Source organism: Phodopus roborovskii, unplaced genomic scaffold (genome assembly GCF_943737965.1).
Source record: "Phodopus roborovskii unplaced genomic scaffold, PHOROB, whole genome shotgun sequence".
Taxonomy (NCBI): Eukaryota; Metazoa; Chordata; class Mammalia; order Rodentia; family Cricetidae; genus Phodopus; species Phodopus roborovskii.
In genome coordinates, this window is record NW_026125997.1 from 151,098 (window position 1) to 295,276 (window position 144,179).

Here is a 144,179-nt window from a genome sequence, read left to right on the forward strand (position 1 = left end):
TTTCTTGAAGAACCAAGTATTGGCTTCATTGATTCATTGTATTGTTTTATTTGCTTGTAATTTATTGACTTCAAGCCCTGATTTAATTATGTGCTGAAAGCTACTCTTAGGAGAGTTTACTTTGTTTTGTTCTAGAACTTGCAGGTGTGCTGTTATATTGCTAGGCAATCAAGATTCAGTAGACTCTGCATAGGTTAAGTGAAGTTTATTTGGGAAGAATGCAGTTAAGCAAGAAGTAGGTAACCCCGCAGATTTCCAGCTACAAGGATTCACCCAGGATTCCTTCTGTGATCTGACCAGAAGTGAGTGAGTGAGAGAGAGAGACATAGAGAGAGAGAGAGAGAGAGAGAGAGAGAGAGAGAGAGAGAGAGAGAAATTGAAAGTGCTGGGGTCTGGGACCCCAGACCTAGTCCTCTATTAGGTCATTACCTGTGACCATGACTAAATGTTCTACAGGTGTAGGGGGGGTGGATAGCTCACTACAGTTACTGTGCATGTATGTATGTATATACATATATATATATATATATATATATATATATATATATATATATATCAGATAGTAATGATTATAGTTTTCCTTAGTTAGGATTAAAGATAAATTACATATAGGACTTTAACTCACAAAGATAAAATAGATGATGGAATACTTTCTTCAAATCTTGCTAAATGTTAATGGACTAAATATTGTTAACTGTGATTCTTATTGGATAACTGTTGTATAATATATTTTGCTATGTTAAGGTTAAAACCCTTCTTTTTTTTTAGACAGAAAAGAGGAGATGATGGGAGATGTCATTCTGTATATGTTCCTCATACTGGTTAATAATAAAGCACTGTTGGCCAATAGGAAAGGAAGATAGGAGGGACTAGGAGACAAGGAGGAAATAGGAAGTAGGAAGGAGAGTCAAGATGGAGAGTCTGAAGAAATCAGTATGCCGCCGGCTCCCGGGTAAGAGAAATACATAGATCAGCAGAAATGGGTTAATAATTAAGGCAGAGCTAGCCGATAAGAAACAAGTAACAGGGCCAACAGCATTGTATCAATACAGAGTCTCTGTGCATTATTTGGGGCTGGCGCGGCAGCAGGACAAGACCAGCGGCGGCAGGCGGAAAAACCGTACTCGTTACAGATGGCGCCCACGTGGTTAATAAGAACTTCCACTTAAAATTTAACAAAAGCTTAAAACAGAGTTTTAGAAACAAAAGAACAGAGATAAGCAAGGTTTCTTGGTAATAGCCTTTTTCTCGGTTGGACTCTGTTTTGCGAGAGACAAACAGATATTCTTGCGGCTCCTTTAAGGGAAGATTCCTGACTCAGCATAAACGACAAAAAACCGCACAGCTTTTAAATAACTCTGCTAACAATTTATTGATGTGTATGAGAGATGGCAATGGCAGTGACCACATCTCCAAGCAGGCAGCATGCTTTCTGGGTGGCAGCGCAGACCAAGGCGATGAGCACAGCTTTCTGTGCTGGCGGGTAAAAGTACCTGCCACCATCTTTGGTAAACCGTGGCTGACACAGCTATGACTTTCATTTTAGCAATGTTGTTGTTTACCAGATAAAAGACTTGTGGCCAGACGAAGATAAAGATTTACAGTAAAGACAGATTCATATTAAGAAAAACCTCTAAAGGTTTACAATGTGTTTTAAAATATACGTAGACATGAAAAAAAATGGTTTTAAAGAGACAAAGAGGAACTGGGTGTTGTAGCACACACCTTTAATCCCAGCAATTGGGAGACAGATGCAAGCAGATCTCTTGTGATTTGCAAAGTAAACCTGGTATGCAGAGTGAATTCCAGGGCAGATAAGAGTTACAAGGAGAAGCTCTGTCTCAAAAAATAAAAAGTAAAAGAAACAGAGTAATAATAAAGCCACATAAAGATAAAAAGCTCAGAGAGAATCTGGTTACTGTATGGCATTATATTGTCTTTATATCATTTGACTGCTAAGGAAACAACAACTGTTGAAGGAAATGCTGCTGGAATAATTCAATTTATATATTTTAAACATGCTTTGACTCCAACATTTAAGTTCAAGGACAAGTTACTGGGGAAAAGGATTTCTATTTTTGTTTCCACAGAAAATAAAAAGCTATGGATTCCTTCCCGACTAATGTGGTTTCAGCAAGCCAGGCCCGCTGAAACTGTCACTGATGATCCCACATTCAAAACAGCTTGGACAAAGCAGCCTCGCAGACTACAGCCAAGATTTCTACAACTTCTTAGGATCCCCATGATAGCGCCCCTATCAGCAGAAAGTAGTCTGGAAAGAACGACGCCCAAATTCCCAAATATTGTTTATAAATGTTTGGTTTCATTTAAATAGACTTGGTTATAAATGGTTAATGATCACAGCCAGTTCTTTGTAAAGGTAAAACGGGAATTATGGTATAGATATGAATACTTTGTTTTGGAATGGATTTTCATTTATTGATACAATTTAAGGTCAATTTTGTCATATGTATATTTCTCCTCTTGTTTGTATAGCTCATTTAGAAATGTAATGTATAATGTAGTACAGATTATAGATAATTACCTATGATAGTCAAAGCTTAGAGTTTAGTTAGGGTTTTCAAGATACACATAGATGTATGTAAGATAGATAGGAATTCTTCAAACCTTTCAAAGACCTACAGAATATGGCATTTAAAATGCTTTAGGGTTTTACTTGACAATGAGACATAAATGCTCCTGGCAACACCACCTACGTCAGAAAGGAAGATGGACATTAAAGAAACACGTTATGGAGTTTACTTCCAATATGGCAAGACTAGCCATTTGGACAAGATACTGCTCTTGTCTGGACTGTTTGACTTTATGCTGTATAAACTGGACATGCAGAACCCACAGAAAAGTGACTGCTGATTCAAGATGGACATTGCTACAGAGATCCTGCTTCATGGAAGAGTCTGCGAGACAGTCTACAGGACACAGAGAAAAGTGACTGACAAACTGCCAATACAAGAAGACAGTTTAAAGTTTCCTGTGTTGCTGAAGAATCTGCTAGACACACTATGGCCTATGGGCTGAAGATGGAAGATTACAAAAGAACCTTGGGTGACCAGGCAGTGAGTTGTCTCTGTCATTTCTAGAGCTTATATACTATCCTTCTGTGGTCTTTAAAAGAGTTGAAGACAGATAGTAATGATTATAGTTTTCCTTAGTTAGGATTAAAGATAAATTACATATAGGACTTTAACTCACAAAGATAAAATAGATGATGGAATACTTTCTTCAAATCTTGCTAAATGTTAATGGACTAAATATTGTTAACTGTGATTCTTATTGGATAAATGTTGTATAATATATTTTGCTATGTTAAGGTTAAAACCCTTCTTTTTATTTAGACAGAAAAGAGGAGATGATGGGAGATGTCATTCTGTATATGTTCCTCATACTGGTTAATAATAAAGCACTGTTGGCCAATAGGAAAGGAAGATAGGAACGACTAGGAGACAAGGAGGAAATAGGAAGTAGGAAGGAGAGTCAAGATGGAGAGTCTGAAGAAAACAGTATGCCGCCGGCTCCCCGGTAAGAAAAATACATAGATCAGCAGAAATGGGTTAATAATTAATGCAGAGCTAGCCGATAAGAAACAAGTAACAGGGCCAACAGCATTGTATCAATACAGAGTCTCTGTGTGTTATTTGGGGCTGGCGGCGTGGCGGCGGGACCAGACCAGCGGCGGCGGGCGAAAAAACCATACAGGTTAATATATATATATATATATATATATATATATATATATATATATATATATTTAACTCAAAACAATGTACAAAGATAGCAAAAATAAAGTATTCTATAAGAGAATGAAAATGAAAGAACAAACACACAAGATCTGTCTCCAGTGAAGAACAAGATAAAATTGCAACAACTACATATCCAGTCCTAGGGTAAAGGCACAACCGAGATTACTCTAGAGTTCTTCTAAGCTGGAAAGTTGAAGTCTGGTACTCAATATATCTATCTAGAAAGAGAGAACAAATTGTGTCAGTGCAATCTTCAGCCTCAGCAAAGGACTGAGAAGGAAGTTAACAATAATATTGTAGGCAGGATGTACAAGCAAGCAACTTCCAAAAGGTGCAGCAAAGACAGAAACAGCAGACTACCTGAACAATCACCAGAGAGAGTCTCACAGTACCATAGTGGCAACCAGTTTTGCTAAGGCCTAGAGTGTCTGATTGACCAACACAGAAGCAGACTTTCTCAGCATCTACTGAAATGTGCATATGATTTTTGTTTTCAGTTTTTTTATATGGTGGATCACATTGACAGATTTTCATATGATAAACCATCCCTGCATCCATGGGATTTGTCCATTGATTCATTTTGCCAGTATTTTATTGAGCATTTCTGCATCAAGGTTAATGAGGGTTATTGGTCTGCAGTTCTCTTTCTTAGTTGTGTCTTATGTGGTTTGGGTACCAAGGTAATTGTAGCATCGTAAAAAGTGTTTGGCAATGAACCTTCTGATTCTATTGTGTGCAGCAATTTGAGGAGTATTGTTATTACCTCTTCTTTGAATTTTTGGTAGGATTCTGCACTGAAGTCATCAGACCCTGGGCTTTTTTAATTGGGAAGGTTTTAATGACTGCTTAATTTTTATTAGGTGTTATAGGTCTATTTAAATTGTTTAGCTATTCTTGATTTAATTTTGGTATATGATAGCTATCCAGAAAATCCTCCATTTCCTAGGAATTTTTCAAATTTGTGGAGTATAGGTTTTCAAAGTATGACCTGAAAATTCTTTGGATTTCCTCAGTATCTTTTGTGATGTCCATATTTTCATTTCTGATTTTGAGCATTTGCATGTTCTCTCTGTGTTTTTAGGTTAGTGTGGATAATGGTTTGTCTATCTTGTTGATTTTCTCAAAAAACCAACCCTTTGTTGCTTTTATTCTTTTTATTGTTTTCCTAGTGTCTATTTTATTGATTTCAGCCCTCAAATTAATTATTTCTTGATGTGTTCTCCTTGGGGGTGTGTTTTCTTCTTTTGGTTCTTGGGTATTCAGTTGTGCTGTTAATTCCCTAATGTGACTATCCTCAGGTTTTTTCATATGGGTACTTAGCACAATGAACTTTCCTCATAGCACTGCTTTCAAAGTGTCTTGTAATTTCTGGTATATTGTGTCTTCACTCTAGTTGAATTCTAGGAAATCTTTTTGTTCTTCCTTTGTTTCTTCCTTGACTCAGGAATGTTGCAATAGCAGATTGTTCAGTTACCATGAGTGTGTAGGGTTTCTGTAGTTTGTGTTGTTGTTGTACTTAAACTTTAAAGCATGTTGTTTTGATAAGATCCATGGAACTATTTCAATATTTTTGTATCTGTTGAGGTTTGTTATGTAGCCTGGTATGTGGTCAGTTTTAGAGAAGGTTCCATGTCGAGCTAAGAAGAAGGTATATTCTTTTGTGTTTGGATGGAATGTTCCATAGATGTCTGTTAAACCAAATTGGGACCTAACTTCTGTTGGTTCTTTTTGCTTCTTTGTTAAATGTCTGTCTGGTTGTCATGTTTAGTGGTGCGAGTGGGGTGTTAAACATCCCTACTATGAGTTGTGAGTTTTGATGTTGGGATTGAGTTTCAGTAGCATTTCTTTTAAGAATGTGGGTATCTCTGTATTTGAGTCATATATTTTCAGAATTGAGATATTTTGTTGATGTATTTCTCCTGTGATGAACATTAAATGACATTCTTCATCTATTTCAACATATATTTGTTTGAAGTCTAACTTGTTAGATATTAGGATAGCTACACCTGGTTGCTCCTTGGGTCCATTTGATTGGAAGATCTTTTTCAACCCTGAGGTAATATCTGTGTTTGAATCTTAGATGTGTTTCTTGTATGCAGAAGAAGGATGGATTCTGTCTTCATATCTTTTTGTCAGTCTGTGTCTTTTTATAGGCAACGGAAATTAAAGACCATTGATTATTAATTCCTGATTGTTATATATTTTTTTTAGGTGATGGTATAGTGAGTATTTTTGCCCTGTTTTTTCATTTGGGTTCTGGTAAATTGGGATTATCATTTTCCTATGTCTTTGTGAGTGTAGTTAGCTTGCTTGGGTTGGACTTTTCCTTCCAAAATTTTCTGTAGTGTTGGATTTATAGATATATATTTGTGAAAATCTGGATTTGTGTTGAATAACTTGTTTTCTCCATATATAGTGATTGAGAGTTTTGCTGGTTATAGTAGCCTGGGCTGGCATTCTTAGACTTTGCGTATTTGTAGAACATATATCCAGGATCTTCTGGCCTTCAGAGTTTCCTTGGAGAAATCAGGTGTAATTTTGGTAGGTATGCATTTATATGTTGTCTGTCTTTTTCATTTGCTACTTTTAATATTCTTTCTTTATTCTGTACGTCAGGTATTTTGATTATTATATGGTGAGGGGACTTTTTTTTTTTGGTCTAGTCTATTAGTTGTTTGTTATTCTCTTGTACTTTAATAGGCATGTCCTTTTTCAGATTAGGAGAGTTTTCTTCAATTATTTTACTGATTGTGTTTTCTATCTCTTTGAGCTTAGATTCTTTGCCTTGTTCTATGCCTATTATTCTTATGTGTTTATGTTCATATTCACCCTCCATTACAGGCCATTACCATTTATATGCTGGCTGTTAAGGAACCAGACATTAAGTACAGCTAAGTGTCTAAGTGGAGAATTTACCATCCCAGAGGATGCAGAAAGGAGAATAATATCTTCCCTAGATAGCACAGTATTGAAACATAAATGAGAGTGTAGCTCAGGGTTGCAGCAATTGGCTAGAAAACACATGGTTCTCAGTCCTCTACTTAGGACAAAAAAAAAAAAAAAAAAAAAAAAAAAAAAAGGAAAGAAAAAGAAAAAAAATGAGAAAATGAGAACAGATAAGCTACATAGAAGTAAATAAAATAATTCCATTAATTCCCTTCTTGCTTCACTTCACTTCCATTTGAGTATTTCACTGATCAAGTAATAGTAATAAAATCAAATTTCTCATGATATGGTTCTCTAGGCCTTGAGATGGCCTTGTGGGTAAAAATGAATGCTGCCAAAGCTAAAGGCCTAAATCTTCTAGACTCATAAAATTAGAAGAGAACAATTCAAATCCCCATTTGTCACCCGACCTCCGTGTATTTACAATGGGAAGAATGCACCTGCTTACACAGACACTAACAAATAAATAATTAATAATGTATAAAGAGTTCACTCAAGTCTTCAAGAGATTATCTGTCTAACCATTTACTGTTCTTCACAGTTTTGTATATCAATGAAAGAATTACAAAGGTGGAGTTTTCCTAGGACTCAGGAGACCATCTAAAAAGAAGAGGATGTTCTTGTGTTTATGTGAACAATGAGGTCACATTTGAGGAATGTTCGCTATATAAGAGACAGTATTATGAGGCAATTTACAAATATTATCTCCTATTCTACACAATAATCCTGAAGCACACGCCAAGGAAATCGCAGGATTAAAGAATTATTGGAGCTGGTTTTGAAAAGTCATACATGCTCTAATGTGAATCTCTATATGCTTGTGGAAACTGATTCAAATAAGATGTTCAACTGAACACTGAGAAGCGAAAACAATAAAGAAATTAGTAGTGTAATTCTTGGGATGGAATAACAGATTGGAAATGGGAAGTCAAAGCAGAAAATATGAAGGAAAACAAAGTTGTATTTTAGCTTAAATGAGCACTCCCTTGAGGTAATACCAAATAATACCAATAAAAAATCACCTTTTTTGTGCTAAACATGATCATGTCTCCATCTCCAAACTATAGGATTATAAGCAGCTGTTCAAATTCTATTGAGACATGGCCATTGGTGGTGCCTGCTTTTAATCTGAGCACTTTAGGCTGAGGCAGGCAGATCTCTGTGAGTTTGAGACCAGCCTGGTAAACAACAGCTAGTTTCCAGACAATCTCCAAGGCAATACAGAGAAAACCTGTCTCAAAAAAGCAAACAAACAAACAAAAAAATTAATTCTATTAAGGAAACTAAGAAAATGAATCATCAAAATGCAATCAGATTCAACATGCCATGTTTACTTTGCTGTTTACCCAATGTATGCATTTGACCAGTGTCACTATTGACCTACAGCACATGTGTACTGGAGTGTCATGATTCTTCTGCAAAAAGGAATATTAGTTTGAGCCAAAATCCAGCACCAGCCAGCACTGCCCTGAAACCACATGACCCACAGTGATAAACTGAACTTGGGCAAGTAGAGGTGGTGCCCTTTTTGCAACTTGGTTTGGTTCAGTGGGCAAAGAAAACACAGGTAGCTCCACTCTGACTTCCTGCGGGAAAGATCCTTGACCCCAAAATCTGGGCCTCTGCTAAAGAAAGAGGCCTCAGCTGGAGAGTTTCAGTTTCTAGTGAGATCTCACTATCCTGCAAAACCATCCCAAGTCCCAGTTCAGCCCTTGTCCCCTTCTGCCAGCTATTGGACAGAGGTGAGTCTAGGCCCAATCGGGGCTGCCTGTCCCCTACAAACTCTTTCCCCTCCTCCCCCGCCCGAACTCCCTGGGTTGGCCCCTGATTCTGCTGCTCCTATCACCGGTCCCATCGAGAGCACCCTTGGAGCTCTGATACATTCACACCCATTCCCACCGCCAGCCTACCCCCCCTACCCTGTGCCCTACCCTAATCACGGTCCTGCAACTCTGGTTGAGCACTGGGACAGAGGGTGGAGCCCACAGTACACCCTAATACGGAGACTTCTCAGAGCTACTCTGAACAAAGGAGACCTCCCTATCCACGCGGGACAACCCGTGATTTCCACCTGCTTGATCTCTGACCACAACTCCAGTTCTCTGCTGGAGTCCTGGGAACCTCCCAGAGATCCGCCTATCTCTGCTGGACCACTGTGAATACCTGCTGGCATCTTCTACTGGATCATCATTCTTGACCCCATCCCTGGGTGCCTGTCTGCGGAGAAACCTCCTAGAGAGCTTGGACCACACAGAGCTATAGATATTGAATCTCAGACCCACAAAAGCCCATCGGGGAAGTACCAAATACTTTCTATAGGGCTGGATTTGTAGATACGTATTGGGAAAATTTGGTTTAGTCATTAAATATCTTGTTTTCTCTATAGTGATTGAGAGTTTTGCTGGATATAGTAGCCTAGGGTGGCATCCCTGTTCTCTTAATACTTGTAGAACATCTATCCAGGACCTTCTGGCCTTGAGGGTTTCCATGGAGAAGTCAGGTGTAATTTTGATAGGTCTGCCTTTATATGTTACCTTTCCTTTTTCCTTCGCTGCTCTTAATATTATTTTGTTATTCTCTATGCTAGGTGTTTTGATTATTATATGTCGAGGGGTCTTTTTTCTTTGTTCCAGCCTATTTGTGGTTTGGTATGCTTCTTATACTTTCATGAGCATGTTCTTCTTCAGATTTGGGAAGTTTTCCTCGATGATTTTGTTGAATATGTTTTTGGCACCTTTGAGCTGGGCTTCCTCACCTCCCTCTATGCCTTTTCATGGTGTCCCACATTTCCTGGCTGCTTTGTGTTAAGGATTTGTTGGATTAATGAATTTCTTTGGTCGTTGAACCTATTTCTTCTAGTTTATCTTCTGTACCTGAGATTCTCTCTTTGATATCTTGAATTCTGTTGGTTATGCTTGCATCTGTAGTTCCCGATTTTTTGCCCAGTTTTTCTATTTCCAGCATTCCTTCAGTTTTTGTTGCCTTAATTTTGTCTATTTCAGTTTTCAAGTCTTGAACCATTTCATTCACCTGCTTAAATTTTTTTTTTCTTGGCTTTCTGTACTTTCTTTGCTTTCTTTAAGGAATTTGTTCATTTCTTCCACTTTTTTGTTTGTTTTTTCCTCCATTTCCTTAAGGGATTTTCTCACATTTTATTTGAGGGTCTGTATCATTTTTATGACCGAATTTTTTAAGTAATTCCCTTCTGCTTCTTCTGCTTTGTTGTTTTGTTCCATTATAGTTGGTGTAGATTCCCTAGATTCTGCTGGTGTCATGCTTGTCTTTCTGTTGTTAGGTGTTTTCTTGTATTGCTTTCTTCCCATAGCTTCTTCCAGTAGGTGTTGGTGGGGTCTACCCCTCTTTCTTTGGTACTTCCCAGGTGGGTTTATGTGGGTCTGAGATTCAATATCTGTAGCTCTGTGTTGATCAAGCTCTCTAGGAGGTTTTACACAGACAGGGACCCAGGGATTGGGTCAAGGATGAGGATCCAGTAGTAGATGCCAGCAGGTACTCACAGTGGTCCTGTAGAGATAGGCGGATCTCTGGGAGGGGCCCAGGACTCCAGCAGAGGACTGGAGGTGGGGTCAGAGACCAAGCAGGTGGATATTACGGGTGCTCCCGCGTGGATAGTAAGGTGTCCTTTGTTCAGAGTTGCTCTGAGAAGTCTCTGAAGTCTCTGAAGTGTTGGCTCCACCCTCTATTCCAGTGCTCAACCAGAGTGGCAGGACCATGGGTAAGGTAAGGCACAAGGTAGGGGGAGTAGTCTCGTGGTGGGAATGGGTGTGGGTGTATCAGAGCTCCAAGGGTGCTCTCGGTGGGGACACAAGACAGGAGCAGCAGGATCAGGGGCCAAGCCAGGGAATTTGGGCAGGGGGTGTGTGTGTGAAGAGGTTGTAGGGGACAGGCAGTCCCGGTTGGGCCCAGACTCACCTCTGGCCAATAGCTGGCAGAAGAGGACAAGGGCTGAGCTGGAACTTGGGAAGGTTTTGCAGGATAGTTGGATCTCACTGGAAACTGGAACTCTCTATCTGAGGCCTCTTTCTTTAAGAGAGGCCCGGATTTGGGGGTCAAGGATCTTGCTGGCAGGAACTCAGAGTGGGCGCACAGAGATAGGCGGATCTCTGGGAGGGGCCAGGGACTCTAGCAGAGGACTGGAGGTGGGGTCAGAGACCAAGCAGGTGGAAATTACGGGTGCTCCCGCGTGGATAGTAAGGTGTCCTTTGTTCAGAGTTGACATTCCTTTATTCTTATGACGTTTATTCTTGTCTTTTATTATCGTGACAGCCTTTCTCATCTGTACATAGTATTGTTTTTAGTATTTTTTCGTGGTACTGACTTAAGAGATCAGGAATTGCTTAGTTTGTGCTTCTCCTAGAGTCTGTTTAGTCCATCCATTTAAGGGATAAGTAACATTACTAGATATAGAAAACTTGGCTTGCATTTATTTACTCTTGAGGCCAGAATTATATGATCCTGTACTTTCTTGACCTTTACTTTTCTCCTGAGTTCTGATGTGATGCTGATTGTTTTGCTGCTATAAGTAACATGGGTTTTCTCTTGCAGTTTCGAGTATTCTTTCTTTGGTCTCATTCAGTGGAAGAGGTTCTTTTCTGGTCATACTGGGAGTTCTAGATATTTCCCGAACTTAGATGGCTATAACTTCCCCAAATATGGGGATGGGGCTTTCAGCTGTAATTTCATTGAATGTGTTTTGGGGGCTTTCTATGCTGTTTCCTGATAAGCTTACTCCTGCTTGATCTAGTGTGCTATCCCCTGGATCCTTAGGGTATGCCATACACTGGGTCAAATTTGTTGTAGGCAGAAGTCTCTATTCCTCAAGTCTCTCCAAATGCAAACAATATTAATTATGAATATTTGACCAACAGCTCAGATTTGTTACTAACTTTTACATTTTAATTAACTCATATTTTTATTTTATCTAGACTTTCCCATGTGGCTTGGTACCTTTTCTCAGTACTGTATATCCATCTTGGTTCTCTCTGCATCTGCTCAATACTCCTTTGAATTTCCCTTCCTCTTTCTAGCATTCTATGTTTGCCCCCCCATAACCTTTTCCTATCCAGCTACTGGACTATCATATTATTTACCAAACCAATCACATTGACATATTCACACAGTGTAAAGGAGTATTCCACAGGTGGTTGTTTACAAGGTTAGTAGAAAGAGGAGAACTTTACGGCTTGTGAATACAAAAATGCAGTGACTACTGCTCTCCTTGGAGGTGAAATTTGATTACAATGTTTCTCCTATGATGACTCACCACCACAGTACCATGAATAAGCTAGTGCAGCAGTCCTTTACCCACCATCTGGTGTGCAAATACCATATTTCCCATTTTAAGCTATGCAGGCAGGTTTTCTTTTAGATATCTCTTTTATATGTGCGTGTGTTGCTTACATGTCTGTGTACCTTGTGTCTTAAGTGCCTGCAGAAGCCAGAAGAGGGCATTGTATCCCATGGAATTGGATGTAAATGCAATTTTCAATCACCACATAGCTGCTGGGAACCAAAGCCGGTGAGAAGTGTTTCTAAATCGAAAGCTTTATCCTCAAATCCATGTGGATTTGGAGATGGAACCATAGGCAAACCATTAGAATTATATCATAAGTGTGAGACTATGTTAGCCTATTATTAATCTTTTGAAAGCAAGAGAGACAGGAACTGGTGAGCTAGACTGGTCATGCTATGATTCCCAATCCCTTTCCTCCCCATGTTGAAATGCACAAAGAATGTGCCCATCAGATGCTACTTTCCTGTTGTTTAACTGCCCAGCTTCCAGAAGTATGGGCTAGCTAAATTTGTATCTTTTGTAAATTACCTGATCAGGACTATTTAGTTATACCAACAGAAAATGCACTAAGACAGATGATTAACTCTGCAATTGTTATGTTGCTGTCAGTTTTGTATCTTAGTTCAAATTATGAAAATCAGTTTATTTTAGTTTCACTCAAAGAAATTGACTAAGTTCCACATTCATTCTTGTTCCTCAACTTATATAGAAATAAATGGCCTTCATCTCTAAGTGCACTTATTGGATTTACAATTATTTTCATTTTCAGAGAGCATGAAACTCAGAAGCTGAGAAGGTACTTATAAATAAGCAGAAAATACTTGAGACAAAAACAAAACAAGCAAAAAGGTTTATTTAATTTTATCTGTATGTGTGTATGCCTGAGTGTATGTTTGGATAACACATATTTTCTTGAGCCTGTAGGGTTAGATCTCCAGAGCTAAAGACTAAGGCAATTGCAAACTTCTGTATGGGTGCTGAGATCTGAATGCAGGTCATGAGCAAAACCAGTAAACACACATAATGGCTGTGCCATCTCTTTGGCCCTTACTCTTTACTTTTTCTTTTCTTTTCTTTTTAGTTTTTCTAGACAGGGTTTCTCTATATTGCTTTGTAGCCTATCCTGCAACTAGCTCTGACAACCAGGCTGACCTCGAACTAATAGGGACCCACCTGTTCTTGCCTCCTGAGTGCTGGGATTAAAGTCATGGCCCAACATAGCCCCACTTCTTAATCATTTTCTTATGGATTTATTTATTTATTATGTATAGTGTGCTATCTACATATTTTCCTGTACAAGAAGAGGGCACCAGATCTCATCATTGATCATAGACTTTACACCATTTCTCTAACCTCCTCTTACTCACATTTTAAGAGTTTAGCTCAGTTTATAGACTAATTAAGCTGTATAGCCACCAGATTCAGATTTAGAACATTTTTTTTTATCAATCAAATGCTACTGTGTCCTCTATCTTTTTCCCCCTATCATTTACCTTAAAGAAATAATGATCTAACCCTGGTATTTGATTATTCTAGATTTTCATACAGATAGAATACAATGAAAACAATTGTATTGTATGCCATAATACGAAGGATGCAATTTATATCCATATTATACTATGTATTAGCACTTGGTTCTATTTTGGTAAATATAATCTTAATCAAGTTTATTATAGTATAATTTATATAGATAACATTCATAGTTGATATATGCATTTAACACTGACATATCTTCCACCCCTGCCCCACATCGACCTCCTATCCCCATCCATGTTCTGCTCCACAGGGAGGGAGAGACCTTCTATGGGAGAGCTTCAAAGTTGTACATCTTTTGAACAAGGCCTAATACCTCCCCCATGTGTTTAGGCTGAGAGTGTAACTCTCTAGGTGGAATGGGAACGCAACATACATCTTTACACTAGGGATAAATATTGATCCACTACCAGAGGCCTCATAGACTACCCAGTCCACTTAATTGACTCCCAGTTTTCAGGGGGTCTGGGTCAGCCCTATGCTGGTTTTCCAGATATCAGACTGGAGTCCATGAGCTCCCTTTGTTCAGACCAGCTGTTACTCTGGGTTTCTCCAGCCTGGTCCTGACCCATTTGCTCATCAATCTTCCCTCTCTGGAATTGGATTGCAGGAGGTTGGCTCAGTTTTTAGCTGTGGGTATGTGCTTATGCTTCCACCATGAACTGGATGAAGGCTCTAGGATGGCATATAAAATAGTCATCAATCTCATTATAGGGGAAGAGTAGCCTCTCCATTATTGTTTAGATTCTTAGTTGGGGTCATTCGTGTAGAATTCTGGATATTTACCTGGTGTCAGATTTCTCTTTAAATTTGTAATGTTTCCATCTATTATGGTACCTCCTTTCTTGCTCTACTATATTCCCTCCCCTATACTCAGTCTTCCTGGCCCTCATATTCTCCTCTCCCATTCTCTTCCTCTTCATTACCCTCTTCTACTCTCATGCTGCCAATTTGCTCAAGAAATCTTCTTCCTTCCCCCTTCTCTGGGGGGAGCATGTATGTCTCACTTAAGGTCCTCCTTGCTTCCCAGCTTCTCTGGTGGTGTGGATTGTAAGCTGGTAATCCTTTGCTCCAAGTCTAATACCCATATATGAGTGAGAACATAGCATAGCTTACCTCACTCAATATGGGTTTTTCTATTTCCATCCAATTTGCTGTGAATTTCAAGATTCCATTGTCCTTTTCACTGAGTAGTACTGCATTGTGTAAATGTACCACATTTTCTCTATTCATTCTTTAGTTGAGGATCATTTGGGTTACTTTCAAGTTCTGGCCATTCCAAAATCGAATGCTTCTAGGAACATAGTTAAACAGATGTCCTTGTTGTATGAGTGTGCATCATTTGGGCATATGCCTCAGAGTGGAATTGCTGGATCTTGAGGTAGACTGATGCCCATTTTCCTAAGGAACCACCATACTGATTTGAAAACTAGCTGTATGAGTTTGCATTTCCACCAGCTGTGGAAGAATGTCCCCCTTTCTCCACATCCTCTCCAGCATAAACTGTCTTTGGTGCTTTTGATTCTAGTCATTCTGACAGGAGCAAGATGGTAACACAGAGTTTTTGGATTTGCATTTCCATGATGGCTAAAGATATTGAACACTTTCTTAAGTATCTTTCAGCCATTTTAGAATCCTCTATTTAGAATTCTCTATTAGTTCAGTACCTTACTTTTTAATTGGGTAATTTGATACTTAGCTTCTTGAGATAATGGTTTGCTGGCATGTGGAATACTGTAATACTCACTAGTGAAGTTTGGACTGAAGGGAAAACACTGATATTGTATGACTGCTCTAAATATCAGTAGTAATTGAAAATGATGCACTTTTTACTTTATACATTCCCATCATCTACACATTTTCTTTTAGAAATATTTCTGCTTTTTTCTCCTTAGAAATTTACATTTTTTCCTGAATTCCAGATGTGACAAATTAGAATGTAGAGTGGAATGTAGAATGTAGAAAGTGGAAAATGCTTCCAAAGCAAACAGTTACACACTGTGACACTATGCGTCTGATATCTGAAATGACTGTGCTCTCAAAAGAGCACCTTTCTTTATCTTGCTCGGTTTAGTCTTTGCTTTCAGTTGTCTCTGTTTAGGTAGGGAGGTGTTTGTTTTATATTTCAGGAGATTTTATTTTGTTATCTGCCAGGATCTCAGACAGGTATAAAGCCCTGGCTATTATGGAACTCAGTATATAGACCAGGCTGGCCTTGAACTTAGAAAGATCTCCCTATCTCTGCTGTCTGAGTGATGAGAATAAAGGGGTGCACTGCCTGGCAATAGCATAAAGCAGTAACTGCCTAGCAAGAGCAGCTGTATTTTTCCCTTGTTAATATGAAAACAATGTTGACGTCTTGTGTTATGATTTTCTTTGAATATTTTATAAAGTAAACTGTTTCTAGCCAACAATGAGATGCTGTCTAGAGTTACTATAATGATCAATTTCTGAAGGACAAAAAAGTTAGATTATTGCCTTTAGTAGTTTTTCTAAAAATTTTTTCCTTGATGTCATTATACTGATTTTAATCATTTTCATAGATTAAAGAGTTATCCTTAAAGTTACCCCAAGTTTTGTGTTATTAAATCTGTAGTTGGTTACAACTACCTGAATGAAAAAAGAAGGAAACGAAAGGACATAGCTGCTGATAGGGATGGTGAAGGAGAAAGTGTATTGTAGAAAATAATGGAGAAAGTAGGTAGACACGGGGACATCTGGGAGAGTCAGGCTTAGCTGGACCATGTGGGAGGAGGTGAAGGTGAAGGCAGAAGGGTGAGAGGGAAACAGGTGCAACAGCTAGGAGGCGGGATGTATTAAAAGGTCAGGTAACCAAAATGCCTGAATTATAAAAGGGAAGGTATGCCAGCCGGATACTGTAACGGGGAACTGAGAGATACTGGGAGAACCTGGCAGCTAGTTCCAAGTTGACATGCTCATAGACACTTAGCATTCGTCCCAGGTTTGAAAGTGAACACTACCATACAGGAGTTTGTGTCATAACTATTCATTTGTTTTCTTGCATTTTATTTAGGAGTTTTCTTTTAGAGAGGTATTTTGACACTGAAATTATCTAAAACTTTAAAGATTTTTACAAAGTTTTTGTTTGATTTGGTTTGGTTTTTTGGAACAGGGTTTCTCTGTGTCACAACTCTGGCTGTCCTTGGTCTCAATTTATACAACAAGATGGCCTTGAACGGTTCACAGAGATCTATGTACTTCTGGCTCCAGTGCTGGGAGGTATGCACCATTACCTCCTGTCTGACTTGAGAAGTTCTTGTGATTGACAATTGACAAGTCTTATAACTTAAAGTACTCCTGTTCCCTGTGTAACCGAATTAGTTGTACCTGTGGGACCTGTGAGCTCAGCATTTAGCTTTGGTTACAGTGTTGTCCACAGTTATTAAATTTGAATACAATCTTTGTACTTAGTCCATGCCCTTTACCATGTTTGCTGTTTCTCTGTACTTGCCATCACTCTGAATATGCACAAAAGTCTGAATGTGATTTGGCTGTGAATTTGATGGTAGAAGCTACTCTAGAATATCTTTTAGACATATTTTAATATGTGCTTATATTAAACATTTAGAAAATAATTTTGACCATTTTCTCCTATAGGAAACTCCAGAAGTTTAGTCTGTTTGGAGATAGAAGCAAAGAAGTCTATCCAGCACATACCTCAAGAAGGAAGAACTTGACTTCAAGAAGAGTAATCAGTTAAGTCACACAGTAAGCTATACAGGGGCATGTGTTAATAACAAGTCTAGCTTTTGACTGAAAAGTAATAAGACACAATCAAGAACAGTGATCTTTAAAAATTATGCAGGTAATGTACAGGCAAGAAGATCTGAATCCACATTTCCTGATCTCCTGTAAATGCTGTAGAAGCATGATGGACTACCTACAATTATAACTTTGGCAGGCCCAAGGTCAGGTATCCCAGAGCAAGCTTGCCCACACAGGCTAGCCCTGTCAGCAGACTCTGGTTTGATTGAGAGTGCCTGCCTTTCTCTCTCTCTCTCTCTCTCTCTCTCTCTCTCTCTCTGTCTCTCTCTCCCTCTCTCTCTACTCTCCCTCTCTCACACACAAAGTGTTGGGCTAGAATATATGTCCTAGAAATATCTTAACTGCATTTTAGTTGTGATTACGTGACAATTGATGGCATAAATCTTCTGGGATAAATCATATAGCTTGCTGGGTAATTATTGCTATGTGAATTGTTAATATTTTATTTTATGCATTTTAAGTGTTTGCCTGCATGGGTATATATGTACCGCATATATGTCAGAAGAGGGTTTTGGTTCTCTTGTAAATGTAGTGAGTGAGGGTAGTGTGCTGGTGGGTGGGTCCTGGAAAATGAACCTGGATTCTTCTGCAGAGAAAGCTCTCTTACACAAATCCCCTTCCTGCTATTTAAAGGTGTTATTTTTCACTTGATTTTATTATCTTTTCTGCATGTTTAATGTATCTTACTGGTTACATTGTAATGTGAGACTAATTGCATTTGTAGATTGGATAGAAATAAAGTAATGAGAAACAATATATCTCAACATTGAGTGCTGTGTATTGCCCATTTCTAAAAGATTAGTGTCAAGTGCTAATGATAACATAGTGTCCTGTTTCCTTGTAAAATTTAGCAGCTGTTTGAAAAATACTGAGTAGGAGTAGGCAACTAAAATAGCTGTCTTTTGTGTTTCTGCTGGAAATAGTGACCCCCAACATCCCTGTTGTCTCTAACTCAATTGCCAACACTATGGAAAACCTGATTTTACTGGACAATGATATTTCTGGCAACAGCATACTTATTACTGCAGTTGAACTAGAGTGGTGTGTAAATCTAAGTTCACTTGCCCTGGAGTTGTGTTACTTTACAGCTGTAAATTACTTTACAGTGTAAACTATCTATTAATTATACATATGCTTACTTCTTAGCTACTCATCTTAGTATGTGTACTATTCTCTTTAGAATAGAGTTGCTATTCCAATATACTAAGAGAACATTTTACTTCAAAACCATTAATACAAATAATATATGAAAATGTCTTACCTAGGCATGGTGTCACATGGACATTATCTCAGCTCTTGAGAGGCTGAGGTAGGAAGATTGCCAAGAGTTTCAAAGGGCAGTCTGGTCTACATAAGAATTGTAGGCCAGCCTGAGATACAGTGTGAGACCCTGTTCATAAATTAATAATAAGCAGAGTATAGTGGCACACATCTTAAATCCCAGCACTTCAAAGCAAGAGGAATACAGATCTCTATGAGTTCAAGGCCAGCATGGACTACAAAGCTAATTCTAGGACCACCAGCGATGCTACACAGAAAAATCCTAACTCAAACACCAAAAAGAACCAACAAATTGGTAACAAAACAAGTAAAGAATGTTTTAAGCACCTCTATAGTAACTCTTTCATTGTTTCTGAAACTATTTTTCTTAGCCTGAAATTGTGTTTTTTTAGGTTTTACTTTATAATTGGCCATAGAATTACAGGTAATAGACAGAAAAAGATCCATATTAAAATTAGCAAGTGGTTGTTGGGGAAGATGGCTCACGGAATGAAGTGCTTAATGTGCAGGTACAGGACTAGAATTCATATATCAGGAACCCATCTAACAGCCAGGCAGCTTGGTGGCCACCTCAAGTCCTCTACTCAGGAACAGAGAATAGAATCCCTCCCTGGGTCATGCTGTCTAGCTATTCAAGTTCTGGTTCAATGTAAAGATCCTCTCTCAACAGGGAAGGCATCCAGTGTCACCTTTAGACCTCTACAAGTTGGCATACACTTGCATCCATGCACATTGTGAAAAATAAAAACAGGGATCGCCAAACAATCCTTTTTAAAGCTTTTTCTTCGTTCAGGGTGTTAGATAGAAATAAAGCTTCATCATCTTCCCCACTTATCCTTTCCCAGAGGTGACCTCTGTTCTGAGGCTGACACATAGTCTTATGTTTCCTATGACTTCTGATAATCAACCATTGCTCTCAAAGTTCCATATGTCATGACTATAGACTGTGAGAAGCCATAGGAAATATTTTTGCAATGAAGAAAAAATCCTGTTGTGTATATTGGGTTTTTGTTTGTATGTTTTGGTCCTCAAGACAGGGTTTCTGTGTGTACCCTGTCTATTCTGGAACTCACTCTGTAGATCAGGATGAACTCAAACACAGATATCTGCCTGCCTCTGACTCCTAAACACTGGTTCTAAAGGCATGTGCTATCACAGCACAGATATATATATACATATATATATATATATATATACATATATATATATAATACATATATATATATATATATATATATGGGATTAGGTGTGAAATAAAATGTATTCCTTATGATAAATCATTATCCAAATGTCTTTTTTTTTTTTTGCTGAGTGAAATACCACTTGAAAGCTCACAACTCTGTGACATTCTTAAGACAGTAAGAAACACCTAGGTATTCATGAATTTTTTTATTCTCAATTTGTTTTAAAGGGAAAGGACTGACATGGTGAAATACAAATGTGTAGCTTCTTATGAAGCACTTATCGAGGAACAGAGTAAACTTACCAAAGACAGAATAAAACAGAAAAGAAAGACAGATGCCTTCTTCTTATATTTAAGATGATACGATGTGGGCACCCAACCTCATTGCTATTGCTGGTCTTTGTGGCTCTCATCTCAAATGCTTGCAGTCACTGAAGAAAGCATTAATTTTTACCAAGGTGAACTAACCAAGGATGATGTGGATCCCGTGCATAACCTTATTGAGCAGAGCAAGTATCGCTGGGCCTTGGTCAACCTTGGCAAGCAGTCCTGGACATTGAATCACTCAGTGTCTTCACTAAACCAAATTGTCATTTTTACAGAGAGATACTAAACTTCAATGAAGACATTATGTTTTGTAAAATGTATAATTTCTGTGGCCAGATATGCAAGTAGGGTCTTAGTATTTTTTTTCAGTATAGTAAACCAAACATTTTGTGCTGTGTCAAATCAGCTTTATAGGATTATACATGTATATTCTATTTCTTGATCAAAGAAAATAGTTAGGTATTGGTTTCACTAGTAGAATGTTACATTGTACAGGGCTTTCTTGGTTGATTAGATTGTTGCCACACCTTAAGGGCAAGTAGCCAATAATTATCTGAGGTTGCTGCCTAAATTTTTCATTGAGGTACTCTGCTTTTTGGACATTTTTATTCTTTCTTTTTCAAAATGCCGAGCTCAGAATCTAAATACACACACACACACACACACACACACACACACACACACACACACTCATAGCATAGCCAGGTGGATTGAATCCAATGCACTTTATCTATGTATTCCGGTAGCATCTCATTGATTTTGGTTTAAAATAGAAGGGAAGGTAGTGTCCCAAATGAGATATCTTTAACAGAAACCTGAGTTTAACTTTTATTAACTATATAATAATTGATACTGCCAATTGCCATTCTGAATTTCATATAGTATAAGTTAGATATTTTTTCATCCTTTTTAAATGCATTTATATAAACTGAACACTCAAATTGCTGGATATTTTAGGCTATATCCTACTTAAGCTTTTTCACCTCTTACATTCAAGTTAGCTTCTTCAGCCTAGATATCAAAACAGTGGAGGAAGAAAGGAACTGTATTCCAGGGAATACTTAAAGGCTAAGTGAAAGCACAGAACTGTAGTCACATAGGCTTGCAAAACAATATTAGTCATAAAATCCATAACAAGTCACAGGATTCTCTCTGTCAGCATGCATGTCAGCTGGCAGAGAATAGCTCTGCATGAAAAAGTGCCCACATGCTGGCAGGGTCTGGCCACTTTGGCCAGCTGGATGCTGCTAGATTGTAATATTTAATGTCAAATTTTGACTTGTGGTACACAGCTCTGCTGTGTGTCAGCATCCTCGGAGGAGTGATGGAAAAAAAAAGACAAGGAAAACATGCATTTGAGTGAAGAGAGAATGGAAGGGAAAGATAGGAAACACAAAAGCTTGTTCCATGACAGGTGTGAGTTGCTATGGTACATACATTAACGTTAAAGACATCCTCCAATAATACAGTAAGTAGTAGACATGGGTGGCTAGCAGTGCTGAGACATGGCTGCTCCATTGGAAGTTTGGAAACACAATTTATTTATGGAACAACTTTATATATCTTAAAATGGTTTTACCATCTTATATTAAATGAACTTTTTACAGGTGTACGCTGTTTTGTCCAGTGAGCACATACTATGGGGATTTTATATGTGCATCTGTAGTGTGAATCCACTGGCACAGTGTGTGTAAATTCCAGATGTGGTAAGAGTTTCTCTCGTACAGGTCATCAGATAAAGCAACTCCTGACAGAACCTGTAAGGAAACCAGCAAAATGTTTGACCCAATGATGGATGTTGTATAGTTTATGTAAAATATATATTCTTTTAATCACTGAAGAAAGCATTAAAAAGTGACCATTGTAATGTATTTTATTGTATATGAAACACAAACTGTCGATGTTTAAATAAAACTCTTTGGCCACAGAGTTTAGAAAGCTTAAGATTTTTTTCACTTGGAGAAAATCAAAGCTTACAAACAGACTAAGTCAAGCATGCTCACACATTCCTATAATCCTAGTTCTTAGAGACAACAGGAAGATTGTAAATTGAAGGTCATTGTCTCAGTTACTTCTCTGTTGCAGTGAAAAGCACCATGACCAAGGCATCTTATAAAAGAATGTGGTTAATTGGGCTCATAGTTTCAGATGGTGGAAGAAAAGCACGACAGCAGCAGGAAAATCTGAGAACTCTCTTTTTCATCCACAAGTAGGAGGCAGGAAGAACTGAATATAGCACAGGTGTTTTGAAACCTCACATTTCTATATCTTAGTTACTGTGCTAATGCTTTTTGAAATGACACCATGACCAAGGAAGCTCCTGTAAGTGGAAACATTTAACTGGGGGCTTGCTTACAGTCTTGGTGGCTTAGACTGTTATCAACATGTGAAGAGAAAGGCAGCTTGCCGGTAGGGATGGTTCTGAAGAAGTAACAGAGTTTTATATATTTTTTTTCATTTATTTATTTTATATAACCAAGTCCATTTAAATGAAAACAAACATTTATAGACAATATTTGGGAATTTGGGCATTGTTCTTTCCAAACTGCTTCCTGCTGGTAAGGGGCACTGTCACAGGGGATTTGAAGAAGATGCAGAAATCCTGGCAGTAGACTGTAAGGCTGCTTTGTACAGCTGTGTTGAATGTAGGATCACCTGGTACTCTGTTTCAGGTGGTCTGGCTTGATCAAATCACATTAGTCTGGAAGGAATCTACATCTTGTCATTTTCTGTGGAAACAAAAATAGAAATCTTTTTCCCTAGTAACTTGTCCTTGAACTTAAATTTTGGAGTCAAAGCATTTTTTTTTTTAATTTAATTTATTATTTTACATGTCGATTCCAGTTCCCTCTCCCTCTCTCCCTCCCACCTTCCCTTCCTCCCTCCATCCCTCCCTATCTCCCTCCATTCCTCCCTCCCTACTTCCCTCTCTTTTACCCTCTCTGCCCTCCCACATGCACTCTAACCACCCTCCCCTCCCCTCCCCTCACCCCAATTCCATATGTAGGGTCATGCCATCCAGTTGGGGTCATGTAGATCTGACATGTTATTTGAAGTAGGGACAAGGGCTTCTCTCCTGTCTCTAGGTTAAGGCAGTTATCCCTCCATGGGGAATGTGTTCGAAAAGTCCTTTTGTGCCCCAGGGATACATCCTGGCTCCACTGTCTGAGGTCTCTTAGACTGCTCAGTCCTTCTGGCTGAGACCCATATTCAGGGGGGCCTGAGTCAGTCCCATTCTGGTTTCCCAGCTATCAGTCTAGTGTCCGTTAGCTCCTCCTTGTTCAGGTAAGCTGTCTGTATGTGTTTCTGCCACCTGGTCTTGTCCTCTCCATCTGCTCTCTGGGTTCTAGTTCGACTCAGTGTTTATGTATGGGTGTTTGCTCCTATTTTCAACAGGCATTAGTTGAGGGCTCAATGGATAAGTTAGTTGTTGTTCTCATTCTCCAGGAAGGGCATTTATGATAGCCTTTCCACGGAAGCTCAAGTTGTTAGTTGGGAGCAGTCTTGTACTTCTCTAGACCTTTCTTTGTGTTCATTTTATCTTCAAACCAATATTGGCTCCCTCTTTTATGTTCTCTCTGTCTGTCTCTGTCTCTCTATCTATCTCTTTCCTATCTTCTATTCCTAACCAGGCTCAATCTTCCTGGTCGCACATGTTTTCCTTCCCCCCCTCGTTTCCTCCTACTTCTCTCTCCATTCGCTGCCCCCCCCACTTCACCTGAGCTCTGGGGGACTTGTCCTTTCCCAGTTCTGTGAGGGACTTATAGGAATCTCTTAGAATACACCTTGTATCCTAGTTCCTCTGGTGATGTGAATTATAGGCTGGAGATCCTTTGCTCTAGTTCTAAAATCCACATATGAGTGAGAACATTCTGTGTTCCTCTTTTTGTGACTGGGTTACCTCATTCAGGATGGTTTCTTCAAGTGCCATCCACTTGCCTGCGGATTTCAAGATACCATTATTTTTTTTTCTGCAGAGTAGTATTCCATTGTGTAGATGTGCCACATCTTCATTAACCATTCTTCAATTGAGGAGCATCTAGGTTGCTTCCAGTTTCTTGCTATTACAAATAGTGCTGCTATGAACATAGTTGAACAGATATCTTTGTTGCATGGATGTGAATCCTTTTGGTGTATGCCTAAGAGCTGGATTGCTGGGTCCTGTGTAAACTAAATCCCATTTTCCTGAGGAACCGCCATACTGATCTCCAAAATGGCTGTATGAGTTTGCACTCCCACCAGCTGTGGAGGAGTGTTCCAATTTTTCCATACCCTCTCCAACATAAGTCATCATTGGTGTTTCTAATTTTAGCCATTCTGGCAGGGGTAAGATGGTATCTACATTATGCAATTATGTTTATGGAAACCTGACTGTGTTTTTGGTTATTTATTTTGTTTTTTTTTTTGTTGTTGTTGTTGTTATTTTGTATGAGCAATGCCAAACAAGATTATTTAATCAATTGAAATTTATTTGATTAAAAGTACATTACCTCTACATTTGTCTAAAACCATGGTGAACACATTCCAGGTAAAATACAAAGCATTTCTAGTTTAAGATAGATCAACAACAAAATTGCATTTATAAAACTACCATAATTAGGAATAGGTGGTCCACCTGAAAAATACTATACAGAATTATATAAAATGGAAAAAAAATTATCAATAAGATTCAGAGTTAAATCATCCTTATTTACAAAATGCTATTCTGGTACCATTTGGTTTGAGGAACAATATTGTCACATAGGAACATCAGTTACCTGAACTTCATCTAAAAAGAAAATGGATGCCGAGGAATCGGTCAGGTCTCCTCTGTCTCCAGATGTTCCAGTGCAGGATGGAGGTTCTGGTGCATGTTGACTGAGAGTAGGATTCAAGTCCTGAGAACTCTCATTTCTACTTTGAGATGTAAGAGTGGTGGAAGAACTTGAATCTTGGGGGAAGATATGATGGAAAGCCCCTTCATTTGCGCACATTTCTCCCTGTTTCAAGAGACAGGAAAAAGACAGTGGGAGTTGAAACCCTGTACTGCACCTTTATTAAACCACTAGTTCCAGCCCTTATTTTGGTATCCAAACATTTATACCACAATATTTGATCTGACAAATAAATCTTGACTTTACAAAATGGACATTTTAGCTACATAGGAATAATAATAACATCACAAAAAATTTCAAAGGTGTTTGTCAATGGCAGCTATGCAAGATCTCAATACAGTGCAGACTTACTGGAAATAAGATTTTCAATACATTAAAACTTTGAAACTTAACATTCAGGTCAGTGATCTCGACCTGATATCCTATTTGAAGCATTTCCTGTCAACCTTAAACCACTCCACCACCCAAAAAAAAAAAAAAAAAACTCATGGCATGCTCATATAAACTTAAGACTAGAGGTGAGGGCACAGAGCAGACACCTAGGACAACTAAGCTAGTTCTTGTCTAGTATTGAAAATATGATTTTCTGTGTGGAAACACGTGATTCCAAGGGGGAAATTATGCTGTAAAATTAATAAATTACTTTTATTTTAAAATGTAAGGGTAGGAAAGAATTTCAAATAATTCAATAAATGACTAAATATGATCTTAGATTTTAATTAGGATCATGTGGGAACCACCACTTAGGAGACATACTTAATACTTTAAAACAAATTAGCCAGTAATCATAAGACAAACATCTAAGTAATTATTTTAAATATACACTTATATTACATGAAATACACATATACTTAACATTAAAACTGCTTGCAAGTGAACAATGGTGGCACAGGTCTTTAATCCCAGTATTTGGGAAGCACAGACCAGGATAGCCTTCCAGTTAAGGCTCCAGAGCTATAGGGAAACCCAGCCTTGGGGAGAAAAACAAAGCAAAACAAAAACCTGCTTATACATTCAATGATCTTTTGACCTATAATATTACAGTTAAAATTCAAATTCAAATTTGTCTAATATTGCTCAAGGTGAAGCTTCCTCTTCCTTTGATGCTGGACAGTAACCTGTGAGCCATATAAACCCTTTCCCTCTCAAGTTGCTTCTGGTTAGTGTTTCTCCCAGTAAAAAGGAAGCAAACTTGATGGAAAGCACAGATAAGCACTGACACAAACACTTAATTTTAAAAAAGCCTACATGGCATTGGAGCAAACTGCAGGCCTTCAAAGTCCCTTAGTGGGACATACTGTTGAGGATATGCACAGGTGTTTCCTGGTTGAGGAGATGTTGGTGGGATCTGTCCTCTAGGATCACCTGGTAAGGCAGGGCCTCCAGGGCCTCTTACCTTGGGAACAAATAGAGGAATCAAGCCATGGCCAGCTGGTTGGCATTCAGCAGGGACAAAGTTGGGCACACTTGCCTTCTGTAACAGAGTAATAATCAGCAGTAAGGAAAGACATTTGATTAACAGCTCATTTCCTGGGTGTGTGAGGCATAGAAGAAAGCAGTCCATTACATTCTAGTAAGGATGGGGATAGGCTCAGTATCCCATAAAGGTGCAGGAGCTGCTTATTTGTTATTCTAAGTAGTTTTACTGTCTTCACTCTTCCCACACCTCTTCCATATTGTAGTTGAAGTTCTAGCTAGGGCATTAAGACAACAAAAGGAGATCCACGGAATACAAATTGAAAGTAACAAATCAAACTTTCACTATTTGAAGATGATATGACAGGTTATATCAGGGAATACCTACCACTGATAGACACCTTTATCAAAGTGGCAGGATACAAAATTAACTAAAAATATAAAAAAAATAATCACTAACCCTACTATATACATATGATAAAGGGGTTGAGAAAGGAATCATAGAAACGTCTCCTTTTGTTTGCATTATCCAAGACAACATAAAATAGCTTGGGTAATGTTAACCAAACAAGTGAATAACTTATTTAATAAGAATTTTGAGTCTTTAAAGAAAAAAATTAAAGAAGATACCATAAAATGGGAAGATCTCTCATACTCTTGGATAGGTAGGATCAGCATAGTAAAAATAGCAGTCTTTCCAAAAGTAATCTACAGATTCAATGCAATCCCTATGATAAACCCCAGCACAATTCTTCACAACCTTGAAAGAACAATACTCAGATACATATGGAAAAACAGTAGACTCAGGGTAGGCTAGACAACGTTGTATAATAAAGGAACTTCATTCTGGAGGCATCACTATCCCTTTCTTCAAGCTCTAGTGTAGAGCTATAGTCCTGACAACAGCTTGGAACTGTCACAAAAATAGATTGGAAGACCAATGGAATCAAATTTAAAACACTGATATTAACCCATACATCTACCAATACCTGATTTTTGACAAAGCAGCTAAAATTATACAATGGAATATAAAAAGCATTTTCAACAAACTATGCTGGCATAACTGGAGGCTGACCTGTAGAAGACTCCAGATCACCATGCATAATACTTAAGTCTAAATAGATCAAAGAAAGACCTCACCATAAATCCAGCCACACAGAACCTCCCAGAAGAGAAAGTGAGAGGTATCCATGAACAAATTGGTACAGGAGACTGCTTCCTGAACATAACTCCAGTACTACAAACTCTAAGATCAACAATTAATAAATGAAACCTCTTGAAATTAAAAAGCTTCTTTAAGACAAAGGACACAGTCAACAAGACAAAATGGCAGCCCAAACAATGGGAAAAGATCTTTAACAGAGGGCTGATTTCCACAATGACAAAGAACTCAAGAAGCTAGGTACCAAAACACCAAATATTCCAATTAAAAATTACGGTACAGAACTAAATAGACACATCTAAGAAATCCTCAGCCACCAGGGAAATGAAAATCAAAAAACTCTGAGATATCATCTTAATCCTGTCAGTATAGCTAAAATCAAACACACCAATGACAGTTTATGCTGGAGAAGATATGGAGACTGTAGTACATTCCTCCACTGCTGGTGGGAGTGCAAATTCGGACAGACACTTTGGAAATCAGGTTGGTGGTTCCTCAGAAAAAAGGGGTCAGTGTACCTCGAGTTTCAGTAATTCCACTCTTAGGCATATACCCAAAATATGCACACTCATACAACAAGGACATCTGTTCAGCTATGTTCATGGAAGCATTATATTCTCACCTGAAAAATGGATGGAGAAAATGCGTTACATTTACATATTGATATACTATTCAGAGGGAAAAAACAACGTAATCTGAAAATTTGCAGGCAAATGGAAGGAACTAGATGAAACCATCCTGAATGAGGTAACCCGGTCACAAAATGACAAACATGGTATGTACTCTCTCATATATGCCTTTTAGACAGAGCAATGGATGACCAGCTGACAATCCACAATGCCAGAGAAGCTAGGAAACAAGGCGGACCCTCAGAGAGACATATATTGTACCGTGGAGAAGGAGAAATGGGCAAGATCTCCATAGTAAATTGGGAGAATTGTGGGTGGTGGGAGTTAGGGAGAAAATGATGAGAGAGGTAGGCATGATGGAACAGGAAGATTGAGTTAGGGAAAGAATAGGAGAGAACAAGAAAGGCGACATTATAATAGAGGGAGTCATAACAGGTTTTAAAAGAAATCTGGCACTAGGGAATTGCCAAGAGATCTATAAGAATGACCCCAACTCACAATGTGAGCAATAGTGGAAAGGCTACCATAAATGCCTTACCTTGATAATGAGATTGATAACTAACTTATATGCCATCATAGAACCCTCATCTAGTAGCTGATGGAAACAGAAGCAGCACCCACAGCTAAACACTGAGCCAAACTCCCAGAATGCAGTTGCAGAGAGGGAGGGATGTTGAGAAAAGGGTGAAGGTCAGGTTACAGAAACTCACAGAGGCAGCCTACCTGAAAAACAGGAAACTCATGTACCCAAAACTGATAACTGGGTAATCAGCATTGGACCGACTTAGAACACCAGAACGTGGGTCTCAGGTAGAAGGCCTGGTAAGTCTAAGAGGCCTCTGACAGTGGAACCAGGATGTATCCCTAGTGCACGAAAGGACTTTGGGTGCACATTCTCCATGGAAGTATATACACTTAGCCTAGAGCCAGGAGGGAGGGCCTAGTCCCTACATCAAATAATTTGACAGATTTAGATGATCCCAACTGGAAGGCATCACCCTCCCAGTGGAGGGTTACTGGAATAGGATGGGAAGGGTACCAGGGGTCATGGGATAGAGGGAACACGGATCAGTATCTACAACAAGATAAAATAATAAATATAACTAAAAAAAGATTTAAATAAGATTTCAAGGGAGAAAATCTGAAATCATGTACAGCACTTAAACAAGCTTTGAATTTCATGTAAAAGTTTCTTTTAGGGTGACATATTGGGCTTCTTTCTCTGTTTTTTTTTTTTTATCTTAATTTTTTTTTTCATTAACAGGAATGGGTGTTTTCCTGCATGTACATCTTCATGCTATATACATTCAGTTTTCTGGAAGGATACAATAAGCCTTCAGATCCCTTGAAACAGGAGGTAAGAAGGTGCTGGGAATTAAACCCAAGTTCTTTAGGAGAGCAGCCAGGGCTCTTAACCTGTAAGCCATTTAGCAAGCCTATGTGGATTTTTGAGACAAGATCTGCTTATATAGCCCACACTGGCTTTTAATTTACCCTCTTTCTGATGTAGCCTGACAAAATGCATGGATTACATGGACCATCTAAACCTATCTTGTGATCTGTACTATTTCGCAGAAGGTTACAAGCCAACAATGAGAATGTTAACCCTAAGTACAGGTATATTATATTAATATTTTAATATCACAAAGTAGAAGAGCTCTCACCTTGTTCTAATAAAACAGAGAAACTAGTTTTGGATTCTTGGGTAGAAGTCAGTTTCCAGTACTTACCCCAGGAACTGTTTTAGTGACATTCTTCTTGTATTCCAACATGGAGGATGCTGGCCCATCTTGACAGGAAAATTAAAGCAGGAGAACTTCATGAGTTTCCAGATCCAAGTGACCCTGACATGTTCCACTCCCCCTGGCCAGTGCAGAGAAAAACTGGACACAAATACAATAGTATTCCTCATTAGGGTCCCCAAACTACCATGAGAACCTTGGGAATTTCAATAGGAAAAAAAAAAAACTCTTTTGCAGTGTGCTGATGACCTTTCCAACAGGCTCTTAGGTAATCTTACTGAGGTAGCCTAAGCGAACAACTCAGGATGAAGCATCTGCTTCTTCTCTCTATGTGTGCCATCCCTTCCCTCAGTATATACCTTATATTTTTGGTAAAAATGTACCCCTATAGGTAACAGGTACACAATTAAAATTTTAATGCTTGCATTTTATACTTTCTTAATGTGATTTTCTGTCATACCTACAGTAGATACACATCTTTCCCACCTTCAGAGGGTAGTGAGTGATAATTGAAGAGGTCCTGGGAGATTTATTCTACTAAATGAAAAATGATTAAATAAGGTAACTAATAAAGACCATGAAACCAAATAGTTTTACTGGTTGTCTTACACCTATCTACTGACAGTTTCCTGGCTAATATCTTTCACTACTACACTGTATATAAATAAATGGTTTAAAAAGTTGAGAAGTAAAAAAATAAATAAATAAAAAAGTTGAGAAGTTTGCCATTGAAAAGAGTAAAGTTTGTATTACAACCCTTGAAGGAAACCCTTCAAATGGCAACAAAACTAACCTTAACACATACATTAGATGACATACATGAAATATGACACGACAAGAAAGGGATAGAGAAATGGATTTACAGGGTAATGGTATGGGCTGCTCTTCCTTAGGACGTATGCTTAATAGCAAGCCATTACACAGCAGCACACAACCATCTGTAACTCCACTTCCTGGGGCACTGATGCCCTGTAATGGCATCAGAAATCAGATGGTAGAGATGACAGATTAATGGGATACCTACCAAGGAAATGTGCTAACGGGGAATGCAACCAGGCCAAGGGAGAGAAGTGACTTATAGTGAACTGCAATGTGGATGGTGGGAACCAAACCTGAATTCTCTTGTCTGGATTAGCAGCTTGTCTTAACCACTGAGCCACCATCTCTCCAGCCAAAGACCCTTCCCTCTTGAACCACTGAATTGTTCGGAGAAGTAAAATTACTAATGTATCAATCAATGTTTATTGTATACTCACTAGTTTTATTATTATTATTATTGCCAAACAAGACTTTAATTCATTCAAAATTTATTTGAGTAAACCTATCATTACAAATTACATTTGTCTAAAACCAGACGTTTCTACGCATTCCTGGACTAAAGACACAGCCTTTTGAGTTGAAAATATCCACAACTATATGATTGCATTCATAAAACTACAGTGACTATGTATGGGATTAATCAAAGTAAACAAAAAAGCTATCCATAATGAAATACAATGGAAATGAGTTACTCATAAGATACATATTTAAATAATAATTCTTTACAAAATACGTTCCAGGCATTATAATCACATTAAGACTATCTTTGTGCAACAATAGAATCACGATAGCAAAAGCAGTTGCTCATACTGCAAATGAGAAGCAATGACTACCATGGGAAATGCCAGGTCTTCTTCTGTTTCAGGAGGTCCTGGTGCAGGCTGGAGGATTAGGTGCAGGTTTATAGGAAGGGGCATAAATTCTGGACGGAGCTCATTTCTACTTTTATGATGTGGGAGATGGGGACAGCTGGGTTCTTAGGGAAAGGTCATATGGAAAGTCCCGGGGTTCATACACATTTCTTCTTGTACCAAGAGATGAGTAAAGGACATTGGAAGTTAATGTAATGCCAATGTCCATCTTAAAATATCCCCAAATAAACTCATATACTCTCCAAGAAGCTTAAAATTAAGTGTCAGGGAAAAGAATATAAACCTATGACAACTGAGATGGTACTTGTCTATTTTAAAATCATGATTTACTGTGTAGAAACTTGAGTAACCAAAAGAGACATTACAATGTAAAACCAAAAATTATTTTTATTTAAAAATGTAAGTGTATAAAAAATTTGAAGAACTTCAAAAATAATTATGTTGGAGAGGATGTGGAGGAAGGGGAACGCTCATCCACTGCTGGTGGGAGTGCACACTTGTACAGCCATTTTGGAGATCAGTATGTTGGTTCCTCAGGAAAATGGGAATCAGTCTACCACAGGTCCGGCAATGCCACTCTTAGGCATATACCCAAATGATTCACATCCATGCAACAAAGACATGTGCTCAAATATGTTCATAGCAGCATTATTTGTAATAGCAAGAACCTGGAAGCAATCTACATGCCCCTCAACGAAGAATGGTTAGAGAAGATGTGGCACATTTACACAATGGAATACTACTTTACAGAAAAAGAAATGGAATCTTGAAATTCACAGGCAAGTGAATGGAACTTGGAGAAACCATCCTGAATGAGGTAACCCAGTCACAAAAAGGGGAATATGATATGAACTCACTCATATATGGAATTCAGACATACAGTAAAGGATCACCAGCCTATAATACACACCTCCAGAGAAACTAGGATACAAGGAGTATTCTAAGAGATTCACTTAAGGTCCCTCAGAGAAGGGGAAAGGGACAACATCTCTGAGCATTTTGGAAGTGGGAGGCCAACAGTGAGTGTAGAGGGAGCTAGGAGAAAGAGAAGGGGAGGAGAGGAAAGCATGTGGGTTTTGGAAGATTGAGTCAGAGTAGCAATAGACGAGAGGAGAGAGAGAGAAAGAGAGAGAGACAGAGAGAACCATAAAAGAGGGAGCCATTAAAGGTTTGAAGAGAAAACTGACTCTACAGAAATATCCAGTGACCTACAAGACTGACCTCAACTAACAATTTGAGCATCAATGGAAAGGCTACCATACTGCCATTTCTTGATAAGGAGATCAACGACTAACTTATCCTCCATCATGGAGCTCTCATCTAGTAGCTGATAGAAACAGAAGCAGACACCCACAATTAAACTCTAAGCTGAACTGGAATCTAATGCAGAGAGGGAGGACAAGACCAGATTTCAGAAACATACAGAGACAGCTGACCTGAACAAGGAGGAGCTAATGGGCCCACAGACTGATAGCTGGGAATCCATCATGAATCAGACTGTGTGAACATGGGTCTCAGTTGGAAGGCCTGGGCAGTCTAAAGGACATTGGACAGAGGCACCAGGATGTTTCCCTGGTGCACAGAAGACTTTGGGAGCCCATTCCTTTAACCTGGAGGCAGAAGGGGAGGCCTATTCCCTACTCAAAATGACTTGACAGATTTAGGTGACCCCTCCTGGAATGCATCACCCTACATATGGAGTGGGGTGGTGGAAGTGGAGGGTGGTCTGAGGGCATGCGAGAATGGGAGAGAGGGAAAGAGCAAGTGAGCTAGAGGGAACTGGGATTGATATGTAAGATAAATAAACAAATAAACAAACAATAAACAAAATTAAATAAACAAAAAATAAAAATTGTATGGCTCCCTCTTTACAAAAATAAAATATAATCATGTGGGAACTGCTATTCAGGAGGAATACTTGAAACTACTTTTAAAAAACTTTTAGAAAATATATAACTAATTATACAAATAATGGCCCCAATGCATTCCTATGAAATGAAACACACATAATTAAAATCTAAAAACTACTTGCAGCTGGGCATTGTTGATACAGGCATTTAATCTCAACACTTGGGAAGCAGAGAGATGTGGATTTCTGTGAGTTCACGGCTAGTCTGTTCTACTGAGTGAGTTCCAGGGCAGTCTTCCAACATATACAGAAACTTTTCCTTGGGGAGAATAAAACAATAAGCAAAAATACCCCACAAACAGCCTGTACATTTACTGATCTTCTGGCCTATCACAGCACAGTCCAAATTCAATGTTCCCTGACGTGGATCAAGGTGAAACCTTGACTTACTTTGTTGATGGAATGTATCTTTGAACCATGACAACTATTTTCCCCTTAAGTTGGTTCTGGCCAGTATTTATCCCAGTAACAGAAACCAAACTTGAAGAAAAGAACAGACAAACATTGACACATGCAGGGACTTTAAAAATGCCTACCTGGCACTGGAGAGAAAGGTGGGCCTGCAAAGTCCCTGGGTGTGACATACTGTCCGGAATCTCCACAGATGTTTCCAGGAGGAGGTGGAGGCAGGATTGGGCCCCTTGGATTCCCAGGAAAGGCAGAGCCTCTAGGGCTTCTGACCAAAGGATCCAGTGGAGGAATCAAATCATGAGCAACCGCATTGCATTCAGGAATGCTAGAGATGGGGAAAGGTGCCTTCTGTAATAGAGTCACAATCAACAGTCAGTGAAGCTTCTTGATTCATAGCTCCTTTCCTGTGAGTGTAGGAATTCCAGAAAGCCTGGGAACAGGCTGAGGTTTCCACATGAGTGTGAGAGCCACTTATTCACAGTCAGAAGTTACTATCTCAACAGAAAGCTTTATGGATGGAACTAATCCTCTACCTAGCTCCACCTCAAACACAAGTACAGTAAAAGCAGATCAAAATAGACACTTTTAAAAACAGATTTACAGAAGGATATGGTGGCCTAGGCCATAAATCTCAGAACTTGTCTATTAGAGAAAGGTGGATATCTGTCAGAATGAGGGTGACTGGTCAATAGAGTGATTTCCAGGACTAACTCAAGATCTACTGGGAAATCCTATCTCTAGGAAAAAACAACAACAACAACAAAACCCCACAAAACATAGAACTTTTATCAAACATAGGAAAATGTTTAACATGTTGGTGATTTCAAAATGATCCAAATTAATTTTATATTTGAAAAATGAAATACATGTTTAGAGTCAAATAAGTTTCAAGGAAGAAAATCTGAAATAGTATACAGCACATATATAAGCTTTGAAGTTCTTCTAAAAGTTGTACTTTTTTAAGTAGGAGATATCAAGTTTCTTTCTCTTGCTTTTTTTTTTTTGTATATTTTTAATGCCAAAGAAATGGGTGTCTTGCTTGCATATATATCTGCATACTCGACAAATTCATTTTTAAATATTTGGTTGTGAGCCTAGCCTTTAATGGCTGAGCCATCTCTCCAGCCCTATAAACTCATTATGAAAGAATGATAGGATAGGGCTTCAGGTCCCTTAAATTGGATGTAGGAAGAATTGTCTGCCTGAAATCATGTGCTGGAATTCAAACCCAGCTCCTATGGGAGAGCAGCCAGTGCTATTAACCTGTTAGCATTTCTACAGCTCAGTAGTTTTTTGATTCACAATCTATGTATATTGGCTACACTGGCTTTGAATGTACCATACTCCTGCCTCATGATGTGGGAGTTGGTAAAAACTCGGATCTTGCGGTGAGGTAAGATGGAAATGCCCTGGGTTCAATCACATTTCTCATGTTCCAAGAGATGGGTAAAGGACAGTTTAAGTTCAAAGCCCAAATACAAAACCGAAATCTTCAGCACTTGTACTGATATCCCATCACTCAGACATTACTTGATCTAAGAAATAATTCTTGACATTGAAAAAAAAACCCTTCTTAGCTACATAGGACTAATAAGAAAGAATGTCTCCAGCAATTTCAGGTATATTTTCTCTATCTTGGCAGCTATGCAAGATCTCAACACATTGGAGACTTACTGTAAAATAGATTTTCAATGGAGTAAATCTCACAGACTTAACATTCCCAGTATGATACTGACCTGATATCCTACAAGATACATTTCCTGTGTTGCCAATGAAATAAATTCCCTCCAAAATTCTCATATCATTTTCCTAGAAGGTTAAGAGTAGTTGCCAAGGCAAAGTACAGACACTTAGGACAACTGATCTGGTTCTAGACTAGTACTTAAACACTTTATTTACCGTATAGGAACATGTGAAGCAAAAGAGAAAATTATGCTGTATAAACAACAAATGACTATTATTTTCAATTGTAAAGGCTGGAAAGAAATTGAGGAATTCAAAAAAATTCAGTGAGGTCCATGACTGGCACCATATCTAATGGGAACACTATCTCTAGTTAAAAAAAAAATAGAAAAGAAAAGAAAACATAGACACTTTTTAATGGAACACACACACACAGGAAAATGATTGATATGTGGACATTTATAAAATGACAAAGTCATATGAAAAGTAAAATACATATTAATATTCAAATAAGATTCCAAGGAAGAAAATATGAAATAGTGTAAAGCAAGTAAACAAGCTTGGAAGTTCACGTAAAAGTTCAACTTCTTGAATGGGAGATATCTGGTTTCTTTCTCTTGTTGGATTATTTTAGTATTTTTTTTTCATTTCACAGATATGGTATATTTGCCTGTATGTATGTCTGCATACTATAGTCATTCAGTGTTCTGTAAGGATAGAATATGCAAATCCCTTGGAGGTAAGATGGATTTTGAGCCACCACTCCTAGCTTGGGAATTAAACCGAGGTCCTGTAGAAAAGGAGCCAATGCATTTAACTTGAATGCCATTTCTCAAGTCTGTGTGGTTTAATGAAGCACATTCTGCATATATAGCACACACTGGCTTATATATTCCCATCCTACTGCCTCACTCTGGAAACTGCCAGGAACACATATACCATCAAACAAAGGCTAGTGAGCTAAACAATTTCACATAAGGTTACGGACCAACAAAGAAAGTTAATGCTAACTGCAAGTATATTTAACTCATGCCTTGCTCTAAAATAAACAAGAAACTAGGTGTGCATCCACGGGTAGAATTCAATGTTCAGTACTTACGCTAGGATGATGTTTGATGGCATTCTTCCCAGAAAACAATGTGCAGGATAAATACATATATAATAAGTAAAATACATGCATAATAGGATCCCAAAAAGATTTCAAGAAAGAAAATCTGAAAGAGGGTACTGAAAGGAAACAACCTTGGAATTCATCTAAAAGTGTAGTACTTGAAGTGAGAGATATCTGGTTTATTTCTCTGTTTCTTTATTTTAGGATATTTTTTATTTCAGAGACATGGGAATTTGCCTGCATGTATTTCAACATATTGTATCCATTCAATATTCTGGAAATATATTATAGGTCATCATATCCCATGAACAGGAATTAAGAAGGATGGTCATCAACCACACAGGAGCGGGGAGTTAAACCCATGTCCTGTAGGAGAGCCAGCCAGTGGTCTTAAAAGTGTAAGCCATTTCTCTACTCTAGGTGAATTTTTTGAGGCAAATTGTTTTAAATAACCCAGACTGGCTTGAAATTCCCCTCCTCCTGGGTCAGCCAGCAAATTGCAAGGAATGCATGGACCATCAAACTCTGGCTTGTATTCTGTAAAATTTAACAGAAAGTTACAAGCCAACAATGAAAGTGTTACAGATGATTGAAAGTATATTTAATTAATATCACATATGAAACAACTCTAGCCTTGTTCTAATAAAATAAGAAACCAGTTGTTTATCTATAGGTAGAATACAATTTCTAATTCTTACCACAGGGTCATGATTGGTGGCACTCCTACCAGATTGCAATGTGGAAGTTACTGGTATATCTAGACCGAAAAATGAAACCAGTGAAACTCATGAGTTCTCACATTATTCCCAGACCATTTCCAGATCCAAATGACAGTGACTTGTTCCACTCCCCTTTCTGGGAGATAGAACAGGTCGACAAGAAGTGGCCATAGACTTAGACAAAATTCAAAATTACGGACATACTTTTGTAGTATGTGGCTGATGCATAAAAATGACACTTGGCAAACTTGACCTGTCACCCTAAAGGAACAAATTCGGATACAACATGCACTTCCTGTTTTCAAGGTGTGCCAAACTTTCCCTCAGTACATATCATATACTTTCAGTTTATAGGTAGGTACCCTTATAGATAATGCAAAAATTACACAATGAAAATTGAAATTTCTGAATTTTATTATTTCTTAATATTAGTTACTTTAATATCTATAGTAGATAAACATCATTCCCTACATTAGTGAATAGTTAGTGATAGCTGAAGACATCCTGAAGGAATCAATCGACTGTATATAAAAATATTAAATTAGATAATTAATTAAGAACAAGAACACAAATTGTTTTACGGGTAGTCTTTTACATATCCATTGATATTTGTCTGCCTAATGTCCTTGTGTGGTAAACAGGATCTATGTAAATGCCTTAAGAAGAATGATGGAAGCTATGGAAGAATAAGTTTGTATTACGACCAAATACAGGAAGCCCTTCATTCTCGCATCAAAGCCAATCTTCAACACATACATTGGATTACAAGCCAAAAATATTAGACAAAATAAAGGTCTAGATAAATGGCTTAAGTGGTGAAGGGTATAGGAAATCATTACTATGGCATCAAAACTAACCTTACACACATACACACATTAGCTTACATGCCTATATCTGACACAGCATGAATGGTGTGGTCTCTGATGGCTCCTTCTGTCCTTCACATGCCTCACACATGAATGAGATACACAGAAAGAAGATGGAAGCATTGCCACATTCATGAGATATCTGCCAATGAAGAGACAGAAATTTAATCTGAAAACGGTTTGCAGATGGGCATGTGTGGCACAGGAATTACTCTCCGCACCTGGGAATCAAATATATGTTGATATCTATGATGTTAGGGAGGCCTGATGAACAGAAAATTCCAGGACAGGCTCACCATGTGAAGTGGAGAGAAAAAAAGGAAAACAGACAATGAAAACAAAAACAACATGCACATTTACTGTTCTTCTGGCCTGTCAGACACAATTCATTCTCAAAATTCCATAATGTGTATCAAGGTGAAGACTTGACATCAGAGACTTTTGGACTGTGAACTGAGAGCCCTCACAACCCTTTCCCTATCAAGTTGGTTCTGGCTACTGTTTCTAACAGAATCAAGAACCAAACTTTAAGTTAAGCACAGATCAACATTGAAACATACAGACTTTTAAAACAAAACCTACCTAGCATTGGAGGAAACGGTGGGCCCACAAAGTCACCTGGTGGGACATACCATCCAGTACCTCCACAGATGTTTCATGGAGAAGGAGGTGTTGGGATCTGGCCTCTTGGATCCACTGCAAAGGCAGGGCCCTCAGGTCCTCTAAGCTCAGGACCAAGTGGAGGAGTCAAGTCATGGCCAGCTGCATCATGTGCATCATGGCCAGAGGTGGGCAAATGAGTCTCCTGTAACAGAGTGACAATATGCTGTCAGTGAGGTGGCTTGATTCACTACTCCTTTACTGGGAGTGTCAGGCACAGATTTTACTGGTAGGCTTTAACAAATCCATTGACATTTGCCTGCATAATAGCCCTTACAGCAAAACAGGTTATATGTAAATGGATTAAGAATAATGAGATGATAGCTATGAAAGAGAGTAAATTTTTATTATGGCCAGATATAGGAAACCCTTACCAAGGAACAAATCTGACCTTCAATACATACATTAGTTGGCATGCTTAAAATTTTTCACAAGAAAGGGCTAGAGAGATGGGTTCAATGTTAAGGGTCCAGTTGGCTCTTCCATAGGACATGTGCTTAATTTCCAGCAACTACACAGCAGCTCACAGCTATCTGTAACTGCACTTCTAGGGGATCTGATGCCTTGTTCTGACCTTTTCCAGCATCAGTCATGCATGTGGTACACAGAAATGTGATGGTAGAGATGAGAGAGTCATGGAATATCTGCCAAGGAGAGCTGCTAACAGAGAGTGCATCCAGCCCAATAGAAAGAAGTAGCTTGCAGTCAACAAAGCTGAATAGAGTTGGAGATCTAAGAGGATTTTGACATCACATGGATATGGAAAGTTTGGAGTTTGCCCATTCTTTCTTGGTCGTCCTTGGCCCAGTATTTCCTCACTCTTCTCTTTATTTGGAATGTTGATGTATACCCTGTGCCATTATATGTTAGAAGTATATGATCTGCTTTTTGATTTTGATTTTCATGTGTGATTACAATTAAGAGATTGAAGGATTCTCAGAAGCAGCATTGAACTTTCTAAAATTGTTGAGACACTGTTATAGACTTTGGGGGTTCCTAGAGTTGAAAAAAATGAATTTTGCAATGATATTATTATAAACTTGTAGTGCTAGTGAGTGACAGTTTAAATGTAGCTGGCCCACATACTTTCAAAGGGAGTGCCACAGATAGGAGAGTTGTCATTCTTGGATTTGGGGTGGGTATGGTCATTTGGAGGGAGGGTGACACTGTGTGGGCAAGCTTAAAGGTTTCCTATGCTCATAATACCACCCAGAATTTCAGTAGACTTCCTACTGCCTACAGAATGTAGGATTCTCAGCTCATTCTCCAGACCCACAACTACTTGTACGCCAGAATTTTATATGCCATGATGAAAATGGACTGAATCACTGAAACTATAAGTGAGTCACTTCAAATAAATGTTTCATTTATGCTCTCTCTCTCTCTCTCTCTCTCTCTCTCTCTCTCATACTGTCTCACTCTCTTTCTTTCTTTTCTCTTGTTTTACCCTTCCCAGGCTAAATCTTCCTAGTCCCACGTGATTTTCTTTCCTCCCCTACACTTTATTCTGGCCTCCTCTCCACTCACACCCCCCACGCTCCCAATACACTAAGAAGATCTAGTTCTTTTCCCCTTCTATGAGGGAACTTGTATGAATCTCTTAGAATCCTCATTGTATTCTAGTTTCTCTGGCATTATGAAATATAGGCTGGTGGTCCTTTGGTCTATGTCGAATATATATATATATATATATATATATATATATATGTATATGTATATGTATATGTATATGTATATGTATATGTATCAGTGAATACATACCATGTACTTATTTTGTTGACTAGGTTACCTCATTCAGGAGGTTTCCTTCAAGTTCCATCCATTTGCCTGTGATTTTCAAGATTCCATTGTTATTTTTTTCCACAGAGCAGGATTCCTTTGTGTAAATGTCCCACATCTTCTTCATCCATTCTTCACTGGAGGAGCATCTAGGGTGCTTCCAGGTTCTTGCTATTACAAATAATGCTGCTATAAACATAGTTAAACACATTTTTTTGTTGCATGGATGTGCATCATTTGGATATATGAATAAAAATAAGATTGCCAGGTCCTGTGGTAGACCAATTCCCATTTTACTGAGGAACTGCGATGAAGATCTCCAAAATGGCTGTACAAGTTTGCAATCCCAACAGCAATGTAGGAGTGTTCCCCTTTCTCCACATCCTCTACAGCATAAGTTCTCATTAGTGTTCCTGATTTTAGCCATTCTTACAGGAGAAAGATGGTATCTCAGAGTTGTTTTGATTTGCATGTCACTAATAGCTAAGGATGTGGAACACTTGCTTAAGTGTCTTGCAGGCTTTTTTATTTCCTCTATTGAGAATTCTCTCTTCAGTTCTATACTCCATTTTTAATAGAGTTATTTGGTGTTAGGGTGACTAGTTTCCTGAGTTATTTGTATATTTTGGAGATGAGCCCTATGTCAGATGTAAGGTTGGTGAAGATCTTTCCCCACAGTGGGGGCTGCCTTTTGGTCTTATCAACTGTGTCCTTTGCCTTACAGAAGCTTCTCAGCTTGAGCAAGTCCCATTTATTAATTGTTGATCTCAGTGTCTGTGCTACCAGAGTTATGTTCAGGAATGAATCTACTGTACCAGTTTCTTCAAGGGTACCTACCACTTTCTCTTCGAAGATATTCAGTGTGGCTGGATTTATGTTGATGTCCTTGATCCAATTAGATTTGAGTTTTGTGTAAGGCTATAGATATGGGTCTATCTGCAGTCTTCTACACACTAACATCCAGTTGATCCAGCACCATTTGTTGAAGATGCTTTCCTGCTCCCATTGTATTCTTTTAGCTGTTTTGTAAAAAATCATGTGTTCATAGGTGTGTGGGTTAATATCAGGATTTTTTATTTGATTACTTTGATCTACTTGTATATTTTTCTGCCACTACTAGGCTGTTTTCATGAATATAGCTCTAGTCAGGGATTAAAGTCAGGGATGGTGATGCCTCCTAAAGTTCCTTTGTTGTACAGGGTGGTTTGGCTATCCTGGGTGTTTTGTTTTTCTATATAAATTTGATTATTATCCTTTCATGGTCGGTGAAGAATTGTGCGGATATTGATGGGGATTGCATTCAATCTGTAGATTGCTTTTAGTAAGATTTCCATTTTTACTATGCTTATCCTACCTATCCAAGAGCATGGAAGATCTTTCCATTTTGTGGTATCTTCTTAAATTTCTTGGTTTAAATAAACAGTTCTTGATACATAGGTCTTTCACTTGTTAGTTAAGCATTACCCCAAGATACTTTATGCTGTTTATGGCTATGGTAAATGGTGATGTTTCTCTGTTTTCTATGTCAGTCCCATTGTCCTCTGTATATAGTAGGGCAACGGATTTTTTTTTTTTTGAGTTGATCTTGTATAGTGGTAGTTTGCTGAAGGTGTTTATTAGCTGTAGGAGTTCCCTGATAGAAACTTTTGGGTCGCTTATGTATACTGTCATATATTCAAATAGTGAAAGTTTGGCTTATTCCTTTCCAATTTGTTTCCCCTTGATCTCATTTTTTGTCTTATTACTTTAGCTAGAACTTCAAGTACAATATTGAAGCAATATGGAGAGAGAGGGTAGCCTTGTTCCTGGTTTTAGAGGAATTGAATTAAGGTTCTATCCATTCAGTTTGATGTTGGCTGTTGATTTAATATATATGCTTTTATCATGTTTAGGTATGTTCCTGTTATCCTTGATCTCTCCAAGCCCTTTATCATGTAAGTGTATTGGAATGTGAAAAAGGCTTTTTCAGTAAACGATGTTTTTTTTTTTTTTTTTTTTCAGTTTGTTTATATGGTGAATTACATCAATCGACTTTTGTATGTTCACCTATCCCTGCAACTCAGGGATAAAGCCTACTTGGTAATGTTGGATAATTTCTCTGATGTGTTCTTGGATTTGATTTGCCAGTATTTTATTGAGTATTTTTGCATCTATGTTCATGAGGGATATTGGTCTATCCTTCTCTGTCTTAGTTGTGTCTTTGTGTGTCTATGGTACCAAGGTAATTGTGGCCTTGAAAAAAATGTTTGGTAATGAACATTTTGTCTCTATTGTGTGAAACAATTTGAGGAGCATTGGTATTAGTTCCTTTTTGATTTGCTGGTAGAATTCTGCACAAATGCCAACAGGCCCTCGGTCTTATTTTGTTGGGAGGCTTTCGTTGACTGCCTAAATTTCACTGACCGGTATAGGTCAGTTTAGGTTGCTTATCTGTTCTTGATTTCCTTTTGGTAAGTGATAGTTATCCAGAAATTTCTCCATTTCCAATGAATTTTCAAATTTTGTGGAGTACAGGTTTTTAAAGTACAACCTTAAAATTGTCTTGACTTCCTCCGTGTCTGTTATTATGTCCACCTTTTTGTTTCTGATTTTGTTAATTTGTGTGTTCTCTCTCTGCTTTTCGGGTTAGTTTGAGTAAAGGTTTGTCCATCTGGTTGAGTTTCTTAAAAAAACAATTCTTTCTTGCATCGATGTTTTGTATCATTTTCCGTGTCTCTATTGATTTGTGCTCTCTAATGGATTATTCCCTGGCATCTACTCTGGGGTGAGTTTGCTTCTTTTTGTTCTAAGTCTGTTAGCTGTGCTATTAATTCTTTAATGTGACTATCCTTAGTTTTCTTCATATGGCCTCTTATGAAATAAACTTCCATCCTTCGTAGAAATCTTTTCAATGTTTAACATAAGTTCATGTATGTTGTGCCCTCATTGTCATTGAATTCTAAGAAGTCATCCATGTCTTTCTTTATATCTTCTTGACCATGAATGGTCCAATTGGACATTGTTCAGTTTCCATGAGTTTGTAGGGTTTCTTCGAGATTTGTGTTGTGGTTGAATTCTAGCTTTAAAGCATGGTGGACTGATAAGATACATAGGAATATTACAATTCCTTTTATTTAATCTGGTGAGGTTTTTTTTTTTTTTTTAATGTGGCCTAGCTTGTGGTTGATTTTAGAGATGGTTCAATATGGACTTGAGAAGAAGGTATATTAGTTGTGTTTGGTTGTAATGTTCTGTAGATGTCTCTTATACCCAATGTAGACATAGCTTCTGTTAGTTCTTGTTTCTTTGTCAAGTTTTGTATGATCCTGTCTAGTGGTATGAGTGGTGTGTTAAAGTGTCCCACTAGGAGTGGATGAGGTTTTACATGAGCTTCAAGATTTAGTAGAGTTTCTTTTACGAATGTGGGTGCTTTGTATTTAGGGCATAGAAGTTCAGAATTGAGAATTTGTCTTGATGGATTTCTCCTATGATGAATATGAAATGATTTTTTCATCTCATTTGATTGATTCTGGAGGGATGTCTAACATGTTAGATATTAGGATAGCTATACCTGCTGGCTTCTTGGGTCCTCTTCATTGGAAGATCTTCTCCCAACCCTTTACCCTGAGGGAATGTCTGTCTTTGAAAATTAGATGTGTTTTTTGGTATGCAGCAAAACCATCAATTCTGTCTTTGTATCCATTCTTTTATCCTGTGAATTTTCATAGGGGAGTTAAGACCATTAATGTTGAGGGATAGTAAGGACCACTGATTGTTAATGCTTGTTTGTTTTAGATTTTTTTGTAAGTGGTGGTATTGTGAATATATTATCCATGATTTAACCTTGGTTTTGGTGAATTGGGATTATCTATTACTTATGTCTTTGTGAGCATAGTTAACTTCCTTGGGTTGGAGTTTTCCTTCCAGAAATTTCTATAGGGCTGGATTTTTAGATATTCATTGTGAAAATCCAGCTCTGTCATTAAATATTTTGTTACCTCTGTCTATAATGATTGAGAGTTTTGCTGGGTATAGTAGCCTTGTCAGGCATCTGTGGACTCTCATACTTGTAGAACATCTACCCAGGACGTTCTGATCTTGAGAATTTCCATGGAGAATTTAAGTGTAATTTTGATCAGTCTACCTATATATGTTATCTGAAAATTTTCTCCTGCTGCTCTTCATTTTCTTTCTTTTTTTCTGTATGTTAGGTGCATTGATTGCTATGTGTTTTGATGTCTTTATTCTTTGGTCCAGTCTATTTGGTTTTGGGTTTGCTTCTTATGCTTTTATGGGCAAGTCCTTACTCAGATTGGGAAATTTTTCTTCAACGATTTTGTTTAACATGATTTCCACACCTTTGAGCTGGGCTTCTACACCTTCTTCTACACCTATTATTCTTAGCTTTTGCTTTACCCAGTGTCCCACATTTCCTGGATGTTTTGTGTTAAGGATTTATTGGACTTATGATTTTCTTTGATCGATGTATATATTTTCTCTAGTTTATATTCAGCCCCTGAGACTCTCTCTTCACTCTCTTGTATTCTGTTGGTTTTTCTTGAGTCTGTAGTTCCTGATCATTTGCCCAGTTTTTTTTTTTTTTGTTTTTGATTTTGTTTTTGTTTCCAGCATTCCTTCAGTTTGTGTTTTCTTTATTGGCTCTATTTCAGTTTTCATGTCTTGAACTGTTCCTTCAACTCTTTGATATTTTTTCTTCGTTTTCCTTGCTTTCTATAAGCACTCACAAAAATGCCCCACAAAAATTATGTTTATACATTCTGATCTTGCTTCTTCAAGAAATAATGCTGGTTACACTGCTCTATCTTATATATTCTGTGAAGGTTTTATGTAGTATAACTCCTCGTTATCCATTGTAGGTTGAGTATTCCTTATTGGAAGTGCCTGGCACTGTGTTTGCAATTTTATATGATCTGTGAAGTCCTTCTGTATATATTTTGTCTCATTGGTTGATGAATAAAATAATGAATGATTGATTGGCCAGCTAGAAAATATAGGCAGGGCTACGTGATGAGAATGCTATGAAACACAGGCAGAGGGGTCATGATTTTGTGCACCAAAGAAGTAACAGGATGGAGAATTCACCCATAAGCCAAAACCAGGTGAAAATACGTGATTATAGAAATGGGTTAATAATTAAGACAGAGATAGCCAATAAGAAGCCCAACCACCAGCCAACTGTTGTATACCTAATATACCATCTGTGTATTCATTTAGGACTAAAGCGTGGCAGAGTCAAACAGGATGAAGAACATATATATATATATATATATATATATATATATATATATATATATATATCGAGAGAGAGAGAGCGAGCAAGAGAGAATGTGTGTCTATATACCTTACATGTTGAACATCAAAAATTTAAACTCTGCTCTATGAAATGCTTCAAAATTCACAAAGTTTTGAGTGCTACATACACCCAAAGTGTCATCGAGAGCACTCTGGATTCCTGAATTTCCATAGTTCACGTGGACACTTGCCTTAAACTGTGTGGAAGAAGAATACGGATCAGAACAAGGAGCTACAAAGGATTTTGCTGTTTGGTTGTTTTGAGGTAGAGTCTTACTAAGCAATTCTCAGAATGGCCTGGAACTCACTCTGTAGATGAGGCTGGCCTCACACTGACAGAGATCCTCCTGCTTCTGCACCCCAATTGCTAGAATTAAAGGGATGTGCTACCATATCTGGGCTAACATTATTTACCCGGTTAAAAATAAATAAGTAAGTCTATAATTACAAGCATTTGTGTTATTTACCCAAAAATTTTCTCTAGAAATATAAGTAAAAGCAGTGCCTATACTTCAAAAATGTCTACTCACAGAATATTTTAAAGGTAAAGTGAGATGAAAAGATAACATAAGGGAGATTTTACAGTAATGAAATGTTTAAATACTATGCTTCCTCCTCCTCCCCCTGGAAGGAAAGGTTAGGTTCTGAAGAGACCCTCCAACACAGTTGGAGGAGAGAGAATAGCTCCTTTCAGTGAAGGTCAGCACAGTATATACGGACCATATGGGGAGTGCTCTGGAATAATTAAAACAGGAGTTGTATGTACAAGGTCATTTTGTGCACCAGGAATACATCCTGGTTCCACTGCCTGAGGTCCCTTAGACTGTGCAGTCCTTCTAGCTGAGACCCATATTCCCATAGAGGGCACTCCCTTAACCTAGAGACAGGAAAGACATCCTAGTCCCTACTTCAAATGACTTGACAGATTTACATGACCCCACCTGGATGACATTGCCCTACATGTGGAATTGGGGAGGGGGGATGGGATGGGAGGGTGGTCAGGGTACATGTGAACGGGGATAGAGTGTAAGAGGTAGGTAGGGAGGGAGAGAGAGGGAGGGAAATGGGATCGACATCTAAAAGAAAATAATAATAATTATAATAATAATAATAATAACAGTGACAATGATAATAACAGAATTCTTAAATGCAGATCCAATTAGCTGAACCATAAGTCAGAATCACACTCAACAGCTCTCATTGTGTTATCCTACTGTCTCTCAGCTTATGTCTAAATGTGCCCTGAACACTACACAGATTTCAACAGAGCATGGTGTTTTTGAAGCTTTTCAACAAATTAGATGTTTATTAAAATAATAGGATAAGGTGCATATATAAATATTCACACCTTGAATTCCCTCAGCTTTACACCTATGTAAAGAGTTCTGATATTTTCTAGGTTTTCGTTTTAAATTGGCTTTTGTGTGTGTGTGTGTGTTTCTTTCTTTCTTCCTCTTATTCTTTCTTTCTACCTTTCTATCAACATGGGGGTCATGTCCATGCAAGTGGCCAATGAGGCCAGAGGCATTGGATCCTCTAAAGATGAAATTTACATGGACCTTGAGCTATTCAATATGTGTGCTAGGAACTGAACTCGGGCCCTCTGCAAAAGCAATATGTGCTTTTAAAAGCTGAGTCACCTGTTCATCCCAGAAACAGTTCTGATTTTTAAAATAAGAAGGTCATATGTTTGAGTGGAATGGTGCTTATTTTTATATGTGCAATGTGGAAGGCAGGCTACAAGCTCTAGAGAAATTTTACCTGGGTAAATAACACAACTCTCAAGATGTATCTGGAAGTGGGTATGCATAACCAATTGCCTGAAAATGAAAATGATTGCCCTGTTTGACTCAGAGTACAATTCAAATGTGCCTGACACCATACACAGATACGTTTGGAAATTTGTGACCATATACTTCCCAATAATCCAACTTTGAAGGTGATGAGAGATGTCACTCTGTAAATATGTTTCTCCTAGAATTCAACAAGAAGGAGGACACAACATATGCGAACTTATCGGACACCTTGAAAGAGTGCTATGAGGGAAAATCATTGTGCCAAGTGCCCATATGAAGAAAACTGAGAATAGTCACATTAGAGAATTAACAGCAAAACTGAAAGCCCTAGAACAAAAAGAAGCAAACTCACCCCAAAGGTATAGTAGCAAGGAAATAATTTGAGGGCTAAAATCAATAAAAGAGAATCCTGGAAAACAATACAAAAATCAATGCAATAAAGAGTTCACTTTTTGAGGAAATGAACAAGATAGACAAATCTTTATCCAAACTAACACAAAAACAGAGAGAGAATACACAAAATAACAAAATCATAAACAAGGAAGGAGACATAACAACCAACACTGGGGAAATCCAGACAATTTTCAGGTCATACTTTGAAACCCTATGCTCAATAAAATTTAAAAACTCAAAGTAAATGTACAAATTTCTCAATAACTATCACTAACTAAAATTAAAGCAAGAACAGATGAGCACCTTTAAAATACCCCTACTGAAATAGAGTCAGTCATTGGAAGCCTTCCAACCAAAAAAGTCCAGGGCCAGATGGCTTCAGTGCTGAATTCTACCATAAATTCCAACAAAAGCTAATAACATAACTCCACAAATTGTTTCACAGAATAGAAGTAGAATGTTCATTACCAAGCTCCTTTTGCAAGGCCACAATTACCTTGGTAACTAAGCCAAAAGAAGACACAACAAAAAAGAGAACTACAGACCAATATCCCTCATGAATATTGATGCAAAAATACTCAATAAAGTACTGGAAAATCGAATCCAAGTACACATCAGAGAAATCATCTAATATGACTAAATAGGCTTCATCCCTGGGTTACAGGGACAGGTCAATATATGAAAATCTATCAATGTGATCTACCATATAAACAATCTGAAAAAGAAAAACAATGTAATCATCTCACTGGATGCTGAAAAAGCCTTTGAGAAAATCCAATACCTTTCGTGATAGAGGTCTTGGAGAGATCAGGGATAACAGGAACATACGTAAATGAATAAAAGTAATATACAGTAAACCAACAGCCAACATCAAACAGAGTGGAGAGGATAAACACCTTCAGCAAACTAGCAGGTTACAAGATAAACTCAAAAAAATCAGTAGCCCTACTTTATTCAGACGACAAAGAGGTAGAGAAAGAAATCAGAGAAACATCACCCTTTACAATAGCCACAAGCAACATGAAGTATCTTGGTGTAATGCTTACCAAACAAGTAAATGACCTATATAATAAGAAATTTGTGACTCTAATGAAAGAAATTAAAGAAGATACCAGAAAATGGAAAGAGAGCCTACAGACTTGGAAAGATCTTCACCATTCACACATCTGAAAGAGGGTCGATCTCCAAAATATACAAAGAACTCAAGAAACTAGTCACCAAACACCAAATAACCCTATTAAAAATGGCGCACAGAACTGAAGAGAGAAATCTCAATTATGGAAATCACAAAGGCTTCAAGACTCTTAAGAAAGTACTCAACATCCTTAGCTACTAAGGAAATGCAAATCAAAACAATTTTGAGATACCATCTTACCAGAAATACTAAAATTAGGAACACCATGACAACTTATGCTGGAGAGGATATGGAGAAACAGGATAACTCCTATACTGCTGGCGGGAGTGCAAAAAAGTACAGCCATTTTATAGATCATTATGGTGATTCTAAGGAAAAATGGGAATCAGTCTATCACAGGACCCAGCAATCCCATACTTAGGCATATACCCAAATGATCCACATCCATGCAAAAAAGATATCTGTTTACTATATTCATAGCAGCATTATTTGTAATTGCAAGAATCTAGAAGCAACCTAGATGCCCCTCAACAGGAGAATAGATAATGAGTATGTGGCACATTTACACAATGGATTACTACTCTGCCAGAAAGAAACAATGGAATATTGAACTTTGCAGGCAAGTGGATGGAACTTGAAGAAACCATCCTGAATGTGGTAACCCAGTAACAAAAAGAGGGACATGGTACATATTTACTTATATGGATTTTAGACATAGAGCAGAGGATCACTGGCTTATAATTTACAGTGCCAGTGATGAGACTAGGATACAAGACATTTCTAAGAGATTCATACATGATTTCTCATGCAGGGGGACAAGATCTCCTTAGAATATTCAGAGTGGTGGGGCAGTGAGTCCAGAGGGGACTAGGAGAAAGAGAAGGGCAGGAGAGGAAAGCACATGAGACTAGAAAGATTGAGTCAGGGAAGGAATAGATGGGAAAAGCACACAGAGAGAGAAATACCATAAAAGTGGGAGCCATTATAGGATTCTATAAAAAATGATTATAGAGAAATGTACAGAGACCTACAAGTCTCATCCCATTTTACAATTTGAGCAACATTTGCTAGGCTTCTATAAATGCCCTTCCCTGATAAGGAGATTGATGACTAACTTATGTACAATCATTTAGCCCTCATCTTGAAGCTGATAGAAATAGAAACAGATGCACACAGCTAAGCACTGTGCCATACTGGAATCCAGATGCAGAGAGGGAGGACAAAACCAGGCTATGTAAACATATAGAGACAACTGACCTAAACAAGGAGGAGCTAATGGGTCCCCGACTTATAGCTAGGAATCCAGCATTTGTACAACTCAGACCCCCTAAACATGGGTCTCAGAAGGCCTGGCCAGACTAAGCGACCTCTGACTGTGGAACCAGGATGTATCCCTGGTCCATAATAGGACATTTGGAGCATGTTCCCCATGGAGGGATACTCCTTGCACCTAGAGGCAAGAGGAAGGGCCTAGTTCCTACTCCAAATGATTGGACAGATTTAGATGACCCATTTAGGAACACATCACCCTACATGTGCAGTGGGGAGAAGTTATTTGAGGGTGGTGATTGGGCATTGGAGGGTAGAAGAAATGGAGCAGGAAGGGATGGAGCAGGAACTGGGATTCATATGTAAAATTAGAAAAATAAATAAATATAATAAATAAATAAAAGAGAATTGGCACTTATTGTAGTCAATATAAATCATTTTTACTTTCAGAAATTATTCAAAAAGGGAATGAGTTTTATGCCAGCCACATGCATAAATGTAAAGCTGGAGTTTCATTGGTACTTGTCAATTAATGTTGCTATATCAGTGCCTAAAATCATTTGATGATGAAAACATCCAATCATAAGTGGCTAGCAGACTACCTTAGAACAAAGTCAATGGAAATGGATGGTCCTTAGGTCCATAATACTGGAAAATACAAATGTCTAAAACAGTTTCAAAGAATGCCATTACAGGTCATTTTTTAATAGCTAAATACAATCTGTACATATCGCACAACTATTAAGTATGAGACAATTCACAATCACAATTGCAGCAGTTATTATTTGTATCTGTGCATTTGTTGGTAGTGTGCAGCACCATGCCCAGCTTAGTTATAATAAATACCAAGAACCTGCAATACTCTCAAATAATCATTAGCAAAAGCCAAACATGTTATTCTTCCTGCTTCCCAGCCAATCTGTTGACTCTATAGATCAGATACAGAATATAGAATACAATAGATAGATCAATTCAAAATGTAAGCTTACCATTTATAAGTAGCAAACACTAACACACTTCAAATTAAAGGGACTCTACTGTCAATAACTTTGCAGTATAGATAAGAATTGACTTTAGCCAATGAATGCACTTAACATCCACTGTAAATATAGCTTAAATATATTTTACTACTATCAAATTTTTCTTTTAGCTAGGCAATGGTGGTGCACAACTTTAATCCCAGTACAAAGGAGGTAAAGGCAGGTGCATCACTAAGGCCACCTTGGTCTACAGACATAATTCCAGGATTGCCATCAATACACAAAGAAACCTTGCCTCAAACCCTTGCTCCAAAAAGGATGTTTCTCTGTGTGTAATTATTTTCCAATTGTAATCATAAAATCAATTTGAAACAAAAAGGAATTCAGTACAATACCCTGAGCTAGTAAAATGTTACAATTCACTTAACTGTTTTAAAATTTTACTTAGTTTTATGTACATAAGTGTTTCTCCTGACTCTGATATACCTGGACTTACAAGGTGCTCACTGTATGACACATAAATATGAAGATGTGCACATGTTATGCGTGTGTCCATGCACACACGAGTGTGAGTGGAGGTGTCTTAAGAGGACAGAAGACGATCTAAATTAACCTGGAAGTAGAATGACAGGCAAATGTGAGCCATCTGACTTGCTCAGGACCAAACACAGCTCAGGTCTTCTGGAAGAGCAGCAAGTGCTGAGCTGAAATACTGAGCTCTCTCTCTAACTCCAAACTCCTTCTCAAGATTTTGTGATTTTAAAACTAATTATATTCAGTGGGAAATGTACAAGTAAAGCACAAAATAAAAGATTAATTCTCAGTGCTTCCTATAGTCTGGCCTGTAATATGATTTCAATACTGGTAAAATTAATAAAATTCATAGAAAGTGATTATTTTTAAATACCGTCTATACCTTTACCTAATATAAAATGAATAGTATATGTTACGGGACTTAAAAACTTACCCAATAGTCATGTGCCCTTTGTTCATGAGCAATAACCTAAAAAACAGTTATTAAAATTATTCATAAATAAAAAAAAATTCATTACCACCACTAAAATTCATGGTCCAAACCATAATTCCCACTGCCTAGGCATCTCTGAAGCACTATAACCATTTTGAAAGCATGATTTCACATATACAGATGATTTTCTCTCCTGAAATTTTTAACAAACCTGAACATAAGTGTTTTTAATGCCAACAAACTGCAGAAGATGATCAACTACTAGAGTTTCCAAGGAACAGATAACAATCCCAACATGGGACTGGGATGGTGACACATTGCTTTGCTATATAATACTCATTCCAAAAGAAAAGGAAGTTGCAGAAGTTTTATATTTCAGTATCGTTGGCTCTCTGTGTATATTTCAGTTTCACAAAACACATCAGGAGTGATGAATGCTACAGTCCTGCATCAGTTCTATCCAGTCAGAGTGCTCTAACTGCATATAAAGCTGTCACTTGACACACATACCTGCGCTTGATAGGAGCAAATTGTTCTCTCCAATTCTTCTTCGATATCCTTGGCACGCCGTCTACATGGAACAAATAGTTACTCCACTGTGGTAACATATAATAAAGAATAACAGCACGTGGCTACAAGGATATTACTGAGTGTTCTTCCTTATTTAATTATAACCACAAGACTCCTCTTTTGAGAGATGCTGACAGGTATTAAAGACCATCTTCTCCTCCCTTAGGTCTAATGTCAATTAAACTATGTGAGTGCTACTACTTGGATGTGCCTAACACAATGTCACAAAAATTTACACAGTAGAGAAGGACTCCAGCAGCCTGTTCAGGGGCTAATTTACAATCTTACCATGCCCCCATCCTACGTGCAAAAGTCTCAGGCACATGCAAGCATGCCTGATCATCTGGATTTCATTTTCAGGACTCAAAATCATGAAAGATTAACTCAGATCCTGTAAAATTAACAGATTCCCAGAAAAGGAAGTCTGCCTCCAGAAAGAGTTCCGGATGGGTCAAGGATACAGAGACCTTGTCTGAGATCAAACAAAACAATAAAGCCATTTTATTTTACTGCTTCCTGATTCCAAGCATCAAAATAAGAAAGAGGATGTCTTACCTATAGGTCTCTAGTTCCTTGTTCACATGGCTAGTTCTCTTGTTCACTTTGGAAACTTCTTCCTCTTTCTCCAATCTACAATTTACCTCCACTGTTATTTTCCTTAAAAAAAAAGAGTTTTTCATTCCTTTTAATGTATGTAATCAATATAATAAACTCCAATCACAAATGGTGTATCACACAAAACAATTGTCGTACACCACAGCAAAGGCCATGTGCAAAAAAAGAAAAAAGAAAAAAAAATTGTGTGTCTCTGATATGAAATTTGGCACTGGGCCAAAGTGTGGTTCCAACAAACCCTCCCCTTCTGTGGAACTTCCTGGTTATGCTCTGAACCCACTGGAACCACCTATCCCCTCAGGAACACCTTGATGCTAAACTGTCCTAATCTTTGAACCCCACCATCTGCCCTCTGCCAGGGGAGCAATCTCCAAGAGAAATTGGATTATCCAGGGTTGCAGACATCAAACTACTGACCAACCTACATTCACCAGGACAGCAGGCTAAAGAGAGACAGAAACTCCAGCTTCACACACTGGAATAAGCGATGGGAAGACAGCAATAGAAGAAAACACCCAACAATAGAAAGAACAGTATGATATACCAGAATCTAGGGACTCCACACCAAAAAGAACTAAACATATCAAAACAGATGAAGAAGAGAATGACATTAAAAAAATTCTTAAAAATAACACAGGCCGCAAAGATGCTATGAGAAAAAAAAAATCCCTTAAAGAAATGGAAGAAAGCCAGACTAAAGTGGTTTAATCAAGCCAGACCGCCTGAAACAGATTACGAGGTGATCCTACATTCAAAACAGATGGACAAAGCAGCCTTACAGACTACAGCCAGGATTTCTGAATCTTCTTCGAATCCCCCATGAGAGTGCCCGTTACCAGCAGGAAGTAGTTTGGAAAGAACAAAGCCCAAATTCCCAAATATTGTCTATAAATGTTTGTTTTCATTTAAATGGACTTTGTTATATAAAATACATTAAAAAAGAAATGGAAGAAAAAAAAACAATAAATTGGAAGAAATAGAGAAAAAGGCCACAGAATATATGAATAAAATAAAAAAAAATCTCTTAAAGAAAGTAAGCAATGAAAAAACAATAAAACAGTTGAAGGAAGCAATTCAAACTGTTCAAGACCTGAAAACTGATATAGAGACAATAAAGAAAACACTAATTGAGGGAATGCTTAAAACAGAAAACCTGGGTAAATGATCAGGAACTGCAGACACAAGAATAACCAACAGAATATAAGAGCTTGAAGAGAGAATCTCAGGAGTTGAAGATAAACTACAGGGAATAGATTTATTGACCAAAGAAAATCTTAAATCCAACAAAATATAGTAGAAACGTGGGATACTGTGAAAAGGCCAAACCTAAGAATAATAGGCATAGAAGAAGGTGAAGAACCCCAGCTCAAAGGTGCAGAAAATATATTCAAAAAAAATCACTGAAGAAAACTTTCCCAATCTGAAGAGAACTTTTCCAATTTGAAGATTCAAAAATGTGCTAATGAAAATGCAAGAAGCATACCCAAAACCAAATAGACAGCGCAAAAAGCAAAACAACAACAACAACAACAAAAACAAACTCCCATTGACTCATCATAATCAAAACATGTAACATTCAGAATAAATAAATAATATTAAGGACAAGAAGAACAAAGGCCAGGTAATTTATAATGGCAATGAAAATATCAATCAAAATACCAAAATTGCACCTGAATTCTACATGGTAACTATCAAGGCCAGAATGTCCTGGATAGCTGTTCTACAAGTACTAAGAGTTCACAGATTCCAGCCAAAGCTACCAAACCCAACAAAACTCTCAATCACTATAGATGGGGAAAACAAGATATTTAATGACAAAGCCAGATTTTCACAATACGTATTCAGAAATCCATCCCTGCAGAATGTTCTTGAAGGAAAACTCCAACCCAAGGACGTTAACTACAATAACAAACAACTAGCCAATAGATAATACTCCTTCACCAGAACCCAAAAGTAAAAGCATAGGAAATATACACAACAATACCACTGCCAACAACAACAAAAAGAAATCTAAAACAAATAAGAATTAACAATTAATGAATGAATGGTCCTTACTTTCCACCAACATTAATGGTCTTAACTTGCATATAAAAAGACACAGTCTAATAGAACTGATCTGAAGACAGAATCTACCCTTTTGGTGTAACAAGAAACACATCTAAGCTTCAAAGACAGATACTAACCTAGAGAAAAAGGGTTGGGGAAAGAACTTCCAATCATTTGGGCCCAGGAAGCAAGAAGGTGCAGTTGTCTTAATATCTACCAAGTTAGACTTCAAACCAAAATCAAGCAAAAGTAGGCCATTTCATACCCATCATAAGAGAAGTCCATCAGTACAAAGTCTCAATTCTGAACATCTATGCTCCACATACAAAGGCACCCACATATATAAAAGAAACACTAATAAAACTTAACGCTCACATAAACCTCACATATTAAAAAACTCTTTTTATGGGGCTTGTTACACAAGTCACACAAATGCACAAATAAGAAGGAGAACTAGAGACCAATATCACTCATGAACATTGATCCAAATATACTATATTAAATACTGGTAAATTGAATCCAAATTCACATCAGAGAACTCATCCAACATGAGAAAACAGGCTTCATCCCAGGGACACAGGGATGGTTCAACATACAAAAATATATCAATGAGCCCCACAACAAAAACAAACGGAGAAGGAATATCCAAATTATAATCCCACTAAGATGCGGAAAAGGCCTTTGAAAAAATTGAACACCCTTGGAGAGATCAGGGAAAACAAAAATATACCTAAATATAATAAAAGCAATATATAGTAAACCAACAGCCAAAATCATACTGAAAGGAGAGAAGCTTAAGGCAATTCCTCTAAAATGAGGAACATGACAAGACTGCCCTCTCTCTACATATCTCTTCAATAATGTACTTGAAGTTCTAGCCAAAGCAATAAGAAAACAAAGGGATACAAATTTGAAAGGAAGAAGTCAAAATGTCACTATTTGCAGATGGTATGATAGTTTCCATTAAGTGGTCCAATAAACTCTACCAGGGAACTCCTATGGCTGGAAAACACATTCAGCAAATTAGCAGGATACAAGATTAAGTAAAAAAAAAATTACAGACAATGATGTGGCAAAGGAAGAATTCACAGAAACATCTAATGGATCAAAGACCTCAACATAAAACCAGCCACACTTAGAAGAGAAAGTTGGAGGTATTTTGAACAAATTGGTACAGGAGACAGCTTCCTGAACATAACACCAGTAGCACAGTCACTGAGATTGGAAATTCATAAATGGGACCTCCTCAAATTGAGAAGCTTCTGTAAGGCAAAATACAGAGTCAGCAAGACCAAATCTCAGTGCACAGACTGGGAAAAGTTCTTCACCAACCCCACATCTGACAGAAGGATGATATCTACAATAGACAAATAACTCAAGAAACTAGTTACCAACACAACAAATGAAGATTGAATTCTCAATAGAGGAATACAAAATGGCTGAAAGAGACTTACGAAAGTGCTTAACAGTCTTAGCCATCAGGGAAATGCAAATCAAAACAACTGAGTTACCATAGTATTCTTGTCAGAATGACTAAACTTAGAAACACCAATGACAGCTTATGGTGGAAAGAATGTGGGGAAAGGGTAACACTCCTTCACTGCCAGCAGGAGTGCAAATTTGTAGAGCGATTTTGGAGATCAGTATTGTGGTTCCTCAGGAAAATCGAAATCAGTTTACCACAAGCCCTGGCAATTCCACCCTTGGGCATATACACATCCATGTAACAGAGACATCTGATGATCTGTGTTCATAGCAGCATTATTTGAAATTGCAGGAATCTGGAAGCAACCTAGAAGCCCCTCATCTGAAAATTGATAAAGATGTTGTACATTTACACAATGGAATACTACTCTGCTGAAAAAAACAATGGAATCTTGAAATCTGTAGGTACATGGATGGAACTTGAAGAAACCATCCTGATTGAGGTAACCCACTCATAAAAAGAGGAACATGGTATGTACTCACTTATATATGGATTTGAGACATAGAGCAAAGGATCACCAGCATATAATTCTCACCGTGAGAGAAACTAGTATACAAGGAGGAACCAAAGACAATAATACAAGGTCCCTCATAGAAGGGGAAAGGACAGGATCTCCTGAGCATATTGTGAGTTGGTGGGGTCAGTGAGTGGAGTGTCAGTAGAAAGAGAAGGGGAGGAGCAGAGCACATGTGGGTCTAGGAAGATTAAATTGGGAGACTAATACATGAGAGAGAAAAGGAAAGATAATATAATAGAGGGAGCCATTATAAGTTTGAAGAGAAAATTGACTCTAGAGAAGTGTTCAGAGACCTACAAGGATAACCCCAATTATCAATCTGAGCAATCGTAGAAAGGCTACCTTAAATTCCCTTCCCTGATAATGAGATAGATAACTAATTTATATGCCATCATTAAGCCCCCATCTAGTAGCTGATGGAAATAGAAGCAGAAACCCACAGCTAAACACTGAGCTGAACTCTTGGAATCCAGTTGCAAAGAGGGATGAGTGATAAGAAAATTGGTCAAGTCCAGGCTACTGAAACCAACAGATACAGCTAACCTGAACAAGGGTGAGCTCATGGCCACCAGAATGATAGCTGGGGAACCAGCCTTGTACTGAATCATATCTCTGAACTTGGACCTCAGTTAGAAGGCCTGGGAAGTCTAAGGGACCTCTGACAGATATACCAGGATGTGTCCGTGGTGCATAAAAGGACTTTGGGAGCACATTCCCCGTGGAGGAATACTCCTTTAGCCTAGAAGCAGGAGGGAAGTTATAGATACTACTCCAAATGATTTGACAGATTTTGATGTCCCCTCTTGGATGTCACCCTCCCTGTAGAGTTGGGGGGGAGGGGAAGTGAAGGTGAGAGCGGCTCTTAGGGAAGGAGGGAGTGGGAACTAGGATCAAGTTTTATTATAGTAAGTCATTATGTTTGTTAGTAAGAGGGCCAATAACTATAACTATGGCTTGTGTTGTTTTGTTTGGTTTTTATGACAGTGTCTCATAAGGTAGACCTGAAAATCACACTGTAAACCAGATTGGCCTCTAATTCACATAGATCCACCTGTGTTTGCTTCTTGAGTGCTTGAAGTAAAGGTGTGTAGACCCAATATTATTAATTGGTAGTCAAAAATATTAAGAGAGTGAGCCCAATCCCCACAGAGGGATAGTCTCTTTGCCTAGACACATAGGGGAGGACCTAGGCCTTGTCCCAAATGATGTGACAGACTTTGATGATCCACCATTGAAGGCCTCACCCTTTCTATGTAGCAAAAGAAGGATGTGATGGGGTCTTGGGAAGATGGGAGTGAGAGGCAACTGGGATTGATATCTAAAATAATATTGTTTCTAATTTAAACTTTTAAAAATGAAAAAAGTGACAAGAGAATAAATACGTACAGCACCAGCACTAATCCTGCACTCATTTTTTTCTTTTACTAACGAGTAACAGGTAACTCATTGAACAGTTACTGTGTGCCAAAACTGTGACCAGACTTTTCTGTTCGGAATTAAACTAGTCAACAGCCATACAAAACTATTATTTCCACTTCATAAAAATGAAAACAAGGTACAGAGAAAGCAATCATATACCATGTAAAAATAAGTCTCTGAAAATTGAAGCAAGAAGGCATTTCATCACTGTGTGGACATCAGAGTATACTTAAACAAACAAAGTTGGCAAAGAATCAATGGGTGGCATTGTCTTATTTGTGGTTCATTTTGTACCAACATGTTATTGTATAACACATGATTGTCACCGAAAGCAGGCTTTGGGAGCATATGGCTTCTTCCTGCTTCTAGGTTTATCCGTCTTATTCAACTTTAAGGGGGTTATGATCTCTCCTCTTCCCGCTCTAAGAACATGCTCCCATGCTCCCCTCACTATCATGGGCTCTCCCTTTGGAACTGTGCACCAAAACAAGTTCTCCCATCTACTAGTTGCCTTGACCTGAATAGTTTGGTGTTTAGGGGTTTTTGTTTGTTTGTTTGTTTTGTTTCTGCCACTGTATTTTATCACAGCAACAGAAAAGTAACTAATACAGCCTAAATGTTGAAATTTTAACTCTACTGATAGAACTTCAAAGAGAAATCACATATATAAAGCAGTATACTAAACTCCTAGATTCAAATATTTCACTTCTTCCCAATATTAAACTTAAAGAGCTGAAGATAATGTATCAGTGATGAAAAAAAAACCAAGGAAACATGAATGTAAAAAGGAAATGTATAAAATAAGTTAAACAAAATTATAGCCTGTAGAGGCAAGAACTTATTCTGATATTTATACAGTTTTACAAAGTTTCTATGTCCTACCCTGAAGAACGGCTTGTGGCATAATTCAGCTTGAGCTGTGAGTTGATTCAGAGCAGAATATATAATATAATACTATTAATAATAGACATAATCATTGGGCTTTTTGTCAACTTCTCACAAAGTACAGAAACTTGGTGAAAGATAATCTCAACTGAGAAAATAACTTCCCAGGACATGCTTGAGGCAAGCCTATGGGCAGTTCTTCATGACTAATTGATGTAGGAGAGACTCCAACCAAAGCAAGTGGTGCTAACCCTGGGTTATATAAGGATGCTGATCAATCCATGGAAAGTAAGGCAGTAAACAGTCATCCTCTATGGCCTCAATTTCATTTGTGCCTATACTTTTCATTATGACCAGTGTGATCAGGACAGCAACAGAAAGTAATACATGAAATCACAGTGTGAACACATACAAACAGAACACAATGAATATTTTCACCACTGCTTTGAAAAATGGACAGAAAATGTGTTGCACCTTGGAATTTTTAAGCATTACACATTAACTTCATTAACTCATTAACCATTAACTGGCAAATTAGCAAATAATGGGGTCACTGGTTCCTGGGGTAATATAGGAATACTTCTCTGTTGATCTCTTTTCATGAAACATATCATGTAAAGAATACACAACTTTGAATCCTGTGTAAGTATTTTATTTAAAACTCGACATGGGACTGGAGAGATGGCTCACACCTAAGAGTGCACAAACTGCTCTGGCAGAGGACACAAGTTGAGTAATCAGTACCCACATGGCAGCTCACAAGCATTTGTAACTCAGTTTCAAGGGATCCAATGCCTTCTTCGGGCCTTAGAGAGCACCAGGCACAGGCATTGTGCACAGATATACATACAGGAACTCTCACATACACATAAAATGAAAATAAATCTCCATGGGCAGGAGCAATAGTTCAGCCATTAAGAAGAGTACATCCTGCTCTTGCAGAGGACCTGAGCTCAATTCCCAAGACCCATATCCAGTGACTCATAACAGCATGTTATCTACAACTCCAGGGAGAGCCAACATTTCTGACTTCTACATGCACCAACACTTATGTTTACAGGTGCACACAAATTATACATAATTTAAAAGAGCAAATCACAGTTTCCTTTCTTTGTTTTGCTTTGTTTGATAAGATGGGGTTTCTCTATGTAGCTTTGTAGACCAGGCTGGCCTCAAACTCACAGAGATTCAGCAGCCTCTGCATCCTGAGTGCTGGGGTTAAATGTGTGCACCATCCATGCCCAGCAAATAAATCATTTTTTAAAACTAAATAAAATCTACAATGGTGGAAAACACCTGTGCCAAGCACTGGGGAAGTGACAGCAAAAAGATCAGGAGTTAAGAGACACAGCTGACTGTAATCAGGGTCAAGCAAGCATGGACTACATGAAACAGTCTCGAACAAAATAATACACATCTAATTTAACATAAGTTGTAGATTTCCTAAAGTAAATTCCCAACCAACAGCACTGTAAGTTAAGACAAAACAAAGTTAATCTTATATATGGCATTTTCTCCACAAAGTATATTATTGCCTTCTTACCATCAAGAACACATGACAGCACTCAAGCACATGCTTGGTTTCTATGCGAACAGGTACCTCACCAAATAAACATCACCAAATAAACAATTCTATAAAGATGAGGTAGTCAGAGAAGACAATTGTTTACAGAATGAGAACTGAAAGAAGTTGCTGTGTTAGCCCTCAACCAGGAGTTCTCACACTGGGCCTCTCAGAATCTTCATCATTCTCAGTTTACCCATGGAAGGCCAGCAAATCTCTGGGGGAAAAACAGGCTTTAAGGTTACAAACAAATTTAACAATGGACTTTACATCACACATACATAAATACATGCATACTTAAGGTATGAAGGAATAGGACAGAGAAGGGACTTCCAAAGGGCAATAAAAGTCAGAGTGTGCTTGGTTTTATAATGAAAACTCTAAACTATAATTCTTATTAGGAAATAAGCAATTGCAAGATTGGTATCTCAAGGGTCTTTTCTCTGCCTGTGGGCATGTCAGGGCAATGTCTCATATTGCCATCAAAATTTAAATACACTGAGCAAAATTTTATTTATTTCTTTTCATTTTACATATTAATCCCTGTTCTCCCTCCCTCCCTCCCTGTTTCCCTCCCTTCGTACTCTCAAGCCCCCACCACCACACTCCTCTCCCACCCTACTCCACATGTAGGGTGATGTCTTCCAGAAGGGGTCATCTAAATCTGTCCCATCATTTGGAGTAGGGACTAGGCCTTCTCTCCTGTCTCTAGGTTAAGGGAGTATCCCTCCATTGGGGATGTGCACCCAAAGTCCTTTTGTGCACCAGGTACATATCCTGTTTCCACTGTCAGAGGTCCCTTAGACTTCCCAGGCCTTCTGGCAGAGACCCATGTTTAGGGAGTCTGAGTCAGTCCAATGCTGGAATCCCAGCTCTCAGTCTGGGGGCCTAGTAGCTCCCTCCTTTTTCAGGTCAGCTGTCTCAATGTGTATTTGTAGCCTGGTCTTGTCCTCTCTCTTTGCATCTGCATTCCTGTTTTGCTCAGTGGTTACTTGTGGGTGTCTGCTTCTGTTTCCATCTGCTGCTAGATGAGAGCTGTATGATGGTGGATAAGACAGTCCTCAATCAGGGAAGGGCACTGTTGCTCAAATTGTTACTTGCAATGAGTCTTGAAGGTCTCTGGACATTTCTCTAGCTTCATTTTTCTCTTCAAACTTATAATTGCTCCCTCTATTATGTTCCCCCCACCTCTCTCTCTCTCTCTCTCTCTCTCTCTCTCTCTCTCTCTCTTCACATCTATACCTCCTGTTGACTCAATCTTCCTAGGCCCACATGCTTTCCTCTCATCCCCTTCTCTTCCTCCTATCTCCATCTCCACTCACTGCCCCACTACTCCCCATATGCTCAGGAGATCTTGGCCCTTTCCCTTCTGTGAGGGAACTTATATGAATCTCTTAGAATCCTCCTTGCATCTTAATTTCTTTGGCAGTGTTAATTACAGGCTGGTGATACTTTGCTCTGTCTAAAATACATATATGATTGAGTACATGCAATTTTATTCTTTTTGTGACTGGGTTACCTCATTCAGGATGGTTTCTACAAGGTCCATTCACTTGACTGCAAATTTCAAGATTCTATTATTTTCTTTTCCGGCAGAGTAGTATTCCATTGTGTAAATGTGCCACATCTTCTTTATCCATTCTTCAGTTGAAGGTCATCTTGGTTGCTTCCAGATTCTTGCTATTACAAACCATGCTGCCATGAACATAGTAGAACAGAAGTCTTTGTTGCATGGATGTGGATCATTTGGGTATATGCCTAAGATGGCGATTGCCGGGGCCTGTGGTAGACTGATTCCCATTTTCCTGAGGAACCGCCTTAATGATCTCCAAAATAACTGTACAACTTTGCACTCTCAACAACAGTGGAGGAGTGCTCCCCTTTCTGCACATCCTGTCCAGCATAAGTTGTTCTTGGTGTTTCTAATTTTAGCCAATCTGGCAGCAGTAAGATGGTATCTCGTAGTTCCTTTGATTTGCATTTTCCTGATAGCTAAGGATTGTGAGTACTTTCTTTAGGGCCCTCCAGCCTTTTGAATTTCCTCTATTGAGAGTTCTCTATTAAGTTCTGGATCCCATTTTTATAGGGTTATTTGGTGTTTTGTTGACTACTTTCTTGAGTTCTTTGTATATTTTGGAGATCAGCCCTCTGTCAGATATAGGATTGGTAAAGATATTTTCCCAGTCTGTGGGCTGCCGTTTGGTCTTGTCAACGGTGTCCTTTGCCTTATAGAAGCTTCTCAGTTTGGGGAGGTCCCATTTATTAATTGTACATCTCAGTGTCTGTGCTACTAGAGTTATGTTCAGGAAGCAGTCTTCTGTACCAGTTTGTTCAAAGGTACTTCCCACTTTCTCTTCTATGAGGTTCTATGAGTTTCAGTGTGGATGGATTTATGTTGAGGTCTTTGATCCATTTGGACTTGAATTTTGTGCATGGCGATAGACATGGGTCTATCTACAGTCTTCTATATACCCTTATCCAATTGTCCCAGCACCAGTTGTTGAAGATGCTGTCCTCGCCCCATTGTATAAATTTAGCTGTTTTGTCCTAAATCAGATTTAATTTCATTGCTGACCTTGTCTATTTTTGTGCCAATACCAGGCTGTTTTCAGAACTATAGGTCTGTTGTAGAGCTTAAAGTTGAGGATGGTGATGCCTCCTCGAGTTTCTTTATTGTACAAGATTGTTTTGGCTATCCTGGTTTTTTTTGTTTTCTTTTTTCTGTATAAAGTTGATTATTACCCTTTCAAGGTCATTGAAGAATTGATTGAGCACAAATATTGATTGGAAACCCACTATTTTCCTTTCAGTTTTGGCACTGGGAATATAAATAAAAGTACCATATTTCTTACAGGGTTTAAATTAATGAGAAGTGGAGCACGTGATGTTTAGAGAACAAAACAAGATGTGATGAGAAATAATGGGACAAAATAAGAGATATTGGTTCAGTTAGGGTACCAAGAAAGCATTCTTTAAGATGACAGTGGGACTCACATCTGAATGAAACAAAGATTCGAAAATGCAAGCACATAGAACACCATATAGTGAAAAAAATAAGAAGAAAAGAAAAAGCTTGAAAGATGAAAGACCTTACCATACAGATGTGCTGGGCACACCAAAAATGAAGACAGCCAATGGAAATAGATAGCAACAAAGAAAAGAGGCATAGTATAGTTTATAGCTTCTCACAAGGTGGGTAAGGTAAACTTGGCTCTGAGAATCTTGTTTTAAGTCTGTTTAAAAGCATTTAGGGTGGGGTTCCAAGAAAGACTGTGACAGTATGAACAATTTATGTTTTAGGAGTTATTCTGAGTTTACAGAGAAAAGACAGTGTAGGAAGTTGAGGTATAAGATATTCATAGGGCTACTGTAATGAACCAACTACTGCTAATGATGGCTTTAACCAGAGTATTGGTAGATGATAAAAAGCCATCAGATTAAAGGTTAAGAAATTTGACAGAATTTGATGATAAGACAAACAAATATGGGACACAAAAGGGGCACTGAAGGTTGACTAGCAGCTGCCCTGTTCACTAAGACAATGATACTGCCATTTAGTAACTACTACAAGGAATATTAAGCAAGACTAACATGCACAGAAGAAAGTAGTCCCAGTTTTATATACACCAGGAATTTCCATCCAAAGACACTACTCAGATTCCCGGACCCTGTATGTCAGCATGAGTGTAAGGCAATAATCTGATAAATGTTACTAGATACTGAGAAAGGTAGCTTGGGAATTCCAACATATTTACATTTTGTTCATGAAGAAAAACGTTCAAGACAAAATAACATTCTTAAATGTGAATGATGTAGCCAGGTAATGTAGGGCACTCCTTTAAATCTAGCAGTCAGGAAGCAAAGGCAGGTGGATGTCTCTTAGTTCAAGACCATCCTGGTCTACAGAGTGAGTTCCAGGATAGGCTGCAAAGCTACACAGACAAATCCTGTCTTGAAAACACAAACACCAAATTAAAAAAAAAAAAAAAAAAGAAACAACATGAATGATTCTGTGAAATTGATAACATCCAATAATCAATGTGTAAAGCCTCTAATACATAACATGCATTTAAAGACATTTCACTTGCAATTCACTGGAGTTACCAAACACCTCACACCTGTGAAGCATCCTTTCATTGTCTTGGTACAGCTCCCGCATCACTGTGATTTTCCTTTGAAGCTTCTGTTTCTCGATTTCAAGTTGTGTATTACCTGACTGCAGAGACACTTGTTCAGACTTGAGACTTCGCATATGCTCTAGACAAAGTTACAAAATCATAAAGAAACAAAATTAAAGGAATTTCATGAAATTAAAAACATGTTAAAATCATATTAAAGATACACAAAATTGGCCAGATCACTGTGACTTCAAAACCCACCTACTTTATAAAGATACACAGAGAAGCCTGTCTTGAAAACAAAAATCCTTAGTCACATGCCTAGGGTTTTTTAATGTATATGGAATCACTCAGACAATATACAATTAAAAATATGTCTTAAATTTTTAGCTGCTAGAGAGGTAAAGGGGAGTGTTTGTTTTTCCAAAGGTCCTGAGTTCAGATCTCAGCAACTACATGGTGGTTCACACAATCTGCAATGGTGTCTGGTGCCCTCATCTGGCTTGCAGGTGTGCATCCAGTCAGAACACTGTATACATAATAAATAAATCAATCTTAAAGAAAAAAAGATAATTGACAAGATTGGACATGCCCAGGGACACACAGCTATAGTCAATTACTATAGACAACAGTTCAGTTACTAGTACCATAATAAATCAGCTTTTTTTTCAGTCAAAATTGTTCATGTGCTGTCATTCAAACTAGCTGATAATAAGTGCTCATTTCCACTTTCCTGAGAGACCAAGTCTCAAACAAAATGAATACTGGAAAGAATAATGACTTTTCCATTATTTCAACTGCTATACTACTGAATCATCCACAAAATTGGGAGATAGCTCAGTCAGTTAGGTACTGGCTAAACAAACATGAGGACCAAAGTTTGGGTCATGAGCACCCATATAAGACCTGTCTGAGTGCTGGAAAGGGAAAAAACAAGATCCCTAGGGCTCACTGAGCAGCAGAATCCAGGTTTAATGAGAGCTTTCTCAATGAATAAGGGGGAAAGCTATTGAAGGAAAGCCTGAATATCTACTTTTGTCCTCTATATACATATGAATACAGACACACACAAAATGGATTCTCAATTATAAGTAATTGTGATTCTGTATGAACTAGCATACCATTATTTTTACATATCTCACTTTTCTTTCATTATGATTACTACAACTCTACACAGCTCTAATATTGAAATGAGATCCTCAACTCTGACCTACTCTAAGGTATCATTCCCAAAATATATGTGAACCAGTCGAATACAAGATAAAATGCACTATACTTCAAAAGGGCAGTTTCAAAATCATAACAAGGAAAAGTTTAGTAACTATATGCAATGGGATGTTATTATTCTAAAATGCAAGCTACATAAACATATGGACCAAAAGAAAAGTTTGTGTCAATACAGTAATAGCAAAGAGAACATGTACAGGAAATCATGCATAGGTGACTTCTGCAAAAATTGTAAAGCTATACCAGAAAAAAATGCCCATCCATGATGTCTGCCAAATCTAACAAGTCACTTATCAAGAAATCAATGATCAATATAAGCTGTAATATAATTGAATCATACTAATGCAAAGAAGTCTTACAAAACAACACAAATTATTTTACCATTATACACTCAAGCTCTTTTTTCTAGTGTCTTACTTCATCTCATTTTAAAACTTTTAAAACTAAGTGTTTGGGAGACGTGGAAGGCAGGGGCGGGCTCAGAGGGAAGGGGTCTGGGAAAAAGTATAGCTCAATTAAAAAAAAAGTGTGTGTGTGTGTGTGTGTGTGTGTGTGTGTGTGTGTGTGTGTTTGTGTGTGTGTGTGTGTGTTCACCTGAGCCTGCATGTCCGGGTGGGCAGAGGTCAGAGGACAGCTACCAGGGGTCTGTTCTCTCCTTCCACTGGAGACAGAATTCAGACTATCAGGCTCCGAAGAAGGGGCTTTTATGCACTGAACCCACACACTATAATAGGGCACTGTACAGGCCAGGTGCAGTAATTTTAAGCCTATATAAAGCAGACATGTGAGAAGCTGAGGTAGAAATGTGAAGACTTCAACAAACCTGGGGTTTCATAGAAACATGCATTTAAAGGAAGAACACTATAAATTATTACCAAAAAGGCCAGATACTATGGGAGATGAGAGATGGTCAGAGAAAAATGCTCCCATATGGTAAAATTATTGAAAAAAATTATGACGCATTAAGGAAAGAATGTTGGGGCTGGAGACATGGCTCAGCAGTTAAGAGCAATGAATGCTCTTCCAGAGTACCTTGGCTCAATTCCGATCACCAACAGGGCAGCTCAAAACTGTCTGTAACTCCAGTTCCAGGGGATCTGATACTCTCACACAGACATATATGCGAGCAAAATCCCAATAAAGTAAATAAATAAAAAACATTAAATAATTTTTAAAAAAACACCATGGAAAAAGAAAAGGTGGTTTTGGAGGAACGCTCTACACACAAAAGAGTTTCCAGTATTACTTGGTGGGGGGGAGGGGATTAAGACTGGCCAAGAGAAGGAGTAAACAATGGAATAACTGGTGAACTAATTGCTTGCTACACTGGTACTTCCTACTAAGATACATGTAAGTTAATGTATGCCTCGATAAAGCTACCTTGAGAACAGAGTGCCTATTCCTCTCTGTATCTTCCACGCTGTTAATACCATTCATCTCAGATAGCAGCATTTTTTTTAATTAGACTAGTGTTTTTTTCAGGTCTAATAACAATACAATTACTATAATCAATGAGTAGAGCAATTTAATCCAATGGTTCAATCTTTTTTAAGCATTTTGCTCATTAAAAGAGTTAAAGGCCTTTGAGACCCTTTTGGTCTTTATCTCATCAGATCTCAACCCTGGTCTTGAAGGTTATAAAGAAGATAAAGTACACTGAAGCTGGCCTCCCAATGATGAAGTCTGGTATAGAGCATAGGTCCAGATTCAAATGGTTCTGGCTATCGTTTGGAATACAGAATAAGTTAAGAATGAAAAGGAAGAAATGTGAAGTTCTGGGCAGCCATGGCAATGGTTGACTACATATTGACATTTCTTGTATTCATTGAGAGGATTATTTTGTTGTTGTTAATTTCTGGTATGTTTATGTTCAGCTGTGTAATCAGTGAAGGGGTCTTGCCTGTGATCATAGGTGTAGAGTTAGAAACAGGCAGGAAGAGCATCAGGCAGGTGAAAATGAAGCTCCACAAGAAGAAGCTTTTTTCTTATGTTGCATCGTTTATGCAATTGTAACAGGATCAATAAAGCCTGTTTTGAAAAGAAAATATAGATGAGGAGAAATAAAAAAAAAATGTCTGTGTTCCCATTCTGAGTTAACCAGCACAGACATTTGAATATGTCCATCCATTCTCTTCAGATATAAACATATGAATTTATTTCATTAACAAAGTGAGATATGATATACCTTTTACAGCACAAACAGAACTGGAAAAAAACTATTTTTCAATGTGAACAAAATCAGCAAACTTTTTTTAATGCTTTCCCTAAAAAAAATATATTTTATAGGTCTAAAGCCACTATTGTGTATGCTAATAAATTATATGAATATATTAAAGTAGTAGACATTACAAGCTCAAGTCCTGAAGATCACTTTATCAATTTTAAAAAATGTAAGGAAAAAATTAAATTTAAAACTTTTTAACATCTAAAACTATATCCAACATTGTACTCCTTGTGGTGGCTTGAGTGAAAATGTCACTCTAGGCTCAGAGGATGTGACACTATTAGGAAGACTGACCCAGTGGCACTCTTCCTTCCTGCTGCCTGCAGATCTAGATATAGAACTCCTGGCTCTTTCCCCAGCACCATGTCTGCCTGTGTGATCTTCTGCAGTGCAATTACTATGGAATACTACTTTATGGTATACTTATCATTTGCAGGCCCTAGAACTCTAAACTATAAGCCAGATCCAATGAATGTCTTCCTTATAAGATTTGCCATGGTCAAGGTGTCTCTACATAGCAATAGAAAACCTACCAAAGTTTCACCATACTCCACATTCTTACATGCTTTTAATAATTTACATAAATATAAGAGAAAATGGAGTACATTTACCACTGACAGTAAAACTCAGAAGTAATTCATTCTATTTAAGGAGACATGGTCGTCAAGAACCCTTACCTATATGATCATCATTTGTTACATCTATTTCAGATAACTGAGTATAACTTTGGTTTCTGTCTCCTTCTAGGGTTTTAATGAAGCCCTTAACTTTAAAGAAGGAAAAGAAGAAGAAAAGCAATTATCAATTACACACACAAAAAACGAACAACAAACAACAACAACAAAAAAAACACATTCCCAATATACTCCATACTACTGTTCCGCAGTTATTTTCCCTGTGATGAAGTTATCATGGACAACATAAAGACATCAGTGCAGCTGCTAAAGCAGCCTTCACCCTATACAATCAGGACTTTTTACACAGATTAACTAAGAACAGACAGAGGGAATAAACCAGAAGAAAACACAGCCATTATTTATTTCTCAGAAGAGTATGAGGAACCATTGGAACCAGAAGAAAAGAATGAACAAGGTGAATGACGAAACAAAACAATAATATTTCTGAAGATATCTTTAATGAAAGGAATGAGTGTACAATTTGAACATTTCTAAATACTGTAATTATAAGAATTTCTAAAGTTGATATAAAAAAAGAAATTGATAAGGAAATCCTAGGGGCTGGAGAGATAGTGCAGTGGCTGCTCTTCCAGTGGACCCGGATTTAAGTCTCTATACCCACATGGCAGCTCACGACTGTCTGTAGCTCCAGTTCCAGGGAATCTCAAACCCTCATAAAGACACGCATGCTGGCAAACCACCAATGCAAAGAAAATTAATACATCAAAAGAAAAAGAAAATTCTAATCATTTATCACATAACCTTATACAAAAAAATAAAAGCAATCTTTAAATTAGTTACATAAGGACACACAGATTTCATCTCTGCTGTAGGTCCTGCTACTTCTCATCTAGAATTTTACGTACTAATACAAACCTCAGTAGCATATATTAGCTTCCTCAAAGCTGATTAGCTACAGTGAAAAATAAAACCATACTTAGTGAACACATCCAAATTAATGCATTAGTTCTTCATCTAGTCTTGCAACCCCTCTTCTGGCCAAAATTAAACAATTTGAGGCTGAGCTTACTTGCTCTTGACTCTAATTCCAACATTTCACAGCAAAGACAAGGGGATTGTCTCAGTAAAAAGAGTAATTAAAATAAAAACAATAATTTACATAAGGTAGAGTGACCTACACTCAGGAAGATAGAAAGTGCACTACAGAGACCCAACAAGAACTGAATATTTACATAAACAGTGTCCATGGACTTAACTATGCTTAGATTCTTATGGCATTACAGCCTCCAAGTTAATTAGTCAATCGTGGCTTCAACACTAAAATTATTAAGGAACCATAGCTCCAAGTTAAGTACTATTAAACATAATTAGAATTTATGTTTCTTCTATTATAAAATAAAAATGAAAAATACAAATATACCTTACTATACCTTACTATAGTTCCCCTTTTGTTATGGAACTTAAGAGCTGTGTTGTTATAATGAAGAAATATAGGCTATAGAGAAGAACAAAAGAGAAGAAGTCTACAACTCTGAAGAGGAAAAGAAAGATTTACACAAAAGACTAGCTAAATAAGGTGGAAAGAGTGTGTGGTACTTCATGAAGATAGACAAAATGTGCCAAGTCTAAGTATATGAGGAGCTCGATACACATGTGGAATGAAGAGGAAACAAGGAGCCGGTCGCCACAAGTCAGTGCACGTTATTCTCTAAGTCATTGTTCACTTCTACATCCAGATTACCATCATCAGTTACATCTTTCCCAAGCACAGGAATCCAGTCTTTCATCCTTAACAGGCTCTCCATCAGAGACTGGGTATTGAGTAAAAAGAGAAAACAAAAAGAGAAGGTAATGACTCATGATAATAGCTTTATGATGGGAGATGTCATTTTGTATATGTTTCTCATATTGGTTAATAATAAAGCACTGTTGGCCAATAGGAAAGGAAGATAGGAGGGACTAGGAGACGAGGAGGAAATAGGAAGTAGGAAGGAGGAGTCAAGATGGAGAGTCTGGAGAAAGCAGTATGCCGCCGGCTCCCCGGTAAGAGAAATACATAGATCAGCAGAAATGGGTTAATAATTAAGACAGAGCTAGCCGATAAGAAACAAGTAACCAGGCCAACAGCATTGTATCAAATACAGAGTCTCTGTGTGTTATTTGGGGCTGGCACAACTGCCGGACAAGAGTGGCGGCGGGCAGAAAAACCGTACTGAGAAAATAACAACAACTGATAAAGGAAATGCTGTTGCATTAATTCAATTTATATATTTTAAAAATGCTTTGACTCCAACATTTAAGTTCAAGGACAAGTTACTGGGAAAAAGGATTTCTATTTTTGTTTCCACAGAAAATGAAAAGCTGTGGGTTCCTTCCAGACTAATGTGGTTTGAACAAGCCAGGCCCCCTGAAACAGAGTTCCTGATGATCCAACATTCAAAACAGCTTGAACAAGGCAGACTTGCAGACTACAGCCAGGATTTCTTCATCTTCTTAGGATCCCCATGACAGCGCCCCCTATCACCAGGAAGTAGTTTGGAAAGAACGACGCCCAAATTCCCAAACATTGTATATAAATGTTTGTTTTCATTTAAATGGACTTGGTTATAAATGGGTAATGATCACAGCCAATTATTTTTAAATGTAAAAAGGGAATTATGGTATAGATATGCATAGTTTGTTTTGGAATGGATTTTCATTTATTGATACAATTTAAGGTCAATTTTGTGATGTATATATTTCTCTTCTTGTTTATGTATTGTGTTTATATAGCTCATTTAAAAATGTAATGTATAATTTAGTACAGATTTTAGATAGTTACCTATAATAGTCAAAACATAGCTAGGTGAGTTAGGTTTTCTAGATATGCAGAGATGTATTTGAGATAGATAGATATTCTTCAAATCTTTCAAAGACCTACAGAATATGGCATTTAAAATGGTTTAGGGTTTTTCTTGACAATGAGGCACAATTGCTCCTGGCAACATCACCTGCGTCAGAAAGGAAGATGGACATTGAAGAAACTCATTATGGAGTTTACTTCCAATATGGCAAGACTAGCCATTTGGACAAGATACTGCTCTTGTCTGGACCGTTTGACTTTATGGTGTATAAACTGGACATGCAGGACCCATAGAAAAGTGATTGCTGATTCAAGATGGACATTGTTATAGAGTGCCTGCTTCATGGAAGAATCTGCCAGACAGTCTGCAGGACACAGAGGAAAGTGACTGACAAACTGCCAATACAAGAAGACAGTTTAAAGTTTCCTGCTTTGCTGAAGAGTCTGCCAGACACACTATGGCCTATGGGCTGAAGATGGAAGATTACAGAAGAACTTCAGGTGACTGACAAAGGCAAGATGTCTCTGTCATTTGTAGATTTTATCTATTATCCTTCTGTGGTCTTTGAAAGAGTTAAAGACAGATAGTTATGGTTATAGTTTTCCTTAGTTAGGCTTTAAGATAAGTTACATATAGGACTTTTGACTCACAAAGATGGAATAGATGATGGAATAGTTTCTTAAATCTTGATAAATGTTAATGGACTAAATATTGTTAACTGTGATTCTTATTTGATAACTGTTGTGTTATATATTTTGCGATGTTAAGTTTAAAACCCTTCTTTTTATTTAGACAGAAAAGAGGAGATGATGGGAGATGTCATTCTGTATATGTTTCTCATACTGGTTAATAATAAAGCACTGTTGGCCAATAGGAAAGGAAGATAGGAGGGACTAGGAGACAAGGAGGAAAGAGGAAGTAGGAAGGAGGAGTCAAGATGGAGAGTCTGGAGAAAGCAGTATGCTGCCGGCTCCCCGGTAAAAGAAATACATAGATCAGCAGAAATGGGTTAATAATTAAGACAGAGCTAGCCGATAAGAAACAAGTAACCAGGCCAACAGCATTGTATCAAATACAGTGTCTCTGTGTGTTATTTGGGGCTGGCGCAGCTGCTGGACAAGAGTGGCGACGGGCAGAAAAACCGTACACGTTACAGCTTTACAATTTAGAAGTTAAGTCATCTGAAATTCAATCCTGAGCCAGTGAGATGGCTCGGCAGGTAAAAGCATCTGCCACTTAGATTGATAATCTGAGGTTATTCCGCAGAACCCACATGGTAGGAAAATTGCACCCCAATATTTGTCTTCTGAACTCCACACCCACATCATGGAATGCACATACCTGACACATACATACACAAGTAACTTTTTAAATATTATACTTTTTTAAATCAATCACCATAAATAAATCCTTTTGTGCCCTAAGTATCTGTCTGCAATTGAGATATGTAAATAGTTGGTTTCATTTTCTAACTCCACATTTAGGGACTATTAAACCTGAAAAACTAACTTGCTGAACATGGTACATCTTTTACCCCATCACTCAGAAGGAATAGACAGGCAGATCTATGTGAGATGGGAGCCAGCCTGATATAATAAAGTGAGTTCTGTTAATAAAAAAATACCTCTTGAAACTCTATATGCAAAAAAATAATATTATGGATATTATGGAAGGGAGGGATGGAGGAAGGGGAGGTAGTGAGGGAAGGAAGGAATGAAGGAAGGATGAAGAGAATAAGGAAAAGAAAGAAGAGAAAACAAAATCAAATACAGTGTTTTATAATGGTTCATTCTTGTTAACTACAAAGCAACAAAATATTTTCTTTTGTGTGTATCATACACACATGGGTATGCAGGTGCACATACAACTGCAAGAGCATGAGGTAAGAAGATGCAAGTGTCTTCTTCCATCATAGTCTAGCGTACTGCCTGGAGACAAGACGTGTCATGGAATCAGAACTCTACTATCTCAAAAGCATGGCAGCTCAACAGGCTCTAATCTCCACTGTCTATGTCCCCTGTGTGTGGCTCTCAGGCTTGCGCAGCCATGCTCTTCTTATGTGGGTGCTTAAAATTCAAACTCAAGTCCTTATGCCTGGATACCAAGTGCACTAACCCACTAAACTATCTCCCCACTCCCTAAAATACTTTCTTTTGACATTCTTTATATATATATATATATATATATATATATATATATATATATATATATTTACTAATTTACAGTTGGACTGGAGAGATAGCTGAGCAGTTCGGGACTCGTTACTCTTCTAAAGAATCTAAGCTCTTTTCCCAGCACCCATATCAGATGGTTCACAACCACTTGTAACTCCAGCTCCAGTACATCCAGTGGTCTCTTCTGGCCTCTGTGGGAAGCATGCAGGCAAGTGGATGGCACTTGAAGAAACCATCCTGAATGAGGTAACCCAGTAACAAAAAGAGGAACACAGTATGTACTCACTCATATATGTACTTTAGACCTAGATCAAATGATCACCAGCCTATAATTCACATCACCAGACAAACTAGGATACAAGGTGTATTCTAAGACATTCATATGAAGTCCCTCACAGAACTGGGAAGGGACAGGTCCCCAGAGCTCAGGGGAAGTGGGGGGGGCAGCGAATGGGGAGAAAAGTAGGAGAAAAGTAGGGGGAGGTAAGGAAAATATGTAGGACCAGGAAGATTGAGCCCGGTTAGGAATAGAAGATGAGACAGAGAGAGAGAGAGACAGAGAGAGAGAGAGAGAGAGAGAGAGAGAGAGAGAGAAAGAGAGAGAGAGAGAACATAAAAGACGGAGCCAATAATAGTTTGAAGATAAAATTGAATGCAAAGGTCTAGAGACTTACAAGACTGCTGCCAACTAACAGTGTGAGATCCCATGGAAAGGCTACCATAAATGCCCTTCTCAGAGAGTGAGATCAACAACTAACTTATCTATGGAGTCCTAAACTTGTGCCTGAATGAAACAGGAGCAAACACCCATACATAAACACTGAGTCGAAGTAGAACCCGGATTAAGATTGAGAGGACAAGACCAGGCTACAGAAACACATAGAGACAACATACCTGAACAAGAAGGAGCTAATGGGCCACCAGATTGATAGCTTGGAAGCCAGCATGGGACTGACTCAGGCCTCGCTGAATATGCCTCTCAGCCAAGGGACTGAGCAGTCTAAGGGAACTCAGACAGTGGAGCCAGGATGTATCCCTGGTGCACAAAAGGACCTTGCTAACACATCTGCTATGGAGGGATAACTGCCTTTACCTAGAGACAGGAGAGAAGCCCTAGTCCCTACTTCACAGGACCCGTCAGATCTACATGACCCCAACTGGATGGCATTCCCCTACATATGGAATTGGGGTGGGGGGATGGGAGGGGAGGGTGGTTAGAGTGCATGTGAGAGGGCAGAGAGTATAAAAGGGAGGGAAGGAGGGAGGGAGGAATGAAAGGAGGGAGGGAGAGAGGGTGGAATGAAGGGAGGGAATGAGAGAGGGAGAGGGAACTGGGATGGACATATAAAATAATAAATTAAATTAAAAAAAAATGCTTTGACTCCAAAATTTAAGTTCAAGGACAAGTTACTGTGGAAAAGGATTTCTATTTTTGTTTCCACAGAAAGTGAAAAGATGTGGATTCCTTCCAGACTAATGTGGTTTGATCAAGCCAGACTGCCGGAAACAGAGTACCAGGTGATCCTACATTCAAAACAGCTTGACAAAGCAGCCTTAAAAACTACAGCCAGGATTTCTGCATCTTCTTGGAATTACCTTGACAGAGCCCCTTACCTGCAGGAAGTAGTTTGGAAAAAAGATGCCTAAATTCCCAAATATTGTCTAATGTTTGCTTTCATTTAAATGGACTTGGTTATATAAAACAACAAAAAGGTAAAAATCATTATTTTATTTCTTTATTCATGAACTCCATGCTAAAATACTGGAGAACAAAGACATGGAGTGTTAACATATGTATTACAAATCTATGTATGTTCTAGAAGCATTTGAAATGTAACAAAAAGACACAATAGCAAATAAAACCTGTTAAAATTATTTGATTTTACAATTAAGTATAAAATTGTGACCAACTAATGACTAAACCCAACAAGCCATTATCTTGATCTGATTTTCCTTAACTTTTAGGCGTTGCTCGGCCTGTACATTAGATACTTCGATTGCTATTTTCTGTTTATTGAGTTGATTCATTTGTTCTTTCATGATTTTAGCTTCTTCTAAATACTGATAGGAAAACAATAACAAGGATGTGAAAGACAGCACAATTTTTAGATGAATTTTTTCAATATCATTAAAAGATACTAAATGTGTCATTAATGATATTAGAAAACATAGGGCTGCTACTTAAATAGGGACTCAGATGTGTTTCATTTTTATAAAGAACTTTCAAAGCAGAAGACTATAAAATTAGAAATATTCTTCAACAGATTTCCAAGGAAAATTTTCATCAAGTACATGATTTTGACACATACTTGTATGAAAAATCTAGTCAATTATTTCTATCTTTGTACCCTATATACTATGCTACATCTCATTACTTTTGTTTGTTTGTTTTGTTTTCCCAATAGAGTTTCTCTGTATTGCTTTGGAGCCTGTCCTAGAACCAACTCTGTAGAAAAGGCTGGCCTGGAACTCACAGCAGAGATACACCTGCCTCTGCCTCCCAGGTGCTGGAATTTAAGGTATGTGCCACCAATGTCCTGATATATATATATTTCAGCAGATAATCTGAGCCTGAACTTCACTGTGAGTTCCAGTTTAGCCTGGTATACATGGTAGGACTTTGAAGTGAGGATGACTCAGCTTTTATTATAGTAAGGACAATCAACACAGGAGTCCTCACCACCATGTTTTCTAAAATCTGAGACTATAGAACAAAGATGTGAAAGGAAAAGGCATCAACCCCAAAAGAAAATGGACAAACAGAAGGAACACATGTGAGACCAAACAATCCACAGACAATAGAAGAAACATAAGCCAGTTAGAAAAACATAAAATAAGATGCCCTGACACAATGAGAGGCTCATGATTGAAAGCAGTAGTAGTAGATGGAGGAATGGAAACCAAAAGGGAAGAATTAGGGAACTGGAGAGACAGTAGAGTAGTTAAAAGCACATACTGCTCTTGCAGAGGACCCACACTCACTTCCCTGCACCTGCACTGAATAGCTCACAGGTGCCTGTAATTCTACATGATCTAATGTCCTCCTCTTGTCCCTATGAATGCCTGAACATATACACACATACCAACACACAGAAGCACAAACATGCTCCTGATATCTCTCCTATTACCTCCCTGTACTCGTCTTCTCTCAAACAGGCATATACACATCACATTTTCTGCCACTCATCTCATTTTTTCATTTATGCTTACATATAGCTGAATGTTTCATCCCTACCGGCAAGCTTCAATAGTGCTGTAAGGTGTTATGCATACAGCAGTACAAAACTTATTCATCAATGTCACCTACCTGTGAAGCACACAAACTGAAATAACAACCCAGCAGCAAGATGTGGCTTATGGTACCACAGTAGCATAAGTGTTAATAAAGTAAGCAACCACTTTCTAATTGGATTTAAAGCCAACCAGCTCAATGAGATGAAATGTTGTTCAGCACAGCAATGCACACCTTTCACCTCAGTGCCCAGGAATCAGAGTCAGGTGGAATTCTGTGAGATCAAAGTCATCCTATTCTGCATAGGGAGCTCCAGGATAGACAGAATTACTTAAGAGAGATTCTTTCTAAAAAAATTGAGGTGGACCATTCCTGACATTGTTAAGGCCTCTAGTCACTACACACAGTTACACACATGTATCCACGTGCACAAATGAACACACACACACACCCACAAACACACTCAACAAATCAGGTAGTCGTCAATATCTTTATCATGATAGGGCTTTAAATTTAGTCTCTCCAGTATTTCTTGGATTGCTATATGGTCACGGAAGGCCTCACCCTCCATGGGAAGCAGAAAGGGGATAGTGAGGGTTTTGGTGGGGGTTATAGGCGTGAATGGGAACATGAGAGAACTGGAATTGACAACTTTGTTTCAAATTTAAATAAAAAAGAAAAAAATTAAATTATCACAATAAATAGTTCTAGTAACCCACAGTTTCAAGAGTTTCCAGAATCTAAGAATCCAACATATTAAAGAAACCCTATGTGACACATCATCACACAATCTCAGAGAGCTAAAGACAACAGAAAGATAATGTTTCAGGAGAAAAAAAGGGCAGAAAGCAAGAAGGTGCATAATCAACACAACATTCAAGTTGCAAAACCAAACATGCAAAGGGAAGACAATGCAGCAATATCAAAATTTTATTTAAAAAAAAATGCAGCACAGCAGAAAGATCTCCTGGTGTGAGCCTGCATGAGATTATAGTGAGTTCCAGAACAACCACGACAATTACACAGAGAAACCCTGTCACACTAACAACAACAAAACAGAATCAAAACACCAAGAAGTGCAAATAAGTATCTATATATCAGAAACATGAAAGAGAACAATGATTTAGAGCAATTTCTCAGTGGTTAATACTATGCACTGTTCTCCAAGAGGTCCTGAGTTCAGTTCCCAGCACCTATATCGGGCTCATCACAGCCACTTATAACTCGAAGTACAGGAGATTCAACATCCTTCCCTGGCCTTTGAGAGCACCTTAATCATGAACACAAATGCACACAAATAACATGCACAAAATTAAAAAATAATAATTAATTTCAAAATAAAATCTTTTTTAAAAATGGAAAATAAGACCTTTAAAGCTATGCAATCTCCTTTTAAAATACCTACTGTACCTTATTATCTGAAAGATAAACAAGTTAATGAATTGACAAATGTTCTCTTTTGAAACAGGAAACAGAACATTTTAGATAAGGAAACAAGAATCCTTGGCTGTTGAGTGAACTGTGGTATCAGGACAAAAATGCCCAGTAGATCTATAGAACACATTTTTCTTTTTCTTTCTTTGCTCTTTCTCTTTCCTTCCTTCCTTCCTTTCTTCCTTCCTCCCTTCTTTCCTTCTTGGAGACATGGTTTCTCTGGCTATCCAGGATCTCATTCTGTAGACTTGGCTGGGCTCAAAGTCACAGAAATCCACCTGCTTCTGTTCACACTGCTGGGATAAACAGGTATGTGCCACCACTGCCACTCATTACACATTCTTATTGGATTAGGAGAATCTAAGATTCCAAGAAAAATGGCCTCCAGAAGAAAATGAAGGAGGAGTCCAAGAATATCTATGGTTATTTCACGAGACATGGATTTGGTTCCCCTCACAGACTATGTTGGGGATCTGATGCTTGTGACCTCCAAAGGTACCTGCACTTGTGTGCACATATCTACAATCAAGTTACACACATGCACATAATTAAAATAAAAAATAGAAGAGGAAATATCTGGCAGTAGGCACACACATACCTATGAACCTAGCAATTAGGAGACTGAGTAGCTCAGTAAGTTCCAAGTCACCCTGAATTACAAGACAAGACACTCTCAAAAAATAAATAACAATAATAACAATAATAGAATTGTAAATGAACAAATTAGCCAAGGCAGTTGAGTGATTGACATTTCCATTGAGATAGATTACAAATAACCATTACAGGAAGCCAAGTGGTAAAATAAAACGCCGGGCAACTCAGGATATATAGTCAAGTCAGACAGACTACTATTTAGAGATCCATAATACTGTAAGAAGAAAATGTCTCACTAGTCAGTTGGGAAGATAGTAAAAGCGTTTCCACAAGAGGAAAAGAACAGTATGTCTGTAACAAAGTAAAGGTAAGGACCAACACCATGTCACACCTGTGCACAGTCAAACTCTCACACCACACCCACCCACACACACCCATCTCAATATGCACACTATAGAAAGGAAGGAAAAGAGAGAAAGCAAGGGAGGGAAAGCTAGGAAGGAAAGAGACAGAGGGGAAGGGGCCTGGGACCTGGGAAGATAAACAGATTTATGACAACAGCAGTGAGAGCACGTGTGTGTTAGTGTCTAGGGGAGAGGAGGGTGAGGACAAAAGGTAAGATGTCACTTTAAATTACCCAAGAACTCCTCCCTCCTCTAGGACCCCAATTGGTAATATGTTAACTCTTACTGCAGTCTTTCTTGTCAGGAATCCTGTTAGCCGATGTCTCCTGTGAGAGTAAAAATTCGGACTGCCTTCTATCATGGGAGAAGACAGAAGGAAGAACACACTTTTAAATCCTTTATGGGAGTCGGCAGGGGAGACTTCCTGATCCCATAAGTTTACTCATTCACTACACAACTCCACACATGGTTCATTTGTGAGGTAGGTGCCCAGAACATGCTATATTCACATCTAAAAGAATATCTGTAGTCTACAAACCTGAAGCATGCTTTCCTGAAATTGAGAATTTTCATTCAAGTTATCTGTTATTACTCCTTTAAGTCGTTCTTTATTTATTTCAATTATTCTTAGTGTGGTTTTGGCCTAAGAAACAGAAATACACCGTTTAAAACAATTTAACAGAAAGCCACCTGATTATGTCTTTTTTGAAGAACATAAAATGTAAGCAAAGGTCAAAACATTCCACTATTTACAGCAGAAGCACTATCAACACTACTTTGATACACTCATTTGCCACATGACTTTGAACAAATTATTGAACCTTCCATGTACTATGCAGACAATTTTGTTAACTACTGAAATAGAAAAGAACAATTATTAGTTACAGAATTACTGGTTTATTTAGCGGCTTACTTAAAACACTGCTTGTACTGCCTATTTGCCAAACATGGCTTCACTTGCTACCAGGAAGGGAATAACCTGGAGAAATAGCTGAAAGAATGGTTGTCACCCTTAGCAACCTGCTACTGCCATGTACACTTCAGAAAAATGTGCTTGCTTGCCTGCCCACGTTGTGATTTTAAAAAAGAAACTCTAACCAGAATTGAAGGCTTTCTGGAGGTCTCATGAGGACAGTCCTCATGCTCACTAGTGCAGGAGTAGATATTAGAGAAAGACCCCACACTCCTTACTCTTTGTCTCCTGACCTAAACTTTATATGGCATGAAGCGAATCTTTTTATTATCGATACATGTTACACAACTTCAAGAGTGCTCAGATATATTCCTAGGTTAAATATATCCAGAGGAAAATGAATTTCAATCAAAGTAACACATCAAAACAAATGCATATTTAAGCTTGGCTACATTTCAAATACTAACAATATTTTATTACCTAATGTGATGGCTATGTTTGGTTATCAACGATAACTGGAATTAACTAAAACCCAAGGAAGCTGTGAGTACTGTGTCTAAATTAAATCATTTCAAGTGGCAAGACCCATATTTAATCTGGATCTTTTGAGGTGGGAAGATCCACCTATATTCGGGGCTATACCTTCTGGCAGCAGCCTATCTAAAGGACATTCGAAGGAGGAAGCTTGCTGGTCCTCACCCTCATTGGCATTACAGCCTACTTCTTTGGTATTACAGTGTATACTGAGTATCAGGTGAGACATCCAGCCTCATGGACTGAGAAAGTGCTGGATTCTTGGACTCTCTGTTGGTAGACTGACATTGCTGGACTGAGTGGAACACAGCCTGGAAACGCTTTAATAAATACCCGATATATATATATATATATATATATATATATATATATGACATCTCCTAAATTCTGTTCCTCTAAAAAACTCTGACAAATATACCCAATAATAATATGAAACATAAATGGTCTTCATAAGTGACAGACCAATTTATTTCAACTTAACTTACTTCAGCTAGCTGTGATTTGACAGACTGTGATTCATCTGCTAGAGACTGCATCATTTTTGAAAGGTCACTCATCTGAAAAGACAGTATCAGTCAGGAAGTATTTAATAAGTCCATTTTGCTCCAAGACAACATGCATTAGTTAGGTACATTGTTAATTTACTGTTAATAAAAGGGAGAGGCCAGATGAGGAGGCCTTGTCAGATTGCATTCCAACTGCTCACAAGGATTTTACAAATTATGTAATCACATGATGTCCTTACAAATGCAATACATCATAGAACTTTTCAGGTTTAAGGTGAACCCACTAATTCATATGTTAAATAATTTCACACACATCAAGATTTTGCTTAATCCAGAATTTAAAGTAAAATAAAAGATATATATATATATATACATATATGTTAATATTTTTCACTATGAATATTCAAATTATATCGTTTATGGTTACTTGCAACGTAAATATTGTAATTTTCCATTTAAATAACAAGCTAGCCAAGTGTGGGGGTGCACACTTGTAATCCCAGCTCTTAAGAAGCACAGGCAGGAAGGTCATGAGTTTGAGGCGAGCCTCACTTATACATACAGGACTATATTCTAAGAGTATGTCAATAAATATAAACAATAAGAAAACAGGAATATGCACAAGCCACTCATCATAACATCTAAAAAGTAAAAGTTTGATGGGAGGTGTTGGCACATGCCTTTAATCCCAGAAAACAGGAGGCCCAGGGAGGTGGATCTTTGTGAGTTCCAGGCCAGCCTGGTCTGCATAGTGTGTTTCACAACAGCCAGAGCTATTATACGGAGAAATCCTGTCTTGAAAAAGCAAAACATAACAACAAATAAACAAAAGAGGTGAAAAGATCAGATCAGATGTGAAAATTTTTGTTCTCATATTATTCTACATCATTGTTTTTCTTTTGATTTTTCTAGACAGGGTTTTTCTGTGCCAATTTGGAACCTTCCTGGAACTCATTAAGTAGAGTAGGCTGGCCTGAAACTCCCAGAGATCTGCCTGCCTCTGCTTCCAGAGTGCTAACATTAAAGGCATTTGTCAAGAATGTCCAGCCTGCATTCATTTTTTAAATACATGAGCTTCTTTTCATTTTTGAAGATAGTATATCCTCTCCCTGTTCAGGGCTTGGAACTAATGTTTCTTTCTCCCAAGTGCTGGTATTATAAGTTTGTGCCACTATGGTTGGCTCACATATAATATTTTAAAAAATATTTAATGTATATAAGATTCATAATTCTCTTGGAATATATGAGACTCACCAATTCCTCTTCTTCATAACGTTTAGCTCTCTCTTCTTCTAGTTTCTTCTCTATAAGTAATATTTCTTCTTCAAGTTTAGATTTATTTCTTTCTAGATTGTTATAAGTTGCCTAAAATAGAAAGCTAACTTTAAACAAGCCAAACATAAGAATTTTTAGTTAGGGTAAAAATCAGATGAGTATACTCAAATTAATAAACACTTAACACATTTTTTCATTTAACAAATATTAAAATAACAGCAGATTTAGCAGTTGCCAGCAACTTCTATAAAAAAAAGTGTAAGTATTTTAGGTGCCCACTAGTCAACCATGGAAAACAATGAATACCCCCTGAAGGATTTAAAACAGTTGTATTCCAAAAAAACTTTTATGTAAAAATAAAGAAAAATTAATGAGTTTATTTGGAGTCTAAACTCCCTGTGGATTCTAGAAGGGCATTCTACATCATAAACACAGACTTACTACTTAGGACAGAGGATGACAGAACTGCCATTCTGGACTGAACACATAATCAAAGGGACAAAGTTTTTTTTCTGTTTTATCATTGGTAGGAGCAGGCTATTTCTATTCACTATAAAGGCTCACAACTCAGTTTTAATAACCGTTCCACTTGCAAAGAGTATTGAGGCACTTCATCACATCATACTCTGTCTTTAAGACGAGCCGTTGTGTCCTCTGAATCAGGACAGTTAACTGTCCAACTCTCCTAAACTCTCCATTCTGTGAAATCATGGTTATCTACTGAAAACTGGCTGTGATGGAGTGTGTAGACAAGGGTTGATGAACAGAAAGGGATTAAATATTTTTCACCATGCCAGTCTTTACAATTTAAACCTCTGGTCTAATTTTAGTAAATGTGTACTACCATGGTAAGAAAAAATAATATGGTTACAACTTGCTTGTCTGCTACTATGCTTAAATTTGTGAGAGTTCTATGTTTCTTTCCAGGAGCATACTATGTCAAAAGTAGGAATTGTCTTTCCAATACTTTCACCGGAGTACAGAATGCAGAATTTCTCTCTTTCTATAAATCTATAGCTTCTGATAAACTGATTTTGTATCCCTCAAAACAAGTTAATGACAAGAGTTGAAACTGTTATGTTTTAAAATATTTTATGCTACCTACAAATATTCTGTTTCCACTACCTTTTTCTGTACATTGTAAGATCCAGATACACAATTTCATATTTCTCTGACATAATTATTTTTGAGGGGACAAAATATTTCTTATAAGAATCTTTTCCTTAGCTTTTATATCATACTTTTGTTTTTACCTTCAAACTCTGTACTTCTGTTGATGCCTTGTCAAAGTTGGCCTCCTTTCAGGATGACTCTAAGCCTTCATACTGAATGAAATAAGGGAACACGTGAGGAAAAAATATTAATTTTTTCTCAACTTGTATCTAAATAGACACCAAAGAAGAAAACAGAATTTATATCCACCATGTAAAGAACCCTTGGATTTTGTGAGCTTAGTTTTGCAGTCTAAACACTGTGCTGAGGAAAGCCAGGTCTACAAACAAGCCACAACCATCGGCCTAGGCAACATAAGGCAGAACGTTTCCGTTGTGACTAGCAAAGTTTCCCCACATCTGCTGGGGCTGAAAACACTAACAGCAAGTGTGACTAAAGAGTATCTAAAGAAGTGAGTCTTCTACTATCCCCTGAACGGATTAATGGCTTCTCCAGTCTGTCAGTAGAACAATATGTGGTAACTGGCTATCAGACATTTATATCATGTGATAAATAAGGCAAGTAAGGAAGATAAAATCTGTGAGTTTCAGAACACCCTGGTCTACAGAGTGAGTTTCAGGACAGCCAGTGATGCACAGAGAAACCCTGTCTCTTATATCTCAGCACCTCAGAATTTTCGTTATTTAGAGACAAAGCCTTTGAATACAGCTAGGTTAAAATGAGGGATTTAAGATGACCGCAACGTAATATGACTGATATCCTATGAGGAGAACACTAGGACAGAGAAAGACACAACATGCAGACAGTACTATCTAAAGTCAAGGGTCAGGTCACCGAGGAAGCAAAGCCTGGCTCTATCTCCATGGACTCGTTTCAAGAACTGTAAGGAAATTCACTTCTGCTGCTAAAGGTATTTTGTCACAGTAGCCCTAGCATGTCCAGATGAAAACAGTAAATAAAGTATCTACATGATAACAAGTAAAAGTACCTTTACATCCTTGATAAGCAAAAAAATCTCATGAAACATTACACTACATTAAATTGTAATTCAAATCTTCTACCTTCTAAGAAACCAAACAAAACAGAAATGTAAGCAACAGAGTAGAAGAGATTTACAATCCATATATCTGAAAAAACTCTTATATATGACATAAAATAGTAAAAGCAAAGGCCCTAACCTATATGGCATAAACTGAGAAAGATTATGAGTGCATTTAAAAGGATGGAAATGGGCAAGTGAGATGTCTCAGTAAGTAGTTAAGGAGCTTCCTACCAAGACTGATAACCTGAGTTCAATCCCAGGGACCCACATAGTAAAAAGAGGAAAGTGACTCCTCCATGTCCTATGATCCTATGATCACCACACAAATGCCTTCTTGGTACATGCCTACACACATAGACACAAATAGACACACACAGTAAAAATAAAGTCATCTTTTAAGGTGGATAAGACGTAAAAGGCAATTTTACAATATCTAAATGAGCAATAAGCAAATCAAGGTGCTCTGACTAAATAGTCAGGGAAGGTAAACACTACACATCACCAGGGTGGCTGCAAAGAGAATGGCTAAGTGATGAAGTTGAGCAGCAACAGAGCTCTGGTCTGAAACAAAGCTCTGATGGCAGGCAATAACCCATGGAGAACAATTAAGCAGCACACTGTGATGGGTGGTATTTTCAAACACATCTCACCTCCTCTTGAGCAAGGCACACTTTGTCAATTAGATCACATTTCTTTTTTATTTCCATTGCAAGTTCCACAACCAGTCTATTCTCTCTTACTGAGAAATCAAAGGAAAGATTATTAGTACTAAAGTGTGAAAACACTTTAAATTAGATACAATCACAAGATCTAAAATCAAAAAAGACTACTTACTCAAATAAAGTCGGCTCTGAATCTGAAACAAAAATTTAACAAAATTGCATTAAAACAAATATATCTTTAAGCAAATCTATCTGACTTCTGCTTCCAGCTTTAAGACGCCAAATTTCTTATGGCCTTATGGTAAATAAATTACCCGAAAGCCTTTTATTTCAAATGAAAACAATGCTATATAGTAAGGTCTCCCATTGTGTGGTATCATGTGTGTCTCTGAAACAGTCTCATTCTAAAGAAAACTGTATAATTGCACTTAACCCCATGTTTCCCATGCATATATTGGCTCTAAAACAAAGTATTTTAAGGAGCCACCATTATTAAATCTCCTACGGTTAATAATCAAGATAAAAATATATGAAATATCATTGGACCCTAGACCTTTACTGACTAAAAAACTCATTAGTCTTTTTCTTCTTCTTACTTCAGCTTTTGATGAGGAATGGATAAATACACCCTTGAGAACAGTGGTGATAGGGTAAAGTGATCAAGGTACGCAAACAAGAACACTCATGCCACCTAGAAAACAGAGACAAAAAACTGGAAGAAAAAAATGACAAAAAACAGTGGGATATGTGTAAGCAGAAGGTAAGGAAGAAAAAAACATGAAGATATTAGAAATGAAGTCAGTCAGAAGCACAAAGGCCAACATCTAAAAAGAAGTCTCAGAAAGAAAAGGCTATGTTATGACTCCCTCCTTAAAAACAGTTAGCATAGGAAAAAGCAATATATGATCCAGGAGAGCCATGAAAGTAGCGATTTTTACTCTTAGTTGGGAAGTAGATATACCTGCAAACTTTTTAATATTGTTAAAAACAAGCACAGACACCCCAAATTTAAAGAAGAAAAGGGAAGGAAAGAAAGTTGGGGCTTTAGTACTAGTGTGTAGTATCCCTACAATAAAATCTTTTAAAATATACTTACATAAAAATATTTCTGTTAATCCCTGTTCAGTTTTTAAAAACCACCTGTTAGCATAACGCAGAACACTGAGACCTAACTCATTTCCCTGAAATAACAAGTTTCTCCAATTAGTTGTTCAGTCTAAACACAAAATGAAGGTTACAGAGAAATGGCACAGAGCATTTGTTGGTCTTGTAGAGGACCAAGATTCAATGCCATCATCGACATTATAGCTCACAATCATCAGTAATTCCAGCTCCAGGACATCCAACAATGGCCCACTAATCACTTCTGTAGACCAGGAACACGTGACACACACACATACATACAAGCAAAACAGTCACACACATAAAAGGAAATAAACTTAAAAAACAAAAGCAAAAAACCTAGAATGACCATTCACTTACTATAAGTGGTAACTTACTGATCGCTATCCTCTCCAAAGAAATAAGAAAATGGTAAGCAGTGCAATGGCAACCAAACATATCAGTGATTCTAATGATGGCTCACTAGGATCAAAGCTTGTTGTCATATCTTCAGGCACTGCTGCCACAACCTTCGAGACAAAGAAAATAAACCTATAAGCATGCTTCTTCAACAGTACTGGTACAAAGACAGGCACAGGTGGCTGTGGCCAACTCTATTCATATTGAATGGGCTACCATAAAATACAAAGCAGAATGCCTCCAAACATGTTTTCTAGTAAATTACATTTGTTCTTATTGAGGGGCTAAGTGTGGTGAAACAGTAGTTTTCAAACAGAAGTTATGGGGAGATTCCACAGAGCATAACTCCAGGAGAGTTAAAGGATAAGGATATAGTATCAAGAAAAGAACATTGTGGAATATTTTATATGTGTTTCATTAGTTTATGTTGCATTTGTTTAACTCTGTAAAGCTGCATTACTTTGCCTGTCTAAAACACCTGATTGGCCTAATGAAGAGCTGAACAGACCAATAGCTAGGCAGGAAAAATAGGCAGGGCTGGCTGGCATGCAGAGAGAATAAATAGAAGGAGAGACCTAGAGAAGATCCAGGGACAAGAGGAGGAGGACACCAAGGGCACCAGTTACAGAGTAAGAAGGAAAGCAAGGCATATAGAATAAATAAAGGGAAAAGAGCTCAGAGGCAACACATAAAGAGAAATGGGATAATTTAATTTAGAAAAGCTGGCTAGAAAAAAGCTGAGCTAAGGTCAGCCATTCATAAGTAAGAATAAATCTCCATGTATTTATTAAGCAGATAGGTGAGGGACACCATCTCTACCAAAGATTTTTAAAATCCAGTAAAAAAGAAAAGTATCAATGATCTGGGTTGGGTTCTTTTCCCTGAGTTCAGGTTCATGATTTATCCCTATACACTGGGTTTGAAATAACATTTCTTGCAGAGGAAAAACACTGATCCGCAGCTTGTCCTCTGAGGAAGGGAGAGTGACAAGAAACAACTGACAGAGCTTCAGAGTTGGGATTTAAACCCTTCCTTCCTGTCTCTTGAGTTAAATTGATGCAGTTTGAGCCCCAAAAGGAAATGGCTCTTTCAAAAACAACCATAGAAATGATGGGCTTGACTCGTTCCAGGCATCAACATACACCATCTAGAAACACCACAGCTGTATTCTCCTTGGGGTCTGACAAAATGAACAACAAATGCTTAGATAATTACTATCTATAAAACCTGTTTTATGCTAGTACATGACAAGGACCTTTTACAAGCTGCTATCTACAGCTTATTAACTTCTAACAAAAAAAAAAAATACATGCAATAGTATTATCCTCTTTTTTTATTCCCTGTATCTTTATTTTCCTTTTTACATCTGTGACTCCAGAAAGGATCCAAACTGTAGGTGCACAGCCTCTGCTCTGGGTTTCATGGAGACTTCCTTTAACCTTGTGTTTTAGATCCTTACGGTACAGGACTGACCTTACAAGGGCTCAGAAAAGGGTTAAAAATATTTTATCCTGGTCCTGTCTCTCTCTTTCTCACCTGAGCCACATACACAAAAGTGTGATATCATGTTGCAAGGCAATGATAACAACGATTTGCCTCTAAGATCACCAGAACAGATATTCAGGCATGGCAAATATTTCCATTATCTCCCTCCAAAGACTATGAATGTATAACCAAGCCCTCCACATACCCTCTAAAATATTCTTCCACACCTCACAGAGTAATGCCTGCAGTAAATTGCATATATTACCTCTTCCTGAATCCATCTTCCCTCAGTGGGTTATTCTAGTCTTTATCACCAGGCCCCAATACTAACTGATCATAAACAAGTAGATTGACTCCTCTGATAGCAGATAAAAAAGGCTAAGACTAAAACTGTTACTAGAAACAAAGATGTGATGGAAAAGGCTAGCTCAGTCTTTAAGATGTAGGATTTTATGCAAGAGAACCACAAAATGAAGTAAATCTGTTGAAGTAAGGATAAAACAAACCGTTCATCAACAGTAGTTAGTTATTTTTAGATCTCACTTTCAGTGAGTCAGCATGAAAAGAGAACGAGGTAAAGTCACTACAAATACGTTAGACTATCATACTAGCAAAATACTATGCAATAATAGCAAAAAATACATTCACTCTCAAAGGTACATGGAAGATTCTTCAGAAAAAATCCAGGCACTAAGCTAAATCACACCTCAATATTTTCTTTGTTTGTTTTTTGTTTTGTTTCTTTAAATAATCCAATCACAGGGCCAAGCCCAGAGAAATGGCTCAGCAGCTGAAAACATTTGCTGCTCTTGCAGAGGAGCAGACTTCAGTTCCCAGAATCCATGTCAAGAAATCCCTAAGTGCCTGCCCATGACTCCAGCTCTGTGAGATCTGTTGCCCTCTTACTGCTTCCTTGGGCAGCTGAAGCTACAAGCACATACACACACATACAAATACTTTAAAATAGTAAAAATTCAATTGACAAATTCCCATGTCGAGAAGCATATTCTCTGATTACAACGGGTTAAAATTAGTTATCAAAAAAAAAAAAAAAAAAAAAAAAAAAAAAACCCAGGAAGGACTGGAGAGAGAGCTCAGCAGTTAAGATCATTTGTCATTCTTGTAGATAAATGACCCATGCTTGGTTCCCAGGATCCACTTGGTTGCTCACCACTATCTATGACTCCATTTCCAGGGAAATATGTCACCCTTTAAGGCATCTTTAAGCACAGCAAACATGTGACGCATGGACATACATGCAAGAGCAAAACATCCATGAACATAAAAGGTTTTTTTTTAAATAATAAAATGCAACACAAAACTTACACAAAACAACTACTTCAGTGTGTAACAGGAAAATTTATAGTCATAAAAGACCTTGTAAAAAAATATGTGGGGGCAAGGGCTGGAGAGATCTCATAATGGTTAAAAACATTAGCTAGTTGTCAAGAGGTTCTGAGTTCAGTTCCTAGCATCAACATGGTAGCTCACAACCATCTGCAATGAGGTACCCTCTTCTGGCCTGCAGGGATATAAGGAGAAAGAACACACTATATATAATAAATATATCTAAATAAAAATTTTAATATTATTGGGCTTGGAAGATAGCTCAGCAGGTAAAAAACTTTGCCACCAATCCTTAGGGCCTGTGTTTGACCCCCATCATCAATGTGGTAGAAGGATAAAACCGACTCTTGGGGCTTTGCATTTACATACACACCCACACACACACAAACACACACAGACACACCATATGTACACAGAAAGGAATGTAATGTTCAGTTAAAAAAAACAATGTCATAATCCACAGTAAAAGAAATGAAGGAAAAGAAGATCTCAACAGATAGTAATAAAATATGTAAGAAAATCAACCTTCTAATCATCAGGAGACTGCAAACTTGGACTACTTTTCTCAATCTGACAAACAGCACCAATAGAAGACTCACAGCTAACACTATCCTGAAGGGGAGAGAACTCTTCCCTTACAAAATGCAACACATATCCACACAGCCCACTGAACCACAGAAAATCCAGCCAAGTCTGCAAAATCCCTCCATGTTCCTCACCAACAACCTTATCAAAAATAAGTGTTGGTAACTGCTAGGTGCCTGTGTATTTTATGTGAAAAGCCACAGGCTGCTGTGGTAATGTCTTCCTTTTTTACCTCAATTTTTCTAAGGCAGAGTCTCTCACTCAATCTAGAGCTCACACATTCTCTGATAAACTGATTACCAGTGAACCTGGGATTCCTCTATTCACAGCTCCACCCAGCATTTACATTGCCTTAAGGGCTCCAACTCCAGATCATAGCAAGCACTTTCCTTTCCGAACTGAGCCATCTCCCTAGGCCCTAATTGTGGATTCTGAGGAAGATGTGTGTGATCTGAAATCATCTCTCATCTGCAATATGCTTCTCTTCCCATAAGCCCCATCTCAGTAACTTAACTGACACAGCCAGGAACTTGGGATTATTCTAGATTCTCCACACATCCCACCCATCTCTACAGCTAATCAAGAAAGTAACACTCATTTTAGCTCTTATTTCTTCTTGCCTCATTTAGGACAAACATCTCTATTCTTACCCCTATCAATTCTCCTTCCTGTGTTTTTTTCCCTGACATTTGATTCTCATATATCAGGAATATCTATACATTTTTTTTCTATGGGTCTCACCACTGATGAGCCTGTGCTGGATCTCACACCCCACAGCAATCCTTGAGACCCAGTGGTCTACAGTAAGCATCATTTCACATCAGGCCCTTGGCTCACTTATGCTGTGAGCTCCTGTGCATGCTGTTTTCACACCTCATCTACTAAAACTTATTTGCTCAGTCTAAAGACTTTCCCATCAACCCAAGGAAAAATAATCACTCCCTTCCCTTGTTTTGCATTTGTACTTCTATAGGCAATAGACTTCAATTGTGGATTAATTTTGTGTATTTTCTCCCCAAACAGCCAACATGATGAAAATGACCAAATTCCTTATTTCATTTAGAACCTCCATAGAGCATTTTTATTCATGGGCAAATGAACCATGAGCATGGAACTACTTACTTTAAATTCACAGAACATGAAGATAATTAGAACTGGCAGCAGCTCAAAAATCCTCCATGGGCACTCCACGGTGGCAGTACGAGTCACCGCCATCCCTGTGCCAACGATGGGGGGCCTTGCAGCTGGACAGATGGACAGCAGCAGAGCAGAGCACAGTCAGTGGGGGCACTGGGAACGGGAAGGGTTCTGGGGCCGGCTGGCACCACTGCCCTCTCCACCTCCTTATCTCAGTTGACGCGTCAACACCGGCACTCTGACCTCCAGCACCAGAGTCCTGCAGAGCTGGAGCAAGAGGAGCTGAAGCACCCAGTGTGGGGCTGCAGACCCACACTCCGAGGCCTGGGGCACAGCCCCGGAGTGAAAGCTCAGCCCCTTATCCCTAGCTACTATCGCACTCTGTCCTACAAAGTCAAAAAAAAAAAAAAAAAAAAAAAAAAAAAACACTTTCCTATAGAACACTAAAGGCTGAAGCACCAAGTTTGGGGCTACAGCCCTACATTCTGAGGGCTGGGGCACAGCCCCAGAGTGAAAGCTCAGCCCCCAACTTTCGGCTACTATCACACTCTGTCCTATCCTCTCCAGTCCAAAAGCCACACTGTAGTAGCTAGGGGGAAACTCTCCTATGCAGAGACGTCATCCTCCGTCATAATCAGTGTCAGAAAACGGCCTCTGACGTAAGAGACGATGACGCATTCACACTTCGAACTCACTGTGATCAGCCCAGTCATACCACTTGACTCCTAAGAAATATCCCTTCTTGACTCGGAATTAATAGCAGTGGTGTGTGTGTGTGTGTGTGTGTGTGTGTGTGTGTGTGTGTGTGTGTATGTGTGTGCGCTAATTCCTGAAGTCATTCTGCTCAGCACTGCCCTATTTAGCATCCTATTTGTAGCCCTCATGAAATAAGCTGATGCTTTTGTGTATCTCAAATGTAGGACCTGAGAGTCACTGCTCTGAAATGTCTTTTTATTTTTCAGGGTCAGGTCTCATTTCATTGCTCCATGTGCTTCCATATAATGACTGCTTTGAATTTCCTCCAAGAAAACTATGTAGGAACTTGGCAAAGTATGTTGGAAAAGAAAACAAAAACAAACAAACAAACAATACAGGCCATCTAAAGTTTTTAAGCAACAGAAATTTGGTTTGTTTTTCCCTAAATTGAAAGTTAGAGCTGATGTGTCAGTTCATTTTCCCAGTTGTTACCTTCAGGGTGATTGAACAGAAGAATCAACTGATTAGTATTAATTGCCCTCAAGGAAGTTCTCGGAGCTACCTGTGTTTCCTGTACGCACTGAACCACACCAAGTTGCAAAACTAGGTACCAACTGTACCTGCCCAAATTCAGTTTATCACTTTGGGCCATGTGGTTTTAGGGCAGAGCTGACTGGTGTGGGGTTTTGGCCCCAACTAAGCTTTCTTACATGCAGAATAAGCCTGAAACTCCAGTGCATGTGTGCTGTAGGCCAGCAGTGACACTGTTCAATTACACTAAGCAGAAAATGTCAACATGGCATATTGGCAAGGTAGTGAAGAACAGATTGAGATCCTTTATAATTTGGATCTGGTTGCATTCTTGATGACTCGTTTTCATAGTTTTCTCAGTAGATTTTTTTTTTTTTTTGTTTCTTGGAACAGGTTTTTCAGGGGCTGCCTGGGAACCTGTTCTTATACACCAGGCAGGTCTTGGAATCATAGAGATCTGCATACCTCAGTCTCAAAGGCTGGGATTAAAAGCCTTCGACACTCCTGACTGGTTCTTAATAGATTTTCAATAGCTGTTATAATCCTTTAGTTTGGAGATGGAGACATGATGATATATACCACAAAAAGTTACTCTTTATTAGTAGTTTTTGGTATTACACCAAGGGAGTATTCATTTACGTTAAAATACAAGCTCTGTTGACCTCCATATTTTCTGCTTTGAATTCCCATCTCCAATCTGTTACTCCATCCCAAGATTTGCACTACTAACTTCTTTATTGTTTTCACTTCTCAGTGTTCACTTGAACATCTTATTTAAATCAGTTTCCACAAACATCAAGAGATACACATCGAAACACATATGACTTTTCAAATACAGCTCCAATAATTCTTCAAAACTCTTCATAATTCTGTTATTTCCTTGGTGAGTTCTTCAGGATTATTTTTTAGAGGGGGGGAGTGATATTTGCAAATTGCTTCACACTTCTCAAATGTGACCTCAATGTTCACATAAACACAAGAATATCCTCTTCTTCTTAGATGGTCTCCTGAGTCCTAGGAACACTCCATCTTTGCAATTCTTTCATTGATATACAAATCTTGTGAGCACAGCAAATGTTTAGACAGATATTGTCTTGAAGAATTAAGTGAACTCTTTCTACACTATTAATTATTTATTTGTCAGTGTCTGTGTGGGCAGGTGAACCCTTGCCTTTGTAAACATAAGATCAGAGGCCAAATTAGGATTTGAATTGTTCTTTCCTAATTTTGATTTGTGTAAATCTAGAAGACTTAACTTAGGTCTTTACCTTTGACAGCAAGCATCTTTACCCACAAGGCTACCTCAAGGCCTAAAGAATCATCAGCTCATAAGAATTTGATTTATTATTTTTTTATTTGAAGAGTCAAATGAACAATTTTAAGTGAAATGAAGGAACAATAGAATTATTTTTCCTATTTTACTTGTTTGTTTTGCTGTGTGTGTGTGTGTGTGTGTGTGTGTGTGTGTGTGTGTTTATCTGCGTGCACGCTACAGAAAGGATCAAGAACCATGTGTGTTTTAACATGAGCTACACACACAGCTATGTTTTATTACTGTACTATCTAGGGATGATATTCTTTTCTTTTTGCACTCTCTGGGATGGTAAATTCCCTACATAGACACTTAGCTATACTCAATATCTGGATTACTTACCAAACATAATATAAATAGTAAGGGCCTGTAATGGAGGGTGGATGTCAATATAACCATATTCTAACTAGTTTGGAGAAAAGCCTCAATGTCAGGATCAAAATATTTGAAGTTTTTTTATTAATGTTAGTTGCATGTCATGCATGAGTAGAGTGAAGTTATACTCTTTTCATGATTGACTACAGAGGAGGGTCATTTTGTCGGTGAGATGAAGAAATTCAGATTGCCACATGAGAGAGATTTGCTTTCCATGTGTTGTGAAAGAAAACAAATTTAAAACAACCAGAAATGAACCAAGTGGCATCTAGGGTTTTTTCCCCTTAACCACTCATGTGTCTGGTGTTCACATACATGGCTGCCCTTTAATGTGTGGTTTTTCCAAGTGAGTTGAGGGACAACACACACACACACACACACACACACACACACACACACACACACACACACACCACTGCTATTAATTCCGAGTCAAGAAGGGATATTTCTTAGGAGTCAAGTGGTATAACTGGGCTGATCACAGTGAGTTCGAAGTGTGAATGTGTCATCGTCTCTTACGTCAGAGGCCGTTTTCTGACACTGATTATGAGAAGTTGGATGAGAATAACATTCAGCAGATGACCCCAGGACAGAAAAGTTGCTTTCTTGTGATTAAATCTATAATGAAAAACACACCTGTGTAGTTCTGTGCTGTGAATTTGCTGTGTTTACTTCCCCCACCTCCCTGTCAGGGCTAAGTGAATGTGCTGTAATCTAAGAGAGATCAGTTCTCAGCTTCTTTTTGAAATGATCTGTTCAGTCATAAGGAGTTAGTTTTCCTACTAATTCAATAACTATATTCTTCAACAGGATTTTAATTTCAAACCATTGGAATAACTTATTTTTTCTACCTCCATGTGAATGTGGGGTATTAATGAGTTCATTAGACGCAAGATAAATGATAAACAGGTGTTTCATTAGTGAACAACTTATACCGATAATAGTAAGGAACCCCTGATACGGTCCTTCTTCAGAAGATACAGTCTCTGCCCTTCTGATGCTCTCCAAGAACCTGAGAAAGTACCCACCCCTACCCCCACTTCTCTACCTTCAGGTAAAGGTAATTATCTTTATTCATAGTAAGAGGTAAGTATAATTTTAAAAGTGAGTTACATATCAGAATTAGACATAATCACAGGCATATGGATACACTATCTGTTTGTTCCATTGGCACTATAATTTATAAAATTAAACATGGGTACAAGATAAAGTTCACATTCCTGAAGGTAATTTAACTAGTGCATTTTCTCTGTTGGCTACATTCTTGTCCATAGATCACATGCCATGTATGGTCTCTCCACTCTTGTGATTAAAGAAAGTTCTGATGTAGACTGACCAAAGACTATGTGCCTGAATTAGAACTAGAACTATATCTTAGAAGCACCATACCACTCTAGATGAGCCATCATCTCCTGAAATACTCTTATGTGTCAAGAAACTGTCATTCCTCCCTTAGAGCAGAATCCCAAAGACCCAACTGAGTGTTGGTTGAAAGCATGCTAAATCTAGTGCAACAGTCCATTACCCATTGATAGGTAAGGTACACAGTAATCAGTGGATTTCTTTCTTTGGGTGTTTGTGTGACAGGGACTCTTGTAGCCTAGGCTGGCCACAAACTTATTGTATAACTCAAGACTTCCGGGAACTTGGGGCCTTCCTTCCTCTACTTCGCCAATTCTGGTATTGCAGGAATGAACCACTATTTATATCTGGTAGGCGTGCTGGTGGGTGTGCATTATTCCTAGAGCTTCCTGCATGTTAGGTAAGTACTCTACTAACTGAGCTGAGTACATGTCCTTTTAGACAGCATTGTTTGTGTTGCTGTATTGTTTAACTTTTAAACTCTTCCCAGACTGCTCTCTCTGTTTACAGCTCAGTTTTAAGTATACATATATAAGTATATATTGAAACTATATCAATTACTGAAATTTCAAACATTATTAATTTCACACGATGTGGGATCTAATGTAATTTTTCCCTCAGTGCACTGAAAAATCTAATAGTTGTTAAGGAAGTAATATTTCAGGAAACTAAATCGCTACAACAGCCCAGTTCACTAATAAGAACGCTTGATGCTGAGATGAGTTTCATTTCAGAGTGTGACATTCTGAAGAATGTGCAAGTAGTGCTCCAGTGGACAGTCTCCTTAAGTTCCACGGATCTAAACAGAAGCTGCTTCTGAGATGTGATATGATGAAAGGAAGGTACTGCAAAGATGGGATGGGGTTCTTCTCCTGTAGGTAGATCTGGCTGGGATCATGTTCCTCTACCTCACTGAGCTTCTGTCCTTCCACAGTAACTTGTATTCACAGAGGTGATTTGTAAGTAGGTTTCTATGGCTTTTTAAGTGGAATAAGGCAAGTATGTTAGTTAGGTTATGATCACACAATAATACGTTCCCCTTGATGTGTTACTACCTATACAGACTAGCTTTCAGTTTCTGCAAAGTTTCTTTCAGAGATGCTGATGTTGGGAGATCGAGTCCTAGAATTCAGCACTGCAGCTGATGTTGGTTTTTAAGTACATCACCACAACTTTGGCTATGTATATGGAAACAGAATTTCTAACTTTCAAATATTACAAGAGATGTGGAAACAACTCCCATGTTTGGCTCTCTCAAAATAGCCAGGTCTTTACTTATGTCGAGAAAGATCTTCTATCCTTGTACTCTCAGGAAACTGTCAGCTGTCAGTGATCACTGTTGCTCAGAGATGTCTATGACTGTTTCTTGGCAATGAGCTAATTGGGAGCTACATGAGAAAACTAGCCAAGGAAACATGGAGAAGTGTTGATGTTGGGATGTCGTTTGTTTTTAACGTTACTTCAATTATAATCTGCGGAGTTTAGAATGACCTGAAAATGCTGACAGAAAACTCCAGACTCTTGAACCCAGCTCCAGACCTAATGAATCTAGAATGAGCACCAGAACTTGAATTTTTTGGTATATTACCCCCGGATAATAAACCCTTATGATCCTTCTATTGCTCTGAAGTTGCCTTCTCCTACTCCAACCTCCATATATAATGCATTACTAAAACACATCTGAGATTGGATCAATCTGGTATTAAAAACTCTTTTATTTTTCCACTCTATGGTATTTCCCCATTCTCTTTAGTAGGCTATACGTACTTTGCAACCTTCTGCTCTTTCCATATGAACCTCCTTCAATTCCAACCTTTGAACCTACCTGGGCTATAGCTGACTTCACAGGAATACGCACATCTAAACAGGGAATGAAAACTGACTTCACAAGTTCACCTTTAGCATTCATATGCACATGGTGGTACACATGAGTGCATAGTGTAATCATAAATATTAGAAAGATTTCAAGCTACATTTATTTCACCAAAATACATACAGTCAGGTGTGCATAGTGTGTACAAATGCTTGGCAGTCTGTTTATATATATGGACACCTCTTCTATTTTTTCCATTTAGGTGTTTGAGAAATTCTGCTTCCTACTTGTTTTGCAGACCAAATTGAAAGTTAATCTCCTCCGGACATTTCCATCTGATTGTGTCCACATTCTCCCCCTCTTTTAATTGTCATTCTATCAGATGGATGCTGTGCACCCACTTATCATTTATACCAGCGGAGTTCATTGTATTCTGTAATTACAGATGTGGAAGGTTATTACCAAATAGATATCAGTAAACCGTCTAGAATTTACTGTCCATACCCTTTCCACACAGCACCCGTGTGGCTGTAGAGAAAGAGTGAAGAAATGGTACCGTGCTCTTCTGAGGCCTGCTCTGCTACATGTAGACATAATGACTTCCACATCTCTCGTGGACTCTGGAAAGGGCAGCTGCTATTTTGATACTTGTACAGCCTCTGGAGTCACCCAGGTTTGAGGAACAGAGTCTTTCTATTAGCATGCAGACTTTTAAGCCCAATCCCAGACTCTGGTGACTAGAGATTCCACTAGTACATAATTTTACAAGGAGTCCATCTGGCAGATGTATTCCCAAATTCTGTTATACAAACACCAGGTGAAATGATAAACAGCTGTTCCTGCATGAGGAAGGTGTGTCTCATACAGTGACACTATGCAATAATGGGGTCGATACCTCAGATCACTGATATTGGCCTCTGGCTTCTCTTTAGCTCCAGGAACTCATAAGCTGTCCCTAAAATGTGGTGTATTTATGTGTGTGTACAGGAGTATGTACATGTGTCAGGGGAGGGCTGAAGTTCACTTTAAAGATCTTCCTCAGCCACTTTATATGTTATTTTTAAGAACATTTCACCTTGATCTTGGATGTGACTGATTTCAGTTAGAACAAGGAGCTATTGAGCCTCAGGAAATGTTCAGTCTGTGCCTCATGATGTATAGTGTCTCACCAGATTTTTATCAAATTCTTAAAAATTAAACTCGGGTTCTCATATGTATTATATGTATAGCTCTTACACTAAGCCATTTACCAAACCTCCTAATGTTCCTTTTTAATAGCAAGGAGAAATAAATATGTTCTTTGCCACTTCTGTTGCTCTCCATGTAGGTAGAAGGAGCATACCTACTCATGTTACCATGAAGCACCAGAATGTTCACACACTGGAGAGGGTGTACTATAAGTGTGTCATCATCTAACTGATATACCCAAAATTCTAGCCACTCTGCCAAAGAGACCACCTAATTAGCCATGGCTAGCCTGAAGGCCAGCTGCTCTTCAGACTGTGTGGATTGATATTTAAATACTCACCTTTGTTCCATATCTTGTGGCACACATACTGCTGGCCACTTTTGTTCGCCTTCCTCATTTAATACTTCTATCAATTGTGTGTCATGTCTATCACTTAGTTCCCCCTGTTTTGTGAGTCAGGAGATTGAGTCAAAGAAGGTAAATTTTCCAGAGTGGTTGTGAGGAACACAGGTTTTGGAATTCATCTCAGAGGACTCCCTAGCTGTTTCTCACAAGCCTCTTCAGGTGCCACCACCCTATGGCTGCATGATACAGTTCCTGCTCATGTGGTTTTACACAGAACCAGAACACTGCCAGAACAACCACCCAGAACTTAAATGACTTTTCTATGTGTCAAAACATTTTTCTTTTTCTTTATTTTTCTCTCATACATTATAACCCAACCACAGACTCTACCTCTCTCCTTCCCCCAGTCACCTTTTGCCTATATCTCCCATAGATCTACTGCCTCTGTTTCCCTCAGAAAAAAGCAGATCTCCAAGTAATATCGACTGAACACAGCATAACAAGATGCAATTATACTACCCATATACATTCACATCAAGAAATAACAAGGTAACCCTGTAGCAACAAGTCGGTTTCACGGGTAAGTGACACCTTACTCCAAATTTGAATAGTTCAACAAAAACCCCAGGGTAAACAAATACAGCATGTATTGCTAGGGCCTAGCACAGACCCTTGTAGGCTCTGTGTTTACTTTAGGCTCTGTTCTGAGCCCCTGTGATTCCTAATGGTTCATTCTGTATGCTGTGTTCTCTTGGTGTCCTTCATCCCTCTGGCTCCTATAATCCTTTCTCCACCTCTTCTCCTTGAGGGGACTGGGGTCCTGAGCTCTGCCTCATATTTAGCTGCTCCCATCAGGTGCTGGAGGAAGCCTGTCTGATGATGATTAGACTAGGCCTCAATCTATGTGTGTAGCAGAATATCAGTAGGAGTAATTTCACTGACTTATTCCTCCCGCCCTCCCTCTCTCCCTCCCACCACCTCCTTTAGTCCATATTTCCTTCTTGAACTTCCAGCATCTGGATCTGGCCATTCAGTCAGGATTGGGTAAGTGCTCCCTCTAGTGGCTCGGGTCTGAAGTTAGAACAATCATCAGTACTCCTACAAGCTCTGGACCACCCACCACTACCCCAGTGCATGTTACAGGCAAGACAGGTTGTGGGTATTCAGGATTTTTCTTTTTTGTTGTTGTTCTTCTTGTTGTTAGTGTTTTGTTTTGTTTTACTAGGTTGGTGTCTCAGACCTGTTACTGGGAGCCTAGTCTGACTACAGAACATAGCCAGTACAGCTCCATATAATCCATTCCAAGGAGTGTGCACAAGGCTCATGCTCATGAAAGTTTCCACATTGTCTCCTAATCCCCAAACACTCACCTATTCCACTTCTGCTCCTTGTACTGTTTCCTTCGGCCTCTTTCTTAACTTGCTCCAAATCCACCCACAAAATCTATTCTACTTCATATTCCCAGGGATGTCCTTGTGTCTTCCCTGCCCTTTATCTAACTGCACTTGGTCTGTGGATTGTACATAACATGTTAGTCTTCTGGGTCTGGGTTGCCTTATTTAGTATTTTTTTTTTTTTTGTATTTTCATCCCATTGCAAGAAAATGTCCTGGTGTCATTTTTTTTTTCTAATAGCTGAGTAATACTCCATTGTAAAACTGACCACATATTTTTATCCACACTTGCAGTGTCAGTGTGATTTTTTCCTTTAGAGAAATAGGTTGAAATTGGTAAGGAACCTATTTTTCACAAGTAAATATTTCCTTAGTAGTGAGAGAAAGCTTACAGATTATAAATACAGTTACTTTGTTGTAATAATGGAGTAATTTTATTTTACAGGTGAGAAATTTAAGGCCCAGGGAGATTTAAACCTTGAAAAGCTAGTGATGCCTAAATGTAATTAACTTACAAAGCAGAAAAGGAAGAAGACAGAGGAGAAGGAAGAAAAATGGTTTCCTGGGACAATCAAATAGCTCTAGCATTTAAAGTCTTGGCTGCTTAGTCCTAAAAACCTTAGTTTGATCCCTGAGATTTACATTGTAGTATGAGATGAGACATTTGCCCAAGTTACCCTCCCACTACCACATATACAGTATAATGTATACAAATATAAACACACTAAATTAATTAATATATTTAGAAATCAGTGTCTTCCTTGCTGGGGAGAACTGTTCTGCCTATGAATTACTTGGCTTTTAAGCAGGAGAATGTGATTTGATCTCTGGAACCATGCTAAAAATACCAGGCATACTTGTGTAATCTTGTAATAACGGCAGAGGTTTGGGGTCAGTTAGCCTAGCCCAATTGATGAGCTTCAAGCCAAAGAGACATTGACTCAAAAGGCATGGAAGACATTCTTAAAGATGATACCTGACATTGTACTGTACTCTCAACAGTCAAACACTCACATGCACAATAGGGCACACACTCATGGCTTGTTGGTTCATTAAGCTGTGTTTATATGGTTAGAGAGTTCTCCTCTGACCTTACAGGAACACAGAAATGTAGAAGGACTGCAGGGAGAAGGAACATGGAAGGTATTAGTTCAGGCTTTGTGTACTATGGCTAACTACAACTGATGGAATGATTCTAAGGTGTTTAATATGTTAGCAAACTCTCCCCCAATCTCTGACGCTCAATGAAGGATAATACATTTGTCCCTGCTATCATTACTGCAGTAGCCTAGAGACTACTGAAAATCATCATTTCCAAATGAGAAGTGGGCAGCCTTTCCTGCCCAAACCAGCCTCCTCAACTCCTCTGAGCTGTCACAGTCCAGAAACTTGACATTATGACTGACACACCACTTTTGAAGATAAATCAAGAGTGTCCTCAAACTCATATCACTATACTAACTCAGGTATTCTAGGTTATTTTTACAGGGCTACCAAATATTCAGTATACCCAAGTCAGCTAGAGAGCTTTGAGGAAATGCCATTTAGTTCCCATGAATACCCAGAGTGTCATAGCTTCAGCAAGGTGAGTTTCTAACTCATAGTGACCTCCATCAACCACTTGAGAAGAAACTTGTAAATTGTGATTATTTCTGCTCCCTTATATGTGTGACATATATAGTAATCTTGGATTCAATTGGATTGTTGCTAATTAAAATTAATGCTCCTGCCACATGTGCTTAGAATTACTAACAGTCACTACAAGAATACTGTTCTGTCCATTACAATGAGGGTAATGTCTTCATTGTTATCTTTTTAATTATGTCGACCCTTTGTCATTTATCCACTGTGGCAAGTGCCTCTGCCAGGTACTCTGCTTCTGTTGGATGTTGTGGGATGAGTGATTGCATAGGGTCTATTTCCTTCCCTTTGTGTTGTTTATTATTGTCCAAACTCTGGTCCTCCTGATGGTACAGGAAATACTTTATTCTGAGCTATCTTGCCAGCTCCTCCTCTAGCATCCCAACCACAGATTTACATAATTCCTGATGTAAACTGGGGTTGATGGTTGGATGGTTACTGTTCTCCTTTACTGCCTTCCATTCACCTGACCCAACTTTCAATTTTGCCCCTATGACCTGTGAGGTATTATGCTTTACTCTGACCACGGTTTAATTCTATGTGGCTGTGCCTTGCTATTTCCCTCCCTTGCTTTCCACACTCATGTCCATTTTTTTTTTCTGGGTTCTGCAGTTTCTCCAGGATATAGTCACCAAGACATGTAGTGATATTTAATGGCACCTAAATATAATGAATAAAAGAAACGATTCTACTTATAAAAAATGAGGTGCTAGCTTGTTGTTTTGTTTTGTTTCAGGTTGGTTTGCTTTCATTTACTTATTTTCGTCACTGGACCTGTATAATTTCCCTAATAATAATAAAGTCTTTTCAAAAGTCATCATAGAATTTACATTTAATAATTACATCACTACTAGGATTTTATACCTGCATTTATTTAAATACATTTTTATTCCCAGAAAAAAAAACATAATGGGGCAAAGTTATGTGAATAAATCCTTAAAGAAAATTCATTTATTTATTTAAAAAGTTTGTAAAATTGGATAATTTTTCTTTCTCAGCATGGTTTTTAATGTTTAAGAAATGAATCCACATGGCTATTTTCCCCTTTTCCTATTTTACCAAGTCTCTCCTCTCTTTCCCCCATCCCTCCCCCTCTCTTTAACCCATATTCTTCCCCCTGTATTTCCTTCTCCTCCCTCCCTCTTTCTCCACTGCAGATAGGAATTATCAAGACAACCATGATGATTTTTTAAAGGCGTTTCCCTTATTATCAGTGTGTGTGTGTGTGTGTGTGTGTGTGTGTGTGTGTGTGTGCGTGTGTGTGTTTATATATATATATATATATATATATATATATATATATATATTCATGGACATGCCGTAGTATGCATACAGGCATCAGTAAAAATATTGAGGTCAATTCTCTCCTTCCACTTTCAATAGCAGGGTTTGAACTCAGATGACCAGGTTTGCAAGTCAAGTCAAGCAGTTTAACTCATTGAGCCATTTCCTCAGCCAGTGTTAGTTTGCTTTTAATGTTGACATTGGGATTGACTTTAGAGCCTTCTATGTGGCAGGCAAGCACACGCCATTGAGTGATAGTCTGGATAGCTTAATGATAGTGTCAATAAGAAATCACAACAATGAAAGTCAGCTCTAATTTCAAAGTAATTAAGCAAAATTAAATATTGCTTTACTGTAGACACTGAAAAGACCGAATGCATGTTCATAGGAAAACCAAGTTTAGGAGACTTCATAATCAGGAAATAATTATGCATATTTTTTCAATTATTTTTTATTTAACATGTCGATCCCAGTTCACTCTCCCTCCCTCCCTCCCTTCTTCCTGCCCTTCCTACCTCTTACCCTCTCTGCCCCCTCACATGCACCTTGACCAACCTCCCATCCCATTATGCCACCCCAATTCCACAGGTAGTGCAATGCCATCCAGGTGCGGTCCTGTAGATCTGTCAAGTCATTTGAGGTAGGGACTAGGAGTTCTCCAGTCAGTCTCCATCCATGGGGGATGTGTCCACAAGGTCTATTTGTGCACTAGGAATACACCCTGGTTCCACTGACTGAGGTCCCTTAGACTGCTCAATCCTTCTGGCTAAGACCCATATTCAGGAGGGCCCGAGTCAGTCCCATGCTAGATTCCCAGCTGTCAGTCTGGGAGCCCATTAGATCCTCCTTGTTCAGCTCAGCAGTTCTATGTGTTTCTGCAACCTGTTCTTGTCCTCTCCCTCTGCATCTGGATTCTAGCACAACTCAGTGTTTAGTTATGGGTGTTTGCTTCTGTTTCTGACGGGTCCATGATGGTGGATAAGTTAGTTGTTGATCTCACTATCTGGGAAGGCTATTTATGGTTGCCTTTCCACGGTTGCTCAAATTGTTTGTTGGGAGTCATTTTTATAGATCCCTAGTACTTTACTTAGTTTCAGTTTTCTCTTCAAACAATAATGGCTCCCTCCTTTATGTTTTTTCTCTATCTCTCTCTATCTCTCTCTGTGTGGGTCTCTCTGTCTCTCTCTCTTTCTCTCTTCTGTCTTCAATTCCTACCCTTACTCAATCTTCCTAGTCGCACATGCTTTCCTCTTCTCCCCTTCTCTTTCTCCTACATCTCTCTCCATTCACTGCCCCCCCCACTTCCCATGTGCTCTGGGGGACTTGTCCCTTCCCCCTTATGTGAGGGACTTTATATGAATCTCTTAGAATACTCCTTGTATCCCAGTTACTCTGTTGGTGTGAATTATAGGCTGCTGATCCTTTGTTCTGGGTCTAAAAACCATATATGAGCAAGAACATACCGAGTTCTCATTTTTATGACTGGGTTGACTCATTCAGGATGGTTTCTTTCATTGCCATCCACTTGCATGCAAATTTCAAGATTCCATTTTGTTTTTCTTTTTGTTTTTGTTTTGCAGAGTAGTATTCCATTGTGTAGATGTGCCACAACTTCTTTATCCATTCTTCAGTTGAGGGGAATCTAGGTTGCTTCCAGGTTCTTGCTATTACAAATAATGCTGCTATGATCTAGTTGAGCACATGTCTTTGTTGCATGGATGCGGATCATTTGGCTATATGCCTAAGAGGGGGATTTGTGGGTCATGTGGTTAACTAATACCCATTTTTTGAGGAACCGCCATACTGATCTGCAAAATGGCTTTATTAGTGCAGATGATCAAATGTTGATATGCTTTTTCTATGTATATTTTAAATATTAATTTTTCCTCTTAATGATGAATTATGATCATTTTTTTTATTTTTTCACATATACTATATTCTGGTTGTGGTTTCCCCTCCTTGTGCTCCTACCAATTCCTTGCCATCTACACTTTCATCGAGATCCACCACCTTATCATCTCTCTTAGAAAGAAAACAGTCTTCTGATGGATAATAATTAAATTTAAAATAGCACAAGATAGAACACAGACTGTCACATTTGAAGAGGACAATAAAATCAAATGTAAGGAAGAGAGCACAAGAAAATGCTCATGTGACAAAGGTGCATAGACTCAATTGTTCACACACTCAGGGATTTCATACAAAAGGGAAACCATAACAAATAGAAAGAAGTATAAAAATAGAAAACAAATAAATAACAGCCCTGATACAAGATTATGAGAAAAGTATCCTTCATTGAGTTTGTTTTTTCTTGGTCAACTAGTGCTGGGCATGAAGACTACACTTAACCATAGTTTCTCTAGTGGAATTCCCTTGGAGAACACCAAACCTTCAGTTACAAGTGTTCATCAATTGGAGCTGGTGGCTGGATTAGTGATGGGATGGGATAGGGCAGGGGTCTATTTTAATTTTTAGCTCGACTCTATCTATCAGACACTGTGCAGTCTGTGTGCATACTGCCATAATCTCTGTGGTTCACATATGAGTCCATTGTCTTGATTTAGAGGCCTTGAATCATTGGTGTTCTCCCTCCCTCCGCTCTGGCTCTGGCATTATGTGCCCCTCTTTTTCTGCATGGTTCCCTGAGCCCTGGGATTTGATAGTGATAACATATTCAGCGCTAAGTGTTACAAGATCTCACACTCTCTGCACATTTGGGTTTCTGTTTGTTCCCATATGCTTCAGGAAAAAATTTCTCTGATGATAGTTGAGAAAGGCACTGATCAATGAGTAGAACGAATTGTCCCCAGGAGTCATTTTGTCATGTTCTTTCAGGAGAACAGTAGTGTTTGCTTTTACTCTCAGTCTCTGGGCTGCCTAGTCTCAGATTCCTGGTTACTCAAGCAGTACCACATATGGGTTCCACCTTGTGAGGAGGACCTTAAGTCAAATCAGATATAGTTTAGATTAGTTACCACTACAAATTTTATGCCACCATTGTACTTACATTGTTTGAAGGCAGGACACCATTATTGATCAAATGGTTTGTAGCCGGGTTGATGTCTATTTCTCATTGGGTAGTTTGCAGAATATTTTCAGTACTTTCATACACCAAAGTCATTTGCTCATTGAGGTGAAGGCTCTATTCTGGCAGTAGCTCTATGTGTAAATGTTCAGTAGGGTCCAGCTGTCATGTTGGGAAGAGCAACCTATAGTCTTGACAACAGTCTGGGTTGTGTGTGGCTACCCGTGGGGCCAACAGCACATTTAGATGTAACACATTCATGGTAATGGAGGCTTTATTTGTTGAGAATATATAGCCATTCTTTGGCTTCATGCATTTTACAATGTTTCTTCTGTTTTGTGCATCTATACTGCCCAGCAAATGGTCTTTGATTTTACTATATCCTTTCGTATCTCTCCCTTGTCATTTTTTTTTCATTCCAACTTGATCCCTTCCATTCCAGTTCCCAAATGTTGTATATATATATATATATATGCATATATATGTAGAGATGTGTTGCTGCTGTTTCCTCTTCGTTCTTCAACTCCTCCTCTTCCTCATCTCCCTCCTTGTCTTCTTCTTTTGTTAACAAATGATGCCTTTATTGCTGAGAACATCTGGGATGTAGTAAAAAAGACTATGGGTTTTGGAAAGTTTAAACCATTTTCTTGGTTTTGCTGTCAGTAGCACTATGCATTAATATTTTAAGCATGTGTGTAAAGCTGGATTTGTAGCTTTCTCTTCTTGTCTGGTTAGGTATTTATTATATTCATAAATGTGTGAGGTACATGAACATGAGGGTACAGATAGACACACCTGTTCATACACACATGGAGTTCACAACAGGACATCAATTGATTTCTACAATATTCTACTGTATTGTCTTGAAAAGGGGGATCTTTTTTTGAATATGAAGAATGCCTTTTTTAGGATATGTGGCCAGAGCTCACCCTTCTGACACTCTGCTTCTCAATGCATTTATGCCTGGCTTTTTAAGTTGGTGCTGAGGATTATTAATCATCTTCATTATGGATCAAATGCTCTTAACCATTGAGCCATTTCACAAGACCCTCTTCTTAAATGTTATTTCAGCAAGCGGTCATTACATCACAATATATGAAACTGTCTAAGGTCAAGTCAAGAGCCTGATATGTGCATTTGAGGGTGTATACATGAAAGAAATATCATATTAACACAGACTGTAGACTATTTTAATATCACTTTCCTAGAGGTATTCTTCATCTCTGCTTTTTCAATTTCTTCCACACGCTGTCCAAATTCATTGGTAGAGAAATTTTGTAGTAAGTCTCCTACTTTTAATTTAATTTTTAGTTCTATTCTTATTTGAGTAATACTTTGACTTTCCAGTTGAAAAATTCTCTGCCTATTTCTGGAGGGAGAAATAGCATTCCAGGAGCTTAGACCACAGCATACTCATTGATCTTGGGATATACCTATTGGTTTCTATTTCCTCTCATGATAGAGAGTAAATTCCTTCTCTACCCTATTCATTCCTTGGTCATTCTGGGGGCTTGATAGTTCTCTACTAATTGAACAAAATACTTAGAAATCATGAGGATCAAATAGTAATATCTGGGATGCTCCTTTATCAAGATGAAATCATATTTATGTGAGTCAGTAATGACACTAAGGAAGAGATCATTTGACAGAACTAAGAAAACATAAAACGTGTGTGTCTCTCCTTCTTTTATTTCTTAGCTTTCCAGAATCCATCTTTGTACTTCTTGAATAAGCTTTCATGGGTACAGGTTTTTGCTCAAAACCAAACTCTGAACAGGTATATTCCTTGGCTCCTGTCTGCTGCTCTTCTCAAATTATACTGTAACTTTTGTTTTCTCCTCCTTTCAAAGCCATTTTGAACTCATCTGGGGACAGTTTGTCTTTAAGTAAGTTTGATTTCATCTCTGCTTTTATTCTCATTCTCAGTGTTTAATTGTGCATTTGTTCTGCAATCATTACTGCATCCCTACTGGGTGCCACGCTGAGGAAATAAAACAGTGAGTATTAAAGAGACAATGAGAGTTGTCTTCTGTTGTGGTGGGAAGAAGAGAAGTCAAGTAAAGAGTATTGAAGGAATGTTTGTGTGCCTCATAGCCTACATCTTCTCTTTTGGAAGAGAAAACTTAGGGCTTCCATGTCTTTTTCTCTGTCTATGTAGAAAGCCGGTCATCAGTTGTCCGTGAGGAAGTTGAAGAGATTCCTCTTACCTCTTGCCAGATGCCATCCCTGGGTTATGCTTCTGAAAGACCTAAAAAGTAATGTTAATGATGGACTAACCTAAAAACCAATATCTGTTCCTTGGAATTTGCTAGCTTTCTCTCACAAGGCCCTGAGATAAAAAGAATTCACATTGCCCCTCCTTTCCTGTGAGTCAACAGGTGGTAAATAAGGTCAAGAGATAGTTGTAACTCTGGTTTGCCCAGACAAGATTAATTAGCACACCTGAGGCACTAAGGTCTGCTGACCCTAATAGCAGACCATCAGGCCACCAAGGGGCACTTACTCAATGGACAGAGGGCCCCACCCCCTCCCTAAGCTTGTGGGTTTGCCTTTAAAAACACCTGGGCCCAAGGGAGGGGGCTTATCCCTAGCCTGCATGCTGGAGGAGCCTTTTTGCGCAAATGTTTCCTGTTCATTAAAGCCTCTTGCGTTTTACAGCAACTGGACTGGACATTGAGTTCTTGGGGTATCGACCGAACCTGGAAGACTCCTCACTCTGAGGGTCTTACACTTCTACTGAATTAAGTGAATAAAGAGGACATTGGAGCATTCCATGGATACCTCTTCAGACATGATCTTCAGTCTTACCTTCGCCCCCCTCCTTTTACTCATTTCACTGAAAACCTATGCTGTGGTAATTCCCATATTACCCTGCCTAGAACATATTCCATCCCCACATCAGGAGTTTGGAATTTCCTTCAGAGAAGTGAATCTCAGCAAATACACTGAAACATGAGTCCTGCAACAAACGGGCAGTAAATAGAGTTCTGATTCTCCTAAACAGAAGACCTTAACCCTGTAGATACAGCAGGCTGCACCTCACCAAGGCCTTTGCTGGAGGGTTTTAAAAAGCATTAATGCTTAGCAACAGAATAAGACACTACATTTGCATATGTGTACATAGTCTCCCACAGGCTTGTGTCTTGAAATCCACCCCAGCTGATAATACTTTTTGAGGAGATGCTGGAAATTGAAGAAGGTGAGGTTTTGCTGGGGAATTCAGTTACTGGGAACATGGTTTGGAAATATTCACACTACCCCAGGACCTACTTGGCTCTCTCTACTTGGCCACCAGGAAGTAAGTTCTACCTTGCTCTTTCCTCTATGCCATGATTTTCTGTCTCATTGTAAACTCATAGAAAGGGCATTAAGTGACTACAAACTGAAACTTTTGAAAATGAAACAAAGTAAATATTTCCTTCTTTAAATTTATATATGTCAAACATTTGCAATGTAAAACTAAGTAGCAAACAGATGATGGATGAAACATTGAACATCCCATTCAAAAATATTCTAATTACCAAATAGCTTTTTGACAGCTTCAAACGTTGTGCGAATATAAGGAGGGAATTTATATGTAGGTACAGAGTCAAGTAATAATTTAATAAGTCAAACATGTAATGTTTTAGATGGTGATTAGTACTGTAGAGAAAATGACAGAAAGGAAGAAGAGATTCCCATGTGAATGGGTAATAAACATGCAGACTAGTGGGTAATAAGTGTTCACACAGAAATGCTGGTGCATAACAAAAAGTTGTAGAACTAGGCAGAATTAGTGAGCAAGTAGGTGTGTCTAGAGAAGACTAGGCTTCTGTCCTTCTGAGCATCAGGAGCATCAGATACAACCTGCTATGAGTAGATAGTAACAGGACAGATCTCAGAATGGATTAGAATGAGCCCACGAGAGAACTAGAGGCTTTGCAAATTCATGTCATGGTACCGTGATAGGACAATATAATGTTTCCTTTGCTTTCAGTAGTTTGGAGCTCTGTGATTAGCCTGCAGAGATATGACATAATCTGTTTTCTGTTTGTAGTGGATCATCCTTCATGTGCTTAGGTTAATAGAATGAAACAAGAAATACATTGAAGTCATCTTAGTGAGTAATTATGTGAGTTTTAACCAGTTATGTGGAAAGTTAGAATCTTTCATTTATAGCATATCCAGGAGGTCAAATCTTCTGGATATTCTAGAGAGTCAGAAAATAAGGTGGAAGAAGGTCCAAGGTGGTTATGTCAGTATGGTGACATTGTTATACTGGGTTGTGAGAAAGAGGCCAAAAAGAAGGGCAGAAATTGGTTCTGACCCTGATAATTTTGAATGGCTAACTCAACATCGGCATGGAGAGGTAAGGAGGTGGAGAGAGAGATGATTTTCTATAAAGCAAGGGGAATTTACTATTCTCTATTAAGTACTTCTGTTTGAGATACCAAACTAGAAGCTTTATAGGTATAAAAGCTGAATCAACTGGACCTGAGAGTGATTAAAATGCTGTTCTTGTCCAGACAGTAATTACTTTGCAAAGCTGACTACAAAATCTTTAGCTTTAGAGCCTAGGGTCTACATTTTGTCTTACATCTATATGATTCCCATTTGGACAGAGAAAGTAGCACCTACCAATTTGAGGGTGAGGTCTATATAGTGTACTTGGGGTCCTGAAGCCTGAGGTAACTGTATATATAAAATCTGACTGCAAAATTTACAGGAAAATGTGTTGAGGATATAGTTGTTTCTCCATGACTTGAGGCTTTTATAAGAAAGTTTTTGTGAATAATGAAGATGACATTCTGATCAACAAGAAGAATGCCTCTTCTTGAAATGGAGCTTATTTTCCTTGGGTACAAGATGACCTTCAAACAAATGTGGCCAACCTCAATCATATATTGTCACTGCTCAGTTTATCCTCATGTGATACTTGTTTTTCAGGTCACTTAGTGTCTTTATGGGGGCCTGACTGACTTACAGGAGTGGATCACAGATCACTTTGGAACAAGCACTTCACTAAACACATTCCCTCGTAAAACTCATTCCTCAGTCTAGCATCAAGTGGTTACTGCTATATCCCCTATTCAATTCAAACATTTGGGAGGTGATACTCACTGAGGTACAATATAAAACACAGAGTCTAGTTTCTCAATGAGAATTCCAACTCTCATAGCTTACCTTAAATTGCATACCTACTATGAAGAGTAGTAACAAATACTGCATGAAGGTAGTTATGTCTGGAGATGCCAAAGGAAAGAACTCCAAGGGACATGTTAGCTGGTTTGTACTGGTCAGAGCCGTGGTGATACATTTGTCTTGATCCTGCATGTATAGGTGCAGAAAAGATACAAAGACATCTGACACAGGGCTGATCTCCAAAATATACAAAGAACTCAAGAAACTAGTCAGCAAAACACCAAATAACCCTATTCAAAATGTGATACAGAAATGAATGGAGAACTCTCAAAACAGGCAGTTACTCAGGAAAATAGGAATCAGTCTACCACAGGATCCGATAATCCAACTCTTAGCCATATATACAAATGATACACATCCATGCAACAAAGACATCTGTTCCACTTTGTTCATAGCAGCTTTATTTGTAATTGCAAAAATCTGGAAGCAACCTAGATTCCCTCAACTGAAGAATGGATAAAGACTATGTGGCACATTTACACAATGAAATCCTACTCTGAGGAAAAAACCATGGAATCTTGAAATTCCCAGTCAAGTGGATGGAACTTGAAGAAACCATCCTGAATGAGGTAATCCATTCACAAATAGAAGAACATGGTATATACTTGCTAATATATGGATTTTAGATATAGAGAAAAAGATCACCAGCCTATAATTCATACTGCTAGAGAAACTAGAATACAAGGAGGATTCTAAGAGATTCATATGAGAGATTCCCTCACAGATGGGAAAGGGACTAGACATATTGATTCAGGCAAGTGGCAAGTGGTTGGAACTTGAGTCACAGACAAGTGGATGGAGCTTGAAGAAATCATCCTGAATGAGGTAACCTATTAATCAAAAGAGGAACATGGTATGTACTCGCTCGTACATGGATTTTAGACATAGAGCAAATGATCATCAGCCTACAATTCACACCGCTAGAGAAACTAGTATACAAGGAGGATTCTAAGAGATTCATATGAGGATCCTCACAGATGGGAAAGGGACTAGAAAGATTGAGTCTGAGGAACAATAGATGAGAGAAAAGAGAGTGACAGGGAGAGAGAGAGAGAAGCAGGAACCATTATAGTTTCAAAGAGAAAACTGAACCTAGAGAAATGTCCAGACGTACTACAATGAACCCAACTAACAATTTGAGCACCAGTGGAAAGGCTACCATGAATACCTTTCCCTGATAATGAGATCGAAGTCTAACTTATCCAACACCATGGAGTGTTCATATAATAGCTGATGGAAACAGAGTCAAACACCCACAACTAAACACTGAGTCAAACACCAATCCAGATGCAGAGAGGGAGGACAGGACCAGGCTACAGAAACACATAGAGAAAGGTGACTCTAAGAAGGAGGAGCTAATGGGCCCCAACACTGATACTTAGAAATCCAGCATTGGACTGATTCAGACCCCCTGAACATGGGTCTCAGGTAGAAGGCCTGGGCAATCAAAGGGAACTCGGACATTGGAACCAAGATATATCCCTTGTGAACAAAAGACTTTGGGAGCACAATCATCATGGAGGGATATTCCCTTAACATAGAGAGAGGAGAGAAGGCCTAGATTCTATGCCAAATGATTTGACAGATTTAGATGACCCCTCCTGGAAGGCATCACCCTACATGTAGATTGGGGAGAGGATGGGAGGTAAGAATGGTCGAGGGGCATGGGACTTTGGGAGAGAGGGAAAGAGGGTGGGAGGAAGAGGGAACTGGGATGGATATGTAATATAAAAATAATTAAAACATGGAAAAACATCTATGAATGAAAAAAAATAAATTCAAATGTTTGAAACCTTTACTTTCTTAATATGATTTACTCTAATACCTATAGTAGATACACATCTTTCCCAGTTCAATGGATAGTGAGTGATTGTTGAAGAGGTCCTGAGAGATTCAATCAATAAATGTGAAAGGAGTAAATAAAGTAACTATTTAAGAACAAGGCCCAAATTATTTTACTGCTACTAATTACATATCTATTGACATCTGCCTGCCTAATATCCTTCACTGCTAAACCAGATTATGTAAATGACCTAAAAGCAATGAGAAGTTGAATATGGAGAAGAGTAAAGATTGTAATACATCCAGATACAAAAAACCCTTACTATGCCACCAAAGCTAACCTTCAACACATACAACACGTTAGATGGGATACCTGGAAATATAACACAAGATATGGCTGGAACAATGGGTTCAGTGGTTAATGGCCATACCAACTCTTGTGGAGTCTCTGTGACATGGTGAAAATCATGATTTCAGTTTAATAGCTACAGTAGATATATATCTTTAACAGTTTCGGTGGGTAGTGATAGTTGAAGAGGTCCTGACAGATTGAATCTACTGAGTGAAAACTGATCAAATGAGGCAACAATTATGAACAAGAACACAAATTATTTTACTGGTAGACTTTTACATATCCATTAACATTTGCCTGCCTAATCTCCTTGACTGCTAAAGAGGATATTCATAAATGTCTTAAAAACAATGAGAAGTTAGACATGGAACAGAGTACAGTTTGTATTCTACACAATGGAATACTACTCTGCAGAAAAAAATAATGGTATCTTGAAATTCGCAGGCAAGTGGATGGCACTTGAAGAAACCATCCTGAATGAGGTAACCCAGTCACAACAAGAGGAACACACTATGTACTAACTCATATATGGATTTTAGACCTAGAGCAAAGGATCTCCAGCCTATAATTCACATCACCAGAGAAACTAGGATACAAGGTGTATTCTAAGAGATTCATATAAAGTCCCTCAGAGAACTGGGAAGGACTACTCCCCCAGAGCTCAGGTGAAGTGGGGGGGGGGACAGCGAATGGAGAGAGAAGTAGGAGAAAATGAGGGGGAGGAAAGGAAAACATGTGTGACCAGGAAGATTGAGCCTGGTTAGGAATAGAAGATAGTTAAGAGAGAGAGAGAGAGAGACAGAGACAGAGACAGAGACAAAGAGAGAGAAAATAAAAGAGGGAGTCAATATTGGTTTGAAGATAAAATTGAACACAACTAAAGGTCTAGAGAACTACAGGTCTGTTCCCAACTAACAATCTCAGCTTCCGTGGCAAGTCTATCATAAATGCCCTTCCAGGAGAGTGAGATCAATAACTAACTTCTCCATGGAGCCCTCAACTAATGCCTGTTGAAAATAGGAGCAAACACCCATACATAAACACCGAGTCGAACTAGAACCCAGATGCAGATGGAGAGGAAAAGACCATGCGGCAGAAACATAGAGACAGCTTATCTGAACAATGAGGAGCTAACGGGCTACCAGACTGATAGCTGGGAAGCCAGCATGGGACTGACTCATGCCCCCCTGAATATGGGTCTCAGCCAGAAGGACTGAGCAGTCTAAGAGACCTCAGACAGTGGAGCCAGGATGTATCCCTGGTGCACAAAATGACTTATAAACATATCCCCCATGGAGGGATAACTGCCTTAATCTAGAGACAGGAGAGAAGCCCTAGTCCCTACTTCACAGGACCTGTCCGATCTACATGACCCCAACTGGATGGCATGACCCTACATATGGAATTTTGGTGGGGGGATGGGAGGGGAGGGTGTTTAGAGTGCATGTGAGAGGGCAGAGAGGGCAAAAGGGAGGGAAGGAGGGAGAGAAGGATGGGGGAGGGAGGGCAGGAGGGAGGGAGAGGGAACTGGGATCGACACGTAAAATAATAAATTAAATTAAAAAAATGCTTTGACTCCAAAATTTAAAAAAAAACTTTGTAGCATATACATAATTAAAACACTGGTGTTGTTTAAAAAATAAATGTCTTAAATACAATGAGAATTTAGACATGGAACAGATTACAGTTTGTATTCCAGCCAGATATCAGAAACCCTTACTAAGGCACAAAAAATTAGCATCAGCACATACAATATATGACATGCTTGATATATGAGAGATAGTTCCCATGGTTAAGCACAACTCCTATGGCTTTATTTCCATAGGACCTGTGCTTAATTTCCATCAATGAATGCTTGACTTCATTTGTTGCTATGTTGTAATTTGTGAGCCATATAAACCCTTTCCTCCTCACATTGGTTCTGGCCAGTGATTCTCACAGTAACAGTAACCAAACTTGAAGAAAAGCACAGATAAATGTTGACACATACATGAACTTTAAAATATCCTACCTGGAAATGGTTGAAATGGTGGGTTAGCTAAATTGCATGGTAGAAAACAATGCCTTGGATCTCTGTAGAGTTTTTCTGGAGGATATGGGGGTAGAAGAACCCAGCTCTTGGAGGAAGGTAAGGTAGAAAACCACATGGTTCATATTCATTTCTCCCTGCTTGAAGACATGGGTAAAGGATAGTGCATGCTGAAACCAAATACTGTACACTTTTTCATCCTCTAGGTCAAGCCCCTATTCTGATATCCAAACACGGACACCACAGTATTTCGCCTCCAAAACAAATCTTGACATTGAAAATTATACTTCTTAACTACGTAGGATCAATGAGAACTTCACCATCAGATTCACCTGTGCTTGTACTAACTTGACAGGTAAGCATACTGAACTTGTCTACAGATTGAGTTCAAGGACAGGCTCAAAATCCATAGAGAATCCTAACGTGGGAAAAGCAAAATCAAAAACAAAATGCTCTGGTAAATTCACTGATTTTCTGACCTATTAAATGCAGTAAAAATTCAAAATTCCTTAAGAAGAAACAAGGTGAATCCTTGACTTCCTTTGTTGCTGAACTGTAACTTGAGCCATACAAACATCCCTTCAAGTTAGCTGTGGCCAGAGTTTAGCACAGTCACAGGAAGCAAACTTAATAGAAAGCACAGGCAAACATTGACACATACAAGTACCTCTAAAATAGCCTACTTGGCATTGGAGGATATGGTGGGCCAATGAACTCTCTTGTTCGAAAATATCTCCATAGATTTTCTTGAGGATTAAAGAGTGAGGGAAAGAACCCAGCTCTTGGAGGAAAATGAGATGCAAAGCCCCTTGGTGCATACACATTTCTCCCTGTTCAAAGAGACAGTGAAGTAAATTGGGACGAGATAATCCTGTACTGTACACTTGATAACCACTAACTCCAGACCCTATTTTATAAAAAGTAAAATGACTAATTTATGGAACCAAGTTTATAGGACATTGGAAAGATTAATTGTAATCAATGGCAAACAAGTCTTTAATTCAATTAAAATGTATTTGATTACACATACAGTTAACTTTACACTTGTCTACCACAAGATGTTTTTTACACATTTCTAGTCTAAAGACACAGCAGTTTAAGATATCCACAATTATAAGATTACATGAATAAAACTGCAAAGATTATGGATGTGCTGATAATAAAAGAAAAAGCTACTATCCATAATAACATATATAGAAATAATTTACTCATAAGATCCATATATAAATCATTTGTCTTTACAAACTACTATCCTGAAAAAGTAATCACATTAAGGTTCTATTTCAACAATAACAGAATCATATAAGGAATCACAGCTGCTAAAAATGAAAATGAGAAGAAATGACTGCCACAGAAAGTACCAAATCTCCTTGTGTTTCAGGAGTTCCCAGTGCAGGCTAGAGGTTCAGGTTGTTGGAAAGGGGGGAATCACATCTGGAGAGAGATCTTTTCTACTTTAGCTTATGGGAGTCAGGAAAACCTGGGTTCTGGGGGGAAAGTCAGATGGAAAGTCCATTGGATGGTACACATTACCCCCTGTTCCAAGATATGGGTAGAAGACAGTGGAAGTTGAACCCTGTACCATACACATATTAATCTGTTAGCTCCAGCCCCAATTCTGTTTTCCAAACACTCATACTAGGATCCAAAGCTATAGGGAAACCCTGCCTTGGGGAGAATAAAACAAGACCACCACAACAACAACAACTAAAAAACAAAACAAAACAAAAAAAATTCTGCTTGGTAATTTACTGATCTTATGGCCTATCACAGCAAAGTACAATTTCAAAATACTCTAAGGTGTATTAAGGTAAAGCCTTGACTTCATCTGTTGTTGGACTGTAACCTGTTAGCCCCCACAACTCTTTCCCTCTCAATATGGTACTAGCCAGTGTTTATCCCAGTAACAGGAAACAAACTTGAAGGAAAGCACAGATAAATATTGACACACACATGGACTTTTTACACAAGGCCTACCTGACATTGGAGGAAACTATGGGCCTCCAAAATCCCATGGTGGGACATACTATCCAGGACCTCCACAGATGTTTCCTGGAGGAGGAGGTGGTGTGATCTGGCCTCTTGAATTCCCTGGAAAGGCAGGTACTTTAGGGACTCTAGGGCTTCTAACCTCTGGAACCAGTGGAGGAGTCACGCCAGAGTCAGCTGCTTTGCATTCAGAATGACCAGAGGTGGGCAAAGTTGCAGTCTGAAACAAAATGACAATCAGCAGTCAGTATAGCTGCATCATTCACAGTTCTATTTGTGGGAGTGTTAGGCAGTGAGGAAAGTAGTCCATTACCTTCCAGAAAACCTGGGAATAAGCTAATTTTTCCACACCAGTGTAGGAGCTGATTATTCCCCATGTTAAGTACTCCATAGAGCTCAACAGAAATCTTTAAGCATGGTAGTAACTCTCTGCCTGTTGCATACTCAAACAGAAGTACAGTTAGGGCATATCAAAACAGGCACTTTGTAAAATAAACATAAAACAGGAGGTGGGGCCACAGGCCTTTAACCCAGAACTCCAGTGGCAGTGAGAGGTGGACCTAAGTCAGCTCCAGGCCATCCTGGTCAATAGAATGAGTTCTAGGACTGACTCCATTGCTATTATGAAACGCTATCTTTGGAAAGATAGAATTGGGCTTCAGATCCCTTGAAATTGAAGTTAAGAATGGTTGTGAGCCATCTCTCAGGAGCTGTGTGAATCAAACCCAAGTTCTCTAGGAGAGCCGCCTGTGTTCTTAACCTGTAAGCCATAGACTCAGCCTATGTGCTTTTGGAGACAAGTTCTGCTTATATAGCCCACATTGGCCTTATATTTGCCTTTTTACTGCCTCAGCCTGCGAAAATGCAAGGATTACGTTCACCACCCAAACCCACCTAGAGATTTGTACTATTTCACAGAACATTACAAGACAACAACAAAAGTCATGTGTTGCCCAGATCTTGAGAGGCTATATTCAGATCAAACAGAGAGTATCTGTATATTACAAAACTGCTGCAGGTTTTCCAGAATTTGAGAATTTTCATTCAAGGTATCTCTTATTACTCCCTTAAGTTGTTTTTTCAATGATTTAAATATTGGCTTAAGTCAGAGAAATACACAGTTTATAACAAGTTAACAGAAAACCTCCTGTTTGTGTCTCCAGTAAAGAACATGAAATTTAATCTAAGGTCAAAACATTCCACTATTAACAGCAGAGGAAGTATCAACATTAATTTTATACAACACTCATTTGCAACATGACTTGAGCAAATTATTGAACCTTCCATGTAGTATGCAGAGATTTTTGTTCACTACTGAAATAGAAAAGAACAATTAATAAATACCGACATATTGGTTTATTTAGTGACTTACTTAAACACTGCCTGTACTGCCTATTTTCTATGCATGGCTTCATTTCCTACCAGGAAGGGAATAACCTGTAGAAATAGCTGAAACAATGGGTTGTTGCCCTTAGCAACCTGCTACTGCCATGTACACTTCAGAAAACTCTAGCTTGCTTCCCTGCCCACTTTGTGATTTTAGAAAAGAAACCGGAACAAGAATTGAGGCTTTCTGGAAGTGTCATGCAGACAGTACACTGGTGACAACTCTCTTTCATGCTCACTAGTTCAGGAGTAGATATTCCAGAAAGATCCCACACTACTTACTCTGTCTCCTGCGCTAAACTTCATACTTCAGGAAGCAACTATATTTACTATCATTACATGTTAACACAACTTAAAGAGTGCTCAGATACAGTCCTAGTTTAAATATATTCAGGTGAAAATGAATTTCATTCAAAGTTACTCAGTTATAATTAAATGTATATTTAATATCTGCTATATTTCAAATCTTAATGTAATATTTTTTTCACCTAATATGATGGCTATTCTTGGTTGTTAATGGCATTTTGAATGAACTAAATCCCAAGGAACTGTTTGAAAATTTTCTAAATTAAATCATTTCAAAAGGGAAGACTAAATTTTAATCTGGACTTTCAGAGGTGGGGAGATCTGCCTATATTTGGGGCTACACCTTATGGCAGCAGATTATCTAAAGGACATGGAAGTAGGAAGCTTGCTTGTCCTCACTCCCACTGGCATTATAGCCTACTTCATTGGGATTGCTGTGTATACAGAGTATCAGATAAGACATCTAGCCTCATACACTGAGCAAATACTGGATTCTTAGAATCTCTGTTGTTAGACTTTCATTGCCTGAATAACCAGAATGCAGCCTGACAATCACTCTAATAAATTCCCTTTAGAAAGATAGATTAGATAGATAGATGATAGATAGATAGATAGATAGATAGATAGATAGCTGGCTGCTAACCCCTAAGTTCTATTCCTCTAGAAAACTCTCACTAATATACCTAATAATAATATAAAAACCTAAATGTTCTTCAAAAGTAACAGACTGATTTAAGAAATTCAACTTAACTTACCTCAGCTAGTTGTGATTTGATAGACTTTTGATTCATTTTCTAGAGATTGTTTTGCTTTTGAAATATCACTCATCTGAAATGACAGTATCAGTCAGTGAGTATTTAATGAGGCCCTTTTGCTCCAAGAAAACATGCATTAGTTAGTACATTGTTAATGTATTATTAATAAAATTGAGAGGCCAGCAAAGAGGCCTTGTCTGATTTCTTTCCTTATGTGTACAAGGATTTTACAAATTATGTAATAATAGTATTTCTACACAAATTCAATGTATCATAGCATTTTTCAGGTTCAACATGAACCTACTAATTCATATTTTAAATAATCTTACACACATCAAGAGTTTTCTTATACAAGAATTTAGAGTAAAATATTTATAAATACTCTAAGTAAATATATGTATATAATATATATGTGTGTGTATTATATATGTGTATATATAAGTATGTATCCTTCACTATGATAATTGAAGTCATGGTATATATTGCTACTTGTACAGTAAATATGGAAATTTGCCATGTAAAAGCATTCTTATAATCCCAGCACTTAGGAATCACAGGCAGGAAGGTCAGGAGTTTGAGACTCAATTATACAGTTATACAGTTATAGAGACAGGGCTATGTTCCAAGACTGTCTCAACAAATGGAAATAATAAGAAAACAGGAATATGCAAACACAACTTATATTCATAACATCTAAAAAGTAAAAATTTTAGGAGAAGTTGGGGAACACGCCTTAAATCCCAGCAAACACCAGACAGAGGAGGGTGGACTTCTATGAGTTCCAGGCCACCATGGTCTACACAGTGAGTTTCAAGGGCTGTTTGTCTCGAAAACAATAAGCAAAGCAGCATACAAGCAAAAATAGGTAATAATATCAGATGTAGAAATTTTTGTTCTCATGGTCTTCTACTTTACATTTTTTATTTTTTTGTGGGTGAGGGTTCAAGACAGGGTGTTTATGTATTGTTTTAGGACCTGTTCTAGAATTAGCTGAATAGACAAGGCTTGCCTCAAACTCACAGAGATCTGTCTGCTTCTGCCTCCTGAGTGCTGGGATTGAAAGTGTTTGCAAGCAACGCCTGGCCTACATTCTATTTTTACATATATTAATTTCTTGTTTTGTGTAATTTTTCTTTGATTACATTGATTGTTTGTCTGGTTGTTTTTTAGTTTTATTTATTAATTTTATTTATTTATATTTTTGAAGATAGTGTGTCCCCTCCCTGTGCAGACAAGAACAGCTTGGAACTCTTGTATCCTCCACCCAACTGCTGTCAACACAGGTTTGCACCAATATGGATGGCTTACATGTAATATCTTAATCAATACCATATTAATATGTAAGATCCATAATTCTCCGGGAATACACAAGACTCACGAATTCATCTTATTCATAATGCTGAGCTCTCCCTTCTTCTAGTTTTTTCTCTATAAGGAATCTTTCATCCTCGAGTTTGGATTTATCTCTTTCTCTATTTTATAGGTTGCCTAAAATAGAAAGCTAACTTTTACAAGCCAGACATAAGAGGTTTTAGTTTGGGTCAAAATCGGTTGAGTATAATTAAACAAATTCATAAACACTTTATACATTTGTTAATTTCTCTAATATTAAAATGACAGCAGGTCTGGCGGTTGACAGCTACTTCTACAAAAAGTATATTTCAATCTCCCATCAGCAACCATGACAAAGACTACCCCTGAAGGAATTAATACATTTGCATTCCAATAAAACTTTTATGTCCAAATAGAGAAAAATTAAAGAACGTATATGGAGTCTAAACTTCTTCTGGATTCTACAAGGGCATACTAAATCATAAGACACAGACTTGCTACTGAATACAGAGGATGATAGAACTTCCACATTGTACTGAAACATAAATCAAAGGGGATGATTTGTTTTCTATTTTACCATAGGTAGAAACATGCTGATTCTACTTACTAAACAGGCTCACAACTTAATGTTTACAAACCTTCCATCTGAAACAGTATCGAGGCACTTCATCACATCATAATCTATCTGCTAACACAAATCATTTTGTCCTCTGAAACGGGAGAATTATTAACTGTCCATCTCTCCTAAACTCTCCATTTAGTGAGATCTTGTTACTGCCTGAAAACTAGCCATGGTGGAGTGTGTAGAAGGGAATGGTCCATAGAAAGGGATTAAATATTTAACACCATGCCAATATTTACAATGTATACCTCAGGTCTAGTTTTATTTAATGCGTACTACCATGGTAACAAAAATAATATGGTCACAACTTACTTGTGTCCTACTATGCTCAAATTTGTGAGTGTTCTATGTCTCTTTCATGGAGCAAACTATGTCAAAAAAGGAATGTTCTTTTCAATGCATTCTTAGGTGTACAGAATGAAGGATTTCTTTCTATAAATCTATAGATTATGATAAGCTTATTTTGCATCCCTAAAAAAAGTTAATAACATGAACTGTAACTGTTTTTCTTTAATCTGACTTTTTCTGTATGGTTTAAGATCTAGATATACCATTTCATATTTCTCTAAAATAATTAATTTTGAGAAAACTTATTTTCAATAACAATCTTCTCCTTGGCTTTTCAATCATACTTATTTTAACCTCCAAACTCTGTGCTTCTATTAACAACTTGTCAAGTTAAAAAGGCAACATGTGAGTGAAAATACAAATTTTATCTCAAATTGTATCTAAATAGATACCACAAAGACAAACAGAAACTATTTCCACATATGGAAACTTCCCTTGGATTTTTTGAGCTTACTTTTGCAATCTAAACACCATGCTGATCAAAGCCAGTTCCACAAAAAAGCCACAACCACAAGCATGAGCAACATTTTGCACAACTTTACCCTTGTAACAAACAATGTTGTCCCAAGTATGTTGGGAATGAAAACTCTAGCAGCAAGAGTGACTAAATCATATCAAAAGAAGTGAGTCATCTATTATTCGCTGAAAAGTTTAATGGCTTCCCCAGTCTTTCAAGAGACTAATGTGTGGTGACTGGATATAAGATATTTACATCCTGTGACAAATAAAATAAGTAAAGAAGATAAAATATATGAGGTTGAGACCAGCCTGGTGTACAGTGTGAGATCCAGGACACCCAGGGTTAAACAGAGAAATCCTGTCTCTTAAATCTCAGAATTTGTGCTATTTGGAGACAAAGCCCTTCTAAATAACGAGCATAAATGTGGTAGTTAAGATGCCCCTTACCTAATATTACTGGTACCCTACAATAAAAGCATTGGGACTGAGTGAGACACAACAAGCAGTCAGCACTAACAACAAGTCAAGGGAAAGGCCACAGAAGAAGCTAAGCCTGCCTAATTCTCCATGGACTCGTTCCCAGAACTGTAAAGAAATTCACTCCTGCTGGCTAATGGACTATTTTATCTTCTTTGTGGGGATAGGGTAAAGCAATCAATGAAAGCAAACAAGAACACTCATGCCACCTAGAAAACACAGACAGAAAATTGGAAGAAAAAATGAAAAAGACAAGATACAGTGGGATGTGTATAAATTAAAGATAAGGTAGGGCAACACCAGTAGAAAGTATTCTGGAAGGAACTAGAAAACCATGCACAAATGTCAGTAAGAAGTACAAGGGAAAACATCTAAAACAAAAACAAAACCTGAAGTCTCAGAAAGAAAAGGACATGTTATGATTCCTTCACCAAAAAAAATCATAGGAATAAGCAATTAAGCAATTTTGTCTGTAGGAGAAGACTGGAAGGAGTGTTGTAGTGTTATAGTGTTATATGTTTTGAATTGAGAGGTAGATATGCCTGCTGGCTTTTTAATACTGTTAAAAACAAACACAGACATCCCCCACGAATAAAAGAAAGAAGAAAAAGGGAAAATAGAAAGGGTGGGGCTTTGGTATTAAAATATAGTATCTCTATAAGGAAACACCTGATTGGTTTAATAAAGAGCTGAACAGGACAATAGCTAGGCAGTAGAAAGGATAGGCAGAGCTGGCATACAGATAGAACAAATAGGAGAAGAAACCTAAAGAAGATCAAGGTACGACAAGGGAATAGGAGGAGGATACCAGTGGACAGCCAAGGAGTAAGAAGGAAAGAAAGGCAATAGAATAAAAAAAGGAAAAAGGCCCAGAGGGTAAGCGTAGTTAAAGAGAAATGGGATAATTAATTTAGAAAAGCTGACTAGATGAAAGCTGAGTTAAGTCCAGGTGTTCATAAAGAAGAATAAATCTCTATATATTCAATTAGGATCTAGGTGGAGGACACATCCCTACCAAAGACTTAAAAAAAAATATTGAACTACAAGAGAGTATCAATGATCTGGGTTGGGTGCTTTACTCTCACTTCAAGTTCATGATTTATCTGTTTGCACTGGGTCTGTAGAAACATTCCCCTGCAAAGGAAAAACACAGGTCTGCAGCTTGTCCTGTGGGGGAGGAGTGGACAAAACAACTGACAGGGCTTCAGGGTTGGAATTTAAACCCTTCCTGTCTTTTATATTGAGTTACAATAATGCAGTTTGAGCCCATGAAGAAAGCTGCTCTTTCAAAATCAGCCCTAGGAATGATGGGCTTGACTCTTTCCAGGCATCAACACATACCATCTAGAACCTCCCCAGCTGTCTTCCCCTTGGAGGGTCTGACTAAATAAACAGCCAGGGTGACCTTAACCTTGGATCCTTCTGCCTCTTCCAAGTATTAAAGAACAGGTAAAGTACCATTGCCAATTTCAGTGTTGTTGGGGACTAAATCAGGGCTTCCAGTATGCCAGAAATGAACACTTACCAAGGCTACACCCCAGTCGAAAATTAATCAGTAAAAAAGGATACCCTAGAGTACAAACAAAATAGTCACCCATATAGTGAGAGAGACAGACAGACAGACAGACAGACACACACACACACACACACACACACACACACACACACACACACAAACACACACACACCATTCTGTAAGGAAAACCTGACAATCACAGATGACTAGCAGTTGTGAGCAGAGAAGTGATTAGCAGACCCCGAAGGGCAGAGACATGTGGCCTCACAAGTATGATAGCACAGAAAATTACATGGTAAGGGTCACAGAGAAAAAGAGAATTGGAGACAAAATGTGGTATACTACTACTGTGTATACATGTTATATATCCACTCAAAAGAACTGTGAGAAATGGTTCTTACTGGACTCACAGTTGCTCTTCACCTACAGCACCTTTGCAGGTCTAGTTGATTTCAGAATAAATCAGCTGGTCCCTACCTATGACATTGCTCTACCTAACTGCCAAGAATGGATGAATGAACCCTGCCTGGGAAGAGTCTGGAATGGTGTCAGATAAATGTCAGGTCAAGTCCCCCAATCATCGCTTTTCTCAGGAAATAGCCATGTCAGAACCTACAGCTGCATCTACAGAAACCACTTTGAGACCTACTTGTTTATCCCATGGAATTTTCCCCAGGCAGGGGAAGTGAGACACCCTCGTGGTCTCCAGGCAAGCCTATCTGTTGTTCCGGATGATGAGCAGCAAGCATAAGATCAGCTCCAAGTAGATGCACAGCACTTCCAGTCAGCGAGAAAAAAAGATACATCACCTCACCTTCCTCACCTCCAGTGGCATTGTCAGTGCCTCCTCCACCACTGCCATTGCCCAAGATGCTGGCTCTGCTCAGGTCATGCTCCAAGGCGAACTCCACATGCAGCTCCTGCGGGAACCAACCCTACTTGCTCATGAGGAACTCCAGCCACCATGGGAAAAACACAGAGGCAGATGCAGAGCTGGTTCCACAGCAGGGTAGAAAAGGCACTCTCAGCAGGGCTGAGGCCCACAGACCATTAGGCAGCAGCAGAAAGGAGAAGATGTGCATGGTGAATTCCTGGGTGGCGACAAGGCTCAGGCTGCCTGCCCACACAGAGGCACACTGCCAGTCCGCACAGTCCTAGCAGCAGAACCGCAGCAGCCCTGGAATCCAGCCTAGCTGCCTGTGCCTCTGACAACGCACCACCCCCACCCGGGCTACCCAGGTTTGTGTTCTGAGCACTGATGAGAAAAGCATCAATGGCAAGGAAGAAGGGGGTGAAACCATCAAGCACCTCTGTGGAAGCCAATGCAGGAAGAGTTGGCAGAGACCAGGAAAAGCTGAGGCGGGTAGGCCTGCTCGCTGCCAGTCGCTGGTCTCCCATACTGCACATGTGGTCCACTTAACAGCTTCAGAACCCTGACTCCAACAGACGAGGCCAGGAAGTAGAAGTGCACTGCCTCTAAGGAAACCTCAACTCTGGACTCATCTGAAGCAGGATGCCAGCAGGCTGGAGGGCGTGGCCGGCGGCGAGGGGGCGTGGCCATGCCCAGAGTCCCTGTAGGGATGGGTCTGCCTTTGCCAAATGCTCATAATAGCGCCCCAGCATGATAGGAAACTTCCTGACATTTTCTCTTTCCATAGGCTAAGTTCACCAAGCCAGAGGGCCCCCAATGAAGTCTTTCTCCATCATCCCTGTTAGGAGTATGACAAAGTCAGCTACCGAGGGGGTAGTCTAGGTGGCATGTGGACAGGCCTTCTCTTATTAGCAAGGCACTTTGCTCCAAAAATGAACCCTTGTTCTTAGAACATCTACTTTTAGGGAGACAACACCCCAAAAAGAGATTCCTTCTGACTGGGAAAAAAAATCTGCTAACAACAGCAGTTTGGGACTTATGAGAGAGCTCAATTTGTTAAGATCTTGTCATACATGCATGAGGATCTGAGTTCAACCCACAGCACCTATATGAAAAAAGAAAAATCAAGAATGGTGACACACGTTCAGTGTTGATGAAATGAAGTCAGAAATCCCTGGGTCTCCCTGGCCAGCAGGTCTTGCCTAATGGATGCACACAGTCCTCAGTAAGATAACCTGTCTTTAAAAACTATGGCCTTCATGCACATTCACTCGCATCTATAGACATAGTGACTAGTTTGCAAATGAAATACAAGTTCTATCACTGTGGTTATTCAGAGTTGAGCAAACATACTGCATTTTCAAAGATTTGGAATTCTTATCAAGTCTCTTCTCCCTTTTCAATTTATGCTTTAAAGTAAAATCCAAAGGCTAGTGTACAGAGATGTCATACAACTTAAATATGTCTTTGACCTCTGTTTTTATAAGTGACTTTTGCCTTCCATTCTCTGTGTCTAATGTCCCTGACTCAAACAGTCAGATCTTCATGACACATATGCCACAATATTTCCTGAGCCTTATGTGTGCTTTCAAATCTGTAGTGATCACAGGTATGAGCACAGAGGCTTAACAAACTTATTAAATAATATTCCTCTATCTGAAACTAGCCTTGATCCTGTTCTCATTCAGACTATTTGGAATAATCCTGATCATACCTAATGCACTTGAAGAATGAAATGTTTGTGATTTACCTATGTCCTCTCAAAGACTCCTTATTCTACATAGGAGAGGTACTTCCTTCATCATGTTAGAGCATTGACCAAAATGATTATGAGCTTACCTCTAAGCAGACATGGAAAAGATCAGAGTTCAAATGTACACCTTAAAATAGAGCAGATCTCCTGGGCCACATACACTACTTGCCTACATCTTGAGTAAGAACCTTCTTCTGTAGGATTTCTGTAAAGTTAGTATAATTGATTTTGAAGATTAAACAATGTTATAAATAAAAGACAAAGTCAGAATGAGAAGGAGGAACACTTTTACCTACAAGGTTTGTTGGGAAAAGGGCTAGATTGCATTTGAGAGTGGATGTTTCAGCCTTGGAACTATGGATAAAGTTGTTGCTAGTTTGAATGATGACTAGGACTTATTAGTCTGACATGGAGCTTCTGGGATAACACGATCAAAACTACATATGTATATGAATCAAAGTATAACAGTGCTTACCATTCAGTGCACATTTCAGTAGCAGGAATTAAACAACATTTCTCCTTGGATGTGGTAATTTCCATGAAGAAGAATTGTAGGGAACATGATATGCTTAACAAATATGGTATATCAATGTTCCACAATGTACCGTGGGGTAGATATGCAGAGTTCACCATTTCCTGGTGAGGAAATTTGGTGCTCTCAAAGAACCTTCTTCCAGGAACTCTGCTCATTAGTTGTAAATCACAAAGTCTAACACTGGCAAAACAGTTTGATAGGAATGGAGTAGGGCATGATTTCTAGAATTTTAAATTTTCTGTATTTACATTTTAAACAGGAAAAACCAACCTGGGCATTTTGCCATATACCTGTAATTACTGGTTCAAGAATAACGGATGGCAACACAGACTACTATACCCAGAAAAACCCTCAATAATTATAGATGGAAAAAACAAATTGTTCAGTAAAAATCCAGGTTTTCACAATATGTATCTAGATATCCACCCTTACATAAATTTCTGGAAGGAAAATTTCAACACAACACACATAAAACATAGGCAATATATAATCCCACTTCAAAAGAACCATTGGAAAAGCAGGGCAAATAAATTCAAAATACCACTGTCAAAAACAAATCTAAATCAAACAAGAAATAACAATCAATGGTCCATACTTTCCCTCAACATTAATGGTCTTAACTCGCCTATAAAAAGACACAGGTTAACAGAATGTATATGAAGAGAGAATCCATCCTTCTGCTGCATAAAAGAAACTTTTCTAAGCTTCACAGATGAGCATTACCTCCAGGGTAAAGGATTGAGAAATGATCCCCCAATCAAATGGACCCAAGCAGGTGTAGCTATCATAATATCTAACAAGTTAGACCTCAAACCAAAATCAGTCTATAGAGATGAAAAAGGTCATTTCATATTCATTAGAGGAGAATTCAAACACCAGAAAGTCTAAATTCTAAACACCAATGCCGTAAATTCAAAGCCTGCCACATTCGTAAAAGAAAATGCTACAAAACGCAAAGATCACATGAAACATCACACACTAATAGTGGGAGACTTCACAACCCCACTATAAGCACTAGGCAGCACCACTAGACAGAAACCTAACAAGGAAACAAAACTACTTACAAAAGATATGTCTCAATTGGGCTTAACAGAAATCTATAGAACATTCCATCCAAACACTAATGAATATACTTTCTTCTCTGTTCCATATGGAACTTTCTAGGTAACTATCACCAAAATTAAATCAAGAACAGAGAAAAAAACCTAAAGAGACCTACAACACCTAACAAAATAAAAGCAGTCATCAAAATCCTTCCAGCCAAAAAAAAAAAAAAAAAAACAAAAAAAAAAAAAAAAAACAAGGGCCAGATGGCTCCAATGCAGAAGTCTACCAAAATTTCAATGAAGAGTTAATACCACCTCAAATTGTTCCACACAATAGAAGCAGAAGGTTCATTACCAAACTCTTTTTATGAGGCTGCAATGACTGTGCTACCCAAAACACACAAAACCACAACTAAGAAAGAAAACTAGAGAAGAATATCCATCATGAACATTGATGCAAAAATCCTCAATTATATACTGGCAAACTGAATCCAAAAATACATCAGAGAAATCATCCAGCATGACCAAGAAGGCTTCATGCCTGAAGTGCAGGAATGGATTAACATATGAAAATCTATCAATGTGATGCATCATATAAACAAACTGAAAAAGAAAATCTAAATGATCCTCACCCTAGATGCTAAAAAAGCCTTCGGGAATATTCAACAACATTTCATGATAAATATCCTGGAAAGATCAAGGACAACAGGAACATATCTAAACCTAATAAAAGCAACATACAATAAACCAACAACCAACATCAAACTGAATGGAGAAAAGATTAATGTGAGTCTTCTAAAATCAGGAACAAGACAAGGCTGCCCGCTCTCTCCATATTTCTTCAATATTGTACTAGAGGTTCTAGGTAGAGCAATAAGACAACAAAAGGAGATCAAAGGGACAAAAATTAGAAAGGAAGAGGCAAACTATCTACAGTTGCAGATGATATGATAGTTTGCATAAGCCAACCAAAAAATTCCACCAGGGAACTCCTATAGCTGATAAACACATTCAGAAAACTAGCAGGATACAAGATAATCTCAGAAAATTCAGTATCCCTACTTTATTCAGATGATAAAGGGGCTGAGAAAGAAATCAGAAAAACATCACCTTTTACAATTGCCAGAAACAACAGTAAGTATCTTGGGATAACGCTTACCAAACAAATGAAAGACGTATATAAGAACTTTGTGTCTTTAAAGAAAGAAGTTAAAGAAGATCCCAGAAAATGGAAAGATCTCCCATGTTCTTGCATAGGTAGGATAAACATAGTAAAATTGGAAATGTTGCCAAAAGCAATCTATACATTCAATACAATACCCATTAAAATGCTAGCACAATTCTTCACTAACCATGAAAAGATAATAATCAATTTTTTATGGAGAAACAAAAGACCTGGGATAGCCAAAATAACCCTGTACAATAAAGGATCTTCAGGAGTAATCACCACCCCGACTTTAAGCTCTACTGCAGAGATATACTCCTTAAAACAGCCTAATATTAGCACAAAAATAGACAGGTAAACCAATGGAATCAAACAAAACATACCGATATTAACTCACATACCTACAAACACGTGATTTTTGATAAACCAACTAAAAGTATACAATGAAAGGTGGAAAGCAACATCAACAAATGGTGCTGGCTCAAATGGATAATGGTGTGTCATGTACAAAACACAAGTCTAAATGGATCAAAGACCTCAACATTAATCCAGTCACAGTGAAGCTCTTAGATGACAAAGTGTGAGGTACCCTTGAATCTAATTGTACAGGGGAATGTTTACTGAACATAACACCAGTAGCACAGAGTGACAATTAGTAAATGGCACCTCCTCAAACTAAGAAGTTTCTGTAAGACAAAGGACACATTTGACAAGACCAAATGGCAGCCCACATACTGGCAAACGATATTCACCAACCCTACATCTGACAGAAGGCTTACCTCAGAAATATAGAAAGAACTCAAAGAAGTAGTCAACAAAACTCCAAATAACTCTATTAAAAATGGGGTACATAATTGAGGAGAGAATTCTCAATAAAGGAAATCAAAAAGGCTGAAAGAAACTTAAGAACGTGCTCAACATTCTTAGCTATCAGGGAAATACAAATCAAAACAACTTTGAGATCCCATCTTACTCCTGCCAGAATGGCTAAAATTAGAAACACCAGTGACAGCTTATGCTGGAGAGCATGTGGAGAAAGGCGAACACTCCCCCACTGCTGGTGGGAGTGCAAGCTTCTATAGCCAATTTGGATATCAGTATGGCAGTTCCTTAGGAAAATGGGAATCAGTTTACCACAGGACCAGGAAATCCCCCTCTTAGGCATATAACCAAATGATCCACATCCATGCAAATAAGACATGTGCTCAACTATGTTCATAGCACCATTAGTTGTTACAGCAAAAACCTGGAAGCAACCTAGATGTTCCTCAACTAAAGAATGGATAAAGAAGATGTGGCTCATTTACACAATGAAATAGTCCTCTGCAGAAAAAAAAATGCCATCTTGAAATTCGCAGACAAATGGATGGAACTTGAAGAAACCATCCTGAATGAGGTAACCCAGTCACAAAAAGTGAAATATGGTATGTACTCACTCACATAGGGATTTTCGACATAGATCAAAGGATAACCAGGCTATAATTAACACCATCATAGTATCTAGGATACAAGGCAGAGTCTAAGAGATGCATGCAGGGTCCCTCACAAAAGGAGAAAGGAACATGATCTCCTAAGAATATTGGAAGTGAGAGGGTCAGTGAGTGGAGAGGGAGCTAGGAGAAAGAGAAAAGGAGGACAGGAAAACACTTGGCACTAAGTATATTGAGTTGGGGGAGGAATAGATGAAATAAGACATAGAGAGAGAGGGGGGATGGAGATGGAGAGAGAGGGAGAGAGAGATCATAAAAGAATTACAGGATCAAAGACAAAACTGAATCTACAGAAATGTCCAGAGACCTACATGCCGGACCCCAACTAACATTTTTAGCAACAATGAACAGGCTACTTTAAATCTCTTCCCTGTTAATAAGACTGGTGAGTAAACTATTCACCATCATATAGTAACTGATGGAAATAGAAGCAGACACCCACAGATAAATACTAAGCCAAATTGGAATCCAGAAACAGAGAGGGAGGACAAGACCAGTCTACAGAATTTCACAGAGACAGCTGACCTGATCAAGGGGGAGCTAATGGACCCCCAGACCTACACCTGTATTTGCTAATACAAATAATGCTGCCATGAACATAGTTGAGCACATTATCTTTGTTGCATGGATGAGAGTGTATGCCTAAAAAGGGGATTGCCAGGTCCTGTGGTAAACTGATTCCCATTTTCCTGAGGAACTGCCATACTGATATCCAAAATGGCTATAGAAGTTTACACTCCCACCAGCACTGGAGGAGTGTTTCCCTTTCCCCACATGCTCTCCAGCATAAGCTGTCACTGGTGTTTCTTATTTTAGCCATTCTGGCAGGAGTAAGATGGTATCTCAAAGTTTTTTTTGATTTGCATTTCCCTAATGTTAAGGATGTTGAAAACTTTCTTAAGTGTCTTTCGTCCTTTTTGATTTCCTCTCTTGAGAATTCTTTCTTCAGTTCTGTACCCCATTTTATTAATAGGGTTATTGGGTGTTGTGTTCACTAGATGTCTCTCAACTGAAGAATGGATAAGGAAGATGTGGCACATCTTCACAGTGGAATACTACTCTGCAAAAAAAAAAGAAAGAAAAAGAAAAAATAAGGGAATCTTTAAATTCCTAAGCAAGTGGATGACACAAAAGAAACCATCACGAATGAGACAACCTAGTCACAAAAAGAGAAGCATGGTATATACTCGCTCATACATGGATTTTTCGACCTAGAGCAAAGGATCACCAGCCTATAATTCACACCACCAGAGGAACTAGGTTACACGTTCTATTCTAAGAGATTCCTATAAAGGCCCTCACATAAGAGGGAAGGGGCAAGTTCCACAGAACACATGGGAAGTGTGATGAGGGGCAGTGATGGAGAGTGATGTAGGAGAAACAGAATGGGAGGAGAGGAAAGCACATGAGACCAGGAAGATTGAGTCAGGGTAGTAACAGAAGAGAGAGAGAGAGAGAGAGAGAGAGAGAGAGAGAGAGAGAGAGAAATGGCCATAAAAGATGGAGCCATTATTGGTTTGAAGAGAAAACTGAACCTAAAGAGACCTACAAGACTGCTGCCAACTAACAATTTGAGCAACCATGGAAAGGCTATCATAAGTGCCCTTCCCAGATAGTAAGTGCAACAGATAACTTATCCACCATCATGGAGCCCTCAACTAGTACCTATTGGAAACAGAAGCAAACACCCATAACTAAACACTGAGTCAAACTAGAATCCAGACATGGAGGGAGAGGACAAGACCAGGTTGCAGAAACACATAGAGACAGCTGACCCGAAGTAGGAGGAGATAACGCCCCCGCCAGACTGATAGCTGGGAATCCAGCATGGGATTGACTCACACCCCCTGAATATGGGTCTCATTTAGAAGGACTGAGAAGTCTAAGGGACCTCAGACAGTAGAATCAGGATGTATTCCTGGTGCACAAAAGGAGCTTGTGGACACTTCCCCCATGGAGGGATACTCCCTTAACCTAGAGATTGGAAAGAAGTCCTAGTCCATGCTTCAAATGAATTGACAGATTTAGATGACCCCACCTGGATGGCATGGAGCCACTTGTGGAATCGGGGTCAGGAGATGAGAGTGGAGGGTGGTTAGGGTGCATGTGAAGGGGAAGATAGAGTAAGAGGGAGTGAGGGAGGGAGACCAGGAAGGAAAGGGAACTGGGATCGACATGTAAAATAAAAAAATAAATAAAAATACATAAAAAGAAAATAGGAAATAAAATGGCAAGGGAAAACATTGGTGCCATTAGATATGCACCTGAAAATCATGGCAAAATCTTGCTCCTTTATTTAAACCTTACCTTTTCTATCAAGTAGAAATCTTCTCGATAAAGCATATACTCAGAGAAGCACAGGATGTGTGGCAGTAGTTACCTCAAACCAAAGAGAGTTTACAAAATGTAATCAGGCTCCATAGCTACCAATCTCCCTATCTACCATGAAGAGGAAAAATGGATATTTAAATATTCATGCAAAATTTACACATAAAAGCCTCATTAAATTCTAGACAAAGAATATTGTTAGTACCCCCTGACCTGACTCCAACGTAGGAAAATGAACCACCAGTATCTTTTTTTTTTTTTAGGTGTGTAGCTATGGAGCCTCTCCTGCCACTTGCTCTGTACATAGGACAGAACACATAGGTAAATAGGAGAGAAGCTGTGGTTCTTCCCATCGGAGTGCTTCACTGCTTGTTAACATGCACACTATATGGTATGGTCTGGTGCAACAAGGCTAATACCATCCTGAGATTGCTGGTAAAACTTTGGATAGAAAAATGCCCTGAAATTCTTGGGGTCTGTATACATCATCAGGCATGCTGTTTGCTTATGTTATGTTTGAGGTACTTTATGAGAGATGTGAAAGTGCGTACTTGGAAGGTCACTAAAAATTTGCTTCTCTACCTATTGTGCATTCAAAGAGCGTCAGCCCTGCATTAGCTACTACCGTTTGTGTGGCATGTGTATTTCTACCTTTGTTTTCAGTCTTATCCTCAAAGAATTGAGATTACAGCTCTGAGAGACAACTATATACATCCCATATTTAGGTTTAGTGTGAGGACCTTACTTATTTAGGATGCAAAAATTACCAGTAATGGTCTGTATTTGTTAGCTTTCATCTCCTCTCACTAGCTTTTCTTGCAACCTTTAGCTTTCCAGTTTATAATTTTGGAGTTCAGGTTGAATAACTTGTGTTTGTGTGTGTGTGTGTGTGTGTGTGTGTGTGTGTGTGTGTGAATGCACGTATGGGTGTGTGTTTTTGTAGGATTATTTCCAAACTCAAAGTGAGTAGACAGTCCTGAGAATATCCAGAAAAGCATAATGGCTTCCAAATACCTGTTGCTAACTTCAATTAAGCATCTCTGAATTCTCAACTGATATGGGGGGTATTTCCTGTCCATGCAGAGTAATCACCCAACCAGATGATAAGGATTTGCTGAGTGCATGTTGATCTCTGGGAATTCATATTTGGAACAGCAGTTCTTTGAGAGGTTAGTGACTAATGTAACTGGAAACACTGATAGGCTGACTCCAGTAATTGGGCAACTGAGGTGGCTTCACAGAAAGAGCATGACCTGAAACTGAGCTTGGTCTGGGTCTATCATGATCCCTAGTGCCAAGAATGGAGTAGATGGCATTTCCCATTATCAAGAATCCAAACGATTAAGGAGAAAGTGACAAGAAACAGATTTTTTTTCTGTTGTGTGAATGATAAACAGGTTTCTGTGGCCCATGGAAAAGACTGTTATCCAAAGTAAACTCCTGCCTGCTTCTAATCTCCAGTGCACTCTCTGAAAATAAAGACATGCAGTCCTTTATCACTTTGGTATTGTATATTTTTCTCTTTCTGGTTGAGGAGACAGAAAAAGAAACTGAAAACTTTCACCCAGATCTAGTCAAGATTTTTCTGGCTTTCAGAAAGAATATAGTCGATATGTGTGCATTTTTTTTATTTAATTTTACATAACAAAGTCCAATTAAATGAAAACAAACATTTATACACAATATTTGGGAATTTGGGCGTTGTTCTTTCCAAACTACTTCCTGCTGGTAAGGGGCGCTGTCTTGGGGGATTCGATGAAGATTCAGATATCCTAGCTGTAGACTGTAGGGCTGTTTTGTCCAGCTGTTTGGAATGTAGGATCAGCTTGTACTCTGTTTCAGGCAGTCTGGGGTGATCAAACCACATTAGTCTGGAAGGAATCCACATCTTTTCATTTTCTGTGGAAACAAAAATAGAAATCCTTTTCCCCAGTAACTTGTTCTTCAACTTAAATTTTGGAGTCAAAGCGTTTTTTTTTTTTTAATTTATTATTTTACATGTCAATCCCAGTTCCCTCTCCCTCCCTCCCTCCCTCCCCTCCAGCTCTCCCGCCCTCCTTCCCTCCCTTTTGCCCTCTCTGCCCTCTCACATGCACTCTAAACACCCTGCCATCCCAAACCCCCACCACAATACCATATGTAGGGGAATGCCATCCATTTGGGGTCATGTAGATCAGACAAGTCCTGTGAAGTAGGGACTAGGGCTTCTCTCCTATCTCTAGAATAAGGCAGTTATTCCTCCATGGGGCATATGTTTGCAAAGTCCTTTTGTGCACCAGGGATACATCCTGGCACCACTGTCTGAGGTCTCTTAGACTGCTCAGACCTTCTGTCTGAGACCCATATTCACGGGGGTCCGAGTCAGTCCACTGCTGGCTTCCCAGCTATCAGTCTAGTGGCCCTTATCTCCTCCTTGTTAAGGTAAGCTGTCTCTATGTGCTTCTACTGCATGGTCTTGTCCTCTCCATCTGCTTCTGGGTTCTAGTTCGTCTCAGTGTTTATGTATGGGTGTTTGCTATTATTTTCAACAGGCATTAGTTAAGGGCTCCATGGAGAAGTTAGTTGTTGATCTCACTCTCCAGGAAGGGCATTTATGATAGCCTTTCCACTGAAGCTGAGATTGTTAGTTGGGAGCAGTCTTGAAGTTCCCTCGACCTTTTTTGTGTTCAATATTATCTTCAAACCAATATTGGCTCCCTCTTTTATGTTCTCTGTCTCTGTCTCTGTCTCTGTCTCTGTCTCTCTCTTTCTCTATCTCTCTCTTTCCTATTTTCCATTCCTAACCAGGCTCAATCCTCCTGGTCGCACATGCCTTCCTCTCCTCCCCCTCATTTTCTCCTACTTCTCTCTCCATTAGCTGTCCTCCCCCACTTTACCTGAGCAATGGGAGACTTGTCCCTTCCCAGTTCTGTGAGGGACTTTATATGTATCTCTTAGAATACAACTTGTATCGTAGTTCCACTGGTGATGTGAATTATAGGCTGGTGATCATTTGATCTAGTTCTAAAATCCATATATGAGTGAGTACATACTGTGTTTCTCTTTTTGTGACTGGGTTACCTCATTCAGGATGGTTTCTTCAAGTGCCATCCACTTGCCTGCGAATTTCAAGATACCATTATTTTTTTCTGCAGAGTAGTATTCCATTGTTTAGATGTGCCACATCTTCATTAACCATTCTTCAATTGAGGGGCATCTAGGTTGCTTCCAGGTTCTTGCTATTACAAATAGTGCTGCTAAGAACATAATTGAACAGATGTCTTTGTTGCATTGATGTGAATCCTTTGGGGTATATGCCTAAGAGGGGGATTGCCGGGTCCTGTGGTAAACTAATTCCCATTTTCCTGTGGAACCGCCATACTGTTCTCCAAAATGGCTGTATGAGTTTGCACTCCCACCAGCAGTGGAGGAGTGTTCCACTTTCTCCACATCCTCTCCAACATAAGTCATCACTGGTGTTTCCAATTTTAGCCATTCTGGCAGGGGTAAGATGGTATCTCAAAGTTGTTTTGATTTGCATTTCCCTGATAGCTAAGGATGTGGAGCATTTTCTTAAGTGTCTTTCAGCCTTTTTGATTTCCTCCATTGAGAATTCTTTCTTCAGTTCTGTACCCCATTTTTTAATAGGGTTATTTGGTGTTTTGTTGACTAGTTTCTTGAGTTCTTTGTATATTTTGTAGATCAGCCCTTTGTCCGATATAGGATTAGTGAAAATCTTTTCGCAGTCAGTGGGCTGCCTTTTGGTCTTGTCAACTGTGTCCTTTGCCTTACAGAAGCTTCTAAGTTTGAAGAGGTCCCATTTATTGTTTCTTTCAGTGTCTGTGCCCCTGGAGTTATGTTCAAGAAGTGGTCTCCTATACCAATTTGTTCAAGGGTACCTCCTACTTTCTCTTCTAAGAGGTTCAATGTGGCTGGATAGATGTTGAGGTCTTTGATCCATTTGGACTTGAGTTTTGTGCATGGCGACAGACATGGGTCTATCTGCAGTCTTCTACACACCCTCATCCAATTGTGCCAGCACCATTTGTTGAAGATGCTGTCTTTGCCCCATTGTAAAATTTTAGCTGTTTGTCGAAAATCAGGTGTTCATAGGTGCGTGGATTAATATCAGGATTTTCAATTCGATTACTTTGGTCTACCTATCTATTTTTATGCCAATACCAGGCTGTTTTCAGAGCTATAGCTCTGTAGTACAGCTTAAAGCCAGGAATAGTGATGCCTCCTGAAGTTCTTTTATTGTATAGGGTTGTTTTGGCTATCCTGGGTCTTTTGTTTTTCCATATAAAGTTGATTATTATACTTTCAAGGTCGGTGAAGAATTGTGGTGGGATTTTAATGGGGATTGCATTGAATCTGTAGATTGCTTTTGGTAAGATTGCCATTTTTACTATGTTTATCCTACCTAACCAAGAGCATGGGAGGTCTTTCCATTTTCTGGTATCTTCTTTAATTTCTTTCTTTAGAGTCACAAAGTTCTTATTATATAGATCTTTTACTTGTTTGGTAAGCGTTACACCAAGATACTTTATGTTGCTTGTGGCTATTGTAAAGGGTGATGTTTCCCTGATTTCTTTCTCTGCCTCTTTGTCGTCTGAAAAAAATAGGGCTACTGATTTTTTTGAGTTTATCTTTTATCTTGCTAGTTTGCTGAAGGTGTTTATCAGTTATAGGAGTTTTCTGGAAACCCTCAAGGCCAGACAGTCCTGGATAGATGTTGTAAAAGTATTAAGAGAACACGGATGCCAGCCTAGGCTACTATATCCAGCAAAACTCTCAGTCAATATAGATGGAGAGAACAAGATATTCAATGACAAAACCAGATTTTCCCAATATGTATCTACAAATCCAGCCCTACAGAAAGTATTGGAAGGAAAATTCCAACCCAAGGAACGTAACTACGCCCACAAAAATGTAGGCAACAGATAATCCAACTACACCAGAAACCTAGGGTGAAGCAGAACAAATATATTCACAATACCACTGCCAACAACAAACCTAAATCAACCAACATCAACAATCAATGGACCTTACTCACCCTCAACATTAATGGTCTTAACTCACCTATAAAAAGACACAGGCTAACAGAATGGATACGAAGACAGAATCCATCCTTCTGCTGCATACAAGAAACACATCTTAGCTCCAAAGATAGACATTACCTCAGGGTAAAGGGTTGGGAAAAGATTTTCCAATCAAATGGAAATAAGAAGCAAGCAGGCGTAGCTATCCTAATATCTAACAAGTTAGACTTCAAACCAAAACTAGTCAAAAGAGATGAAGACGGTCATTTCATATTCATCTCAGGAGAAATCCATCAACACAAAGTCTCAATGCTGAACATCTATGCTCATAATACAAAGTCACCCACATTCGTAAAAGACACACTACTAAAACTCAAAGCTCATATAAAACCTCACACACTTATAGTGGGAGACTTCAATACACCACTCTCAACACTAGACAGGACCACAAATCAGAAACTCAACAAAGAAACAAAAGAATTAACAGAAGTTATGTCTCAACTGGGGCTAACAGACATCTATAGAACATTCCATCCAAAGACAAAAGAATATACCTTCTTCTCTGCTCCACATGGAACCTTCTCTAAAATCGACCACATACTAGGAGACATAACAAACCTCAACAGATACGAGAGAATAGGAATAGTCCCCTGTATCTTATCAGACCACCATGCTTTAAAATTGGAATTCAACAACAACACAAATAGCAGAAAACCTGCAAACTCATGGAAACTTAACAATGTGCAATTGCACCACTCCTGGGTCAAAGAAGAAATAAAGAAAGAAATTAAAGACTTTCTAATATTCAACGAGAATGAGGATACAACATACCCGAACTTATGGGACACCTTGAAAGCAGTGCTACGAGGGAAGTTCATTGCACTAAGTGCCCATATGGAGAAAACAGAGGATAGTCACATAAAAGAATTAACAGCCCAACTGAAAACCTTAGAACAGAGAGAAGCAAATTCACCCCGTAGGAGCAGACGCCAGGAAATACTCAACTTTAGGGCTGAAATCAACAAAATAGAAACCAGGAAAACAATACAAAAAATCAATGTAACAAAGAGTTGGTTTTTTGAGAAAATCAACAAGATAGACAAACCTTTATCCAAATTAAGGAAAAAGCAGAGACAGAACATGCAAATTAACAAAATCAGAAACGAAATGGGGAATATAACAACAGACACAGAGGAAAACCAGACAAATTTAAGGTCATACTTTGAAAATCTGTATTCCACAAAAATTGAAAATTCAAAGGAAATGGACACGTTTCTGGATAATTATCACTTACCAAAATTAAATCAAGAACAGACAAACAACTTAAATAGACCTATAACCCGCAATGAAATAGAAGCAGTCATCGAAAGCCTTCCAACGAAAAAAAGTCCAGGGCCAGATGGATTCAGTGCAGAATTCTACCAGACATTCAAGGAAGAACTAATACCACTACTCCTCAAACTGTTCCACAAGATAGAAACAGAAGTTTCATTGCCAAACTCTTTTTATGAGGCCACAATAACTTTAGTACCCAAACCTCACAAAGACCCAACTAAGAAAGAAAACTACAGACCAATATCCCTGATGAATATCGATGCAAAAATATTCAATAAAGTACTGGCAAACCGAATTTAAAAATACATCAGAGAAATCATCCACCATGATCAAGTAGGCTTCATACCTGGATTGCAGGGATGGTTTAACATACGAAAATCTATCAACGTGATCCACCATATAAACAAACTGAAAAAGAAAAACCATATGATTATCTCCCTAGATGCGGAAAAAGCCTTCGACAAAATTCAACACCCTTTCTTGATAAAGGTATTAGAGAGGTCAGGGATAACAGGAACATACCTAAACATAATAAGAGCAATATACAGCAAACCAACTGCCAACATCAAACTGAATGGAGAGAAACTTAAGCCAATTCCTCTAAAAACAGGAACAAGACAAGGCTGTCCTCTCTCTCCATATCTCTTCAATATCGTACTAGAAGTTCTAGCTAATGCTATAAGACAACAAAAGGAGATCAAGGGCATCCAAATTGGAAAGGAAGAAGTCAAACTGTCTCTATTTGCAGATGATATGATAGTTTACATAAGCGACCCAATAAACTCTACCAGGGAACTCCTACAGCTGATAAACACCTTCAGCAAACTAGCAGGATGTGTGTGCATTTTAAGAAGTAAGCCTCTGCTCTACTCTGAGAATCTTTGAAAACACTATGGTTTACAAGTTATGGTGGTGAATAAGGACCACAAAGGGTCCCCTTAAGTATACCTGTGTACACAGTGAGTAACAAATTAGAAAGGAGGGTGAGAGAAGCATGCTTAGAAATAGAGTGGTGTAGATAAAATTGCCCTTGTGTTTAGAAAATTGGACTTAAATTTTATGTGGTATAGAACTGATTTCAAAAGCAGTTTCCCCAAGCTATAAAGCATGTGATAGGAAGGAGCAAGAAGCTAAATGTGATGGTCTTTGCTCAGTTCTGTCCAGAATTCTAGTATTATTACTGATCAACTTGCAACAAATGACAACTGTAGACTTTGGGGTGCTGCCACAGGTTATGGGCCATCCCATGAAGGGATGGGTTCCTAAGGCAGATGTTACAGTAGATAAATCAAGAAAGAATAGATTTTGACCATCTTTTCTACACTTATTATTTTGTTTTACATGGTTCCCTAAGAAAAGGTACTGAAATGCCTTGGAGGAAGCCACCTCTGTAGATGTCTCACATCCTTGGCAGGAGATTGATGATAGCTGCATTGACAGGGTGTGGACATATGTAGAGAGTGAACAAATCTCACTCCCTGGCTGAGAGTTCTAGTATAAGCTGGTGTATACACTGGGAGATAAATGAGAGAAATTGAGAAGGGAAACGTTCCATACGAATAAAGATTATATTTTTTCAAGTTTTTACTCACAGGTATTTAGTAGAATAAATGACTTATATACTGCCAAATACCAACTAATGTGCTCATCCTTTATGCAATTTGTTGCCTTTGAAATATTGGTGAATACAGAATAGACAGAGACACAGTTCCACATAGGAATGGATGAGGGAGACCGGGAGGTAGGGGTAATCAATATATTGCTTGTCTTGAGAACCTGACTTCAATTAGTATAATGCATAATTCATGTAAAAAACAGTGTAATAAACAGAGTATCGTGTCACACCTTATAAATCAGAACTAAGGAAACAGAAATAGGAGGAATCCTGTTGAAACCATACATGTATGCACTTGCACACACAAGAATAGTGAGGTTTTCTGTGGCACCTCCTGTAGCTGGGCCCAGGCAGAGAAATCTACCTGCTATTTTCATGCAGAAAAAAATGTTTTGTGCTCATGACCTAGGATAGCTAAAATCAGGTACTCACAACCAGCACTAGGGTAAGAGTGTTGTGGGAGCTTCTCAGTCCCATGGGGTAACATACCTTGTTTTAATGAGTAATGGAGTTTGGTGTGACATTTACATGCTGACACATACTGGTCTCAAGCAGAAATGTGTACCCTGCCTTTCTGGTAAAGAGCCAGTGAAGGCATAGATCATTGTCTGCAGCCAAGAGCTGCATTCCCTGAAGCAGGCAGTGGACTGCCATGCTTTACCAAGCCTTAGATCCCTTCTAGTGGCCAGGAAATAAAAGCTCTTTTGGCTTCATTGGGTGCTGCAGACAGGATTCTTG

At 38.5% G+C, this 144,179-nt stretch overlaps 1 protein-coding gene and 2 non-coding genes across 3 annotated transcripts; 1 reads left to right on the forward strand and 2 right to left on the reverse strand.

The window, feature by feature from the left end:
- Positions 1-24,864: 24,864 nt before the first annotated feature.
- Positions 24,865-88,332, reverse strand: LOC127218250 (melanoma inhibitory activity protein 2-like). The gene is given in 19 exon segments (XM_051179272.1): positions 24,865-25,107; positions 26,399-26,476; positions 29,940-29,998; positions 34,088-34,310; positions 52,613-52,648; positions 53,123-53,183; positions 53,738-53,839; positions 65,833-65,971; positions 69,961-70,050; positions 71,100-71,121; positions 71,622-71,732; positions 76,862-76,999; positions 81,141-81,245; positions 82,535-82,606; positions 83,810-83,920; positions 85,072-85,155; positions 86,696-86,780; positions 86,876-86,901; positions 88,207-88,332. Coding segments are annotated over 19 exon segments (1,893 nt in total). The 5' UTR covers positions 88,315-88,332.
- On the forward strand, positions 68,648-68,776 carry LOC127218252 (small nucleolar RNA SNORA61). Its single transcript, XR_007834173.1, has one exon. It is a non-coding gene; the product is annotated as a small nucleolar RNA SNORA61 (small nucleolar RNA).
- A 1,260-nt stretch (positions 88,333-89,592) lies between the features above and the next one.
- Positions 89,593-89,714, reverse strand: LOC127218253 (small nucleolar RNA SNORA26). The gene has a single exon (XR_007834174.1). It is a non-coding gene; the product is annotated as a small nucleolar RNA SNORA26 (small nucleolar RNA).
- Positions 89,715-144,179: the final 54,465 nt, after the last annotated feature.